Here is a 144,179-nt window from a genome sequence, read left to right as displayed (position 1 = left end):
AAAGCCCCTTGCAGGCTCACTGCGCTCGCCATAGGTTCTATTCCCACTCTATGGGTATCGTGGACACCCATGATTGGGAATAGCCCTGGAGCAGCTGGCAGCATTCTCGGCAGGATATTAACTACATTCCAGATGAAGTCCTCACCAGAATTGATTCTAATAGTTAATTAAGTGCATGAGTTTTGTGACATAACTGGCCAGACATAATAGCTGGGTTGTATACTAATAACGCAGAACTTAGACTTCATTACATCCCGCCCATTGTCATCAGTTCAAATTTTTGCTAACTAGCTTCAATCATTATCACAGATTGTTAATACAAGGGCTGATTCTGAGTCAGAGGCAAGTAGAAATGCATAAACAAAAAATTAGAAACCAGTGACAGCGCATACGCCCTTTTAGACAAATTCACAGCCAGAGTGTGCTGGCGAGTACGGACTGATCTGTCCATTGAAGGACCTCATTATATGTGAAAAGGGCATTTCTGGGTGGTAAGTGGGAGGTGACTGACCATGTAATAACATGGAACTGATCTGTCTCTTGATAATGTCATGGGACTGTTGTGATGTGTTGGCCGACTTCAGTGCTCATTCTCAGCGTGCTGATAGAGAGGAGATGCCTGTTTCGGATGGATCTTCTCTACCCAGCATGTGGTAGGGGTACAGTAAGTCACACTCACAATACTAATGATGGCAGCTGCAGTTAGAAAACAGTGGGCAGTCCAGGCCTAATAGATAAAGATGAACTTATATATAGCATAGAAGAGCTGTTACTAGCATTGAAAGTGAAATTCATGAGCCTAACCTACACCTTACTGACAGATTTTCTGCCAATAGAGGAGGGCTTTGTAGTTTAAAGACAGTTATAAATTACACTTAAAATTTAGGCCATGTTCCTCAGGTTCATACAAACAACATATATGAATAATTATTTGTCTTCTGAAAGGAGATTCACAGATTTTGGCATGTAGTTAAATCTATACTACTCCCTACAGATTCCTTTTTTCATGCTCTCTGATGATCCTAATAATACCCCTTTTAGACATAAAACCCCCAACTTCAACCCAACTAGAACCCTGAACACTGAGCATGGGCTGGTACCAGGGCTTTCTGTACTTGTCCCCATTCACACATGAGTGATGACCCAGGATATTTACGGGTCATCACCCTTCACAACTGATCTGGGTCTTCCAGTGACTCAGGTCTTCTGGCTTACAGTGGGTGCTTGGAGATGGCAACATTTCCAAGAGCTACTGTCCCCTGCCAGTCAGGTCCTTTTAAGCATGACCTGGGTCATTAAGCCCCAGGTCATACATTTCAGACAGGAGCTGGGGCGCTGACCTGGGTTGCTAGTTCCAGGAATAACCCTTGTTGGTTGCAGGGTCACAGAACCCGGGACTCTCAATCTAAGTCTGATCCTTTCAGTCATAAACTAGACCCAGGTCAATGTGCATTCAAGGCAAAAAAAAAAGATTTTTGGCTTATGTCTGAAACTGGAATTAGACTGCCTCTGCAGAAGTTCATTGCTTTCTTTGAGACAGGATCATTTTACTGTAAAGTAACATTGCACAGAATTTCATTGTCATACATCAGACTGTCAATGGAATAACTCTGTTCTATGTCGTCAATTTAGATTAGACCTATCAGAGCAAGAGAAAGATTCTTTGATCCAATCTGGTTTCCAATTAACTGGAATCGTTAATATATTTATCTGTAAGAATTGATAGATATTTTAAAGATATAAGGCAAGATAAGGAATGTGTTAGAGTCCACTCATCACTTTTCTTTGCAGAAAATTGCTGAAGTTTCAAAGTCTATGTACAGAAAGTGGCTTTTTCGCCCTACTTCTGAAAAGAGGAAAACAGATGTCCTCATATATCTAGTCGCAGTATACCATGCAGTGGGAGAAGTCTAGCGCAAGTGAGCTGACAGGCCCTGTGCAACTCCGCTAGCATCCAGCATCTTTTAGGATGCAACACTATGCAACAAGAATGCACCAGGTGACCGTGCTGATTAATTTGATATGTGGCACTTGTATATCTGTGTGCAACTGAGTCTGTATATGAAGAATAACAGAACTTGGAATGGAAAACAGCCATGGCCGCTGCATCATAGCATTTTGCATACAGATTCATAGTCACATACAGATAAGATGCATTTTTGGCTAAAAGTTGCTAAGTAGATCCCCAACTCTAGCAGAGACTCACAGGACCTGGCATGCCAAGAGGTGTTGTTTGGCGCAACTGCAGCAAAGATGTATAAGGGCACATCTGTAGATGAACAACTTTAAACTGTTGGCTCACATGTTAACTGTTGTGGCAAGGGATACTTTGTTTAGTCGTGTCCCACTAAGTTAGAAAATCCGGAAACTTTAAGAATTATTGGTCTCGAACATATCCCCCTCACTAAAAGAGGAGGAGATAGATTTGGAAGACTCTGTAAACAAGAGATATACTGGACTTTTCAATTAAACTCACTACATCCTGAAGGTCTAAACGAAGCTCTGGAACTTAATACCATATTATAAAATGCCTTTTTGAGAAATACTGTGGTACTTTTTAGATTGAGATAAGGAGCATTTAATATATGTCGTTATCTCATCATCTTTCTTCATTGAGTCATTAAGGACCTACACTAGAAACCCTAATACCTATATATAGACTAGAAGTGAGAACACTCTATATTATTTTTATTCTTAATTTAATTTTTGTGCTCTATGATAAGTGTATATGAGGTACATTAAGGACAATAAGATTAAAAGATCAAAATTTAAATTAAATAAAAATATAAAAATAACAATTATAATACAATTCCATAACACTAACTGAATATTAAAATATAGAATTATGCACTTATTAATATTTTTATTCATTCACTTATTTGAGTTATTTTTGCAATCCAATAATTATATTAAACACAGATACTGTATTAATGTTGACCTTACATAGGTCACGTGGCCGAACGCCTGCTCGGCCATCTGACCTATAGTGGATTTAATTTCGTACTGGTTATATATCTGTGTTTATCAATCATCTAAATTAATCTGAGTAGCACTATTCATATAAATATCTATATCAATATTATAAATGTAGATTCGATCCAGAGAGTTCACTTAGTCACATAATTTAGTCAAATTTCTTAATAGTTATTATTTTCTTCTTCTTTTTTGTCATACAGGTTGAGTCTCCCTTATCCAAAATGCTTGGGACCAGAGGTATTTTGGATATGGGATTTTTCCGTATTTTGGAATAATTGCATACCATAATGAGATATCATGGTGATGGGACCTAAATTTAAGCACAGAATGCATTTATGTTACATATATACCTTATACACACAGTCTGAAGGTCATTTTAGCCAATATTTTTTATAACTTTGCACATTAAACAAAGTGTGTATACATTCACACAATTCATTTATGTTTCATATACACCTTATACATACAGCCTGAAGGTCATTTAATACAATATTTTTAATAACTTTGTGTATTAAACAAAGTTTGTGTACACTGAGCCATCAAAAAACAAAGGTTTCACTATCTCACTCTCACTCAAAAAAGTCCGTATTTCGGAATATTCCGTATTTCGGAATATTTGGATATGGGATACTCAACCTGTATTATTATTTTACTTGAATAACAATAAGCTTCAATATAAGATAATTATCGGTATTTGGCTGTTAACCTATAAAATTCATATATATATATTCTTTATTGTTATTATATTTATTTTACCACCACACAACTTCTACTAAGTAGTCAGAACCTTAGTCAGTCCGGAGAGGACTTGGACTGTGTTTTGTGTAGATAGCGCTGGAGCTCTATCCACGGGTTTACCGGTTACCCAGCAACCCATTGAGTTTGTCAGTTATTATCCATTATTCACGATTGGTGTCCACCAACATGTGACTATAGTCACGTGATCGGCAATTGTCCGATCACGTGACTCTGACGTGTCCACCAACGAGTGACTATAGTCACGTCATGTAGTCTGAAGTGCCCACTGACGTGAGACTACAGTCACGTGACCGGAAATTGTCCGATCACGTGACCGGAACGTCATGCGTGCCAGCCTGAGATACTAAGTATATTTCATAAGCCACTATAACATCACTTCCTTATCCTGAAAATCACGTGATATACTCACGTGACTGATAGGATTCCCTTCATTGGTTGTTATCTCGATTAGGGATCACATGATCGGAATTAATGTAAATAATTAAATAAAAATATTGGTTCTTTCTCGTCTCCAGCTTCGTCTTCAACATCTATCTAACTAGATGGCTCTCTAATATAAATAACAAGAGCCAGATCTATTTTAGAATTGTTTTAATAAATCTGTTTAGTATAGCAATTAAGCATCAGCTGTCTCCATTCATGATATCACTTCCCCTATAAAAAGGGCACTAGTCTCAACATCACACTACCTTTGACAAAGCTGCCTGGAGCAGCGAAACGCATTAGGTTGAGACCTGTGTGGACTTTTGTTGACCAGCACCACTATTGCACCACCATCTACAGTCAGGACCCTGCATTTCATCAGCCTCCGTGAACCAGGACTCCACATTGGCACTGCCATCGCCTACCACTCATATAGGAGAACCCACTCATTGGAACACGGAGCATCCATTGAACTGTGAACCAGGACCCCAACAATTGCTGCCGTTGCCACACGAATTTGCATTTATTGGAGCCTCTTTAAACGGAACACAGACTTGGTAACCACATCCAATTGGATGAATTATTACACACTTGGTCCGTATTCATGACTGTATTTGTGCTGGTTTTATTCATGCCAATTGGTGCCTTGCATATTAGTTGGTGCTAGTATTAATCAGGTCTCAAAGTCCACCAAAGATTCAATAGTGAGATATAGATTTTATGTAAATTAATTTCAGATTGATACGTTTTTATTTGTATAAGCTTTTTTAAATCATTATTAAATACACATTTGCTTAGATCTTACCGTGTCAATTAGCGCTGTATACTTTTTCCTTCTTTCAAGTTAGAAAATCTCCACTTTGATGATAAGAGGAAAGTTCATCTAAACATATATTAAATGTAAAAATTCCTTCCAACTACCTGCCATAATTTCATTGGATAATATTTCTATTGATATTCTTTTGAGTATAATGAGATTACTTTTTTTTCTTGACCAAGAAGTTGTGAATACCCATGAAGTAACTTGACATACTAGGTAGTGCCTAGATCCCCTTTGTCGAAAATGACCTTTACTGTCAGTCTCTGGGACAACATAATTCTCTATTGGCAATAGTAACCTGTGGTTAGTAAAGCAGAGAGAGAGACACCAAGCCTGAAGCGTGCCCGTGACGGTACAACAGAAAGAAAATATCAACAAAAAATGTACAAAACACTTAGATTTGACACAAACTAAAAATGTTTTAAGGGCATAAAAGCACTTTTGCCCCACGAGACATCACAACTGGGTTCTTGCGGTGAAGGGAAAATAGATTCAACCATTCACAAATTTTGTGTAGCAAACTACTGTCACTTAGAGGTTTTGAGGATACTCACAGGTTAGATTCACTGGAGTATGGTGTATGAACAGGACATTGTTTTTCTTATTGTTCTCTGATCTTCTTTCTGTAGTTTCTACCCAGGACAGAGAGGCAAGTTCCCCTATTCTCCTTCCCTTTTATCTACAAAGTTAGTTTTTTTCTTTTAGGCTAGGCCGGTGGTTTCCAAACCTTTTTGAATCACGGCGCCCTACAGTATCAGAATTGTTTTCACAGCACCCTTAGGCCAATAGTTTCTTATTGAAAAATGTAGAAATATTTATTAAAATAAGTCAGTCTTTATATGTCATCCTTAGGTTCAATTGTGTGGTAAGGATTTGCTTCTGTTTATCAACATATTTTATGACTGACAGCCACCAGCACTATTTTTGCCTATTACATTGACCATAAATAATCTGAATTGGTCCTGGACCACCAATCCAAGGCACCCCTGCAAGTGTCCAGAGGCACCCCAGGGTGTCACGGCACACAGTTTGAGAAGCACTGGGCTAGGATAACACTGTTGTCTGTATTTGAGTCCCTTTTTTGTCAACTAACTAAATCTAAAATATTTCTATATACTTTGGTTAAGCTTCTTAAGGACACTTTTTCAACTTGGGAAAGTTATATGCTTAGTATATCTCCTACATATTAAACACAGAAATGAAAATACACAAATTGTATCATTATTTTTCAGAAACGCTTTAATTCAGAAAAAGATTTTCCTCTGTGTCTTCTTTCAAGTGAAACAGGTAATTATAAAATGAATAATTTGTTATTACTGTATATTTAAAATGCCCAATTTAAATAAACTGTCTTACAAAACTGAACTAAGTAAATGTTTACAATAAAATTCCAAATAGTGCTATGGTCAAGATTATTTAGCTTTTAACAGAGTTTAACATACTATACAGTAATAAACGACACAACAGACTAGAGGGTCCAAGTGGTTCCTAGATGCTATCCTTTTCTCTGTTTCTATGTCAACCTATTAAACTAATACACGTAGGGTGTTATTCAGAGAAGAACAAAGATGGCTGCATACGCAGCCAGATCTGCATTCATCTCTGCACATGCTGAGGGCCGCCCAGCACAGGGAAAGGCCGCCCAGCACGTGTGGGGCCGCCTCATAGAAACATAGAATTTTACGGCAGATAAGAACCACTTGGTCCATCCAGTCTGCCCCTTTTTTTTTACCATATTTTGATCTCAAACCTTAATTGATCCTTATTTCTTTGTAAGAATAGCCTTAGGTCTATCCCATGCATGTTTAAATTGCTCCACTGTCTAAGCCTCTACCACCTCTGATGGGAGGCTATTCTACTTGTCCACTACACTTTCTGTGAAGTAATTTTTCTTCAAATTACCCCTGAACGTACCTCCCTCCAGTCTCAGTGCATGTCCTCATGTCCTATTGCTTCTCTTCATTTGAAGAATGTTTCCCTCCTGGACTTTGTTAAAACCCTTTATATATTTGAAAGTTACTATCATGTCCCCCCTTTCCCTTCTCTGCTCCAAACTATACATATTGAGATTTCTTAGTCTTTCTGGGTAAGTTTTGTGATGTAGGCCATGCACCATTTTAGTTGCCCTTCTTTGTACAGTTTCTAATGTATTAATATCCTTTTAAAGATATGGCCTCCAGATGCGTCCGCAATCTAATTGCGAATGCATCGGATCTAGGGTTGATAGCTAGCATCGCAGCCTGACTGCACTTCAGGTAGTCAGTAGCCTGAAGTGCAGCCAACACGCCCTTGTTCGATACATGCTAACCCCCAATGCCGAGACGATCCCCTTTCCGACACCCACCTCTGTCAATCACTCTTCTTTCCTGGATGCAGCCGCAATGTGTAAGGTCACACAGGCGCACTGCAGTCAGTACTCTTGCGCAGACTAGATGGATGCGCCTGCTGCGAGCGACCATGCCGCTGCATCCATCTCTGAATAACCCCCATAGTGCAAACTTCATTAAGTACAGTTCTATATTTCTTAATGTCTTCAGTTTATACTGCAGTATAAAAAAATTCCCTTTTCAACCACTTGCCTGGCATGGCCGCATCAGATGCAACCATGCCTGCAAGTACTCTATTTGACCTGGTCGCACAGGATGCGACCAGTCAGATAAACAGTGTTTGCAGCGGCAGGGAAGGGAATCTTCCCTCCGTTGCTGCTGTCAGAGGGACCGAAAGGTCCCTTTGCCTCCCTGCACTCTCCCCTACTGATTGCCGTGCTGCCTATCACTGCTGATCGGTCAGCATGGCAGGACTTCCCCCTCCAGCGGCTGCAGACAATAGTAGCTGCTGGGGAGTGTAAATCAACCCCCCCCCCCCCCCCCCCAAGCCCCCCTTGTGTACCTGGAGGCTGTCCCGGCTTTCTAAATGAAAGCCGCAATGGTCACAATGTTTCCGATGTTCCGATGGTCACAATGTTTCCAGTCGATGTTCTGGTGTTTTCTGGGGGGGGGGGAATTAAAAAAAAGATTCTCTTTTTTTTTTACTAAAACCATTTTGCACAGGGTTAAATTCATGTTCTTCACCTAATTTACTCATAACAAAAACCCTGACAATTTTTGAGCGTTTTTTGGAAAAGAAAATTGTCAGTTAAGTGGTTAATTGTGTCTCTCAGTGTACAGTATTAAACAATGTTTCAGTGCATTCAATCTATGTTAACCTTAGTGGTGCACACACCTCACTTCCTACTAGTGGATCCTAAATAGCCTGGCTGATGGTTTCAATTGTGGTTAGTTTTATATTCAACATAGGTGCTGAAGCTCTCCCCAGTGCTAAGAGATGACTCCGATGAATAACTGTAACAGTTCTCATGGATGACTGTTCAATCTAATTATTAGTTGCACAGTTGCAAAGTCTGGGTATTGAGCCAACAGGTAGCAATATGTTGCTATGAATAATTACGAGTATCTCAATCTATATTGTAGTGAAAGTCAGTACGGAAATATTACTCAGTCTATCCTTGGGCATAAGGAGCGGTTGTTGGAATTAACAGTTGGGTATCTGTACTTCCTTATATTTAAGGTTGACTGCTCTCACTTCTGCAATCTGTGCTGTTGGTGTCGAACTAACTTTTGGGGAGGCATATAGGAAGTTGGAGCTAGCCCAGGTGTATGTATGTTACTTCAGAAATTCTGCTGTTTGCAGTGCTGAAACCACTGCCTCTGGTCCTGATCCATTGGGTAGTGCTTAGTGCCTGTAGTTGTCTGCTCCACTCACAGCTGTTTCCATCTATTCTACTCTGAGCTATGTCACACTCTGATGCAACCTCTGGATGATGTATGCCTCAATATCCCCACTGCCAACTCCCCCGCCTTGACAGTGCTGCTGGTCCTGTCGTTGGGAGGTTGCATCAGTCCCTTTGCCAAAATCACCTGCTTCTCCTCAACAGAGTCCCAACAGCATTCCTGACTTTAACACTGTACTTTTATGGCCTGACAGGAAAGTTGATGGATACTACTGTACTTTTTCCCTCCACAGGTACTAGCCGGTTCTCTTTTCCCCTTTTTATTTCTAGTGGCTCATGCTGACTCCTCCTGCAGCTTCCCATAGTATTTAAAGCCTGATAGGTGCCTGCTGTCTTATCATACATTTGTCCTTTTTAGTTATAAATATTAATTTACATACATTTGCACATATAATAAGTATTAAAATACTGGTATACCCTCAATTCATCAGAACATATTATAAAACAGGGGTCTCTTTGAAAGTCACTTTGGGATTTCTATCCCAAAGTGACCTTTTTCTTGATGATACCTTGCTTGGATAGGCTATCACATCTGAATGTGGATTGAATTGGATGACCATCACTAACATACAGTAATTGTTCACTATGTTTTTCCAAGGCACTACATTAACTCTTATTGCCTATCAAAACTAAAATAAGATATATGCATAATAAGTTGTAACATTGCCACAATAAATATAACGGTATAAAAACATTTTTGAATTTGATAGGTAAAGGTGTAGATTACTGTATCAAAAGGTCCTTTTTAGAAAAAGTTACAAACCCATCACCAAATTGTGTCTCATACACATACAATTAATCATGCATTTAATTTTAAAAAAGTGAATATCAGTTTAGCGATAAAGCCCATTTCATATCAGACTGGGCATATTAGTAATGGTACTGGTAACAGTATGGGTTATGATCCCCTGTATATATGTTTAAAATTGTATCAGCTAACCAAATGACTTGTACTTGTATGCTATAAGAATTGTCTAACAGGCTGGGATGTTTACATTTATGAAGAACTAATTGAGCTTCAGGGGATGTGGCTGATGTCCTGCGGCCAATTTGTATGCCAAAGAGATGTGCCAGTGTATTGTATAAGTGGTGTGAGTAGCAGGGGGCTGAATGGGAAATGGAAATTCACATTTGTACTGTAGGTGATCTGATCTAGGCCTGTGTCCTCAGTATGCCAGAGCAGGAAGGAGGAGATGAGATTCTGTGATTATTTCATATTTCACATTTCCCAAGGTGTCATCTTCCCTTTCTGGGCAGGAAACACTATTCTAAAAAAAGGGTCAGACAATTACACCTGGTATCAGGGATTCATTCGCTCTCCTTCCCATGCACGGCAAGAATCCAGTTTTTTGCGACAGGAAGCAGGATACAGTTGGTATATTAACCAGGAAATGCTACAGACTGGGTCATCCACACTGGCTAGGATGCCCAATTGCTATCAGAGGAGTCCTTACCCCAGGACATCGTTCATTCAAAGGTGATGCCTGAACTATGTTTTTTTATTCTTTTTATTTTCTCTGAAATTTACTGTAATCTGTGTGTACTTTTACATAATCATAATACTATTTTTCTTTTTTGTTACTGTAAACTTTGAAGTTATTCTTGAAATTAAATCCTAAATTATAGTTCTTATATTCTGTGTTCTTAGACCTATGGCCCTGATTGCTCATGTCACCTGTTCCATGAATTATTAATGACTGTGTATGTGTCAGCGTTGTCGGAACTTGTGAATCCGGAACTGCAGCTAAAGGTTCAGTATCAGAGTCTTTAGACAGTATTAGCACGGCGGGCCAAATGAAGGACCTGTTCATAATACACCACAGAGTTTCTGCTGGTGGTGTGACCCATGGATTCACTGGGAGTGGGTAGACCTGTAGAACATGAACCTCCGTGAGTGAACACCTGGCAGGACCTGGAAGCAGGAAGGCTCTGAGGCAAATGCGATATCGAGGTATGGTGGGAGGAAGGTATCGAAGGCTTGACCAGCGAAGCAAGACGATGGAGCTAGGTGAGAAAGCAGCAATTTGGAAATTCTGGAACTGGATGCTGTATAGACAATACTGCGGAGCACAGAGAACTAGTACACACAAGACTGTGTGAGAGACGTTGCACTGTCAGTTCCTTAGCCAGAAAGCCCTGTATTTACACCTGCAGGCTGAATCCTATTGGTTTTGCAGAGCTTACAAGTTACTGGATGATGCAGGTCAGCTGACCTTTCCAAAATGGCGGCGCCCATATCGCAGCTCTGTAGCTGGAAGCTGCACACACACATGCTGCTGCATCTGCGCCTTGACCTCCCAGACATGCCTGTGAGTTGTGCCCGCCGCCAGCAGCCCGCACCCCCTCCGGAGGGACCGCGCCAGAGTGTCCGGACGGGTAAGTACCGGTGCTCTCGGGACCCATCCCGCTTTCCCCGGACAGTATGTAGGTAGAAGCAAAGAGCTACCTAGTGTCATATCACTGAATCCTTTTCTTTGCTGGTGGCAGTACCATATCTGATTAACTGCATGTACTGAAGCAACCATAAGTCACCTGTGGCGAATTTCAGATTGATGTATCTGGAGTATTGGCTGACCAGTTTGTGACGAGTATTTACTTTATAAAATATAAACAGACTTTCAAACCATTTAGGGCAATTGACAAACATGTAAATCTTTAGCGCAAATGTTCTGTAGTGCAAGTGATGTTACTCACATATGTTTGTGCACATAACACCCATTTTCAAAAGAGAATGTGCTTGGATTTGTTTGTTAGAATTATGGCAAAAATGTGCACGAGCAGTTGGGAGGAATTTGGCCTATAAAGGGCCTGATTCTGATCTGAAAGCAAAACAAAAAAAGCAAGCAACTGGGCAAAACCATGTTGGACTGCATGTGGGGATGATGTACCATGTGCAGAGAGATTTAGATTTGGGTGGTGTGTGTCCAAACTGAAATGTAAAAAAGAAGCTGTATAACATTTGTTTACTACATGCAAAAGCAGATGGTATTTACCCTGCACAGAAAAAATATAAACGTACTAGAGGGGTAATGCAGACCTGATCGCTCACTAGCGTTTTTTGCAGCGCTGCGATCAGGTCAGAACTGTACATGCATATGCACTGCAATGCGCAGGTGCGTCGCACAGGTACAAAGCAGATCACAGCTCAGTGATGGGTTTTTCCGAAGAATCCATTCGCACGGGCGATCGCAAGGAGATTGACAGGAAGAAGGCGTTTGTGGGTGGCAACTGACCATTTTCTGGGAGTGGTTGGAAAAACACAGGCATGTCCATGCGTTTTCAGGGAGGGTTCCTTACGTCATTTTTCAGTCCCGGACATGCTGAAATGTTCGCAGCGGCTGAGTAAGTCCTGAGCTGTGCAGAGACTGCACAAGATTTGTTTATACAGCTCTGCTACACCTGCCTTCTTTCAGAGATAAAATACACTCCCCTATGGGCGGCGACTATCTGTTCGCAGCACTGCAAAAAAAACCTAGAGGGCGAACAGGTCTGAATTAGACCCTATATTTACTTCCCTTGCATGGCAACATAGGGGTCGATTCTATTCGGCAACTAATGAATTGCGCCGGGAATTAGCTCCCGACGCTATTCAATTCAGCAACTAGTTACGTCGGCGATGGCCCGTTCTTGTAGTGCTCGGCTGCACAGACGTTTGCACACTTGCAAAGCTAAAATACACTCCCCTGTGGGTGACAACTATGCGTTTGCACGGCTGCAAAAAGTAGCTAGCGAGCGAACAACTCGGAATGACCCCCATCATCTCTTTTTCCTTCAAAAGTACTTTATATTTTGGAACTCTGACCATATCATTGTAGGGATGTTTTGCAGTGTGTATCCCGTTAGTTATAAAAAAAAATATATATATATATTTTAATTAGGCTTAGTAGTGTCTATTAATTTATTACTATTTATTGTGAGGTAAATATATATGAGCTTGGAGATTAAATGTGATTTATTTAATTGTACCCCAAAATACACTTAATTCATATGTACAATAATAATAATAAGGAGTGATGACACTGCATTAGTACCACTAACAGAATGGTATTATTCGACCTATGAGGGGCTAAAATGGTGACTACAGTGTTCCTTCAGCAATCAGTGAGGCACGAGGACAGGAGCAATATAGCTCGAGCTAGAGGCGGGAAATTTCTACCCCCTGAGGACTGAGCCTGCTCTCGTGGCCCCTGGGGCTCCAGTATATAAGGGGGAGCTGAAGTGCTGTTCGGGACTCGTGTGTGCACCTCTGAGGGAGATACTCCTATCTCTCCCTGGCCGCCACCAAGAGCTGTGCTGTAAGCATTGGCGGCTCAGTGGAGAGGAGGGGGCCCCCCTAACGAGCGATAGCACACTGAAGAGAAGGAAGATAACAGCGGCTGCCTGCTAAAGCTGGGGAAGAGGAGACCGGCTCAAGCAGCTGTTATCGTCCAGCGCTGGGCTGAGTGAAGAGCCGGGGAAAACAGAGACCGGTGTGACCAGCGACCTGCTTTTAGAACTCATAGAGAGCCGGGGGAGCGGTGACCAGCCAGAGCAGCAGCGGCCGGCGAGGCCGTGAAGAGGACAAGAGTACCAGCTGAGCTGTGATCATCCAGAGCAGCGGCGGAGCCGTGAATACACGTGAACGGCAAGATCAGCGGCTGTGATCTGCAGTGTCGTGGAGCCCAGAGAGCCGGGGGAGCGGTGACCGGCTATAGCAGCGGTGGCCGGCGGGGCCGTGAAGAGGACAAGAATACCAGCTGAGCTGTGACCATAGCAGCGGCGGCCGGCGGAGCCGTGAATACACGTGAACGGAAAGATCAGCGGCTGTGATCTGCAGTGTCGTGGAGCCCAGAGAGCTGGGGGAGCGGTGACCGGCTATAGCAGCGGCGGCCGGCGGGGCCGTGAAGAGGACAAGAATACCAGCGGAGCTGTGACCATAGCAGCGGCGGCCGGGGGAGCCGTGAATACAAGTGACAGGCAAGATCAGCGGCCGTGACCCACATTGTAGTGGAGCTCAGACAGCCAGGGAAGCGGTGACCGGCCAGAGCAGCAGCGGTCAGCGAGGCTGTGAAGAGGATAAGAGTACCAGCGGAGCAGTGACTGACCAGAGCACACTATAAGACTTTGAATGGGTGTGCACTGGCTCCTCCCTCTATGCCCCTCCTCCATACCTCAGTTAGAAACTGTGCACAGAGGAGACGGACATTTCGAGGAAAGAATTTATTGTGTCATACCAGCGCACACCACGAACATACCGTAAAACGTGGAATTCAATAGAAAACCAGCCAACGGCAAGAAAAACAATATACAGCCAGAAGCTGAGAAAATATGTAACACAACTTGTGTGTCAACACAACCAATAATAAGGCACAGCCTGCCATGGCCTAAGCAACGTCAGTAACAGCCTGACAGAAAAGAAACACCAATAACTGCAGACACAGTACGCACTGGGACGGGCGCCCAGCATCCTCTACGGACTAAGAGAAAAGGATTTACTGGCAGGTATTAAAATCCTATTTTCTCATATGTCCTAGAGGATGCTGGGAACTCCAAAAGGACCATGGGGTCTATACCAAACCTCCAGACCGGGTGGGAGAGTGCGGACGACTCTGCAGCAACGATTGAGCAAACAAAAGGTCCCCATCAGCCAGGGTATCAAGCTTGTAGAGCATAGCATAAGCGTTTGAAACCCGACCAAGTAGCTGCTCGGTCAAGTTGACCGCCGAGATTCCTCGGGCATCCGCCCAAGTGAACCCATCTTCCTAGTAGAATGGGTCTCCACCGACTTCGGTAACGGCAATCCAGCCGTCGGACGAGCACGCCGAACCATAACACAGAACCAGCGTGTAACAGGCTGCATAGATGCAGGTGCCCCAGTCATGCTGGGAGCATACCGGACAAACAGAGCCTCTGTTTCCCCAATCTGAGCCAAATTAGCGACCTAAATATTCAAAGCCCTGACTACACCGAGAGACTTTGAATCAGCTAATACCTATGTAACCACCGGCATCAAAAAAGGCTGATTTCTGCGAAACCCAGAAACCACTTTTGGCAGAACTATTAACCGAGTTCTCAATTCCTCCCTATCCACCTGGAAGATCAAACAGGGCTCTTGTGAGACAAAGCCGCTACTTCCGACACCCGCCTTGCGGACACCAAAGCCAATAGCATGACCACTTTCCAAAAAAGAAATTTTAACACAACCTTTCACAAAGGTTCCAATCAGTGTGACACAAGAAAACGCAACACCACGTCAAGGTCCCACGGTGCCAACGGGGGCACAACTGGAGGTTGGATGTGCAATACTCCTTTCACGAAGGTCCGAACTTCCAGAGAGGTTGCAAATTCTTTTTTTTTTTAAAGAAAATTTATAAGGCCAAAACCGCACTTGAATGAAGCCTAACTTTAGGCCTGCACCCACACCTGCTTGCAAAGAATGGAGAAGAATGACCCAACTGAAAGTCTTCCGTAGTAGCCTTCTTGGATTCCCACCAAGACACATAATTTCTCCAAACATGGTGTTAAGGCTTTGCCGTTACTTCTTTTCTAGCCTGAAGAAGCGTGGAAATGACTTTACAGGGAATACCCTTTCTGGCTAAGATATAGCGATCAACCTCCACGCCGTCAAACGCAGCCGCGGTAAGTCTTGATACACGCCCGGATCTTGCTGTAACAGCTCCTCACGTAGAGGTAGAGGCCATGAATCTTCTATGAGTAAATCTTGAAGAACTGGATACCAAGCCCTCCTTGGTTAGACCGGAACAATGAGGATCACCCGAACCTTCGTACTTCTTACGTTTATCACCTTCCGAAGAGTAAAAACGGAGGGGACACATAGGCCGACTGAAAACACCCAAGGTGTCCCGAGGACGTTCACTGCTATACGCTGAGAGTACCCTGACCCGGAACAATATCCGTAAGATCCCTCTTCGAGACGAGACGCCAACATGTCCACTTGAGGCACTCCTCAAAGACTTGTCACTTCAGTGAAAACTTCTTTGTGACGGCTGTATTTCACCCGAACGGGGACCGCGTCCGCAGAGGAATCTATTTCTCCGTCGTTCACAACCGGAGCGAAGACCGCTAACATAGCATTTACCAGTCTTTCCACCTAGCGGAAACTTTCTCGGCTCCTGCCATTGCCACTTTGCTCCTTGTTCCGCCCTAACGGCCCACATACACCACTGCTGTCAAGACGTCAGACCGAATTAACACGGTCAGATCACGAAGCATACGTTCATTGAAATTAGCTCTTAACTCAAGAAAGCTTATCGCAGACAAGCTTGCCATCTTGACCTTTTTCTCTGGAAATACTTCCCTCGCAAGGACTGCTCCCCATTTTCAGAGATCTGTATGCATAGATATCAGGATCCCATCCTGGATTCTGAACCTTCGTCCCTCTAGGAGGTGAGAACTGAGCAGACACCACAGGAGCGAAATCCAGGCCATTAAGAATATATTCCGGCATATGTGCAGGTGAGACCCGGACCACATTTCTAAGTGACCCCGTGAAAACCACTCTGGCAGTTGACCTGCTCACTGAAAATGCCATTAAGTCCGCACCCATCTTCTTCATTGACGGGACCTAGAGATGGATTGTCACTGCAAATTTGATCCGACTCCGGATCCTCAGACTTCATTCCCCAGGAACACAGAGAATTTCAACCGTTTCGTATCTACCCTGATACCCACCTCCGACATCAGCGACATTGGGAGGAACAGTCTTCCCCTGTGTTGAAGACCAGTCAGAGAGAAAACAACGGTTTGCCCTATTTGTGTCTTGACCTCACCTTAAAAAGGAGAGTGTCCCAGTACAGTCTAACAATGATCGTATTGCCATCCCTCTGGTGAAATAGCAAAGACAATTCTGGATATTTACCCAAGTAATCTGAATGCGGAGAATAACGCATTTAACCCTATTCCTTTTTTTTTTTTTTTTTTAAACCAGTGACAGCAGGACAATTCCCTGACCCGGACACACCTCAGGTATGGCGTCGCGTACTACCGCCCCTTCCAGAGGGGAACGGTAAAATCTATTAGAAAAATCAGTGAGAGGAAACACCTGTAACGCCAGAATGTCCCCCTTAGGATTCTATAATTAACTCACAGGCCCTAGTCTATTCCCAGGATGACTAAAAAGTAGTAGACAAGTTCCCACCGAAGTGGGTTCCAGCCAGATAGACTCGGCGATATGTGGTGGATGTGGTATAACCAAAAAAGGACCTCTGCTTCTGCGAACCTAACAAGGCTGCAGAACTCTTACCTCTTCACCTTCTATTGTCTGCACAGAAAAGGAAAAAAGAGCGGTATCGAACCGGTTAAAATGACTGCATCCCACAAAAGAATGCGTCACCAACCGTCGTGAAGGAGTCTAACTTCGGAAGCTAGATCTATCAGTGGTATCCGCCGAGATCGACAGAATTAAGGCATCCCCAAACAGCATTTTACTGTCCCACTAGTATCTTTCGGAGACAACCTCAGCATTTCCCCGGCCACACCTCCTGCCGAGACGCGGCAACCTGCTGCAATGTTATAGAGTAGAATCCATATAAGAGACCCTACTCACTCTCTGTAGGGTAATTCTATCAGATACTTATCCGAATATAATACTGTGCATGCAAAGCAAATAAATCCAAAGTGTAGAAATAAAATATCACTTAGCTTCCTGTGTATGATCCTTTACGACAGGGCTCCGCGTCGACCAGGAGTTGACTTTCACAGTATTCTATCCACAGCGGGAAAAGAATAAACGTTCGTACTCCTTGCGAGGATCTGAGACCAACTCGTCACGGCCAACCTAGAGCTTTATCAACAGAGCGAGCGGCACTTGAGAAGGAATACTATTACTTCAGCATTCAGTATAAATCCGAATATGAATATATATAAAATGTAATACACAATTACACATATCCCACATATCTCTCTCTCTATATATATATATAGAACATACATATAAGTGGATTGTCCGGAGCCTTCTGGTCCCCAGTGACATCAACGTGTTCTGAATGTGTATGATCATGTACTGAATGCCCCAGATGAGGATCTACCGGGAAACATTATAGCCGACAGAAACCTAGTACAGGTTGAGTATCCTATATCCAAATATTCCGAAATACGGAATATTCCGAAATACAGACTTTTTTGAGTGAGATTGAGATAGTGAAACCTTTGTTTTCTGATGGCTCAATGGGGGTCATTCCGAGTTGTTCGCTCGCAAGCGGATTTTAGCAGATTTGCTCATGCTAAGCCGCCGCCTACTGGGAGTGAATCTTAGCATCTTAAAATTGCGAACGATGTATTCGCAATATTGCGATTACACACCTCGTAGCAGTTTCTGAGTAGCTCCAGACTTACTCGGCATCTGCGATCAGTTCAGTGCTTGTCGTTCCTGGTTTGACGTCACAAACACACCCAGCGTTCGCCCAGACACTCCCCCGTTTCTCCGGCCACTCCTGCGTTTTTTCCGGAAACGGTAGCGTTTTTTCCCACACGCCCATAAAACGGCCTGTTTCCGCCCAGTAACACCCATTTCCTGTCAATCACATTACGATCGCCAGAACGATGAAAAAGCCGTGAGTAAAATTCCTAACTGCATAGCAAATTTACTTGGCGCAGTCGCAGTGCGGACATTGCGCATGCGCATTAAGCGGAAAATCGCTGCGATGCGAAGATTTTTACCAAGCGAACAACTCGGAATGACCCCCAATGTACACAAACTTTGTTTAATACACAAAGTTATGAAAAATATTGTATTAAATGACCTTCAGGCTGTATGTATAAGGTGTATATGAAACATAAATGAATTGTGTGAATGTAGACACACTTTGTTTAATGCACAAAGTTATAAAAAATATTGGCTAAAATGACCTTCAGGCTGTGTGTATAAGGTGTATATGTAACATAAATGCATTCTGTGCTTAGATTTAGGTCCCATCACCATGATATCTCATTATGGTATGCAATTATTCCAAAATACGGAAAAATCCCATATCCAAAATACCTCTGGTCCCAAGCATTTTGGATAAGGGAGACTCAACCTATATTCGTCGACAGCAGGGGGTAGAAACCAGGTAAAAGAACATTCTTGCGACCCCAAGGGAAGTATACATTTAATATTAATATCGCTCCCTCACAAATACTACCACGGCTGTGCACGAGCTACAGGCCCACGGAACCGTACCATACCTATATATAAAAATATACATACAGGAATAAGCTAGTTACCCCGGTAATAACGGTTTGTGTCGACAGGGTCATCTCCCATATCTTGCTTTCTTTTAACAAGCATACCCCTACCGGCCTGTTGACTCAGTATCTACTGTATCAAGTACCCAACGGGTTCCGGCGATGCCGACAATGAACCTCATAAGTGTTTATGTCGACACAAGTGGCTTAGAGGGTATATCCGACAGGTAACTCACAGAAAAGTCGGCGAAGTCGACTGTGATCCGCATAACTGACAGAGCACTCACCTATCGACCTATGTCGACTAAGCTATAGTGGGTATCCGACAGGGAACACACAAGTATAAACACATATGTATAACCCACAGTATACAAGCCCACTTGTGCAAACATAGTGTTATTTTTTCTCTAAATAGCACTACCTTGTGCCCCATCATACTTTTGGCGGGGACCAGCAGAAAAATGGTGCTGTCTCTTGTAAAGAAGGCTAAGCTCCGCCCCCTCCCGGCGCGCTCCAGCCCGCAAAAAATATACATTCCAGTATGTCAACGGGGTCTCTATCAGTGGCGGATTTAGTGGGGGGCGATTAGGGCGAACGCCCCCCCTACATATACCGGCACCGGGATGGAGGCCGGGTCCCGGCGCGGTATTGGGAACGGGGTGGACAGCGGTGCAGCGCGGCGGTGGACGAGGAGAGAGAGGAGCGTCCTGACTCGCGTACAGCGACCTCTGTTCTGACCACGACCCCTCCTTCCTGTACGCGCGTCAGGACGCTCTCTCTCTGTCTTCGTCCTCCGCAGCGCTGCACCGCTCTGCACTCCGTTCCCAATATCCTGGCGGGCCCGGCCTCCATCTATGAGGTGGGAGTGTGTGCGAGTGTGTGTGTGAGTGAGTGTGTGTGAGTGTGTCTCCCATTTCTCTCCCCCCCCCCCCCCCTCTTCTCCCTGCATTATTTGGCTGAATTTTGCCTAGATTCTGTGTGCTATGTAATTTTTGCCTCATACAGTGTGCTATAATGTGATTTTTCCCTCATTCTGCGTGCTATCATGTGAATTTTGCCTCATTCTGCGTGCTATCATGTAATTTTTGCCTCATACAGTGTGCTATAATGTGATTTTTCCCTCATTCTGCGTGCTATCATGTGAATTTTGCCTCATTCTGCGTGCTATCATGTAATTTTTGCCTCATACAGTGTGCTATAATGTGATTTTTTCCCTCATTCTGCGTGCTATTATGTGAATTTTGCCTCATTCTGCGTGCTATCATGTAATTTTTGCCTCATACAGTGTGCTATAATGTGATTTTTCCCTCATTCTGCGTGCTATCATGTGAATTTTGCCTCATTCTGCGTGCTATAATGTCAATTTCGGCTCATTCTGCGTGCTATAACGTCATTTTTGTCTCATACAGTGTGCTATAATGTGATTTTTCCCACATTCTGCGTGCTATCATGTGAATTTTGCCTCATTCTGCGTGCTATCATGTAATTTTTGCCTCATACAGTGTGCTATAATGTGATTTTTCCCTCATTCTGCGTGCTATCATGTGAATTTTGCCTCATTCTGCGTGCTATAATGTCAATTTCGGCTCATTCTGCGTGCTATAATGTCATTTTTGCCTCATACAGTGTGCTATAATGTGATTTTTCCCTCATTCTGCGTGCTATCATGTGAATTTTGCCTCATTCTGCGTGCTATAATGTGAATTTCGGCTCATTCAGTGTGCTATAATGTGAATTTCGGCTCATTCAGTGTGCTATGATGTGAATTTCGGCTCATTCAGTGTGCTACAATGTAAATTTCGGCTCATTCAGTGTGCTATGATGTGAATTTCGGCTCATTCAGTGTGCTATAATGTGAATATCGGCTCATTCAGTGTGCTATGATGTGAATTTCGGCTCATTCAGTGTGCTATGATGTGAATTTCGGCTCATTCAGTGTGCTATGATGTGAATTTCGGCTCATTCAGTGTGCTATAATTAGAGATGAGCGGGTTCGGTTTCTCTGAATCCGAACCCGCCAGAACTTCATGTTTTTTTTCACGGGTCCGAGCGACTCGGATCTTCCCGCCTTGCTCGGTTAACCCGAGCGCGCCCGAACGTCATCATGACGCTGTCGGATTCTCGCGAGGCTCGGATTCTATCGCGAGACTCGGATTCTATATAAGGAGCCGCGCGTCGCCGCCATTTTCACACGTGCATTGAGATTGATAGGGAGAGGACGTGGCTGGCGTCCTCTCCGTTTAGACACTTGATTTACTAATTTTGGGGAGCATTAGGAGTACTCAGTAGTGTACAGTGCAGAGTTTTGCTGATAGTGACCAGTGACCACCACTTTTATTTATAATCCGTTCTCTGCCTGAAAAAAGCGATACACAGCACACAGTGACTCAGTCACATACCATATCTGTGTGCACTGCTCAGGCTCAGGCCAGTGTGCTGCATCATCTATTATCTATATATAATATTATATATATCTGTCTGACTGCTCAGCTCACACAGCTTATAATTGTGGGGGAGACTGGGGAGCACTACTGCAGTGCCAGTTATAGGTTATAGCAGGAGCCAGGAGTACATAATATAATCCGTTCTCTGCCTGAAAAAAGCGATACACAGCACACAGTGACTCAGTCACATACCATATCTGTGTGCACTGCTCAGGCTCAGGCCAGTGTGCTGCATCATCTATATATATTATATATCTGTCTGACTGCTCAGCTCACACAGCTTATAATTGTGGGGGAGACTGGGGAGCACTACTGCAGTGCCAGTTATAGGTTATAGCAGGAGCCAGGAGTACATAATATTATATTAAAATTAAACAGTGCACACTTTTGCTGCAGGAGTGCCACTGCCAGTGTGACTAGTGACCAGTGACCTGACCACCAGTATATAATATTAGTAGTATACTATCTCTTTATCAACCAGTCTATATTAGCAGCAGACACAGTACAGTGCGGTAGTTCACGGCTGTGGCTACCTCTGTGTCGGCACTCGGCAGCCCGTCCATAATTGTATATACCAGTGACCTAACCGTGGTTTTTTTTTCTTTCTTTATACATACATACTAGTTACGAGTATACTATCTCTTTATCAACCAGTCTATATATTAGCAGCAGACACAGTACAGTGCGGTAGTTCACGGCTGTGGCTACCTCTGTGTCGGCACTCGGCAGCCCGTCCATAATTGTATATACCACCTAACCGTGGTTTTTTTTTCTTTCTTTATACATACATACTAGTTACGAGTATACTATCTCTTTATCAACCAGTCTATATATTAGCAGCAGACACAGTACAGTGCGGTAGTTCACGGCTGTGGCTACCTCTGTGTCGGCACTCGGCAGCCCGTCCATAATTGTATATACCACCTAACCGTGGTTTTTTTTTCTTTCTTTATACATACATACTAGTTACGAGTATACTATCTCTTTATCAACCAGTCTATATATTAGCAGCAGACACAGTACAATGCGGTAGTTCACGGCTGTGGCTACCTCTGTGTCGGCACTCGGCAGCCCGTCCATAATTGTATATACCACCTAACCGTGGTTTTTTTTTCTTTCTTTATACATACATACTAGTTACGAGTATACTATCTCTTTATCAACCAGTCTATATATTAGCAGCAGACACAGTACAGTGCGGTAGTTCACGGCTGTGGCTACCTCTGTGTCGGCACTCGGCAGCCCGTCCATAATTGTATATACCACCTAACCGTGGTTTTTTTTCTTTCTTTATACATACATACTAGTTACGAGTATACTATCTCTTTATCAACCAGTCTATATATTAGCAGCAGACACAGTACAGTGCGGTAGTTCACGGCTGTGGCTACCTCTGTGTCGGCACTCGGCAGCCCGTCCATAATTGTATATACCACCTAACCGTGGTTTTTTTTTCTTTCTTTATACATACATACTAGTTACGAGTATACTATCTCTTTATCAACCAGTCTATATATTAGCAGCAGACACAGTACAGTGCGGTAGTTCACGGCTGTGGCTACCTCTGTGTCAGCACTCGGCAGCCCGTCCATAATTGTATATACCACCTAACCGTGGTTTTTTTTTCTTTCTTTATACATACATACTAGTTACGAGTATACTATCTCTTTATCAACCAGTCTATATATTAGCAGCAGACACAGTACAGTGCGGTAGTTCACGGCTGTGGCTACCTCTGTGTCGGCACTCGGCAGCCCGTCCATAATTGTATATACCACCTAACCGTGGTTTTTTTCTCTTTCTTTATACATACATACTAGTTACGAGTATACTATCTCTTTATCAACCAGTCTATATATTAGCAGCAGACACAGTACAGTGCGGTAGTTCACGGCTGTGGCTACCTCTGTGTCGGCACTCGGCAGCCCGTCCATAATTGTATATACCACCTAACCGTGGTTTTTTTTTCTTTCTTTATACATACATACTAGTTACGAGTATACTATCTCTTTATCAACCAGTCTATATATTAGCAGCAGACACAGTACAGTGCGGTAGTTCACGGCTGTGGCTACCTCTGTGTCGGCACTCGGCAGCCCGTCCATAATTGTATATACCACCTAACCGTGGTTTTTTTTTTCTTTCTTTATACATACATACTAGTTACGAGTATACTATCTCTTTATCAACCAGTCTATATATTAGCAGCAGACACAGTACAGTGCGGTAGTTCACGGCTGTGGCTACCTCTGTGTCGGCACTCGGCAGCCCGTCCATAATTGTATATACCACCTAACCGTGGTTTTTTTTTCTTTCTTTATACATACATACTAGTTACGAGTATACTATCTCTTTATCAACCAGTCTATATATTAGCAGCAGACACAGTACAGTGCGGTAGTTCACGGCTGTGGCTACCTCTGTGTCGGCACTCGGCAGCCCGTCCATAATTGTATACTAGTATCCAATCCATCCATCTCCATTGTTTACCTGAGGTGCCTTTTAGTTGTGCCTATTAAAATATGGAGAACAAAAATGTTGAGGTTCCAAAATTAGGGAAAGATCAAGATCCACTTCCACCTCGTGCTGAAGCTGCTGCCACTAGTCATGGCCGAGACGATGAAATGCCAGCAACGTCGTCTGCCAAGGCCGATGCCCAATGGCATAGTACAGAGCATGTCAAAACCAAAACACCAAATATCAGTAAAAAAAGGACTCCAAAACCTAAAATAAAATTGTCGGAGGAGAAGCGTAAACTTGCCAATATGCCATTTACCACACGGAGTGGCAAGGAACGGCTGAGGCCCTGGCCTATGTTCATGGCTAGTGGTTCAGCTTCACATGAGGATGGAAGCACTCAGCCTCTCGCTAGAAAACTGAAAAGACTCAAGCTGGCAAAAGCACCGCAAAGAACTGTGCGTTCTTTGAAATCCCAAATCCACAAGGAGAGTCCAATTGTGTCGGTTGCGATGCCTGACCTTCCCAACACTGGACGTGAAGAGCATGCGCCTTCCACCATTTGCACGCCCCCTGCAAGTGCTGGAAGGAGCACCCGCAGTCCAGTTCCTGATAGTCAGATTGAAGATGTCAGTGTTGAAGTACACCAGGATGAGGAGGATATGGGTGTTGCTGGCGCTGGGGAGGAAATTGACCAGGAGGATTCTGATGGTGAGGTGGTTTGTTTAAGTCAGGCACCCGGGGAGACACCTGTTGTCCGTGGGAGGAATATGGCCGTTGACATGCCAGGTGAAAATACCAAAAAAATCAGCTCTTCGGTGTGGAGGTATTTCACCAGAAATGCGGACAACAAGTGTCAAGCCGTGTGTTCCCTTTGTCAAGCTGTAATAAGTAGGGGTAAGGACGTTAACCACCTCGGAACATCCTCCCTTATACGTCACCTGCAGCGCATTCATAATAAGTCAGTGACAAGTTCAAAAACTTTGGGTGACAGCGGAAGCAGTCCACTGACCAGTAAATCCCTTCCTCTTGTAACCAAGCTCACGCAAACCACCCCACCAACTCCCTCAGTGTCAATTTTCTCCTTCCCCAGGAATGCCAATAGTCCTGCAGGCCATGTCACTGGCAATTCTGACGAGTCCTCTCCTGCCTGGGATTCCTCCGATGCATCCTTGCGTGTAACGCCTACTGCTGCTGGCGCTGCTGTTGTTGCCGCTGGGAGTCGATGGTCATCCCAGAGGGGAAGTCGTAAGCCCACTTGTACTACTTCCAGTAAGCAATTGACTGTTCAACAGTCCTTTGCGAGGAAGATGAAATATCACAGCAGTCATCCTACTGCAAAGCGGATAACTGAGTCCTTGACAACTATGTTGGTGTTAGACGTGCGTCCGGTATCCGCCGTTAGTTCACAGGGAACTAGACAATTTATTGAGGCAGTGTGCCCCCGTTACCAAATACCATCTAGGTTCCACTTCTGTAGGCAGGCGATACCGAGAATGTACACGGACGTCAGAAAAAGACTCACCAGTGTCCTAAAAAATGCAGTTGTACCCAATGTCCACTTAACCACGGACATGTGGACAAGTGGAGCAGGGCAGGGTCAGGACTATATGACTGTGACAGCCCACTGGGTAGATGTATGGACTCCCGCCGCAAGAACAGCAGCGGCGGCACCAGTAGCAGCATCTCGCAAACGCCAACTCTTTCCTAGGCAGGCTACGCTTTGTATCACCGCTTTCCAGAATACGCACACAGCTGAAAACCTCTTACGGCAACTGAGGAAGATCATCGCGGAATGGCTTACCCCAATTGGACTCTCCTGTGGATTTGTGGCATCGGACAACGCCAGCAATATTGTGTGTGCATTAAATATGGGCAAATTCCAGCACGTCCCATGTTTTGCACATACCTTGAATTTGGTGGTGCAGAATTTTTTAAAAAACGACAGGGGCGTGCAAGAGATGCTGTCGGTGGCCAGAAAAATTGCGGGACACTTTCGGCGTACAGGCACCATGTACAGAAGACTGGAGCACCACCAAAAACTACTGAACCTGCCCTGCCATCATCTGAAGCAAGAAGTGGTAACGAGGTGGAATTCAACCCTCTATATGCTTCAGAGGTTGGAGGAGCAGCAAAAGGCCATTCAAGCCTATACAATTGAGCACGATATAGGAGGTGGAATGCACCTGTCTCAAGTGCAGTGGAGAATGATTTCAACGTTGTGCAAGGTTCTGATGCCCTTTGAACTTGCCACACGTGAAGTCAGTTCAGACACTGCCAGCCTGAGTCAGGTCATTCCCCTCATCAGGCTTTTGCAGAAGAAGCTGGAGGCATTGAAGAAGGAGCTAAAAGGGAGCGATTCCGCTAGGCATGTGGGACTTGTGGATGCAGCCCTTAATTCGCTTAACAAGGATTCACGGGTGGTCAATCTGTTGAAATCAGAGCACTACATTTTGGCCACCGTGCTCGATCCTAGATTTAAAGCCTACCTTGGATCTCTCTTTCCGGCAGACACAGGTCTGCTGGGGTTGAAAGACCTGCTGGTGACAAAATTGTCAAGTCAAGCGGAACGCGACCTGTCAACATCTCCTCCTTCACATTCTCCCGCAACTGGGGGTGCGAGGAAAAGGCTCAGAATTCCGAGCCCACCCGCTGGCGGTGATGCAGGGCAGTCTGGAGCGACTGCTGATGCTGACATCTGGTCCGGACTGAAGGACCTGACAACGATTACGGACATGTCGTCTACTGTCACTGCATATGATTCTCTCAACATTGATAGAATGGTGGAGGATTATATGAGTGACCGCATCCAAGTAGGCACGTCACACAGTCCGTACTTATACTGGCAGGAAAAAGAGGCAATTTGGAGGCCCTTGCACAAACTGGCTTTATTCTACCTAAGTTGCCCTCCCACAAGTGTGTACTCCGAAAGAGTGTTTAGTGCCGCCGCTCACCTTGTCAGCAATCGGCGTACGAGGTTACATCCAGAAAATGTGGAGAAGATGATGTTCATTAAAATGAATTATAATCAATTCCTCCGCGGAGACATTGACCAGCAGCAATTGCCTCCACAAAGTACACAGGGAGCTGAGATGGTGGATTCCAGTGGGGACGAATTGATAATCTGTGAGGAGGGGGATGTACACGGTGATATATCGGAGGGTGAAGATGAGGTGGACATCTTGCCTCTGTAGAGCCAGTTTGTGCAAGGAGAGATTAATTGCTTCTTTTTTGGGGGGGGTCCAAACCAACCCGTCATATCAGTCACAGTCGTGTGGCAGACCCTGTCACTGAAATGATGGGTTGGTTAAAGTGTGCATGTCCTGTTTTGTTTATACAACATAAGGGTGGGTGGGAGGGCCCAAGGACAATTCCATCTTGCACCTCTTTTTTCTTTTCTTTTTCTTTGCATCATGTGCTGATTGGGGAGGGTTTTTTGGAAGGGACATCCTGCGTGACACTGCAGTGCCACTCCTAAATGGGCCCGGTGTTTGTGTCGGCCACTAGGGTCGCTAATCTTACTCACACAGTCAGCTACCTCATTGCGCCTCTTTTTTTCTTTGCGTCATGTGCTGTTTGGGGAGGGTTTTTTGGAAGGGACATCCTGCGTGACACTGCAGTGCCACTCCTAGATGGGCCCGGTGTTTGTGTCGGCCACTAGGGTCGCTAATCTTACTCACACAGTCAGCTACCTCATTGCGCCTCTTTTTTTCTTTGCGTCATGTGCTGTTTGGGGAGGGTTTTTTGGAAGGGACATCCTGCGTGACACTGCAGTGCCACTCCTAGATGGGCCCGGTGTTTGTGTCGGCCACTAGGGTCGCTAATCTTACTCACACAGTCAGCTACCTCATTGCGCCTCTTTTTTTCTTTGCGTCATGTGCTGTTTGGGGAGGGTTTTTTGGAAGGGACATCCTGCGTGACACTGCAGTGCCACTCCTAGATGTGCCCGGTGTTTGTGTCGGCCACTAGGGTCGCTAATCTTACTCACACAGCTACCTCATTGCGCCTCTTTTTTTCTTTGCGTCATGTGCTGTTTGGGGAGGGTTTTTTGGAAGGGCCATCCTGCGTGACACTGCAGTGCCACTCCTAGATGGGCCCGGTGTTTGTGTCGGCCACTAGGGTCGCTAATCTTACTCACACAGCTACCTCATTGCGCCTCTTTTTTTCTTTGCGTCATGTGCTGTTTGGGGAGGGTTTTTTGGAAGGGACATCCTGCGTGACACTGCAGTGCCACTCCTAGATGGGCCCGGTGTTTGTGTCGGCCACTAGGGTCGCTAATCTTACTCACACAGTCAGCTACCTCATTGCGCCTCTTTTTTTCTTTGCGTCATGTGCTGTTTGGGGAGGGTTTTTTGGAAGGGCCATCCTGCGTGACAGTGCAGTGCCACTCCTAGATGGGCCCGGTGTTTGTGTCGGCCACTAGGGTCGCTAATCTTACTCACACAGCTACCTCATTGCGCCTCTTTTTTTCTTTGCGTCATGTGCTGTTTGGGGAGGGTTTTTTGGAAGGGCCATCCTGCGTGACACAGCAGTGCCACTCCTAGATGGGCCCGGTGTTTGTGTCGGCCACTAGGGTCGCTAATCTTACTCACACAGCTACCTCATTGCGCCTCTTTTTTTCTTTGCGTCATGTGCTGTTTGGGGAGGGTTTTTTGGAAGGGACATCCTGCGTGACACTGCAGTGCCACTCCTAGATGGGCCCGGTGTTTGTGTCGGCCACTAGGGTCGCTTATCTTACTCACACAGCGACCTCGGTGCAAATTTTAGGACTAAAAATAATATTGTGAGGTGTGAGGTATTCAGAATAGACTGAAAATGAGTGTAAATTATGGTTTTTGAGGTTAATAATACTTTGGGATCAAAATGACCCCCAAATTCTATGATTTAAGCTGTTTTTTAGTGTTTTTGGAAAAAAACACCCGAATCCAAAACACACCCGAATCCGACAAAAAAAATTCGGTGAGGTTTTGCCAAAACGCGTTCGAACCCAAAACACGGCCGCGGAACCGAACCCAAAACCAAAACACAAAACCCGAAAAATTTCAGGCGCTCATCTCTAGCTATAATGTGAATTTCGGATCATACTGTGTACTATAATGTGAATTTTAGCTCATTCTGTGTGCAATAATGTGAATTTCGGCTCATACAGTGTGCTACAATGTGAATTTCGGCTCATTCAGTGTGCTAAGATGTGAATTTCAGCTCATACAGTGTGCTATAATGTTTATGTCGGCTCATTCAGTGTGCTATAATGTGAATTTCGGCTCATTCTGTGTGCTGTAGAAACAGAATTTGTCGGCAGATAAGAACCACTTGGCCCATCTAGTCTGCCCCTTTTTTTTTTTTTAACATTATTTTTATCTCTAACCTTATCTGATCCTTATTTCTTTGTAAGAATATCCTTATGTCTATCCCATGCATGTTTAAATTGCCCTACTGTCTTATACTCTACCACCCCTGATGGAAGGAATGGCGATTCGCTAGTCTGTATCACCAGTGCGCAGGGTTCTCTCCACTAACTGGCAACATTTTATTAGTAATGGCAACAATAGGAAATTTTAGAAGCGAACGGGAAGGGCATTACTAAGTGGGAGGGGCTATGATCAGGGGGAGGAGTCATCATTCTTAAACCGCCCCCCCCTAAAAGTTAAGTCTAGATCCGCCACTGGTCTCTATACAGTGTTAAGACACTGTATAGATGCACTGTCACCCCCAAGGTAACTATATATTGCTGCCCAGGGCACTCCCTCCCTAGCGCCCTGCACCCTCGTACCGACCGTCGGCGTGTGGGAGTCATGGCGCGCAGCGTGACCGCTGCAATGTCTGGCGGGGGTTCGGAACGGTGCCCAGGGAGAGAGTCTGCCTTTATGCAGTGTCAATAACTTCTAGTAACTTGCTGCCCAGGGCGCTCCCCCGCAGCGCCCTGCACCCTGTGAGTGCTGTTGGTGTGTGGGAGCATGGAGCGCAGCGTGACCGCTGCAAGTTACCTCCGCTACTGAAGTCTTCTGCCATCCTGAAGTCTTCGGTTCTTCACATACTCACCCGGCTTCTTTCTTCTGGCTTCTGTGAGGGGGGTGACGGCGCGGCTCCGGGAACAAGCAGCTAGGCGAACCAAGTGATCGAATCCTCTGGAGCTAATGGTGTCCAGTAGCCTAAAGGGCCCTACACACTCGGCGATGCGCCGCCGAGGTGCCCGACGGCCGATACGGCCGACGAGCAACCCGGCGGCGGGGGGGCAGTGACGGGGGGAGTGAAGTTTCTTCACTCCCCCCGTCACCCGGCTGCATTGAAGTGCAGGCAAATATGGACGAGATCGTCCATATTGGCCTGCATGCACAGCCGACGGGAGATCAGCGATGAACGAGCGCGGGGCCGCGCATCGTTCATCGCTGGAGTCTCCACACTGAAAGATATGAACGAGTTCTCGTTCATTTATGAACGAGATCGTTCATATCTTTCAGAATATCGGCATGTGTGTAGGGCCTATAAGAAGCAGAGCCCTTGAACTCAGAAGAAGTAGGTCTGACTTCTCTCCCCTCACTCCCACGATGCAGGGAGCCTGTAGCCAGCAGGTCTCCCTGAAAATAAAAAACCTAACATAAAGTCTTTTAGAGAAACTCTGTAGAGCTCCCCTAGTGTGTGTCCAGACACCTCTGGGCACAAAGTCCAACTGAGGTCTGGAGGAGGGGCATAGAGGGAGGAGCCAGTGCACACCCATTCAAAGTCTTAAGGCCCCCATCCACTAGTCCGATTTGGGCAGTTTTCTTCAGATTTCGACGCATCTGACCGTCAAATCTGAAGAAAAGTGTCACATCGGATGGCTCTTCCGATCCGATGCGCACTCCCGTGTCAGATATGTCTGAACTACAAATCTCTGAGGCTGCCCCAACTATTTATCGGAATCTGAAGAAAACAGGTGAACATCGGATTGTTTTTTTTACTTCAGATGTATCTGATCAGATTCATCTGAAGCGCCACTTGACTGGCATCTGCCTAGCCACTCCCACCCACCAAGAGGGGGAACAGCGGCAGCAGCAGCATCAGATCAATCGCATGTAGCATGTGTGCATCAGATATATCTGATGCGATCTGGCACATGATATATCGCATCAGATACATCTGAAGTAAATGTAGTGAAAATTAAGCCCAGGGTCAGATCCGATTCCCGGGAAGCTCCCGGGAGAGCTCAAGAGAAATCTGATGAGATCTGCAGTTCAGACAAGTCTGAGTAGTGGATGGCCACCTTTATAGTGTGCCCATGTCTCCTGCGGAGCCCGTCTATACCCCATGGTCCTTTTGGAGTCCCCAGCATCCTCTAGGACGTATGAGAAAGACAGAATATTTTGGAAACTAAAAATTCTGTATCTGGATGGTCAAGATATGCATGTATTTCCTGACCACATTACAGATAAGAGAATAAATACTTTATTGTCATTGCAACAAAACAACAAAATTACATTTAAGAACTTCTACATCCTTGATACAACAGAGTATGCACATTACAGAAAACATACAGTATATACCAATGTTCAGGTTCATACTGACAATAACTGATGGAAAAAAACCCTTTTTGAACATTACAAATTGATCTAATGTAGAAGGAACTTTAATTAGGCAAGATGTGTGCTGTATTCAAGAACAAAGAATATGGGCAAGAGATACTCTGCCACAAAGCAATTCCAAAGGCAAATGCCTATAGCAACCCACGTGACTTCTATGGTACCTAGCACTACTGAAAACATAGGAAAGACATGTACTGTACAGGTTCTCTCCATCTGAATAAATATAGACTTTTACTTTCCCTTCAGATATAACCTACGGTTTCTAAAGATGAGTCACAGATAATGTACCCATTTCACTGCAGTGCAGTATGGGTATGGAGGGAGCCTGTAAAACAGTCTCCCTGTCCTGTCTTGGCTCGGGTGCCTCTCTGGAAATTGGTAAGCAACCCTTAATTTAATGCGTTGCATCTGGTTTGCTATGTTGGTCTATCTATATCATTTCTACACATTTCCTGTATTATATGCAAGCTAGTAAAATAAATCAAAATTTACCTATATCACATTCAAATGCTGATTTTCTTAGGAAAACTTGCATACATAACCATATATTTATGTTTTAGAAAGGTAGATTGACACTAAAATCTGTAAGTACATAAGTTTATAAATCACTTTCTTGCCATTTTAATACAAAACACTTTTTGGTCAGTCTGGGTAGATTTTTTTTATAAAGAACTCAATGGTATTTTTGGAAAACACAAAGACTTCTGAAAAATGACTTCTGGAAAATACTTAATAAAAAAAAAATGCCAAAATAGGTTAAGACAGGTAAAAAAAAAAACATAATTAAAGAAGGGGTTATGTATATTATAATGTTTGGTATTGTTTTGTTTTTCTATCCTTCACCTTCAAAATATTTCAATTGGTACAGTTATTACCGGATTCATCATGCGTGATAAAAACAATGGCCCTCATTCCGAGTTGTTCACTCGCAAGCTGCTTTTAGCAGCTTTGCACACGCTAAGCCGCCGCCTACTGGGAGTGAATCTGAGCTTATCAAAATTGCGAACGAAAGATTTGCAATATTGCGAAAAGACTTCTCTGTGCAGTTTCTGAGTAGCTCGAGACTTACTCTGCCAGTGCGATCAGTTCAGTGCTTGTCGTTCCTGGTTTGACGTCACAAACACACCCAGCATTCGCCCAGACACTCCTCCGTTTCTCCAGCCACTCCCGCGTTTTTCCCAGAAATGGTAGCGTTTTTTTCGCACACACCCATAAAACGGCCTGTTTCCGCCCAGAAACACCCACTTCCTGTCAATCACATTACGATCCCCAGAACGAAGAAAAACCTTGTAATGCCGTGAGTAAAATACCTAACTGCATAGCAAATTTACTTGGCGCAGTCGCACTGCGGACATTGCGCATGCACATTAGCGACTAATCGCTCCGTTGCGAGACAAAAATAACGAGCTAACAACTCGGAATGACCCCCAATGATAGTACACATAATACCACTGTCACAATTTCCATATAATTTATGGACTCAATTCTATCAATTAGAATTACGTATCAATGGTTTCCACCAGTGGTTTACCCCGAAAAGAAGTTTTAGCGTATCTTTCCTTGACAGGCAGCCCTCTGCCCTGGTTCTTATTGTGACAGACTAGAGGTACAGCTCATATCGGAGCCCGTGGCCAGGAAATAGGAAATTGCTGCAGTAAATTTGTGTGAACATTTTCATTTTCACATTGCAATTTAGGGCAAAATAATTTATCACATCTGCATTAAAAATCAGATTGTGAAAAATATGATCCTTAAACTCTAACTGCTTATTTGCAGAAGCACCTTTCTCTTAACAGAGACCTAACATACTGGATTTTTTTTTTTATGACAATTTATGAATGTATTTCATGTATAACAATATACAGTCTATGATATATATTAATATCAAATAGTGACTCTACTTGCGGTCTAATTTGACTGAAGAATAAAATGTAGATATGCTGACGTTATTGCCAAAATACTTGCTATAATGAAAGAAAATAATAGTAAAAATGTTTTAAACTAAAATGTATCCAAAGAAAGAATTTTAAAAGCTGTGAAGTTTAGATGTTCTAGACATTGATGTTTAATTGTATATTATAAGCAAAAATAGAAATATCACATTGTTATAATGCCAAAACCAGACGAAGCACTGAGGATTGCAAAGCCTAACATAAATCTAAACAAACATAAAAATTCTTTCTATCATATGAAACTTTTCACTGTCTGCTATAAATTGTGTCAGTCATTAAGTTTTCATACATTATTTTTAACTCTATGACAGAATTCAGATAAAACAGGTGTCAAGACACAGGCCCTCATTCAGATGTGCTTGGAGTAACTAATACTGCTGCTTATACAGAGGTCTATGTACTAAGCCTTGGATGGAGATAAAGTGCACGGAGATAAAATAACAGCCAATCAGCAACTACCTGGCATGTCACAGGCTGTGTTTGAAAAATGACAGTTAGGAGCTGGTTGATTGGGACTTTATCTCCGTGCACTTTATCTCCATCCAAGGTTTAGTAAATAGACCCCAAAGAACCAGCAGCCACTAATATGATAATGCAGCAGGAGGCATGCATTACTGATCTGATTTGTGTCAAGGGTATTGAATTACCTCCGACACCATTGGCCGGCTGCATGAATCATGGGGTCGCACAAGCCGGCTGCCATAGCTGCTACTTAGAGGCCATGAAAATTCCATCATCCGACAGAGATCCTGGCCTCATCCATTCCCTGCAATTTCATCGACTCGCCTCTGTTTGGCGAAATGGAGGCCATTGCTGCCCCCTTCCCTCCCCCAAACAGCAGGCAGAGAGGTGGTGTGTGTGTGTCGTCCGCCCCCCCCCCCCCCGGTATTCCCCAGCACACTAATAAATGACCTGTAACCATACTTGAACCTGTCTGCTAATAGAATTTCAGAGAGTTGGTCACATATGTTTGCAAAGACATGTTTAGCTGCTGAGCCACACCAAGGCTTCTCTGATTTCAGCAGTCCTAACACTACATGATAGCAGTGCCCACATTGGGCCATGTGAATTGTCTACAGTAAGGCCTCATGATAAAGGCTCATACTAAAACACATCCAGACAGACAGCTAACTTACCCAGGAGCCACCCCCAGGATTTCTCATTAGCACTACAAGAAAAAGCGCATGCCTTCCAAATACCCATTCAATGCCTTTCTCACACATGCAGACAAACAGTGGTAGTTGCTCTATTATTCCTGGAGATAATTATATATCAGGTGCTAGAAAGGGGGAGGGGTCACAGAAAAACAGCAGGAATGATAGAGCAACTGCTCTCTTTAGATTACATTTTGCTCTTTTCCAAGGATTTGACCTCTCATTGAAAGCATGTAAGGGAAGTCTTGAGCTGATTCGAGGAAAACCAGCTATACTGCAAGTTAGAGAAGTGTATCTTCAAGCAGGAGGAGGTTGTATTCCTGGCATACATCTTTAGATGGATTCTGAGGAGCTTTCTGCCATCACCAAATGGCCTTCACCTACGCTGTAGGACCTACAGGGTTAAAATCTATTCAGCTATTCTTGGAATTCTGTAACTTCTACAGACAATTCTTCAGGAATTATAGTTGTTCCCATCACAGTTCTTTCCAGGAAGTCACAGAATACCAAGGACTGGCCTCCTGAAGCTGAGAACACGTTCTCTTAACGAAAGCAACTTTTCACATCTGCACCCATTCTTAGACAACCAAATCCTTATCAGCCTTTTTTTTTAGATGTGGATGCCTCTACAGTTGAAATTGGGGCTGTTACAGAAAGATGCAGCTGGGAAGTGGTGCTCTTGTGGTCTCATCTACCACCAGTTTTCATATTCTGCGACAAATTATACCATTGGGGACAAGGAATTGTTAGTGATTAAATTTGCTTTACAGGAGTGGCCTGATGGTCGTTGTTCTTTGACTATTTTAATATTTTCATCATATATCATACATGAAACAAAAATATCAAGGCTGCTGCATTCTCACGCATTCTGTACTAGCAAGTAGAAAGTTCCTTGTGAGGATAAACCATTTCTGACTCCAGCTTGCTTCCTTTCTGCTACTAATAAAGTAAGAAAACTCAATAGAAATTAATTTGTTCCACCTAACCTTTGTTGGGTGAAACATTTTCACATTTTACCGGGCACGCAGGGGTGAAGAAAACATTGAATCTGGTTTCCAGGAACTTCTGTTGTCTGTCAGTGCTTCCTGATTTTGTGGTAGCTTTGTTCTACTTGTGCTCAGCATAAAATCCAACAACTTCCTACTGTATAGGGTCTTTGCATCCACTTCCAATACCTGATTGTCCATGGACACATATTTTCATGGACATCATTGTGGAACTACCCTCCTTTCAAGGGTTCAGTACCATCTATGTAGTGGTGAACAGACCCTCATTTTGCACCTTTAAGGGGATTACCCTCACCACAGCTCCAAAGTTACCCAATATCTTCATTAAAGAGGTCTTCAAGATGCATGGATTTTCCGAAAACATCACTTCAGATCAGAGAGTGTAGTTCACTTCCAGGTTTTGAAGGGCTCTCTGCAAGTATTTTAACATTAAATTAAACTTCTCAGCATATCAAACTGAGAGTAACGGACAAATGGAATGTGTAAATCAAGACCTGGTTTAATTTATCAGGATCTATGTCTCAGCCAGTCAGGATGATTAAGTTTCACTGTTGATGTGGGCTGAGTTCCACCGTAATAACCTCTTCATGAGGCTTCAGGCTCCCTTCTACACCTATAATGGCTTCCATCTTCTTTTGCCAGAATTGTCATTCTGTCATTCAGTTCCTCTTCCAGCAATTTTGGTCACAATTAAACATTTTCTTGAAGTTTGCAGTAAGGTAAAGATGAATTTACCAGCAGCCTCTTTCCAGAGCAGGTCCCTCTCTGACAGGAAAAGAAGGAAAGTTTGTTTACGAAAAGTCAGGAAATACTGAAAGATTTGTCTTTCAACTAAATTTCTACGTTTAAAGGAGCCTACGATGAAACTTGTCCTAGATTCTTTGGGCCATGCCAAATTCTACAAGAAATCAATCTGGTTGCATTCAGAATGAAACTCCAAGCCCACTCAAGATGTTTAGGACTATATTTACTAAACTGCGGGTTTATAGAAGTGTAGATGTTGCCCATAGCTACCAAACAGATTCTATAGTAGTTATCTTCATGAAAGTGCTAGATAAATGATAAGTAGAATCTATGTTGCTATGGGCAACATATTCACTTCTAAATCCGCACTTTAGTAATTATGCCCCCAAGTGTCTAAAATCTGTAATTCTAAATTGGTTTTCCCCTTCCCGGCGAGAGTTGTGACAATTTTTACATAACTTACTGATCATATACAAGAGTAATACCATATTTAAAGAGAGGGCACTATCTTAAGGAATTCACTGTTCATACAGCTTCCTGATTAATCTGTGTTGAACATGTTAAAGTCCTATAATAGTGCAATACATTGGTTGTTGTTAATTGAAAATACCTTTATTAGTCTTAAATGTCTATCGAGCCATTGAAAAATAAAGTCAAGGGGAGACCCCTGCCCCCTCACAATTCATAATGACTGCTAGACACAAAATAGAGTGAACCCGCTCACATGCGCTGGAGGACCTAGCAGAAAAAGCTGAATGGCTAACAGCTCTCACTTGCTGCCTAATAACTGGACACAGCCTTTATTCTTTCTCCAGCACTGCATGGATTTACAGGTCTGTAGCATTCTGTCAGCACTTGGAGCCAGCACCCCTTTATTTATAGGGTGCCCCAAGGAGTCAGCAGTACCTTACAGGATGAATATATAGATTCATTGTAAACATGACCGGTTATAGTCCATAAAAAATACAAAACAGATAAAGAAGAAAATAGAATACTAACCAACATAAAAAAGTTACACAATTATTAGAAATGTACTGTATGCATATATTATACAGTTCCATAACCATAAAATTTAGAGCCTGTACCCTAGAGATGATGGGTGCAAAAGATAGGTTCAGAGCCACTGTAATCAAGAGGAAGGATATAGTAAGGACAGCAAGAGTATGTGAGGGAAGAGGGCCCTGCTTGTGACAGTTTATAATCTTTACATTAATAAAGATAGATAATAATCATGGTCATTGCTATGCAGCATGATGTGTCATGTGATGTGTATGCTGAAATCCTCCATCACTTCTACCCCATTAAATGTAATATGGTACCACTTTAAAATCCAATAACTTGGCAATAGGGCCCTAACAAACATAAGAATATAGAACTCTATAATTACAATAAAAAACATTTGGTTAGCAACTGGTTAATATAATGTTTATAGTGCATATGCTTGCGTCTAACACAATTTCTTGAGAGATTCATTCTTTGCTTTTAGTGTTCCATGTACATTGGCTATGTCTGGCAAGAGGATAGCACTTGCAACAGTAAGAAAGGTTGTTGGATGGATTAATTAATTCAGGGTACATCACGTTGGGTAAATCATTTTATTAATCTGGTGTTTGATTATTAAACAAAACAAAAGTATTTTGGTCACAGAAGCACGGAGCCTCACAGCGAGGAAAACAGGACATGGAACTTTAATTCATGCATTACAGTTCAAAACAGATAAGAGAGATGGCTGTTGCAGGATAGAACCAGCATGTGTGCCGAGAAGATGGGGAGGAGTGGAAACTAGTTACCTGAGCCCAGGCTTGTGTAATACAGGGTACGCACTAGGTGATATATGGACTGTTTGAGCGAACGGCCAATATATTGCAAGGCGGTCAGCGGGTGTGTACACCCAATGTGTCTGTGAATGATATAATTCACAGACATATTGCATTAGCTGTGCAGCGCAGTCAATGTCCAATATGTCTGAAGATATACAGTATTGGAGCATCTGGGTGGTCCACTGAGCACCTGTACACTTGTTGAATTTGCCTGTCCAACTGTGACAATAGGACGACACATCGGTAAGTGTAAATGCTTACGTGTATAAGCTGCTCTGTCGGCGTGACACCGTCAAGTTGACAAGGTGTGTACTCATCTTTAGTGGCAGTGCAGGTGAAAGAATTCTCCCCTCCTCGGTGTGCAATGCTGCTGTACACAGTTGTTATTATCCTGATCTGTTGCCATGTCCCCCCTTCAGCCACCCCGGATTTGACAGGGACTCTCCATAAATTGGGACTACCATTGGTCTATATGTCTTTGAGAATAAGTCTTCTCAATGTCAAAGTTCGAGTAAAGTCCTCTAAAAATGGAAGTATTCTGGCAGTCCTGATGTATCACCATATCACAGCTTCAGGCAAATAGGTGTAGAGCAGTGAGAGAGGCTGTGACTGTTGGGAATTGAAGCCATAGTCAACCAGGCAGACAAATATGTTGATATGGATTTGGTGATAATAATAATAATAATAATAATAATAATAATAATAATTTTATTTATATAGCGCTCTTTCTCCAATAGGACCCAAGGCGCTTAACAGATACATAGCATAATATAGTACAGAAAATAATGAAGTACATTTTCATAAAATACAGAAGCATGAAGATACTAAAAGGGACATTATGGAAATGCTTGAGTAAACAGAAAAGTCTTGAGTCTACTTTTGAAGGATTCTATAGTTGGGGCCTCTCGCACTGTGCGGGAAAGTGAGTTCCATAGAGTCGGAGCCGCATGACTAAAAGCTCGACCCCCAGATGAATTACGGTAAATTCTAGGTACTGCTAAAAGTCCTTCATCTACAGATCGCAGTAATCGAGTGGGGCAGTATGGGGTCAGAAGCTGTTTCAGGTACCTTGGGCCTTGGTGATGTAATGCTTTGAAACTCAGTAAGCCAATCTTGAAGATGATTCGCCATCGTACAGGCAGCCAGTGAAGGGAGTAGAGGATGGGTGTTATGTGGCTAGAACGGGGCTGGTTGGTTAATAGCCTGGCAGCTGTGTTTTGCACCAGCTGTAAGCGCTGCAATTCTTTTGCTGGTAGACCAAGGTAAAGGGCATTACAGTAATCTAAACGAGATGATACAAATGCATGTATGACTTTTGGCATATCATCTGAGGAAATTAAGTGCTTGATTCCGGTTATGTTCCTCAGGTGAAAGAATGAGGATTTGATTGTGGCTGATATCTGATGTTTAAGTGTCAAGCCACCATCCAGGACAACGCCAAGATTCCACACACGATCACTGGTGATGGGCTTTTCATGTTGCTACATCTTTTATTGAATTAATGTACTAGTGGAATATAATTAGTAGTAAACGTATACTCTACGCAAGCTTTTGCTGTTGAAACTTCCCACAGAAACCATCATGTATAGAGAAAGAAAATGTCAGGTCTCTAGTTGCTTGAGTCTATTTTTGCACATATTGTATCTTGTGCTGCCCTAATTTATGGCAATGATTGTGACCTTATAAATACTAAAGTGAATAGATACTTGACTCTGTTTATGAGGGATTAATGCTTCTTTCGAATAAACAAAAATGCTTTCTTAGTCACTGACCTTTCACAATGTTGATTGCTTTATGATAGTTTACTGACACTCTCATTGTGACATTTACAACACCAAATATATCTTTTTAATGCTCAAAGAAAGGAAACCACAGTGAAGGAATTCAAACAGTGATCCATTTTAATACAGAGAGCTGTCAAGGAACATGAGACTACTGAAACGTGCATATATGTGTGATATATCTTCTTTTTTAACAAAAACGAAGATCTCTTATTTGAGTGTTCAAATAAAGCACATTTTTAAATTAATGTACACAGCGTATCATTGTCTACTTACTACACTATGAGCACCTTCCTCTTTTGTTCTTGTTTATATAATATACAGTTCTTTTATGTCCTGTAAATTGCGGGATGGGGCCTCCATGGTTCAGACTTATTTTTCCAGCACACCCCACAAATGTCCATATTATTGAGATTTGGGGAATTTGGAGACCAAGTCAACACCTTGAACCCTTTGTCATGTTCCGCGAACCATTCCTAAACAATCTTTGCAATGTGAAAGGATGCATCATCCTGCTTAAAGAGGCCACTGCCATCAGGGAATACCGTTACCATGAAGAGGTGTACTTGGATTGCAACAATGTTCAGGTAGGTGGCTCGTGGTATCAAAGAAAAGATTAATCCTGCTTCAGATTCAAATATTTATAGTTCAAAAACAATATTCAAAATTAGCATATAGTTACATAAACAATTGTTCTTATACTACCAAGCTGGAGGTGCTCCCACAGATGGAATACCAAATACTTGTGATATATTTAGACGTGGCTAATAGAACATTGCCCAGAGCATCACACTGCCTCTGCTGTTTTGCCTCTTTGCCATAGTGCATCCTGGTGCCATCTCTACCCAAGGTAAACAATGCACACGCACCTGGCTGTCCAAATGATGTAAAATAAAACATGATTCATCAGACTAGGACACCTTCTTTCATTACTCCATGGTTCAGTTGCACTCACATCCCTATTCTATTTATAGAAACATAGAAACATAGAACTTGACGGCAGATAAGAACCACTTGGCCCATCTAGTCTGCCTCTTTTTTTACATTATTTTTATCTCTAATCTTGTTTGATCCTTATTTCTTTGTAAGGATATCCTTATGTCTATCCCATGCATGATTAAATTGCTCTACTGTCTTAGCCTCTACCACCTCTTATGGGAGGCTATTCCACCTGTCCACTACCCTTTCTGTGAAGTAATTTTTCCTCAAATTTCCCCTGAACCTCCCCCCCTCCAGTCTCAGTGCTTGTCCTTGTGTCCTATTGCTTCTCTTCATTTGGAGAATGTTTCCCTCCTGGACTTTGTTTAAACCCTTGATATATTTGAAAGTTTCTATCATGTCCCCCCCTTTGCCTTCTCTGCTCCAAACTATACATATTGAGATTTCTTAGTCTTTCTGGGTATGTTTTGTGATGTAGGCCATGCACCATTTTAGTTTCCCTTCTTTGTACAGTCTCTAATGTATTAATATCCTTTTGAAGATATGGCCTCCAGAAATGAACACAGTATTCTAGATGAGGCCGTACCAATGACCTATACAGTGGCATTATTACTTCTTTCTTTCTGCTGCTGATTCCTCTCCCAGTGCAGCCAAGCATCTGACTAGCCTTCCTCATTGCTTTGTTACATTACTTACCTGCCTTTAAGTCACCTGAAATAGTGACGCCTAGATCCCTTTCCTCCACAGTAGTTTACAGTATAGTGCCATTAATACAATATTTAGCCCTTGGATATTTTAGACCGAAGTGCATGATTTTGCACTTTTTGGCATTAAACTGTAATCACTTTCTGTGATGGACAGCGTTCAGCATGGACACTTCGACCAGTCTATGGCTATGCAGCCCTTTATGCAGCAACCTGAGATGCACTATGTGTATTCAGGGCCGGCCCAATCCTAATTTTTAGGTAAACAAATATACAGTAGATTTTGGCATCCCTTAGTGGAATAAAACGAGATTTATGGTAAGAAATTACCATTGTTAAATCTCTTTCTGCAAGATACACTGGGCTCCACAAGGAATTACATCGGGGTGTAGAGTAGGATCTTGATCCAAGGCACCAACAGGCTCAAAGCTTTTGACTGTTCCCAAGATGCACAGCGCCGCCTCCTCTATAACCCCGCCTCCATGCCAGTGAGCTCAGTTTCGTTAACCAACCCAATGCAGTAGCAGGTACCAGAGACGACAATGGATCGTAGCCAATTACACTGCACACTCACCGCAGGACAGGGTGTCAGCGGCTATGCCAATACCAACCCAAAGTAGCTAAGTGCGTCAGGGTGGGCGCCTTGTGGAGCCCAGTGTACCTCACAGAAAGAGATTTAACAACGGTAAGTTCTTACCATAAATCTCATTTTCTGCTGCAGGGTACACTGGGCTCCACAAGGAATTACATCGGGGATGTCCTAAAGCAGTTCCTCACGGGAGGGGACGCACTGTAGCGGGCATAAGAACCCGGCGTCCAAAGGAAGCATCCTGGGAAGCTGCAGTATCGAAGGCATAGAACCTTATAAACGTGTTCCGTGAGGACCACGTAGCCGCCTTGCACAATTGTTCAAGGGTCGCACTACGGTGGGCCGCCCAAGAAGGTCCAACCGACCGAGTAGAATGGGCTTTGATGGTAGCAGGAACCGGACGACCAGCCTGTACATAAGCATGCGCAATCACCATTCTAATCCATCTGGCTAGAGTCTGCTTGGAAGCAGGCCAACCACGTTTGTGAAAACCAAACAGTACAAAAAGAGATCAGATTTCCTATTGGAGGCAGTTCTCTTCACATAGATACGGAGAGCCCATACCACATCCAAAGACCGCTCTTTGGTAGACAACTCAGGAGAATTAATGGACGGAACCACAATCTCCTGGTTAAGGTGGAAGGAAGACACCACCTTGGGTAAATAACCTGGGCATGTCCGAAGCACCACGCGGTCACGGTGAAAAATCAAATAGGTAGACTTACAGGATAAGGCACCCAAGTCCGAGACCCTTCTAGCCGAAGCAATAGCCAGCAAGAACAACACCTTAAGGGAAAGCCACTTAAGGTCAGCAGAGGTAAGAGGCTCAAATAGAGACTCTTGTAAGGCCTCCAAAACCAGCAACAGCTCCCAAGGGGCCACAGGTGGCACATAAGGAGGCTGAATCCTCAACACACCCTGAGTGAATGTATGGACATCAGGTAGGGTAGCAATCTTTCTCTGAAACCAAACCGACAAGGCAGAGATGGGAACCTTGAGGGAGGCCAGACGCAGGCCTAAGTCCAGGCCTTGTTGTCGAAATGCCAAACGTTTGGCCGTACTAAACTTGAAAACGTCATGATTGTGAGACACACACCAAGTAAAGTAAGCATTCCAGACCCTATGGTATATCTGAGCAGAAGCCGGCTGACGGGCCTTCAACATAGTTTTTTCGACTGCCTCAGAAAATCCCTTGGCCCTCAGGACCGAAGCCTCAAGAGCCATGCTGTCAAAGCCAGCCGGGCCAAATCCTAGTAAACACATGGGCCCTGAACGAGGAGGCCTGGTCGTTGTGGAAGTAGAAGGGCACCATCCAACCAGAGGCCCTATAGATCGGAGAACCAGTGCCGTCTGGGCCACGCTGGAGTGACTAGAAGAAGGTATCCTCCTTCTTGCTTGAATTTCCGTATTACTCTGGGCAGGAGTGACACCTGAGGGAACACATACGGTAGCCGAAAGTTCCATGGGATTGACAGAGCATCCACGAACGCTGCTTGAGGATCCCTTGTCCTTGCTCCGAAGACCGGTACCTTGTGATTGTGTCAAGACACCATCAGGTCTACATCTGGGAGGCCCCACATGTCCACGAGAAGTTGAAACACCTCTGGATGTAGGCTCCATTCTCCGACGTGCACGTCCTGATGACTGAGATAGTCCGCCTCCCACTTCAGAACGCCCGGAATGAACACTGCTGATATGGCCGGCAGATGGCATTCTGCCCACTGAAGAATCCTTGATACTGCCTTCATTGCCATGCGACTTCGAGTGCCGCCCTGATGGTTAATATACGCCACCGTGGTGGCGTTGTCCGATTGTACTTGAACAGGTCTGTTCTGTATGGGATGCTGGGCCATTGTCAATGCATTGAACACTGCCCGCAGTTCCAGAATGTTTATCGGGAGTAGTGACTCCTGCTTGGTCCACCGACCCTGAAGAGAGTGTAGCTCCAACACCGCGCCCCAACCTCTCAGACTGGCATCCGTCGTCAGCAGGACCCAGTTGGATATCCAGAAAGGACGACCCCTGCTCAATTGTTGGTCCTGCAGCCACCAGCTCAGTGACAGACGAACCTCCGGAGATAGGGAGATCATGTGAGATCTGATCCGGTGAGGCAGGCCATCCCACTTGGACAGAATCAACTTCTGTAGAGGGCGAGAATAAAATTGAGCATACTCCACCATGTCAGCCGACACCATGAGACCTAACACTTGCATCACCAAATGGATCAACACTGGCGGACGGGATAGGAAGCATAGAATCCTTCTCCTGAGACAAGAACAACCGCTGGTTGTGAATGCCCAATAATGCTCCCAGATGTACCATGCTTCGAGCTGGAGCCAGGGAGAATTTCTTCCAGTTGATCAGCCACCCGTGGGCTACCATGCACTGGACTGTCAGATCGAGATGACACAGGAGAATTTCTGGGGAACTCACCAGGATCAACAAATTGTCTAGGTATGACAGTATCCTGACCCCTTGACGGCGGAGTGTAGCCATCATGACCGCCATTACTTTGGTGAAAACTCGCGGAGCCATTTTCAAACCAAAGGGTAACGCCCAAAATTGGTAATGAAGGTTGCCCACTGCAAATTGCAGGTACTGCTGATGAGATACCGCAATAGGAAATGTAGGTAGGCATCCTGTATGTCCAGGGAGACCATATAGTCCCCAGGCTCCATGGCCAGAACAATAGAGCGCAGCATTTCCATACGGAACTTGGAGATCCGCACATGCTTGTTCAAGGACTTCAGATTGAGAAGGGCCGTGAGTACCCATTCGGTTTCGGGACTAGAAACAGCGGTGAATAGAACCCCGAGCCCCTCTGAGTCAGAGGCACCTGTACCACCACTCCTGTGGACAGGAGGGAATGTACCACTGAGTGCAACGTGTTTGCTTTTGCCGCATCCAGAGGCACATCTGTAGGGCAAAATCGATGAGGGGGACAATTATTGAAGGGTATGGCGTAACCTCGAGCAACGACTTCCCTCACCCAGGTATCCGAAGTGGTCTTTAACCATTCCTGGGTAAAACCTAGAAGTCGGCCCCCCACCCTGGGATCCCCCAGAGGGAGGCCCGCCCCATCATGTGGCAGGTTTGTCAGTTTTGGAAGCTGGCTGATGGGCGGCCCAGGCACGCTTTGGTCTGGGCTTGGCAGGTCTGGAAGCACGAGTTTGCTTTGGGTACGCCTGACCTTTTGCATTACCTGGAGTACGAAAGGGCCGAGGGAAAGTACTTTTAGCCTTCTGTGTTGAAGCAGCCGTACTAGGTAGGCAAGCTGTTTTAGCCATAGCCAGATCAGCCACAATCTTATTGAGGTCTTCTCCAAAGAGAATATTTCCCTTGAAATGAAGCACCTCCAGGGTTTTCTTGGAATCCAAATCCACCAACCAGGATCTCAACCAAAGGATACGTCTGCCCAAAACGGATGCAGTAGCAGCCTTGGCCGCGAGCACCCCGGCATCGGAGGCCGCCTTCTTAAGGTACAGAGATGTCGTGGCAATATATGAGAGACATTGTCGAGCATGCTCAGATGCATCGGAGGGCAGTTCCGCCTTGAGCTTCTGAGCCCACGCCTCAACAGCTTCAGCAGCCCAAGTTGCTGCAATAGTTGGCCTTTGCACAGCCCTCGAAAGGGTATGAATTGCTTTTAAACAGCCCTCCACACGACGATCCGTCGGTTCCTTCAGAGAGGTGACGGTAGTTACTGGCAGAGCAAAGGAAACAATCAGACGCGCCACATGAGAATCTACAGGCGGAGGAGTTTCCCAATTTTTACACACCTCCGCAGAGAGAGGCTAGCGAGCCAACAGTTTCTTATTCGGTGTAAATTTAGTTCCCGGATTTTCCCAGGATTCCTGATGTATGTCAATCAGGTGTTTAGAATAGGGTAAAACTTGTTTATCCACCTTCTTACGCTTAAACCTATCCGGTTTCTTAGAGACGGTTTCAGGCTCAGAATCTTGAAGAATGAGCCATATCTCCTCAATGATATCTGAGACATCCACGGATGACTTCCCTTCCCCGTCTGAAACACCAGCATCAGTGTCAGCGGGGTCAGTATATGCACCGTCCTCCTCAGAAGACGTGTCGGTCAAAACCGTGGGTTGGGAGGAGGTAATCGCCCTTCTAGAAGATGACTTATGTGGGCGAGAGTGACCTTTAGATTTAGACATCGGTCAGTTCAAATGCTGTAACTGAGTGGAAAGCTGATTCGCCCACGGTGGGTTCACAGCGGGGACCATAAACTGTGGTAGTGGCACAGGTGGTCCCACAGGGGGCGTCAATTTAGTCACAAGCGTGTTTAACAATGTGGTGAATGTAGCCCAAGGTGGGTCCTGTGATGCCCCAAGCACTACCGACCTACTGGGGGGTAAGGAACCCCCTGAACCTGAACTCTCAGGTGCTAAGTTATCCTCCAGTACGACCGCGGCCTCACAACCACGCAGCGTGGGAGAGACCTCAACGTCGTTGCCACGTGTAGCAGACATAACTATGTGCACAGTAATGGGCAACCCGGTACAAAATCTAGCAGCACTATACCTAACGAAAACTCTCAGAGAATGAGCCGAAGAAGGCACAGACCGGGAGTTCAATAGGTATAGAATATATGGTGACTATAAATCACAAGTAAAAATACCCCATTAGTATATCTTGTGAAACAGTCCTATATTATTTGCAGAGCAAACCCTGAAACACTTGGCCCACTCAGGTATAGCAATATAGGAATAGCACGCTGAGTGAAATACCCTGCAATAAGGCAACTATGCAGCAGCTACATGCACACACACATATATAGTCACAAGCGTACCATGAAGAAATTATGTACCATAAACTGCACTGGACTAGCAATGCAAAGTAATACTCAGTATGGCTATATGTGATAACAATAGATATAACACAGTAAGCACTGGATGTATATCACAGGGCGTTTGTACCACAGAACCCTGAAAGTATGCACTCTTTCTTAACTAACACAGTTCCAGTGACAGGTAGAATACTCAAGTGTCCTGTAGGAAGCACAGCACTGGCAGTCAGGTGGTTCCACATAGGAGGATTTGCTCCAGCAATCCCAGGAAACAGCAAGGCTCTGTTTATAATGGCTGCTGATCGGGAATGAGGGAGAGGGAAGCAGCTCTAGGGCGGGAACATTGCTGAAATGGCGCTCTTGGGCTGGGGGGAGGGGCCTCAGGTCCAACCTGCTCCCCCTGCTGGCATCCCCACCGGGTGTGCGGGCAGTAAAGATAAAGCGGGGGGAACTTGGTTCAATATCCCCCTTGACCTGTGCCCATAATATAAACTCTGTGGCTAGTGGAACATCAGCCCAGTAATCCGTGTCCACGCCAGCGCGCACGGCCCGCCTCCTACGGCCGCGCTGGATTGCGGTAAAGTGCGGCACAGAAGCCCCTTACCTCCCCCTTGTCTGCGGCCCCGCGATCCGTGAGACGGCGGCGTGTGTGTGACTCAAGTTAGGATGGAAGAAGCTGGCGCCTCAGCTGTAGTGACCCAGCAACCGCGGCGCGGGACTATACAGCGCCGCTGGGGGTGATGGAGCTGCATGTAAGAAAGTCTATTAGACTTTGCCTGCAGCAGCCCTGGAAGTCTTCTTTACATTTTTCTGTTTTCAGTCTGTAAAACGAAGCTCTGAAAAGGCTGCTTAGGGCAGCCTCCTGTTAAGTGCCTGCATACTGCAAGGCACCAACCTACAAACTAAGCTCACTGGCATGGAGGCGGGGTTATAGAGGAGGCGGCGCTGTGCATCTTGGGAACAGTCAAAAGCTTTGAGCCTGTTGGTGCCTTGGATCAAGATCCTACTCTACACCCTGATGTAATTCCTTGTGGAGCCCAGTGTACCCCGCAGCAGAAACAATATTTTACACAGATAAAGTTAAAGCACTAAGGGACCTTTGTTTTCAACTACAGTTCTGCATAATTTTATGTATCAGTGCTATTGGGCAAAATATAGATTTGCGAAGGTTGTGTCCAAAATTAAATCTAAATGGCTGTGTAAAAATAAAGCTACTCAGTATTTGTGGACTACATACAAAAGCAGCCAGTATTTATCCTGTATGCATAAACAATAAATGGGTTTGCCCCCCTTGCAGTGCAATATGGCTTGTCCGTGTGATGTCACTTGCTCTTTTTGTTTTACTTCTTTCAACTGAGAATCAGGCCCAATAGCGTTACCTACAAGACTGCAACCCCTGCGCATCCCCACAGGGTCTCAACAGGCAAACAAGACCAAAAAAACCACACAAAAAAAAACATGCACTCCAAGGTAACAACGAGGAAGTCCTGGTTCCCCTATCATTCTAAAATGTGTTTAAAAAGTATGGTCACTACAGTGTTTAACTGTGTTATAGCTTTAAGAGCATACTAAAACACCAGTTTTTATCATTATCATCTGTAAGTGTGTTCGTTGGGGTATGCAATAGTGTAATGTTACTGTATATGTAGCCCATAGGGGGTAACTTCTTACATTTTATTTTATGGTGAAGAGTCTCTTTATAAGTGAATACTACCAGAAATTGAGAACATACAGGTAGGAGCTATGTGAGTATGCATTTGTGCTCCAGTTGGCCAGTGACTCTTTTGGTGTAATATAACTAATCTAATATTTCCTGCACAGTGCTGTATAATTTTGTGTTGATATACTATATAAATAAAGGATACTAAATAAATAAATAAATTGTACATTTCCTATTTTGTTTCCAATACATAATTATAAAGAAGTAAAGAAAAATATTGTCCCAAGGTGATTGGAAGTGCTTGCTAAGGAAATAGTATCTGGACTTAAAGCTTTTCTACTGTTGACTAATGCAAACCTGTATTTTGCAGGTGGTATAATAGAAAGGTAAGAATATTAAACAGTGCAGGTTTACTTTAAAACACATACAAATTATGGGAGTCATTCCGAGTTGATCGCACGTAGCAACTTTTTGCTGCTCGTGCAATCAACTAGATGCCGCCTATGGGGGAGTGTATTAGCATAGCAAGGCTGCGATCACTTGTGCTGCCCTGGTATGCTAAAAAAGTTGTGTGTAAAAGAAGACCAGCCCTGCAGCTACTTATCCTGTGCGATGAATCCAGCAAAGAAGGTCCCGGAATTGACACCAGACATCCGCCCTCCAAACGCCTGGACACGCCTGCGTTCGGATCTCCACGCCCGGAAAACGGTGAGTAGACGCCCCCATCCGCCTCCCGCCTGTCAATCTTCTTGCGACTGCTTTCTTCGTTCCCGGCGTCGTTGCCCAGCGACTGCCGTCGCTGAGCAACAACGTGCCTGCGCATTGCGTCCACCGTTCATGCGCAGAACTGACCCATTTGCACCGCTGCGATGAACCGCAGTGTGCGAACAGGTCGGAATAACCCCCAATGTCTCTAGCTTGCTTATGACTCTAACAAGATGAATTAGAAATAAATATACATATAAAAAATATTTTTATAAGTGGGTCCAGCCGTTGCACAGACTGAAGACAACAGTTTTTGTGGGCTGAACCAATACTTTCTGAGACTGCAGGTACTTATGCCTCTTGCTTCGGGAATATTAATTTATCCTTGTGGTTTAATCTGCTGTGTAGGTAGAGTTGCTGTAGAGGGGTGTAGTATGGGGTGGCCGGCGGCCGGGATCCCGGGGGCCAGCATACCGGCACCGGGATCCCAACCGCCGGCATACCGACAGCTGGGTGAGCGCTAATGAGCCCCTTGCGGGATCACTGCGCTTGCCACGCTGCAGGCATGGTTGCGCCACGTTATTTATTCTCCCTCCACTGGGGTTGTGGACCCCCAAGAGGGAGAATATGTGTCGGCATGCCGGTGGTCGGGATCCCGGCGCCAGTATGCTGGTCGCCGGGATCCCGGCTGGCGGCATACTAAAGACCACCCGCTGTAGAGTTGTAGTCTCCACTTGAAATAAAGATGCTTTATTAAGATTTTCAATTTCTGACCAGGATTAATGGGAGCCGATAACAGCAAAATGTCCGATGTTTGCTGCTACAGCCACAGATATTTTGCCTATGTTAAGTATGCAACTCAGGCAATGTAATGGAGTCCGATATTGCACGTCGGCACAAAACAGATCTAAACCTCTCAAAGAATTTAGAGGTGTTTTTTTGGCCGAGTTAGTCACAAAAATGTTGGAAATCAATTATAAGTACACTTTTCAAGCACATTTGCAATAAATAAAACATTTTCAATAAATTTTGACACAAAAAAAAACAAAAAAACTTTGATCTGTAAAAATATTCCATGTAGTGCACATGTCATTATTGCACATTTTGCACAGGAAAATGTGTCTGATACACAAATGGATGCATTAGGAATAGGATGCACAAGCAGCTTATGCTGATTTAAGTTTTATACGGCATGGCTATATTCAGTTTGTAATTGCGGCAGTATCAGCATACCTAATTATGTTACAGTCAGGGCTGGACTGCCCATCTGGCACTTCTGGCATATGCAGAAGGGCTGATGGTCTGGTGGGTCGGTCCATCCCACAGAGAGCCGGGAAGGCCGCTTGCAGTGCAGCTTTTGGCTCTCTGGTTTCGGCCGCCCCCTCGCCCGAAGCATGTGTCTCCACACACGCTGACTCACAGCACACCTCTGTGTGCCATGCCCATTCGCCCCCTCTCCCGTTTGCATGCCCCCCATGCCATGCGCAACCCTGTGTGCCGAATTGTGGACACAGTCCGTCCCTGGTTACAGTGTTTGGCTAGAATACACTGTAGCATAACATTTTGTATGCAGATACAGTTGCTATTACACACAGAATATAGGCATGCTGCATATCATTTTAAACAGCAGGAGCTGTTTTTGCATCCCATCTGCATCGTTTTGCACAAACAGCTCCTGCTGTTTAAAATTATATGTAGCATGCCTATATTCTGTGTGTAATAGCAACTGTATCTGCATATAAAATGTTATGCTACAGTGTATTGCAGCCAAACACTGTAACATTACTAGGTATGCTGATACAGTTGTTATTACACACTGAATATAGCCATGTCGCTTTAAATAAACATAAACTGCTTGTGCATCCTGGAGGACTGGGGTTTATTTAGGATGTGTGTTGCTTTAATCATAGGATTTTTGGGGCCAATGGATGACATTCTCTGACACTGTGGTCCTCCTATACTAAAAGCATTTCAGTTGGACCCAAAAAATTGGATGTTTTCTAGTCTAAATACCATGACACCTCGGACCCGATACGCAGAAGCCAGGAAATAGATGCACGCCATTACATTGGCCGACTTCCATGAAATAGATGTACTTTTGAAATGTTCAATGTGGTGCAATAATTTCCCAGAAGGCATTATCAGCTCCCATTACATCCCGGCCTTTGTGTCTGTGACATTATAAGTTCTGTATGCCTTCAATCCTTAGTTCATAATAAAAATATTACTCAAATAGTCTGAAATACAATATTTTTTTACTTCTTCTGTGCCATACTGTGCACATTTTAATATGAGCTCTTGATTTCTGCACTACAGATTATTATTGTCCTACTGAGGCACTGCAACATCTTGTTCCATTTCCACTCATTTGTTACTTTCATGCAAGTCCTGGGATGTGTTTTATAAAAGACTCTGCAGAGAACAATGAAAAAACTTTACCATTAAACTCACTGGGCTTGGACCGAGAGAATTAATCTATTATGTGCTATTGGTTTGTATATTGATATTTCCGCATTTTAGGTCTTAAGAGATCTAAAGAGCAATTTAAACTTGCCTGCTAATTGAATACGATGTCAGATGAGATAACAGTCAGTTATTTATTGAAAGAATGCAATACAAATGACGCATGCTTATGTTGCTCATCATTGCAAAGCATTCATGACCACAAATTAAATATTGTGTAAAATCCATATCTGAGTCATTTCCTGCTACTGTCGCAGGATGTGAACTAATAGGGAAGGCACTAGACAATTAAATGCTTTTGCATAGAAACATCACAACCAAAGATAGCACTTTGAAGAATAATAGAAGACTGGAAAACAGAAACAAAAACCTGAAACCCTCACCACAAAGATACATTCTGCACAACTGCACAATAAATTGGGAGGACATGGCCTGTTGTCTGTTGCCAGGGGACACATGAGACCAAGATTCTAAACTTCAGAGCTAGATTCCAATGTAAATTGAAAGACAAAAGAACTTGAGTTCTTGACCTCTATACTGAACACAGACGCAGTCACTTTGAAAATAGAAAAGATATATATAATAATCTAATCATTTATAATGAGTAACAAACATTCAGAGAAAAATGTTGACATTACTTGGTAAATTGAAGAAACTGAGCACCAATATAAATGTTAACTATAGGCCTAATTCAGACCTGATTGCTAGGCTGCATTTTCATACAGCCTGCAATCAGGTCTGAACTACGCATGCGTATGCACCGCAATGCCCAGGCGCGTCGGTCCGCAGTGCCGGGGAGTGCTGGGCAGCGCTGGGATGGTGTGAGAAAAGTGATCGCATGGGTGCTTGCAAGGTGACTGACAGGAAGCGGCCGTTTGTGGGTGGCAACTGACCATTTTTAAGGAGTGTTCGGAGAAACGCAGGAGGGACCAGGCGTTTGAAGGTAGGGTTTCTGACTTCAGCTTCGGCCCCGATCATCACACTGGAAGAGTAAGTTCTGCTTGTGCAGCTCTCCTGCACATGCAATCGCACCCCTGCACACCAAATTCCCCCTCCCCCTGTAGGCAGCGACTACCTGATCGCAGGGATGCAAAAAATGCACCCTAGAGATCAGGTCTGAATTAGGACCTATGTATGCATTAGTTTTCAGGGAAAATGTTACTTTGGCTGCTAACGGATCACTTTGCCAAGAATACAATATGCTAACCAGTATACAATGCAACATACTTATTTATACTGGCCCTCATTCCGAGTTGATCGCTCGCAAGGCGATTTTAGCAGAGTTACACACGCTAAGCCGCCGCCTACTGGGAGTGAATCTTAGCTTCTTAAAATTGCGAACGATGTATTCGCAATATTGCGATTACAAACTACTTAGCAGTTTCAGAGTAGCTTCAGACTTACTCGGCATCTGCGATCAGTTCAGTGCTTGTCGTTCCTGGTTTGACGTCACAAACACACCCAGCGTTCGCCCAGACACTCCCCCGTTTCTCCGGCCACTCCTGCGTTTTTTCCGGAAACGGTAGCGTTTTTATCCACACGCCCATAAAACGCAGTGTTTCCGCCCAGTAACACCCATTTCCTGTCAATCACACTACGATCGCCGGAGCGAAGAAAAAGCCGTGAGTAAAAATACTATCTTCATTGTTAAATTACTTGGCGCAGTCGCAGTGCGAATATTGCGCATGCGTACTAAGCGGAATTTCACTGCGATGCGATGAAAATTACCGAGCGAACGACTCGGAATAAGGGCCACTATGCAGTGCAATCCCCATCTGGGGACAGTATACAAGGCAGCGTTACATGACCTGTACACAGTGTATACCCTATCTGAACAGTATGTAGATGTCATATTTTTTTTTTATATTATTGTGGGGTTGATCAAGTAGGCTATTTCTTATATTGCCATATTTTAATGCTTTCTGTTAGTCCTGTGGCAGAGACAGCTACAAGTAATATTGAAACATCCAATTTGAAGAGAGAAAAACACTTCTAGTTGTCTATTATATGCGTGCTAATAATTACCACACCCATTTATGTTTGCACTATGGGTAGAAACAATTTCCCTTTATATCATATGTTTTATTAGAGCAGAGGAGGATGGAAAGTAGAGAAGTCACACCTTGAGGAACATTTATCCATTCTGCATACTATTTGTAAATAAACTCATCATGGGAGATTTACTAAATGGAGTTGTGATATATTTTCTCATGTTGGTGAGAGTCAGAAGACATGAAGGAAGTAGGATTGGCTTTATAAAACCTCTAGGTGTATCTTCTTTCCTGTAGCCCATTAACTATAGCAGAGAGATGGATTTGTCACTTGGTATTCGCTGCCGTAGATGATTTCAAGGAAACACAAAAGTTATAGGGGTTATTCCGACGTGATCGCATGCTAGCTATTTTTTGCAGTGCTGCGATCAGATAGTCGCCGCCTATGGGGGAGTGTATTTTCGCTTTGCAAGTGTGCGAAATGCATGTGCAGCCGAGTGGTACAAAAAAGTTTTGTGCAGTTTCTGAGTAGGTCTGAACTTAATCAGCCACTGCAATCACTTCAGCCTGTCCGGTCCCGGAATGGATGTCAGACACCCGACCTGCATAAGCTTGGACACGCCTGCGTTTTTCCAACCACTCCCTGAAAACAGTCAGTTGACACCCATAAACGCCTTCTTCCTGTCAATCTTCTTGCGATCGGCTGTGCGAATGGATTCTTTATTAAATCCATCGCCCAGCAACTAAACACTTTGTACCCGTACGATGCGCCTGCGCATTGCGGTGCATACGCATGCGTAGTTTTGTAGCGTTTTGACCTGATCGCAGTACAGTAAAAATTAGCTGGCATGCGAACAGGTCGGAATGACCCCATAATTCCTTGCTCATGTTGTACTCTATCAAACATTCTAAAGGTTCAGAGCTGTTACTATAGATTTTATTGACCTGGATAAATTGTTTCCTAATTTCCCTCATCCCACTATATTGGCAAAATAATTTGAAACAGCTATGGACTGAGAACATATTTAGTGTACTTGATGCTGGAAAGGATATACTAACTGTACCATGTGTGTTTGATGGCCTCACTGTCTTCCCTGTGAAGATGCCAAGAGGGGTGATGCAGCTGGCCGCATAATGCCACAATGCCGCAAATCTTGAAGAGGGAGATTTGCCAAAATGATGTGATTCATAGAGAATCCCCACTCTATGGATCTGCAGTTCTCGGCAATATGTCACCTATCTTACCCACTTCACTAGGAAGCAGGCAGAATGCGGAGGGCCAGCTACTCACTCGAGGAATTCCCCCAAAATTCAGAAGTCTCCCAGGCATTACTAGCAGGATAGGCAAATATGACTTGAATAGACAAAGATGCAATAACCAGATCCTAAAGAATAAGAATATACTGCAGGGTAAACTAAACACTGAGCGGTCTATTTGTAAGCCTTGAATGAAAATAAAGTGGATGGAGATAACGTACCAGCCTACCAGCTCCTAACTGCCATGTTACCATTTACCTAACGGTTAATCCTTTTCTCGTAGTCCGTAGAGGATGCTGGGGTCCACATTAGTACCATGGGATATAGACGGGTCCACTAGGAGCCACTGGCACTTTAAGAGTTTAAACGTGTGGGCTGGCTCCTCCCTCTATGCCCCTCCTACCAGACTCAGTCTGGAAACTGTGCCTGAGGAGACGGACAACTTCGAGAGAAGGACATAACACAGATAGTGGCGAGATTCACACCAGCTCATACAAACAAGGCAAACCAAGCTAACTAGCTTGAAAACTCAGCAATAGCTGAATAACATTACTGAACCAAGTAATAACACAGTACTTAACTAAGAACAAAGCTGTACTGACCAAGTAACCACTGCAGGATAACGAAGCGCTGGGCAGGCGCCCAGCATCCTCTATGGACTACGAGAAAAGGATTTACTGGTAGGTAATTAAAATCCTATTTTCTCTTGTATCCTAGAGGATGCTGGGGTACACATTAGTACCATGGGGATGTACCAAAGCTCCCAGAATGGGAGGGAGAGCGCGGAGGCTCCTGCAGGACTGAATGACCAAATTTTAGGTCCTCAGAGGCCAAAACATCGAACCTGTAGAACTTTGCAAACGTGTTCGACCCAGACCAGGGAGCCGCTCGCAAAGTTGTAAAGCTGAGACACTCTGGGCAGCCGCCCAGGAGGAACCCACTTAACGAGTAGAGTAGGCCTTAACAGATTTTGGACATGGCAATCCTGCCGTAGAATACACATGCTGGATAGTGAACCTGATCCATCGAGAGATCGTCTGCTTTGAAGCAGGACACCCAATTTTCTTTGGATCATACAGGACAAACACAGAGTCCGATTTTCTGTGACGAGCAATCCTCTTCACATAGATTTTAAGAGCCCTTACAACATCCAAGGACTTTGACGGAATTGAGGAGTCAGTAGCAACTGGCACCACAATAGGTTGGTTGATATGAAAAGCCAACACAAACTTTGGAAGGAACTGCTGACGTGTCCGGAGCTCAGCCCTATCTTCATGGAAGATCAAGTAGGGACTTTTTCAAAACAAAGCCCCCAACTCCGACACACATCTAGCAGAAGCTAAGGCCAACAAAGTGACAGCCTTCCACGTGAGAACCTTGAACTCGACCTCCTGTAGAGGCTCAGACCAATCCGATTGGAGGAACTGCAACACCACGTTAAGATCCCAGGGCGCTGTAGGTGGCACAAAGGGAGGCTGGATGTGCAGAACCCCTTTCAAAATAGTCTGAACCCCAGGGAGGGCAGCCAATTGTTTCTGGAAGAAAAAGGATAAGGCCGAAATCTGGACCTTTACGGTTCCCAACCTCAGGCCCATGGGGGTCATTCCGAGTTGATTGCTAGCTGAATTTGTTCGCAGCGCAGCGATCAGGCTAAAAAACACAGTTCTGTGCATGCGTATGCGGCGCAGTGCGCACGTGCAACGTACGGGCACAACGAATGATGTAGTTTTGCACAGGGTCGAGCGATGCATTTCAGTCGCACTGCTTGCAGCAGAGTTATTGACATGAAGTGGGCGTTTCTGGGTGGCAACTGACCGTTTTCAGGGAATGTGTGGAAAAACGCAGGCGTGCCAGGAAAAATGCAGGCATGGCTGGGCGAATGCTGGGCGGGTTTGTGACGTCAATCCGGAACTGAATAGTCTGGAGTGATCGCAAGCACTGAGTAGGTTTTGAGCTACTCTGAAACTACACAAAACATTTTGTAGCCGCTCTGCGATACAACTGTTCGCACTTCTGCTAAGCTAAAATATACTCCCAGTGGGCGGCGGCATAGCATTTGCACGGCTGCTAAAACTAGTTAGCGAGCGATCAACTTGGAATGACCCCCTATATCCACACCTGCTTGCAGGAAGAGGAGAAACTGTCCCAGTTGAAACTCCACCGTAGGAAACTTCTTGGATTCACACCAAGATACATACTTTTTCCAAATGCGATGGTAATGTTTAGATGTTACTTTCTTCCTAGCCTGTATCAGGGTAGGAATGACTTTGTTCGGAATGCCCTTCCGGGCTAATATCTGGCGTTCAACCTCCATACCGTCAAACGTAGCAGCGGTAAGTCTTGATAAGCGAACGGCCCCTGTTGTAACAGGTCCTCCCGAAGAGGAAGAGGCCTTGGATCTTCCAGCAGTAGATCCAGAAGTTCCGCGTACCAAGCCCTTCTTGGCCAGTCCAGAGCAATGAGAATTGCCTGAACTCTTGTTCTCCTTATGAGCTTTAGAATCCTTGGGATGAGTGGAAGTGGAGGAAACACGTACACTGACTGCAACACCCACGCAGACAACAGAGCGTCCACCGCCACTGCTTGCGGGTCTCTCAACCTGGAACAATACCTCAGAAGCTTCTTGTTGAGGCGGAAGGTCATCATGTCTATTTGAGGAACCCCCCAAAGATTTGTCACCTCCGTGAACACCTCTGGATGGAGGCCCCACTCTCCTGGATGGAGATCGTGTCTGCTGAGGAAGTCCGCTTCCCAGTTGTCTACTCCCGGAATGAAAATTGCTGACAGCGCCAGCACGTGTTTTTCTGCCCAGAGAATGATTCTTGTTACCTCTGACATTGCAGCTCTGCTCTTCGTTCCGCCCTATCGGTTTATGTAGGCCACCGTTGTTACATTTTCCTACTGCATTTGAATGGCTCGATCTCGCAGAAGATGTGTCACTTGGAGAAGACCGTTGTACATGGCTCTTAGTTTCAGAATGTTTATGGGAAGACCAGATTCCAGACTTGACTGCGCCACATCCCCGGAGAATTGCATCCGTGGTTAGAAGGATCCAGTCCTGAATCCCGAACCTGCGGCCATACAGAAGGTGAGACAATTGCAGCCACCAGAGGAGTGAAATCTTTGCTTTTGTTGACAGACAAATCCTCAGGTGCATATGCAGATGAGACCCCGACCACTTTTCCAGGAGATCCAGTTGGAAGGATCGAGCATGAAATCTTCCATACTGTAGAGCCTTGTAGGAGGCAATCATCTTCCCCAGAAGGCGAATGCACTGATGAACCGATACCCGGGCTGGCTTCAGGACATCCCAGACCATTGTTTGAATCACCAACGCTTTCTCTACCGGTAGAAACACCTTCTGCACGTCCGTGTCGAGGATCATCCCCAGGAAAGACATTCTCCTTGTCGGCTCCAAATGTGACTTTGGAAGGTTCAGGATCCAACCATGGTCCCTGAGCAGATGAGTTGTGAGAGCAATAGACTGCAACAACTTTTCGCTGGTCGATGCCTTTATCAGCAGATCGACCAGGTATGGAATTATGTTCACCCCTTGTCTGCGGAGGAGAACCATCATCTCTGCCATCACCTTGGTGAACACCCTTGGTGCTGTGGAAAGGCAGAATGGCAGTGCCTTGAACTGATAGTGACAGTCCAACAGTGCAAATCTGAGATAAGCCTGGTGCGGCGGCCATATTGAATTTGAACTCCCTCAGATAAGGGTTTAACGATTTTAAGTTCAAAATCGGTCTGACCAACCATCCGGTTTTGGTACCACGAAAAGATTTGAATAATAACCCTTGGTTTGCTTATGAGGCGGAACTGGGACAATGACATGTGACTTTTCCAATTTTTGGATGGCTTCCTGTAGGATAGCCTTGTCTGCCATCAAAGCTGGAAAGACTGATTTGAAGAATCGGTGAGGTGGAAGTTCTTGAAACTCCAGTCTGTACCCCTGGTACACAATATCCTGTACCCATGGATCCAGGCCGGACGAGACCCAGACGTGGCAGAAATGTCTGAGCGTCGCACCCACCAGGCCGTCTTCCAGGCTTCGCGGTCCACTGTCATGCTGAGGATTTTGAGGAATCAGAAGTAAGTTTCTTGTCCAGGGAGCCTGCGGGTGCAGGCATTTTGGATTTTGCACGACCACCTGTAAAGAAGGTGGTAGGAGGCTTGGACTTTTTTGTCTTAGCGGTTCGAAAAGGACTGCGATTCAGATGAAGAAAAGGGTTTCATCGTAGAAGGCGCAGCTGAGGGAAGAAAAGGTGACTTACCCGCGGTTGCCATGGAAATCCACGCATCCAATGCATCCCCAAATAGAGCCTGACCTGTGTAGGGTAGGTTCTCCACACTTCTCCTGGATTCCACATCTGCAGACCATTGGCGTAGCCAAAGACCCCTGCGAGCTGAGACAGACATGGAAGATATCCTTGCAGTCAGCGTACCCAGGTCCTTCATGGATTCCACCATGAACCCCACAGAATCCTGTATGCTACGTAAAAAGAATTCAATGTCACGCCTATCTATTGTATCCAAATCCTTTAGTAACGTGCCTGACCACTTTACTATAGCTTTAGAAATCCATGCACAGGCAATAGTGGGCCTTAACGCCACCCCTGAAGCATTGTATATGGATTTGAGCGTAGTGTCAATCTTACGATCAGCCTGTTCTTTTAACGTGGTAGATCCAGGGACAGGTAAAACCACCTTCTTTGACAGTCTGGAAACAGATGCGTCAACTATAGGCGGGTTTTCCCATTTTTTTCTATCCTCCTCAGGGATAGGAAAAGCAACCAGAACCCTTTTGGGGATCTGGAATTTTTTCTCCGGGGCTTCCCAGGATTTTTCAATGAAAACGTTTAATTCTTTAGATGCAGGGAAGGTTATGGAGGCTTTCTTATTGTCTGTGAAGTAAACCTCCTCAACCTGCTCAGGTGGTGTGTCAGTAATGTTTAACACATCTCTAATAGCCTCAATCATGAGCTGCACCCCCTTTGCAAGGGATGCCGCCCTCCTCAGCACATCCCCATCACCGTCTGCCGTGTCAGAGTCTGTATCCCTGTCGGCCTGCATAATTTGGGCAAGTGCACGTTTCTGTGGGTATATGCTAGGGGATTTAGAAGGAATAGTAACAGAACCTGACCAAACTGCCATACATTTCTTTAAAACCTGAGTTTCAGTCTCAGTATGAGCTACCCTAGTAGAGATATGAGAGATCATTCCCTTAATAGAGGTCAACCACTCAGGCTCAGTAATAGGGATCTGAGACAAGACATTACATTCCTGTGTACATGGAATGGATTCTTCTGGAGAAGAAATGTCCTCTGCATCATAAGACACAGAGTCCCTAGACATAGCTATGTGAGAAAAACAAACATCCCCACACACACAGGAAATTGTCAGACACAGTTTCCCCCCAAGTATGCCACAGAGAAACAAAGAGCTTGGATCCAGCCCACACACAGCACTTCAACAGGTAGATATAACACAACTACCTGGCGCTGACTGTGTACCTTAAAAGACTACACAGTAATTACATTGCCCTCCCCTTCTACAACCCCCTGGTACCGCACAGGATAGCTGGAGTTCCGTGGAGGGACAGCTCTCCCTGTCAGCATCCTTGTACTGGATCTGCAGGCAGGAAAATGGCGTTGAACGCTGCTGGGTCCGCTCTGAGAAGCTTGTCCCCTGAACATGGCACTGCTTCCCACTCTTCAGTTCATTATACTGGCCTGAGAAATGGTGCTGGCAGCGTTACCAAGGTCTCTGACAGCCTTGGTGACCAGTGTAGGGTATAGGCGCTGGCTCAGGGCACCCCTCAAAGCACCGCACTGTGTACCACTGAGTCTCCGGAGCGCAGTTAATACTGCGCTTCCACCCTGTTGCCGCCATCTTCACTCACTCGCCACTGGAATCTTCTGACTCTGTTAGGGGGTGGCAGCATGCTGCGGGAGTGAGCGGTCACCTGGGGCGGCTAACGATCATCACCCTCAGGAGCTCAGTGTCCTGTCAGCGGAGATAGTGGCTCAAAACCCCTCAGGGCGGACACTACTCCCCCCTAAGACCCACAAAGCAGGGAGGCTGTTGCCAGCAGCATCCTTGTGCCTAAAATTACTCTTAGACAAATAATAAAACTAAAGAAGCCCTAGGAGCTCCCCTAGCTGTGACCGGCTCCTCCGGGGCACATTTTCTAAACTGAGTCTGGTTGGAGGGGCATAGAGGGAGGAGCCAGCCCACACTATTAAACTCTTAAAGTGTCAGTGGCTCCTAGTGGACCCGTCTATACCCCATGGTACTAATGTGGACCCCAGCATCATCTAGGACGTAAGAGAAATAACAGTTAGAAGTTGGTTGGTAGGTACTTTATCTCCGTCCACTTTTATCTCCATCCAAGGCTTAGTAAATAGACCCCTGACTCTTACATGCAGAAAACTTTACTATATATACATATATATTGTCTAAGATTGTGTATATATATATATATATATATACTGTATATATACTGTATATATATTGTCTGAGGTTAAAGCCCAGCAGCCATTTTGATGTTCCCTGCAGGCCTCCACTCTGGTCTAGAAAGCATTGGCCAATTCCCAGATATTTATTGGAATATATAGGTTTCGACCTATGTGTAAAAATAATACAACATTGATAAATTATTTATTTGAATCTCTGCATGAGTTGTTGTTTTTTTTATATACTGTATATTACTATGCAATGCACCTCTGATTAATTTTCAGGTTTCACTGAAGAGCCCTTTTCACATGTAAATAAAAATGTGTACATTTGCAGGGCTGTAACTAGGGTGGTGAAGATTGTACCTTGCACACACTACACCATCTGCATCTACTCAAAATGGCCGCCTTGGTATGTGCTGGACAGCTGCAGTGCTGTCCATTGTAGACATTATAGCAGGCAGCACCTCTCCTCCATGTGCTTGGACCTGCCTCCTGCTGCCGGTGGGTAGGGAAGGAGGGCAAAGAAGTTGAGAGGAGGAGGACCGCTGGTGAGGAGAAGGGATGGGAGAGGTGAGCGGGGAAGGGTGAGGAGATGAGTAGGTTGAGAGAGGATGAAGGAGGAGCTAAGAGAGGAGCCAGCGAGTGATGAGTGGGGCAGATGGGTCAGTATTGTTATGGGAAATATCGGGACAGCAGCAGCACGGAAGGACACCAGCACTCACCATTAAAGTCCCCACCTGCATACAGCAGCACTGAGTGAGGCAGGATGGATGAGACACAAGTAACACCATCCCCTTGGGTGTGCATCAAAAGGGAATTCATATGTCATACTGTGTTCAGGTGGCAGTCATACCTCATACACTTAGTGCTCATGTGCTTAGTGTTTCCCACACACACACACACACACACACACACACACACACACACACACACACACACACACACACACACCACACCACACCCTATGGGTGGAAGTGGGGAGAGGAATGATGATGATGAGGAGGAATAAGGTGTAGGGGAAATATCTGGCATAATGTGTATAAGGGTCTCTTCTGTTGCATAACATGTATAAGGGGCTCTACTGTGGTGTAATGTGTATGAGGGTCTCTACTGTGGCATAATGTGTATAAGGGGTTCTACTGTGGTGTAACGTGTATAAGGGGCTCTACTTTGGCATAACATGTATAGTGGATACTAATGTGCAGTGTAACATGACTAATGGACACTATTGTGTGATGTAATGTGTATAACAGACACTACTGTGTGGTGTAACGTGAATAACGGACACTACTTATGTTTCCATACAGTGAACTGCTATCAGGGCTTTGATTGGAGGGTAGCTCTAGCCATTCACATGCTGATTGTGTGTAACTCACAAACAGAGTGGCTAGGCAGCATTCGCTACCTGCCTCCCAAGAAGCTCTGAAGGCACGACCCATCCCAGCCCACCACTGCTTGAAGGACCTTAAAGTCTTGGGGCCCTGAGCAGATGCCAATATTGCCTATATGTTAAGATGGCCTTGTTTCCAGTTCAATATCAACAAAGTGGTCTTAGCTGATCTTTGTGATAAAGGGTCTTAGAGTGGTGGAATGAGCAGGACCAGGGATGGAGAGGGGGGTGGGGGTGGGGGGGTGGGGGGGGGGGGATAGAACTGTGACCAGGGGGTTGGGTGTCCTTCAGTGTCTCACCTCTGATACAGTTTTGTAGGGACGTAACTAATAGTGTTAGCAGAACTGGTAAAGGTACGTGGCCAATAGACTCTTGGAAATTATGTTTGTGCAGGTGTTGATATTGCAAAGTTATATATGCGCACATCAGTGGATGACTCAAACTATGAACAGCCCAGTTACTTAACCAGTGGTGTTAGTTTATTGAAAGATAGCAAGTACAGTCATTCTCACTGTTACATGTACATTGGTGATGGAGTGGAGCTCGAGCAGAGTGTGGTTTCATTCAAATCACCAACTGGAGAGTGTATACTGCAAATGGGCAGTGGTGCAGGAACAGCTTTATAGCTGGTTTTAACCAGGTTTCTCATAGTAGCTAAGCAGAAGACCACTGTCTCCCCATATGTCACTGTGCACTGTCTCACGTAGTAAAAAGCCAAGTTGGCAATGCACATGCCCAGTAGTGATATTGGGGGCCATCTTGAGATAGGGCATGAATTCTCCCTGGAGAACAAGAAGACTGGAGTCTGAGCAGCAGCAGCAGTACCAGCACAGCACACTCCTCTTTCAACACAGAAAACAAGCACTAAGAAACCACATATTTTGAAATATGAGACTCTTCTCTTTTTCATGTGGGTATTCCTGAGTTTATTGAAGCCAGGACAGGGAATATCTACCCTTACCTGAACTTTTTAATATTTTCTGCTGTGCATAGGCTATTCCCTTCAGATCATATATAATCAAGACAGAGTAGTTTCTCAGGGGCTACATCTCTTGAAAGAGGGGAATCCCCATTGCCTTACAAGGGTAACCCTAAGTCTGTGCATGCCGGTGTTTGGGAAAGGTAGTGCTTTAAGAGCACTCCCAACAATTGCCTAGCACTATTTATTTGCATACTGTGCTGGGCTTAATGATATCATCAAGACCCATCCAGCCTCAGTTACCAGCAATAGATGTCTACATTAACTCATTCAGTTATTAGGAAAAATCGACCACATTAATTGAGGGGATCCCTGATTTTTTCACACAAATGGGCAAGATCTCCCCCATTTTCTTGAAATTGTGTTTTGATGTGTTTAATGGACTGGTGATCAAATGCAATATCCAAGTAATAAATACTAATGGGAAATATAATTTGAAAGGGGTATAGTATGATACATCAACATGATCATAACGCCGACATGCTTAGTGTTGACATGATTAGCTTATATTTTTTACCCTGTCTCCTTATGCTGGGCTACACTGACTTCAGTGACCGTTGCTGATTACCGATGGCAATAAGAAAAGTATTTTAACTTTTGAGCTCTTCAATTTGGCACTCGTCATAGACACCTATTATGAATATGCAGATGACAAGTCCCAGTAATTGTATGCAATGAAGAGGTTAATATATATTTTGAGGACAAGTACCACTTGTCCTTAGCACTGAAGGAGTTAAGTAGCAGTCAAATTGTAACCAAAATATTTTCTACTTAGCAGGACATTATCTGCGAAGAAGCAGCACACTCTATGCCACTGTGTAAATGGTATGTAAATGACATTTAAAACAGCTGCAATTCAGACAGAGAAAGGTACAGGCCTTTACATTATACAGCAGGAATACATATGGAGACCAGCAGACGGGATGCCATCTGTCACTATACTGACAGCGGCATCCTGTGAGCCAGAATCCCAGCTGCAAGGAAGCGGGTCCCCTCGCTTCGGGCCCGGTGGCGAGCTCCCCACTCAAGTGGTGGTGTGGATCCACCACCCGGGTAGGAATACGAGGCTGTGGTCGGGATTGCGACTGCCGGCCTTTCACCCGCTGTTGGGATTTCCGCGTCAGTATCCTGAACGCCAGGATCTTGACAGCCGGTATATTAACTGCATCCCATCCAGCAATATACATTCCTTATGCTTTGTGTTCATGTGACTTCTGTTCAAGTTAGATCATGTGAGCTCTGATATTTCTGGATATTCTCTTCAGGTCTGCTATTTAAACTCCACTCTGTGCAGTGATCACTGCCAGAGTGTAGGTCTCCTGCCTCTTACTGCTTAACTGCTGATTGCTGCTTGCAAAGACTTCCTGGTGATCATTTGATAATCATTAATGCTCTGCCTTAGAATTTGGTTTCTCAATATTACCTGTGTATTGAACCTTAGATATCCATTGAATATGATCTTGTTTACAGATTTTGCTGCCTCGCTTCTGAGTATATTTACCTTCCCCCCTGGTCCCCTAACTCTAACCCTCCCCCCGCAGCCTAACCCTAACCCTCGGCGCTGGTACCTAAACTTAACCCCCTCTTCCCGTAGCCTAAACCTAACTCCCCCTCCCCGCAGCCTAAACCTAGGGGCCACAGCCAAGCCCTAACCCTCCCCCCGCAGCCTAACCCTAACCCACCCCCTCCCCCCTGCGGCTTACATCTCCGGCGCGGTGAATTGTCATTTGGATTCCTGGCTATTGGGATTCCGGCTCCAGGATTGTGAACCTATTTAGGATGCCGATGTTGACATTCCGAATAGTGTCAGGATTCCGGCCTCGGCATTCTGACTGCCAGGATCTCGACAGCCAGGATCTTAATCAGATCCCTAAAATATATCTATTATTATGCTAATAAAGGGCCTTTTAGCTTGTGTGGGGAGGGATGAAAAAAGATGCAGCGTTCTCAAAACAAAAGAGGTTACTGCTGCTTCCTCCACCCTTAGTTTCAACGCTACTGTACTACAGTATGCCACCTGAAGTAAAGGCTCTGCATGCCTCCGCACCTACCCCCAACTTCGATAGACATTTTACGTTACTGTAGTAGCTTTAACAATACAACGCACACTGGTACACATAACTGTGCTGGTATATAGATGCATTTGCAGTTTTCAATTAAATGAGATGTACTCTGGGCCTAATTCAAACCTGATCGTAGATGCGCTAAATTGAGCACATCTACGATCAGCTTCCCTGACATGCGGGCAGACGCCTAGCACAGGGCTAGTCCACCCCGCATGTCAGGCCTTCCCCGTCGCACAAATACAAAAGCATTGCACGGCGGCTATGCTTTTGTACTTGAAGAGTAGCTCCCCACCAGCGCAGCTCTTGTGCACTGACAGGGAGCTACCTGTTGCTGTGAAGGTCGCAGCGGCTGCGTGTGATGTCACGCAGCTGCTACGGCCCGCCCCCTGCACGGTCCTGGCACGCCTGCGTTGCCCGACCATGCCCCTAAAACGGCGGCCAAACTCCACCAGCCCACCCCCTTCCGTCCAGCGAACGCCGTTGGCTGTCTGGCATTCGCCGGTGCACTGCGGCGCCCGGCGCATGCGCAGTTCATACCTGATCGCTGCTGTGTGAAAACGCACAGCAGTGATCAGGTCTGAATTGGCCCCCTGTGTCATCATTGTTAGAGAACTGTGCTTAATTAGCTGCATTGCTCTTCACCTCTCCCCACCCTTCATTTCTATGCTATGCCATGAAGTGAACCACTATAGAATTTGTTGTAGCAGCTTGGAAATTGTTGCTCGCTAGCTTGCAGCTTTTTACTGACAGGTTAAAAAAAGCCAACAATAGCCATCCCATGAAAAAACAACTACAAATTGCCTCGGCAGGGTAAAAAAGAAACACAAAAGGGCCCCGCCATGAAATCCCCCACATACATTGCCACTCTCAGGGTTAAAAAAACACGCAATAGCCCCCCCCCCCCCATGAAAAAATAAATACCACACAAATTAAGAGAAGTCCAGTAGTAAAACATGATGCACAGTACTTACTGGCTGGCGGAGGGATGCTGCCACTGGGGCATTCTGCCGGGTCCTTTGTCGCCTGCTTCTCAGGGCACTGAGGTTGGCCACATTCTGTGGGGAAAAAAACCCAATGCAACGTAAGTTTGCCTCCAAACTTATTAGAGACAAATAAACACCTACTGTACAATTCTTTAGCCAAACCCTCAATAACATTTAGGGAAATGCAAGAACCTTGGACTTGCTAGATGCTGTAGACAGCTCCAATGTAAGATCCTTGGACTTGCAAGATGCCATAGATAGCATCAATGTAAGAATCTTGGACTTGCAATATGCTGTGGAGTACTTCAGTACTATTTGGGAACGTAGCAGCCTTGGACTTGCTTGAAGCTCTGGTTTTATTAGGGTGAGACTCCTAGAGCTCTCAAGAGTCTTTTCACCATTAGCAATACCCCGCTATTCCCTTAGTACTTGTTGCACACACTGGTACTTAGGGGGCCCCTGGACCTAATTCCTGCAACAGTAGGACCTCACCCAATAGACCGGAGATCCCGGATAATACAGCATAAATACTGAAGAGAGAAGATGCGGCAGTGTCCTGGTAGCTAGGACACAACTTGATTAGACTTTGGTACCACTGGGTCCTACGTGATACTCCCATACCAGAGGTTGCAGGGAAGTAGAGTAAGACATTGGCAGATGTGGACAGACCAGTATATCTGGAATGACTGCAGCTTCGCCATGCAGGGTATAAGTGGTCAGGCCAGGTATATTAGAGCAGTAATAGCTTGACCTTGCAGGACATCAGCAGGCAGGTTAGGTATGCAGGATTGGCTGTAGGCTTGACTTTGCGGAACATTAGCAAACAGACCAGGTGTGCAGAATTGACCTAAGATTGGCCTTGCTGGGTGTTAACGGACAGATCAGGTGTGCAGGATTGGCCGGAGCTTGGCCTTGCAAGATGTTAGCAGACTGACCAGGTGTGCAGGATTGACTGAACTTTAGCCTTGCAGGAGGTTACCTGACAGGCCAGGTGTGCAGGGTTGACTGAAGCTTGGCCTTGCAGGATGTTAGTTGACTGGCCAGATGTGCAGGATTGACTGAAGCTTGGCCTTGCAGGATGTTAACTTGCCAGCCAGGTGTGCAGGATTAACTGAAGCTCGGACTTGCAGGACATCAGCAGATATACCAAGTTTTAAGGAACAGCTGCAGCAGATGTAGTAAGCCAGGAAGATCCAAAGTACAAAACAGAGCGGCAAGGGCTAACTGAGGACTACAACCGGCAAGGCCAGACAGAAGTGTCCGGGAGATATAGGGGAGGAGAGCCAATCCAGAGACCCACTGGAACAAGACCCTCTGAATTACAAATTCTGTGCATCTGGAGTGCTGCACGTTCCTAGAGGCAGTCCATAATCCACCGCAGCCACCCTGGCGTCCCTGTTGCCTGGGCTATAGTAGGGAAAGCTGCCAGATGATAGTACTGTGATGTCCAGGCTACCTAGCAATGGCAGGGACTAGCACAGAGCCACCTCACTGTCTCGTAACAATAACACCACAAACAAATACACTGAAATACTGTAAAAGTTCAGTACAGTATTTAAATACAATTCAAAGTACTTACTAGCTAGGGGAGAGCTATTTTCCCTGGGGCCTTCTTGTGGATTCTCCTACGCCACCTCCTCCTCTTACCCTCTTAGATGCTGCTGCTGCCTTTGTTGTAGCCTCATGTGGTGGCGCTGCCAACTTTCTGTGAAAACAAATCCAATTACAGTATTGCACAGTATATCCATAATTCTTACTTGTAATAAGCATACAGTAGTCAAATACTGTTTTTGCTAGTTTTTCAATAAGCAACTTACTCCACGGAACAAAAACAAAAGCCCAAATGCATAAAAAAATACACATTGCCACAAACAGAGTAAATAAAACAACATACAATGGCCCCATACCCATAAAAAAAACACATTGACAGAGTAGAAAAACACACAATAGCCCCCAGACTAAAAAAACAAACAACTATAAATTAGAGATGTGAGCCGTACCCGATGATTTGGATTTGAATTCGTCAGCAGGATTTGGATTCGGATTTGGATTTGCCAAAAAGCTGTGACCGGCTTTGGATTTGTTTGTTTTTTAAATTGTCAAAAAACGCCAAAATCACAAAACTTTTTTTTTTTTGTCCCTAGAGTATTATTAATCTCAATAACATTCATTTCCCGTCATTTGCAGACAATTTTAACCACCTTATAGCTCACAATGTTGTTTTCATCCACTTTAGGTCAAAGACTGCAGAAAACAGGCTGGGTACTTACTACTAGGCTAAAGAGGGACAGAAAAGAAGACTCTTTTTTGGGGGGCACTCTATTTGTACTTTGTTAAAAATTAATTACATTTTATTGATATGCATTAAAAGAGAATTTAGTGTCATGTCTTGAGTTCACAAATAATACAACAATTTAGAAATATGGCAGAAAAAGAACATGCAGCCAATAATTTCACATATCCTGAAGGCTGTATTCAGGAAATGATTACAAGTTTAATGATTGGTGAAAATATAACAGTACAGATAAGTGTGCTGTGTTTCTTCAAAGAATACAGAGAAAAAACATATGCAGATGTATATTCACAGCACTCAAAGCCATAGTCATAATTGTGTAGGTGGTGCAAGGCAATAAAATAAATAAAGGCACTCACTCTCCCAGCGCATTGGAGAAAGCAAAGCAAGCCAGCACTCACGGTTCCGATGAAGAATCAAAGAGGATTTATTCCATATCAAAACGACATGTGTAGATACAGGCACAGCCCGACAGCTGTTTCAACCGATATAGGTTTTCCTCAGGGGCTACAAGAGCTGCGTGTGGTACACAAATTTATACATGTAATGGCGCCAAAAGTCAAAATTAGCATCACCCAATAGGAGGAGAAGGAGGTGGGACGAGTCCTGTGTGCGTCTGTCCCATCTCTCCTGCTCCATCGCATCTTTGTCAACGTAAACAAAGCCGGCGCCCACCCTAGCAACGGCTCAGGCGCGCTGTACGCAAAGAGGGGAGATGCCAGCGCAGCCGTCTCAAGCGTGCACAGGGGGAAAAAAGCAGGGGAAAAGAGGGTTAATCAAAGTACAAAGAACCAAATGAAATAACCAAAACATAAAACTCAAACAAGAAAAAACACAAACATATAAAAAACATATAAAAAATGAATGAATGAATGTAAAAGTATATATACCGCTACTTTGTTAAAAATTAATTACATTTTATTGATATGCATTAAAAGAGAATTTAGTGTCATGTCTTGAGTTCACAAATAATACAACAATTTAGAAATATGGCAGAAAAAGAACATGCAGCCAATAATTTCACATATCCTGAAGGCTGTATTCAGGAAATGATTACAAGTTCAATGATTGGTGAAAATATAACAGTACAGATAAGTGTGCTGTGTTTCTTCAAAGAATACAGAGAAAAAACATATGCAGATGTATATTCACAGCACTCAAAGCCATAGTCATAATTGTGTAGGTGGTGCAAGGCAATAAAATAAATAAAGGCACTCACTCTCCCAGCGCATTGGAGAAAGCAAAGCAAGCCAGCACTCACGGTTCCGATGAAGAATCAAAGAGGATTTATTCCATATCAAAACGACATGTGTAGATACAGGCACAGCCCGACAGCTGTTTTAACCGATATAGGTTTTCCTCAGGGGCTACAAGAGCTGCACAAATTTATACATGTAATGGCGCCAAAAGTCAAAATTAGCATCACCCAAAAGGAGGAGAGGAAGGTGGGACGAGTCCTGTGTGCGTCTCTCCCATCTCTCCTGCTCCGTCGCATCTTTGTCAACGTAAACAAAGCCGGCGCCCACCCTAGCAATGGCTCAGGCGCGCTGTACGCGAAGAGGGGAGATGCCAGCGCAGCCGTCTCAAGCGTGCACAGGGGAAAAAAAGCAGGGGAAAAGAGGGTTAATCAAAGTACAAAGAGCCAAATGAAATAACCAAAACATAAAACTCAAACAAGAAAAAACACAAACATATAAAAAACATATAAAAAATTAATGAATGAATGTAAAAGTATATATACCGCTGGAGCCCGGTATTGAACGGGTGTCCAATCAAACTGTTGCTGTAATTAGTGCTGTCTATGGAGCCAAAGAAGGGAATATTAACCCTCAGTAAAGATGCCCTCAATGTACATATCAAAACCATATCCAACAATGGGCTATATAGAGAACTGCAAAAAACTGTATATATTAATCACAAGGTACTCCACATATTAAAGCACTGTCAACAGGATATGAGCCAAATGATGGAAAGGACACATGGCTGTGTCAATGGGCAGAAATAAAATAACCATAACTATCCTTATGGAACGCCAGAGATTCAGTGTCATCAAACAAGATTCTTTCTGCATCCGCAGTATCAAAATAACCAGCAGTACATCAACTCACCAAAGGGAAACCAAAACACACGATGGAGTCCCCAAATTCAAACATATCAAAATGAAAAATGAAAATAAAAAAAACAAAAGCACAGATGTACAAGGATATTGCAAACGTGACTATGGACTAAGTGTCAGGTGACAAAAGGAAGAATAGTGCCAGAAATGTATATATAAAAATATAAAGGAAAAAGGGGGAAAAGAAATCAAAAAATGCTGATGGAGCCCAAGTGCATGAAGGTAGCAGATAGATCTAATGTGGTAAGATAGGAAAGTTATGTGGTCAAGACAATAGGCGAGGGAAGTGATGAATCGAATTTAAGAGATCAAAAATCTAAAAAACGCCTGAAGTCGCATTTGGCTAAGTGATGAAAGTACAGCACCCAGTATTCCCAGGTTGTCTCCAAAACTGGTACTGACTGGGCCCAACACTGCTTAGTTTCCAAGATCGGACGGAATTGGACGTCGTCCAGTGTGGTATGGCTGTAGAGATCACATTGTTGCCATTTCCTAGGCCAGAAAGGTACTACCCGTTATTAGGCAGTGCTTGTAATGATAGCAAAGAATATAAGAGAGAGATCACTTCCACAGCCCATCAGAAACCATGATAAAACATTGCAACCTAAACAATGCACAATAATTGACACACGGCGGTGTCAAGGGCTAACCAAAAAGAAACCAGCAAATGAAACAAAAAATACTGGACACACGGCGGTGTCTATAGAAATGAAACCAGAAAAGTTGAAAAACTTCACAGGAAACATCCCAAACGAAAGTCTTCATTCAGGCCATTGGGAGTCAGTGTATGCAATCTATGAATCCACTGGAGTTCTCTTTGCAGCAACAGTCTATCACGATCACCTCCTCGTTGTAGCGGTGGTATCTGGTCTATGATGCAGCATTTAAGTTGGTTGACCGTATGTTGTGCCTCTTTATAATGTCTTGCCACAGGTAAATTAGTGAAGTCTCTCATGGCATCTGTAGATGTCAGACATTTTTTAATGGAGGAACGGTGTTGACTGAGGCGTTCTTTGAGCATTCTACTCGTTTTGCCAACATACAGGCGATTGCATGGACATTTAAGTACATAGACCACAAATCGGCCGTTGCAGTCCAGTCTCTGTTTGATGGAATACTCCTTATTGTCAAAAGGACTGGCAAAGCGATTGCCCAATGCCAGAAAAGAACAGCTGGAACATCCTGTGCATCTGAAAACCCTGGGTTTTTTCGTTAACCAATTGGATGTTTTAATAGTCTTTCTTTGAGAAATATCAGTCTTGACTAAAAGGTCCTTCTAATTCGGTCCCCATCTACAAGCAAATCTAGAAATTGTAGAAAGATCTTTGGTGAGAACTGGATCACTCGCAATCAGGTGCCAGTGTTCCCGTATTTTGTTGCGGATAAAGCCAGAGGCTGTGGTAAACATACTGCTGAAATTTAACCTGTCCCGTTCATTGTCATCAGGACCATCTCTCTTGTGTAGAAGGTCTTCTCTTTTGATTTGTCCAATCCTGGATAAGGCACAGTCAATCTCCTTCTTGGGATAGCCTCTGTCAAGAAAGCTTGAGTGTAACGGAAGAGTGTTTCTGGCTGAGTCCTTGCTGTAAATATAAGTCAATAATTTGTTGTCCTCCTTTTTGATGGAAACATCCAGGAAATTGATGTGTGTTTTGCTGAAAGTCAAGCTGAATCTGATCGTGCCCGGAAGTTAGTTAAGTTCATGGATGAATGCCAAAAGGGTCTCTTCGGTGCCTTGTCAAATAAAAAATAAGTCATCAATGTAGTGAACATAAAATGACAAAAATTGACCCAAAAAAGGATTACCAGTGATGTGCACCTGTTCGTAGGCCGCCATGTAAATGTTGGTGTAAGAAGGCGCCATATTCGAACCCATGGCGGTCCCTTGTTTTTGTAGGTAAAAACTATTTTCAAAAAGAAAATAGTTTTTATTGAGAATGACATCAATCAACAACAGCAAAAAAGACACAGGTGGACCAAAATAGGAATCATTATCAGTAAGGAGCTCTCTGCATGCTTCCATCTCTTGTGTTTGCGGGATATTGGTGTAGAGACTCGAGACATCGAGTGTCACCAAAAGGGTGTTGTCCATGATGTTTTGTACTTGTTCAAGTCTCCTCAGAAAATCTGATGTGTCTTCAATGAAGCTGGCCGTTTGCTTAACCAATGGCTGTAAATAGAAATCAACCAATTGAGACAAGGGTTGACAGAGGGACCCCTTGATGAAATAATGGGGCATCCTGGTGGCTGAGAGAGAGATTTATGGATTTTTGGGAGTGTATACAAAAAGGGAATTCTTGGATGTGCAGTGGTCATGAAATCAGCTGTGCTCTTGTTGATATATCCATTATTGAGTCCCATCTGGATGATGGAGTCAATCTCAGTTTTATATGGCCCCATCGAGTCATGGCCAAGCTTATGGTAGCAAATGGTGTCTGCCAATTGGTTATTGGCCTCCATTATATAGTAGTCATAGTCTAATAACACGATGCCACCCCCCTTGTCCGCAGCTCTAATGACCAATTGAGTGTCACTGCGAAGAGACTCAATGGCTTTCCTTTCACCCATCATGATGTTATAATGCGATATCTTTTGCTCAGATACAAAAGGTATAGTGTCTCTTTTGAGAACCCTCATGAAGGTTTGTATTGAGGGATTCACAGATGGGGGATCAAAAACACTGGGGTTTTTTTTTAAAGGGCACGACTCCGTTGACACAGATGCTGTTCCCGGATTCGAATTGTTGCCAGAAAAAAAGTCTCTCAGACGTAATTGTCTGCCCAGTTTGTAGAGATCCACTTGCCACTTAAATTCGTCCTGAGCCACTGTAGGGATGAATGAGAGGCCTTTGTTAAGAATGGACAATTCATCTGGTGTAAGGAGGTGTTTTGAGAGATTAAAGACTACTGTTTCTAATTTAATTTTTGTTGTCTTCTTTATTTTTCTCCCACCTCGACGGGTGGGTATAAGGGTTTTTTTGGAGGTCGCCTGTTCCTTGCTGATCTAGAGAGATAGGTGGTGCTCTGGCCAGACGTGAATGGGGCATCAGAGTCACTGGCTGAGGTATGTGACTGACTATCAATGTCAGTGAAAGGTTGTATCGGTCACCTACACAATTATGACTATCGCTTTGAGTGCTGTGGTTTTTTTCTTTTTTGTAATTAACCATTACCAGACCTGCACCTGCCCTGTGGAGTTTATATGTGCTCCCTTTAGAATTTTTTTTCAACAATTTGTTTATTTTTCTTGGGTTTTTGTGATCATCATGTACCATACAGTCGCCTAGGGGTGTTATCTAGCCTCTGCACAGGATTATTGGTTTTATAAATGTCTACGAATAAGGAACTTTCGTCTATATTACAATTTGATACTGCGGATGCAGAAGGAATCTTGTTTGATGACACTGAATCTCTGGCGTTCCATAAGGATAGTCCAGAGAAATTCACGAGTGATTTGCTTAGGTTGAAGAAAAGGGAGATTGAATTACATCTCCATGGACTTACCCTCTCACAATATTATAAGGAACAATTCATTCCGAGGGGATTTAGTCTACACAATCAACCTACACTTGGAAGACATAACAACGATTTCTGCACAAAATGGTGTAACATACTGAACAAATGTTCTTTCGATTTAATGCTCTTAGTGATTGAACAAGTAGGCATTGATTTAGATAGCATTAAGAAAGACATTTTGGAACTTGAGACATCCGACCTATATAGGGCTATTCAGACTCCAGAATGTGATCTTCTGTCTAATCTCAACAAGGATATTGAGAAATTTAAGGGAGATTTACTAAAATTCAAGAAAAACAAATACAAACAAGTCAAATTAGACTACAAAGAAAACATGGTATATAACTGGTATTCACGCAGTGAACCGAGGAGATTCAGGCCACCATACAAGCGTGGTTGGAGACCGATACAACCTTTCACTGACATTGATAGTCAGTCACATACCTCAGCCAGTGACTCTGATGCCCCATCCAAGTCTGACCAGAGCACCACCTATCTCTCTAGATCAGCAAGGAACAGACGACCTCCAAATAACCCCTTATACCCACCCGTCGAGGTGGGAGAAAAAGAAAGAAGACAACAACAAAAAGTCAATTAGAAACAGTAATCTTTAATCTCTCGAAACACCTCCTTACACCAGATGAATTGTCCATTCTTAACAAAGGCCTCTCATTCATCCCTACAGTGGCTCAGGATGAATTTAAGTGGCATGTGGATCTCTACAAACTGGGCAGACAATTGCGTCTGAGAGACTTTTTTTCTGGCAACAATTCGAATCCGGGAACAGCATCTGTGTCAACGGAGTCGTGCCCTTTAAAACCCCCCAGTGTTTTTGATCCCCCATCTGTGAATCCCTCAATACAAACCTTCATGAGGGTTCTCAAAAGAGACACTATACCTTTTGTATCTGAGCAAAAGATATCGCATTATAACATCACGATGGGTGAAAGGAAAGCCATTGAGTCTCTTCGTAGTGACACTCAATTGGTCTTTAGAGCTGCGGACAAGGGGGGTGGCATCGTGTTATTAGACTATGACTACTATATAATGGAGGCCAATAGCCAATTGGCAGACACCAATTGCTACCATAAGCTTGGCCATGACTCGATGGGGCCATATAAAACTGAGATTGACTCCATCATCCAGATGGGACTCAATAATGGATATATCAACAAAAGCACAGCTGATTTCATGACCACTGCACATCCAAGAATACCCTTTTTGTATACACTCCCGAAAATCCATAAATCTCTCTCTCAGCCACCAGGAAGCCCCATTATTTCATCAAGGGGTCCCTCTGTCAACCCTTGTCTCAATTGGTTGATTTCTATTTACAGCCATTGGTTAAACAAACGGCCAGCTTCATTGAAGACACATCAGATTTTCTGAGGAGACTTGAACAAGTACAAAACATCATGGACAACACCCTTTTGGTGACACTCGATGTCTCGAGTCTCTACACCAATATCCCGCACACACAAGGGATGGAAGCATGCAGAGAGCTCCTTACTAATAATGATGCCTATTTTGGTCCACCTGTGTCTTTTTTGCTGTTGTTGATTGATGTTATTTTCAATAAAAACTATTTTCTTTTTTAAAATAGTTTTTACCTACAATAACAGGGGACCACCATGGGTACAAATATGGCGCCTTATTACGCCAACATTTACATGGCGGCCTACGAACAGGTGCACATCACTGGTAATCCTTTTTTTGGTCAATTTTTATCATTTTATGTTCGCTACATTGATGACTTATTTTTTATTTGGCAAGGCACCGAAGAGAACCTTTTGGCATTCATCCATGAGCTTAACTCACTTCCGTGCACGATCAGATTCAGCTTTACTTTCAGCAAAACACACATCAATTTCCTGGATGTTTCCATCAAAAAGGAGGACAACAAATTATTGACTTATATTTACAGCAAGGACTCAGCCAGAAACACTCTTCTGTTACACTCAAGCTTTCATCCGGCACCGTTGAAAAGAGGATTACCGTTTTCACAGTTACTGCGGGTGATCCGTATCACTTCGGATCCCGCTGCAATTCCAACTGCATTGGAATCCATGTGTCAATGATTTCTTGACAGAGGATACACCAAAAAGAAGATTGACTATGCCTTATCCAGGATTGGACAAATCAAAAGAGAAGACCTTCTACACAAGAGAGATGGTCCTGATGACAATGAACGGGACAGGTTAAATTTCAGCAGTGTGTTTACCACAGCCTCTGGCTTTATCCGCAACAAAATACGGGAACACTGGCACCTGATTGCGAGTGATCCAGTTCTCACCAAAGATCTTTCTACAATTCCTAGATTTGCCTATAGACGGGGACCGAATTAGAAGGACCTTTTAGTCAAGACTGATTTTTCTCAAAGAAAGACTATTAAAACATCCAATTGGTTAACGAAAAATCCCAGGGTTTTCAGATGCATGGGATGTTCCAACTGTTCTTTTCTGGCATTGGGCAATCGCTTTACCAAACCTTTTGACATTAAGGAGTATTCCATCAAACAGAGACTGGACTGCAACAGCCGCTTTGTGGTCTATGTACTTAAATGTCCATGCAATCGCCTGTATGTTGGCAAAACGAGTAGAATGCTCAAAGAACGCCTTAGTCAACACCGTTCCTCCATTAAAAAATGTCTGACATCTACAGATGCCATGAGAGACTTCACTAATTTACCTGTGGCAAGACATTATAAAGAGGCACAACATACGGTCAACCAACTTAAATGCTGCATCATAGACCAGATACCACCGCTACAACGAGGAGGTGATCGTGATAGACTGTTGCTGCAAAGAGAACTCCAGTGGATTCATAGATTGCATACACTGACTCCCAATGGCCTGAATGAAGACTTTCGTTTGGGATGTTTCCTGTGAAGTTTTCCAACTTTTCTGGTTTCATTTCTATAGACACCGCCGTGTGTCCAGTATTTTTTGTTTCACTTGCTGGTTTCTTTTTGGTTAGCCCTTGACACCGCCGTGTGTCAATTATTGTGCATTGTTTAGGTTGCAATGTTTTATTATGGTTTCTGATGGACTGTGGAAGTGATCTCTCTCTTATATTCTTTGCTATCATTACAAGCACGGCCTAATAACGGGTAGTACCTTTCTGGCCTAGGAAATGGCAACAATGTGATCTCTACAGCCATACCACACTGGACGACGTCCAATTCCGTCCGATCTTGGAAACTAAGCAGTGTTGGGCCCAGTCAGTACCAGTTTTGGAGACAACCTGGGAATACTGGGTGCTGTACTTTCATCACTTAGCCAAATGCGACTTCAGGCGTTTTTTAGATTTTTGATCTCTTATATTCGATTCATCACTTCCCTCGCCTATTGTCTTGACCACATAACTTTCCTATCTTACCACATTAGATCTATCTGCTACCTTCATGCACTTGGGCTCCATCAGCATTTTTTGATTTCTTTTCCCCCTTTTTCCTTTATATTTATATATATATATATACATTTCTGGCACTATTCTTCCTTTTGTCACCTGACACTTATCATGGTGTGTAGTCCATAGTCACATTTGCAATATCCTTGTACATCTGTGCTTTTGTTTTTTTTATTTTCATTTTTCATTTTGATATGTTTGAATTTGGGGACTCCATCGTGTGTTTTGGTTTCCCTTTGGTGGAGTTGATGTACTGCTGGTTATTTTATTTCTGCCCATTGACACAGCCGTGTGTCCTTTCCATAATTTGGCTCATATCCTGTTGACAGTGCTTTAATATGTGGAGTACCTTGTGATTAATATATACAGTTTTTTGCAGTTCTCTATATAGCCCATTGTTGGATATGGTTTTGATATGTACATTGAGGGCATCTTTACTGAGGGTTAATATTCCCTTCTTTGGCTCCATAGACAGCACTAATTACAGCAACAGTTTGATTGGACACCCGTTCAATACCGGGCTCCAGCGGTATATATACTTATACATTCATTCATTCATTCATTCATTCATTCATTTTTTATATGTTTTTTATATGTTTGTGTTTATTCTTGTTTGAGTTTCATGTTTTGGTTATCTCATTTGGTTCTTTGTACTTTGATTAACCCTCTTTTCCCCTGCTTCCCCCCCCCCCCCCCTGTACACGCTTGAGACGGCTGCACTGGCGCCTACCCTAGCTGAGCCGTTGCTAGGGTAGGCGCCGGTTTTGTTTACATTGACAAAGATGCGACAGAGCAGGAGAGACGGGAGAGCCGCACACAGGACTCGTCCCACCTCCCTCTCCTCCTATTGGGTGATGCTACAGTCATTTTGACTTTTGGCGCCATTACATGTATAAATTTGTGTACCACACGTAGCTCTTGTAGCCCCTGAGGAAAACCTATATCGGCTGAAACAGCTGTCGGACTGTGCCTGTATCTACACATGTCGTTTTGATATGGAATAAATCCTCTTTGATTCTTCATCGGAACCGTGAGTGCTGGCTTGCTTTGCTTTCTCCAATGCGCTGGGAGACTGAGTGCTGATCCTTAATTTTTGGGCAATAAATGTGTCCTGTTAATCACATATTGCATATGGCTACATTTCTAGAACATAACATCGGAGTAATGCTGCTGTTTATAGGCTAAAATATAAACCTGGAACAATGGTAATATTAATACAAATACATATAAACAGAAAGATACAATCTCTAAGTATCAGATATAATATCTGTGTATGCCTATATAAATATATACTACAATTGCATACCCTCCAACATGACCCGCCCCACTAGGTACAAAATGCTCTGTTTCTGGACTTCCCTCTTAATTTATTATTGCCATCACCTGTGAAGAAACAGCTTTCTTATCATTTAAATAGTTCAACACAGGTGATGGAAATCATAAATTAAGAGGGAAGTCCAGAAACAGAGCATTTTGTACCTAGTGGGGCGGGTCATGTTGGAGGGTCTGCAATTGTCAAGATAATAAGGAACATGTGGCACGTTTTATAATAACTGGCAGTGTGTATAATCTTAGATTCAGTATATGTAAGGAAGACAGAGACTCATGTGGACCACCGCCGCTTCTAATGTCCTCCCGTATGTACTGGTGGACATAGAATAGACAATGTAGAATTCAAGGATGTTGAAAAGTGGGCAAACTATTATAACTGCAGCATTTATGTAATTGAGATGATTTTAAGATGCTTGCACCTAACTGTGGTGCAGGGCTGTTTCTAGACAATTTGGCTCCTATTGCGAGCGTTAAAAAAAATGCCCCACCCCCCCCAGACATTCAAATTTGTGACTACCCAGAGGACTCCCGGCGTGCGCACTCCAGGTGAGGGGTGTGATTTCGCTAAAATGGGCATGGCCTCACTAAAATAGGTGTGGCCTCACAGGAAATGACAACATTTCCCCCCAATTTTTGACCCTGCAACAATAGATCTTGGCCATCACTGGAAAAAAAATTCCACCATATTAAGCCCCACACAGTAATGCCCCTTGCATCATATTATGCCATACACCGCAAAGCCCGTGATACATTATGCCCTAAAGTAAAGCTTCTAATTACTTTTAAATTACCTGCTTGTTGCCAGGGGTTTTATGCGCTGGGTGTCACGCTCATTGCCAGGGGTTTCATATGCTTGGTGTCAAGCTCCTTGCCATGAACAGCCAGCCAAGGCAAGATGGCTGCCTCACCTTTTGCATGCTCCTGAACATCTCCATAAAACAGCTAAAATTCACCACAACTGACCTATGAATCATCATAAATTTCCAAGGACTTACCTTTAACTTGTACTACTCTACACGGACATCTCATCAAAACCAACGGATTGCATTCCTGCACTGTGATACACACTGGATTGAAATCTCTGCATCTCTCCACTGAGAAGTCCTTCAGTTTGGAATCTACTATACTCTGCATTGGACATCCCAGACAAGGTACTGTGGACTGCAACCTATCTTTGGATCCATCCAGCCCCTCACTTAGACATCATTCACCTCTGTTCTCCGAGCAACAAATAACTCTGACTTCTTGCATTAATCAACTAATATACAGTATATTCAGGCTCTGAATTGCTGAAGGGTCACTGTTCATTTCAAATTGCAGGACCCCAGCCATTCCCCAGGACACATGTTATCACCACCCGACAAGAAATCTACTTAAAAGGCCTCTCACATGGAGATTTTTCACACCTACACAATAGGAATTGGATTCTAACACCTTTCCACAAACCTGCTTTGTCCTGGAATAATTGACTAAATAAGCAACAGAAAAAGCAAAGTTATTTTATTTATCACTTGTTTCAAATATACCCATTGGATTAAAGTGCCGCAATAGGTTATAGCAACAATGATTATAGCGATTACAATCCAAGATGGCGCTGTAGATGGCTGACTCCGAGCTATGCAGCTCAGCCAAAATACATGTTTCCCCTTTTTTCCCCTGCCCTTGTCTACCCCACCAATGACCAAATACAGCAGGGAAGGCCTCATAAATTGGAGAGCTCCTGCGGTGCTTACCCCATGTTCGGGCCCGTCGGTGGGTGGATCAGCGGCCCTTGCAGCCCTCACTGCCCTGTGTAGCAGGGATGCAGAGGTCGTAGACGCCGGAGTGGATGTCCGAGCGGTCGTGGCCCCCCGCAGCCCGGGTGGCAACTGGCGGGCGGATCGGTGGCCCCAGAAAGAGAATGACGGAGGCGCTCATGTCAGCCCTAGTAGAAGGACCTGGACTCAGAGAAGAGGCTGTCACACAGGTGCCCTAGTAAAGTGGTGGCGGCGAGGATACCAGTCTGCACTTCCCGCAATCCTGCTCTCAAACGTGCACTCACTGGCAAACAAGTTTGACAAACTGTCTCTCCTTCTGGGCAGCGCAGGCTCAGGCATTACAGGGTCGTCCGTCCTCTGCTTTACAGAGACGTGGCTGGACAACCGTATTGCAGATGACCCAATGTCTCTGCCAGGCTTCCGTCTCTTCAGGGCCGATTGCTCCAAGGTTCTCTTGGGAAAAACGAAGGGGGTGGCATCTGCTTCTACATCAATGACAGATGGTGCACCAATGTCACAATCCTAGGCAAATCATGTAGCCCTCACCTGGATATGCTAAGTGTCAACTGCAAACCCTTCTATTCCCCCTAGGAATTTGCCTGAATTGTCCTTGTGGGAGCGTACATCCCCCCGCTTGCCGGCAAACGCTGCCCTGCACCACCTGGCCGTATGCATATCTGAAATAGAACAAAAACACCCAGACTCTCTGCTTATAGTGCTGGTTGACTTCAACAGAACTAACCTGAGCAAGGAGCTACCTAAGTACAAACAACAAGTCACGTGTCCCACTAGGGAAGGGCACACTCTTGACCACTGCTACACTACCCTCAAGTCTTTGTTCTGGTCTATCCCGCATGCTGAACTCGGGCTATCTGACCACTGCCTTGTTCACCTACTCCCTACCTATACACAGAAGCTGAGAGTGGTTAAGCCTGTCATCAAGACTGTTGAGAAATGGACCAACGAGGCTAAGATGAAGCTCCAGGCCTGCTTCGACTGCATGGAATGGGTTCAATGCCCAGGTCAAGCAAAAGAGGAGGCCTATAGCAGCGGTGACAGAGCACTATACAACCGAACTAGTAACTCTTTGACTAAAGAAGTCAGGCTAGCAAAAACACAGTTCTTGGACAATCTGACAAACGATTTCTCCACCAATGACCCCATATCTGTATGGAAAGTAATGCAATCCATAACCAACTACAAGAAAACATTGAAGTCCACAACCATGCACCAAGACCTAGCAGATGAGCTGAACCACTTTTATTGCAGGTTCGCAATCGAAGTCCCCTGCGACCCAAACAATCACCTTTACGATGCCCTGAGCACCAACTGCCAACTCCAGGCACTGCAAGTCGCCCAAGAAGAGGTAGAGGCACTGTTCTAAAGAGCCAAACCCAGGAAAGCTCTGGCTCCTGATGGAGTGTCACCATCTGCCCTGAGAGCATGTGCAGGTCAGCTTGCCCTCATATTCACCCAGATCTTCAACAAATCACTGGAGCTACAGAAAGTCCCTTCCTGTCTCAAAAGATCCACTATCGTCCCCGTCCCCAAGAAACCCTCTATCACAAACCTGAATGACTACAGGCTGACAGCAATGATGTCTGTGGTCATGCAAATGTTCTAGCATCTGGTTTTGAATCACCTGAAAACTGTGACTGGTCCCCAACTGGACCCCGTACAGTTCACCTATCGATTGAATTGGTGTATCGAGGATGCAGTCAACCTGGGCCTGCACTACATTCTACAGCACCTAGACATTCCCAGTACCTACACGAGGGTCCTTTTTGTTGATTTCAGCTCAACCTTCAATACATCATCCTCCACCACAAATTACTTCGGCTAGGGGTCCCTGAAGCCATCTGTTCCTGGATAGTAGACTTCCTGACAGATAGGACACAGGAGGTGAAAGTGGGGAAATTCACCTCTCAACTGCGGTCCATTAGTACAGGGGCCCCTCAGGGCTGTGTCCTCTAACCCCTGCTCTTCTCCCTGTACACAGATGACTGCACCTCAAAGACGCAATCAGTAAAGATCATCAGATTCGCCGACGACACCACCGCCATCGGCCCAAAGGTGTAGCCACAACAACCTTAAGCTCAAACCCCTCAAAACTGTCAAGATGATAGTGGACTTCAGGAAGAAGTCAGCTAGTGCACCTATGCTAATGATTGCTGACAGTGTGGTATCGCTAGTGGACTCCATCAAGTTCCAGGGGACCACAATCTCCTGAGACTTTAAATGGGGTCCAACACTGATGCCACTGTTGGGAAAGCGCAGCAGAGGTTGTTCTTCCTCAGGCAACTAAGGAAGTTCAACATACCACAGAAGCTTCTGCTCCTCTTCTACTCTGCAATTGTGGAGTCGGTACTGTGCTCCTCAATACTGGTATGGTACGGCTCCACCAACGCATGGGATAGATGCAGGCTCCAAAAGGTGGCCAGAACTGCAGAGAAGATCATTGGGGCCAACCTTCCCTCAGTCCAGGACCTGTACCTGTCTACAGATAAAAAGCAAGCAGCGAAGATAGTAAAGGACTACCCCGGCCACGGCATGTTTAACTTGCTTCCTTCAGGCAGGTGATACAGGGCCGTCCCCAACGGTCCACCAAAAGCCTCAAAAGTTTCTTTCCCCAAGCTGTCCGCCTACTGAACTCCTGAACATTGACTGACTAGACGTACATGTAACTCACGTGTGTCACTACGGTATACCTATCTGTCTGACTTCACTTGCCCCCCACCTGCTTATCTGTTACCTACTTGGCTGTTGTATAGCAAACCGAAGACAAATTCCTAGTATACGCAAGTATACCTGGCCAATAAAGCTGATTCTGATGGGTTTCACGACCTGTGTGTCATGCTCGTTGCCAGGGGTTTCACGCGCTGGTTGTCATGCTTGCCAGGGGTTTCATGCACTGGGTGTCATGCTCATTTCCAGGGGTTTAATGCTCTGGCATCCATGCTCGTTGCCAAGGGGAAAGCTCATTGCAAGGGGAATGCTTGTTGCCAAAGAGAAGCAAGTATACTGGCTGGTGGGCTCCAGCCCACCAGCACAGTTTTCCAGCTCCCCTCCTCCCTCTTCCCGAATACTACTCCGCTTGGGGGGCGGAGTTTCTTGGAATGCCGTGGTTGCATCATTCCGTTAAACTCTGCCCCCTGAGTGGAGTAGTATGCTAGAGAGAGGTGGGTGAGCAGAAGGAGCCACAAAATGCCACGGAGGGTGCCATGTGCGATTGCACGGCTCACCCACCGCAAGAAATGGCACTGTTGGGGTGCTAATTTTATGATGAATAATTAAATGATGACAGACCCCTTCTGTTATGCTTTGAGAAGGACAAGAATACTTAATTTCCTAACATTTTTCTATATATTTATTGTATATGCACTGTAAATAAATATATAATTATTTAACATTTGTTGTAAAACATGTTTTATGTTTGTGGTACAGCTTTGTGTCAATGAGGTTATGTGTATATCTTGATCAACAATCCTATTGTCTGCCATTAGTGATTTTTGCTGCATCAGTTACAGTATATTGTTTGTAATCAAAGAAATAGAGCTAGTTCAGGTGAAAGAACTGACACATTTTTGGGCTAAAATGTCTACAATGTTTGCAAATGTAAACATCCACATCTATAGGTGAATGGACAGGTCAAGTTTCAATGTTTACCCTAAAGTGAATCAGTCCATCATCTCACTGTCCCCTTTGCCACTGTTCAGTGTGGCAGTCTAAGGCTAGGTACACACTGAAGCGATGTCGCACCAAAATGCCGTTTTGGTGTGACATATCGCTTACAATGCGCCATGTGTACCCAGGACTGGGCGCTTCCGCGGCCACATGTGACAGACACTTGGTTTGATGTTCTGCATCAAGCCAGTATTTACCATGCACAGAAAAAAAATAACCCACCCAAATTTAACTCTCTATGCACATTTTATATCTGCCCTACCTAAAGTGCACATGGTTTTGCCCATTACAGAAATATATTGCTTTTGTGACCAGGTCTTAATAACCAAAACATTAAAAACTGATATAATTGATTTAAAAAAAACCATTATCTTCATATATATTTTCAAAGGAGGAAATGATGATGGGAAATACATTGTGGTACAGTAGCCCATGCAAAACATATCGATATTATCATAGTCAGAAGAATGATGATGGAATGCTATATAATGGTTTACATGTCACATGACTAGTGGAATACAGATGTCTCAGGAGTTAAAAATGGTGTAAGCATTAACATCCAAAATAAATTAATGCTTATACATTTTTAAGGGACATAATTGCCAAACATAAAGAATTTTTGTCGCCCAGGAAAAATTGTTCCATTCACAGAAGCTTCTGAGGGTTCTGTTTTACCCATCTCTCTATCAGCAGATGTAGGATTTATTAAAGATTTAGAAAAGGCTAAACTTCATCTTTGATTTTTTTCAACCTCAATATATATAATCATTTACTTTGAAAAGTTTTTTTTTCACATTAAAAGTCAATATTTATTATAGGTAGTTATCAAAAAATGTTTTTCTTTACATTTTAGCCATATAGCAAGAATTATTCCTGGAGCTAATTTTTGGCAAAGTGCAGTGGCAAAGAAAGAGGAATAAATTAAAACATTTGTGGTGGAAAATGGAGAGGTATTTGTTAACTACTGTAATAAAAAAATGAAAGAGCTAAAAATGGTTGGACAAAATAATGAGAAAAAAAACAAAACAAGTAAGCCCTCCTATAGACTATAAGCAGGGCCACCTTAGTGCTTGGCCAGACTTTTGATTTAATATTGAATATCTACTGTATAGGGTCTGAGACCCAGAGACCTATCTGCATATGCGTCCAGTGACGCGCACGCTGTGGAGGGTTGGATCCCTCTCAGTGGGGAGGTGTGATAGAAGCTAACAGGCTTTTATAGGGCAATGACACCTGAAGATGGCATTGCCCACCGCATCCAAGCCCCAGAATCTATCGTATTCTGGGGATTGGTGCATATGCAGTATGTGGCTAAACCTACGGAAAGTGCATTTTAGGTGGGTTAGCTGCATATGTCACCTTGCTGCATCTTGCCCACAAGCTGATCACAATAAAAAATAAATCATACTCAACTACCCAGGGAGAGGCAGGGCCGTAACTACGTGTGTGCCAGGTGTGCCTGGCACACAGCACAGTTGCCCTGAGGGCGCAACGGCCAGCGGCATGTAATGAATCAAATTGACTCATTACATGCCGCCTCTGCTGTATGACGTGCGCCGCGCTGGAGAGGACAGAGCAGTAGCCGCACCAGGCAGCGGAGAAGGAGGAGGAGGGAGGGGGACTGGAGCCGCAGTAGCGCTATGTCATTGGTAGTAAGCGCCGCTGCAGCTGTCCCCTCTCCTTCCATATAGGCTGCCCGCTGCTGCTGTGAATGCTGGGATGCAGTTCCTCCATCCCAGCATTCACAGCAGCGCCGGGCAGCCTATATGGAAGGAGAGGGGACTGCTGCAGCGGCACTTACTACCAATGACATAGCGCTGCTGCGGCTCCAGTTCCCCTCCCTCCTCCTCCTTGTCCGATACCTGCACCGGGGGAGCTGCCAGCACGAGGAGCCTGACTGTCAGCGGGGAGATGGTAAGTATATCTCTCTCTCTCTCTTACTCTCTCTCTCAGGGGGACACCGTCTGCTGTAATGTGTAAAAAGGGGGACTGGCTGCCACAATGTGTAAAAAGGGGGACACCGTCTGCTGTAATGTGTAAAAAGGAGGACTGGCTGCCGCAATGTGTAAAAAGGAGGACACCGTCTGCCGTAATGTGTAAAAAGGAGGACTGGCTGCCGCAATGTGTAAAAAGGGGGACGCTGGCTGCTGCAATGTGTATAAAGGGGGACCCCATCTGCCGTAATGTGTAAAAAGGGGGACGCTGTCTGCCGTATTGTGTAAAAACGGGGACGCTGTCTGCTGTAATGTGTAAAAAGGGGACGCTGTCTGCCGTAATGTGTAAAAAGGGGTATGCTGTCTGCCGTACTGTGTAAAAAGGGGGACACTGTCTGCCGTAATGTGTAAAAAGGGGACGCTGACTGCCGTAATGTGTAAAAAGGGGACGTTGTCTGCTGTAATGTGTAAAAAAGGGGGACGCTGTCTGCTGTAATGTGTAAAAAAGGGGACGCTGTCTGTCGTAATGCGTGAAAAAAGGGGACGCTGTCTGCCGTAATGTGTAAAAAAGGGGACGCTGTCTGCCGTAATGTGTAAAAAGGGGACGCTGTCTGCCGTAATGTGTAAAAAAGGGGGACGCTGTCTGCCGTAATGTGTAAAAAAGGGGACTCTGTCTGCCGTAATGTGTAAAAAAGGGGACGCTGTCTGCCGTAATGTGTAAAAAGGGGACGCTGTCTGCCATAATGTGTAAAAAGGGAACGCTGTCTGCTGTAATGGGTAAAAAAGGGGACGCTGTCTGCCGTAATGTGTAAAAAAGGGGACGCTGTCTGCCGTAGTGTGTAAAAAAGGGGGACGCTGTCTGCCGTAATGTGTAAAAAAGGGGACGCTGTCTGCCGTAATGTGTAAAAAAAAGGAGATGCTTTCTGCCGTAATGTGTAAAAAGGGGATGCTGTCTGCCGTAATGTATAAAAAGGGGGACTGTCTGCTGTAATGTGTAAAAAGGGGGACTGTCTGCTGTAATGTATAAAAGCAGCTCTAGCAGGTGTAGTGGCGTTACTGTGCAGCGTAATTTGAATAATGGAGACTACTGTGCACCGTAGTATGAATTGCTATTATTTTGTGGCCACGCAATGCCCCTAACTTGCATGGGGGGAGGGGAGCGCCAATGCTGTTTCTTGCACACAGCACTAAAATGCCTAGTTACGGCACTGGGGAGAGGTGATCAGTGCTCCGATGCGAGCTACCAGTCATCGGGGCTCCCTGTTGCTCCTGTGACCCCTGATGCAGTAAGTGATGCTGCAAAGTGGCAGCTCCAGAGGAGGTAACAGCAGCAGGAGGCCTCCAGGAGCTCCGACCGCTGATCCCCGGGTGTTGATGAGTATGATTAGGGTTTGGGGGGGTTCACGGGGTGGGGAGGGGGGTGCTGGCAGTGGTGGTAGCGGCTGTGATGTCAAGCAGTGGTGAATGCACAGCACATAATCAGGGTATTTTCTTGAAAAATACCTCAATTTGGCTGCAGAGTGGCATCGTAGGGACAGAGCTTTCTCGCAAGTTCTGCCCCTGAATGCGATAATTGATGCAATTATGAGATGTAATCAATTATCGCATTGCAGATTGGGCGGATATTATTACAGCACATTCGCATCCTCAGGTATGGTTGGTGACAAATCGGCCCCTAAATGTTTTATGTTATATGTATGCACTGAGTAAACAATTCTAACTTAACTTTCTCCCCATACTTTATTCTGTAGCTGCTGTTACCTCATTGTTTCTATTATACTGTGGGATTGACTACCCCACACACAGTGGTGGATTTCCCACTAGGCACAAAAGGCACGTCCCATGGGGCGGCACTTGCTGGGGGGTGGCACACCAGGCTGATAAGGGCCAGGTAATTATTTTTTTTCATCATTGCAACTTATTTTTTTATATTTTATTTAATAAATGATGGGGCTGGGATAATAGGCAGCAAATTGTGGTCCAGGAGTCGGTAGTAGGGTGAGGCTGGAGCTGCTTTGATGGTCTCAAAGACATCCAGACTCTCACCCGAAATTAAGGGGGCAATTACGTAATTTGTTGTTTTTTTTGGGGGGAGGGGGTGGCGTCCAATAATGCCTGACCCCTAAATCTGATCCCTGCCCACACAGCTGTATAGAATTGGGGAAAGTTGACATTCATCAATGCCTGGGTCTTTGTTTCATTCATTGAGACTAGAATCATATTAAATGGTTAATCCGCATCCATGTATTTAATAGCAATGTGCATACATATATTCCTATGCACAAAATACATTACTTTCAATGGAAATGCAAAAAATCTGTTCTGCTGAATAGTTTCCATCTTGAAAGAGGAAGATATGTAATTGAGCATGCTTGACACTAGAATCATGTTAAATAGTTCATCTACTATACATGCGTGCTTTTAGAGAAACATGCACACTCTAATTCACCATGTGCACTATATACTATACAGCATATGAAAGTAATATTAATTCAAGGAGATGACTGTTGAGGTGGAATCAAAAGACATTATTATAAGTTCCAGATTCTGGTTTTAGAAAATAAGGTGGATGCATTACTGCAAAGGCAGTTTATGAGAACCCATTAGCATTAGAAAAACTCCATGTAATGTCTGTCTTGTTATCTTATTATAAAAGACCACTAAAGAATAAAATAAAGAATAAAATAAAGTGAAACACTGTTTTTCCCCTGCTGAGCAGAGCTTATCAGAGAACATCCTTATGGAGAAACAGCATGTCGCATGTACTCCTGTGTTCAGTGACTGCCCCCTTCTGGTATTTGGCTGCTGGTATGATGCTGCAGATGTCCTCTAATGTGATAATGCAGCATAACACCACTAGTGTGATGCACAAAGCAAGTCTGTAACCTGTTATTTATATATATATATATATATATATATATATATATATATATGTGGCTGAAATGATACATTTACCATGTGAACACAAGAAACAAATGGATATTTTGTCTACATGAACACCACTGTGACAGCAGAGTAAAGAACACTAATAGAAGATAATGAGTAAATTAATAGGTTAACAGGCTTCTGACTAAATTGACCATAGTGTGTGCATGGGGGTTTAAGAATTTATAGTGCCCTGGAAAATAATCTAAAACTGTCCTCATGTTGTAGGCAGGGCATCATTGTTAGGTGCACACAGTTCTTTCTTCAAAGACAGCGCAGAGTGAAACAGGACATAACTGTTGTTGTGGTTGAATGATAACAAAAATACCCCTATGATAATAATATTACAAATTAATTACTATACAATTAACTTATCAGCTGTACAATAGAGAACATTCTGCTGATGCAATAAATAAAACATTCTAATCACTCCTGCACAATGGCTAGCATTGTAGTGATCCCTACACAAAACGGAGAGTATTCTAGTTACTAATGCACATTACAAAGAGCATTCTATGGGCTCATGTACAATACGGAGAACATTCTAGTGACATGATATAATTAATCTAGTGACCCCCCATACAATACAGAGAGTATTTCAGGGAACACAGTCCAATACAGAGAACATTCTAGTGACCTATGTTAAATACAGAGAACCCTCTAGGAACATTGTCCAGGGTCACAACTAGGGGGGGCTAAGGGGGCGTGTGCCCAGGGCACTGGATTTGTGGGGGCGCAAAGATGGACAATTTTACATCAGCAGTGGGAAGACCTGCAGCTGTGTGATACAGAGTGGCCAATATGCATTGGAGACACACCGCAGACATCCAGCTACTTCTCCCATCACCCCACCACCTTGTCTCCTCTTCATCCGACATAGTTGAGTGCACAGCACCCAGGACTACTGTGGCTCAGTGACCACATTATCTAATGATACCGCCAACCCAGTAGTCACATTTCCCAGGAAGCACTGCAGTGCCATGCAAGTTACCAGTACCATGAAATAAGGACCAACAACACAGGACTCCTTACCAGGTAGCACAATAGTATTAGGAAACATACTGCATTGCACACTGCCAGGACTGACTGCTCCTTCCCTGGGCTCTGGCAACGCATCCCTCGGGCACTGACTGCACTGGGCTCCCTGCATGTAGCATTGTAGTATCAGCACTAGCGTTGGCACTCCTGGGCACATAAGGTGATTGGGAGATTAAAGAGTAAGTGTCCCCAGCTGTCTTTCCTATACTGCACACTCCCTGTAACCTGGGCACAGCAACCATACACCATATGGATGGGATGGTAATGCTTTGCCAGTGCCTGGGATCCCAGTGGTCACAATACCGACCATGGGATCCCGGCAGCAGAATTCCAGCAGGGGGTGGGGGGTAGCGCAACAGAGCCCCTTGTGTGCTCATTTCGCTCGCCACAAGTTCTATTCCTAATCCATGGGTGTTGTGGACACCCACGAGTGGGAATAGAGCCTGTGTTTCGGCATTCCATCGTGCGGCACAGTGGTCGATTGGGATTTCGGCATTGGTATGGTGACCGCCGGGATCCTGAGACCCGGTCAAATGACCGCATCCCCTGTGATGGCACTCTTTTAGCAAACATTGCTCCCTGGTGAACTGAGCCTATGGATGTAAGGAGGTGGCAATGGCAGTGATATGACAGTGTAGCAGGTACTGGGTATAGGATGCCATCCCACCCCACAGAAAGCCAGGAAGGGACCGAACAGCAGACTATGAGAGTCAGATTAAAGGTAAGGGATAAAGCAGGTAAACAGGACTTGCTGGGTGGTGCAGACCCTTTTACATGGTGCCAGCCTCCTGTTACACCACAATGCTCTAATGCCACTGCTTTGGGATTTATTGCATCCATCCATCACTGCAGTATCTGATTCCTATGGCCTCAGCCACCTCTGTACTAGGGTTACCTTAGTTTAGCCTCTGGTCCTGTTAGTGTTATGTGTATCTTGAAACATGCGGCATGGCACATATATTTATACTGTATTGTTGTCAATAGCTGTTTGTCTATTGTTTTTAATAGATGTTTGTAATTAATAAATTGATTCCTTTTACTATGGCAGTTTCGGCCCTCAATAATTACAATTCTATCTGCACCACTAGTTATGAGTTACCTACATCATCTGCTTACCCTGATTCCCAGTTTCGGCACCATCCCCACAAGACAAATTTTGGTATCGGGGTAGCCAGGGGTTAAAGTGGGCCGGAACGGGGCGGAACTGCGTTCCGTCACTTGTGTATGGAGGCGGAACGCGTTCCGCCTCCGCCAGCCCACCTTGCCCGATCTCCGCAGCTAACTGTACAGGCAGCTCTGCGGCTGCCTGGTGTAGTTTGCGATCCCAGTGTGTGCAGCCCGGCCCTCCAATCACAATAGATGTTGCTTGGGTAGGCGGGCGCACTACAGGAACATGGCCCACCTCCCCCTTTCAGTGGCATGATGGGAATAAGACGCAATAACGTCACGGAGCGACATCTCGTCTTATTCCCGTGGCGCGCAGCTGTGCAGAGGAGCGGGGCAGACAGACATGAGGACCGCGCTGTGCTGCATGCAGTTTAAGAGCGGGCATGCAGACAGCAGTGCCTGCCCAGCCTCTACCTCTTCATTCGGTTCCTCCTCCGTGACGGGACCCTCTCCCTCTGCTCTGGCTGTGGAGCATACATCAGCAAGCAAGTGAGTGGGCAAGTTTCTGGGTTTATGAGTGATATTCCGAGGTTGGGGAGTTGTTAGTGAATGAAGGGTGGGGAATGGGTGTAGCTGGGATCCTATTAGTTAATGTGGGGTGTCTGTGCTACTAGGGGTGTTATTAATAAATAAGGAGTGTGGGTGTTAGTGCTGCTGGGGATGTTATTAGTGAATGAGGGGTGCTGGTGTTAATGATGCTGGGGTGTTATTAGTGAAAAAAGGGTGTGGGCAGAGGTTAAATCGGGCCAGAGCGAGGTAGAACTGTGTTCCGGCACTTCTACTTGGAGGCAGAACACTATTCACTTAAACTAGTCACACAGGCAGCACGGAGAGGACTATAGGAAAATAGAAGGCTCAGGCTGAGGCGGCTTCCAGTCCCAGGTTAGGGACAGCCGGAAAGAATCAATAGGAAGCTGAGGCTGGCTTCAAGTACCGGGCCTCCCCATGCGCTGCCCAGCAGCACCGTAGCCACCGATATCAATGATGTGGTAGTGGGTGGCGCTAAAGAAGGACTGATTGATTTAGCGTGACCTGCCTCCTCCAGACCCTCTGCCGGCGGCGGAAATAATGACATTGCACGTCTGCAGCTAAAGGGAGCAGAGGAGCTGCCCTGACTCTAAGTACCCAGCCACGCTGACGTAAAGGGGATGGGACAGCCGGAGACGGATTCAATCACACTGCTGCTGCACATCACATGTAATAAAAAAAAAACAACCCAAGCAATTGCATATTATATATTTATTTGTACGTTTATAACTCATCTCAACTGCCTATGTTAATATATATTTCATATATTTGGACACAACACGACTGAGAAACTCTGTTGGTGATTCTGCTACATTGCTCTCTTCCACCCATTATTTTTCTCTTTAGCCAGCCCAGCAGACACATTTAATGGCAGATGCTCACAGTGTAAGATTATATAAATACACACACATATATACGAAGGATTAAACCTACGAAAAACGTTGAAGCTTACACCTGTACATGAATGTCTTTATTTCCTGAGCGCCGCCGACACAGTGTTATATATAAAGTCATATATAGCTGGCACTCAATGTAAATATGAACATCCACTCGGGTGCCATCCAGGATGTATAGTAGAGAAAGATGGGTTCCCTGGGTCAGGTCTGCTTACCCCCTTATATATGTGACACATGCACACACAGGAACGAGGCGGCACTCTCCGGATTTCAAATAGAAAGTAGTGTATTCAAAATTTAATCTCAAAGTGCAAAGTGCATAACAGGTACAGACATTTCAACACCGCGCAGGGAGTTTTCTTCAAGGTACAAATGCTGCAAATAACAAAATTTGCAGCATTTGTATCTTGAAAAAAAGTCCCTGCGCGGTGTTGAAATATCTGTACCTGTTATGCACTTTGCACTTTGAGATTAAATTTTGAATACAGTTCTTTCTATTTGAAATCCGGAGAGTGCCGCCTCGTTCCTGTGTGTGCATGTGTCACATAAATAGGGGGGTAAGCAGACCTGACCCCTTTCTCTTTCTCTTACTCTTACTCTTTTTCTATCTCTCTTTCTTTCTTTCTTTCTTTCTTTCTTTCTTTCTTTCTTTCTTTCTTTCTTTCTTTCTTTCTTTCTTTCTTTCTCTCTCTCTCTCTCTCTCTCTCTCTCTCTCTCTCTGTCTCTGTCTCTCTGTCTCTGTCTCTGTCTCTGTCTCTGTCTCTGTCTCTCTGTCTCTGTGTCTCTGTCTGTGTCTGTCTCTTTCCAATATTAAACATACAGGTATGTGATTATACAGGTTAAAGCAGTGGACAGTCCTCTGTTTTTTTAACCTGTATCACCACATACCTGTATGTTTCATATTGTATGCACTATATGTAATTTTACCTTCACATGACATATAATAAATAACTTTACACTGTGAGCATCTGCCATTAAATGTGTCTGCTGGCCTTGCTAAAGAGAACAATATTGGGTGGAAGAGAGCAATGTAGCAGCATCACTCACTCTGCAATTATATCATAAACTGTGATTATTATACAATGGCAGGGTGAGTGATGCTGTTACATTGCTCTCTTGAGGGGAGGGGCATCTTCAAGGTGGGAGGGGCTAGGGTGTGGCCCTGGCACCTACAGGGGTGGGGGGGGGGAGTTCCCCCACCTCTCTCGGACCACTTTAAGCACTGGGGGTAGCAAATTGCTGTTTTGCCCTGGGTGACAAAAATCCTAGTTTCGGCCCTGCAATGTCCATCACAGAGTGCATTCTAATGACAAATGTACAATGCAGAGAACATTCTAGTGATTCCTGTACAATAACAGAGAGTATGTTAGTAACTATATAAGGGATCCAGTCAGGATCTCGACGTTCTGAATGCTGGCAGTTGGAATACAGATGCTGGAATCCTGACACTGCTCGGAATACCAACATGGATCACAGTCCTGGGTGCTGTACTAACCTGCTTTTTTATGTGACATTGTTCGGGCACTGGATCAAGCTGTTACAAGATGTGTTGGAGTGCAGGGCATTTAATGACTTTATTTATTGCACTTTTTAAGTACTATTGTGGTCAAAGCAACCCATGCCATTATTTCACTTAGCTGCTCAGGCTTCCCTTTGCATTTTATCCAATTTTTCCTGCACTGCAGTGAACCTAGATATGGCTATAGTGCTAATGCAGTGGTGGCTGAATTTACTGTGGACTAATATATTTTGTCATTTAGGCATATTGAATGATGGCACAGACCACTGTTACTGCTGATGTTGGTGGTTACAGCTACTTTGCATTACTGCTGGGAGACACCTTCACCTTCTGATTGTGATGCAGAAGGCATGCACTGAGGAGAGGGAACCAGGAAGCAGAGGTCTCAGAGGTCCCTCTGAGAGTGGCAACTGCAGGAAGCTTCTTTTCCTTCAGCCACACAGTGAGCTTTCTGACAGGTCGCATCAGATGCAACCATGTCAGGGAAAGCACACCCTGTTGTGGTCCCATCTGATGCAACCATGCCAGGCAAATAGTTGAAGATAACCTAACAGCTTCTCGGGGTGAAGATTCTTGTGAACACATTAACTCTCATCTGCTGTAATTGAAATAGAGGGAAATTGACGATTAGTTACACGCCGTTACCCAGGGCCGTAACTACGCGTGTGCCAGGTGTGCCCAGCACACAGTGCAGTTTCCCCTGAGGGCGCAACTGCCCGCATTCCCTAAAGTCAGCGGCATTGTAATGAGTCAAATTGACTCATTACAAGCCATCTGTGTGTTCTGGATTGAGGAGAGGAGCAGCTCCGGGGACAGGTGAGAAGGAAGAGAAGGGAGGTGGAGGAGGGAGCCACACTTGGAGGCGGCGCCACTGCAGCTGACCCTTTCCTTCCACATAGGCTGGCCGCCGCTGCTGTGAATGCTGGGATGCACTTCCCTCAGCCAGCCAATGTGGAAGGAGAGGGACAGCTGCATGCGGCAGCGACACCAATTACAGTGCGCTGCTGCGGCTCCCCCCTCCTCTCCCCTCCCCTCCCCTCCCCTCCTCCTCCTTCCCTGCCTGTCCCGGATCTGCCAGCAGCTGCTGCACCGAGGATCCTGACTGCCTGTCTATCTACAGTTGTGCTCATAAGTTTACATACCCTAGCAGAATTTGTGATTTTCTGGCCATTTGTCAGAGAATATGAATGATAACTCACAAACTTTTCTTTCACTCATGGTTAGTGGTTGGGTGAAGCCATTTATTGTCAAACAACTGTGTTTACTCTTTTTAAATCATAATGACAACATAAACTACCCAAATGACCCTGATCAAAAGTTTACATACCCTGGAGATTTTGGCCTTGCCTTGAAGAAGGGACCAGGCTGTCCCGAAACGCGTTGGAGATACCTTGTGGCGCTGCCCACCCCCTGGATGTTTGGCAGACTGTTTTCCTGATTGCCTGGAAGGGAATTCGATCAGAGGAGCCACCACCAGGGTATTTCCCGGGGTACCCTGCCTTTATTTGACACCTGCGGCTCCTCTACCTGCATCGGTAGGATCACATTCCCCGCATGGCCTGTTCCCAGTCCACTTGTTTTTTATGTATTGCTTGTTTTTAGACATTGCATGTTAGTATTGTATTAAATTCCATTTTATTTATACCATGCCAGTGTGTTTCAACATACACTTTCACACCTGGGTTTTATCCACATACATAGGTGACCGTAAGAGAGACCAGCGCCGTTGTAGAGAGAGCACACCCCCTTTTTTCATTTTGCACTTTTGTACTGAGCCCTTAGGGAGCTCTGGCACTCTCCACACGGCCAGCTGTCTCAGTCCTATACAGCGCAGACTTGATACCCCCGCCCTCCAGTTTGCACAGATCATTGAGAACTGTTGTTTGGGACTGGAGTCCTGAGTGCCATGTTAGCCTGCTTTTGTATGTACAGTATATGTGACACTGTTTGGGCACTGGATCAAGCAGTTATAGGATATGTTGTAGTGCCGGGCATTTAATGACTATATATAATATACAAAATACCTTTATCCAACGCTAATGTAAAAAATTGGCACAGCAGCTCCTCACATTGGAACCCAATAAATAACATACACAATGAAAGAACCAGAGGGCTCTGTAAATGGCAGGATTGTGCCCTCAACAGAAAACACAGTGGGTGAATTTAAATGTCCATATTTGAAGTAGAATGGAGACTGATGACATCCCAATCTTGTTATTCCAATTCACTCTTCATACACCATCAATATTATTCAGCGCGATAAGCGGAATGTCCTGGAATTATACCCTCTCGTCAAAAGATCATGGCCCGATGGACACTTATTAGAAGACAGAGGCATAATGAGGGCAGCTAGAGCAGGTCACGTACCCTGGCCATCAGACCGTTTTGCAGAGGGAGGCGCAGCCACGACACCGCGGATGGTGACTAAAGGAACTAGTACCAGGAGGACACATTCTATCTAAGGGTCAGGAGGAGGGGCAATGTGAGCCCACCCTTCTCATCTCCCCCAGCTCCTCCCCTCTGCTTACTGAGTGACTGGGGCTGCCTGGCTGATTATGGGGGGAGAGGAGGTGCCGCAGGAGATCACAGCCAGGTGGATAAGAGAAACAGCCCTGCTGGCAGAGCCAGCTTATCTCACAGCCCATCCAAGCGACGCTGATCTGGACACAGCCAGCCAAGCAATGCGAATATGGATTCGGCCCCAAAAGTAAATGTATGAATGTCTCTGGATGCAGCCATCTCACAGCAGTCACCCACTACCTCCCCTGTCACCCACTATCTTCCTGTCACCCCTGCCTCCCCTGTCACACATTATCTCCCTGTCACCTCTTCCTCCCCTGTCACCCACTATCTCCCCATCACCCTTGCCTCCCCTGTCACCCACTATCTCCCTGTCACCTTTGCCTCCCCTGTCACCCCTGCCTCCCCTGTCACCCACTATCTCTCTGTCACCCATGCTTCACCAGTCATCCATTATCCCCCTGTCAACCTCTGCCTCACCAGCCACCCACTATCTCCTTGTCACCACTGACTCCCCTGTCACCAGCACCCTGTCACCAACGATCTCTCTGTCACCAGTCTCTCCAGCGATAGTGGTTCCAGAGGTGGGTCAGCAGTGTAGTACAAAATTCAAATGGGGAGCCATACCAACTTCCAGTGAGACCTGGCCAGCAATGTTTGGCAGCATTTGGAGTGGCAGTTTAAGTGGCTCCCCTATTAGAATTCTGGACTGTGCTGCAGCCCCACCTCTGGAGACACCACTGCCCTCCAGTCACCCACTATTTTCTTGTCACCCCTGCCTTCCTAGTCACCTACTATCTCCATGTCACCTTCTCTTTGTCACCCACTATGTCCCTGTCACCTCTGCCTTCTCTGTCACCCCTGCCTCCCAGTCATCCACTATCTCCCTGTAACCCCTGCCTCCCCTGCTACCCACTCTCTCCCTGTCATCCACTATGTCCCCATCACCCACTATCTCCTTATCACTTTCTCCTTCACCCTCTGCCTCTCCCTGTCACCCTCAGCTTTCTGCTGTCACCCTCTATCTCTCCCTATTTGTTTCTCCCTGTCACCCTCTTCTACCTTAGGTCTCGTCTATTGTATAAGCGCATTGTTTTCCTTCCCCAGCAAGTCCTGCTTCCTGTATGCTGACAAGTGTGTGTCCAGGCTGATGCTTGAGGTGAGTGGTGAGGCACCTGTAAAAGCACCACCATTTGCTGACCAGTTGGAGACTGGTGGGCACACTGCACTCTGCATGACCACCACAGGAGCAGGTAAGCAGAACATAGTGACCTGGAAACATATCCCTCTCTTCCCCCATGTCTCCCTCAATCTCTGCCCCTGGTCGCTCTCTCTCTCTGCCCCTGGTCTCTCGCTCTCTTGCGTATGTCTCCTCTCTATTCCTGGTCTCTCTCTGTGTCTCTCCCATGTCTCCCTCTCGCTCTGTCCCTAGTCTCTCTCTCTGCCCCTGGTCTCTCTCTCCTATGTCTCCCTCTCTCTTCCCCTGGTCTCTCTCTCTCTCTCTCTCCCATGACTCCATCTCTCTCTGTCCCTGTCCTCTCTCTCTCTTGACCGCACCTCTTTTTCAGTTGTTGCTTTTTGTTGGGGGGGGGGCGCCAAAGACCCTAGTTATGCCTCTGTTGGCAGATACCCTAATATTTTTATTCTAGATAAAAAAAATTCTGCTCATATAAAATTTGCTTACATTATGTTAAAAAGGTGTAAAAATAACCAACATAAAGACAGGAAAGGTGTAACTACTTCCCATTAACACCCTTGCAGGCAGTGCTTAAAGTGGTCCTAGAGAGGTGGTGGAACTCACCCTCCCTTCCACCACGGCTGTAAAATAAAGGGATTGCGCGCACCGCAAAAAAGGGGCATGGTCACCCAATAGTATCCCCAATTCAAATTATGCTGCACGGTAGCACAATCTTATTAACATTACACCACATATTAGTGCTCCTTATACACAAAGCCCACAGTAGTCGCACCCCAAATACACATAATGCCCACAGCAATAATGCCCCTTATACAGTGCCCTCAGTAGTAGTGCCCCTTATGTCCCCAGGAGTATTGCCCCTTATAAAGTGCAATGCCCTCATTACTAGTGCCCCCAGTAGTAATGCCCCTGTAGTTATGCCCCCAGTAGTTATGCTTCCAGTCAGTAGTTATGCACCCAGTAGATATGCCCCCTGTAGTTATGCCTCAGTAGATATGCCCCCAGTAGTTATGCCCCCAGTAGTTATGTCCCCCGTAGTTATGCTTCCAATCAGTAGTTATGCCCCAAGCCAGTAGATATGCCCTTAGTAGTTATGCCTTCTCTAGTTATGCACCCAGTAGATATGCCCTCAGTCAGACGTTATGCCCCCAGTAGTTGTGCCCCAAGCTGATTTCCCCCCCCGTAGATGTGTCCCCAGCAGTTGTGCCACCAGCAGATGTGCTCTCTGTAGTTATGCCCCCAGTCAGAAGTTATGCCCTGAGCACTTGTGCCCCCAGTAGATATGCCCCCAGTAGTTGTGTCCCCCAGTAGATGTGCCCCCAGTAGATGTGTCCCCAGTAGTTGTGCCCCCAGATTTTGTTCCCCCAGCAGATGTGCCCCAATAGATGTGCCACCAGCCATTGTGCCCAAGTAGATGTGCCGCCTAGTAGCACCGCTTACACACATACAAAAAACAAAACAAAAAAAACATAATACTCACCAGCCCCGTTTCTGGACCGCTGTTGCACTCCGCCTGGCCGCCTGGCCGCCTACTCTTTGGATCTATGGGTGAGATGTCATGACGTCTCTCCCATAGCGCCGCACACGCACACTGCCTGAGCCAGGAGCCAGAGCTCAGGAGTGAGCTCCGCGTACGGCGGCCACTGAGAGGAGGAAGCCGGGTGCTCCCTGGTAACAAAATCTCAGCAGGCGCCCAACTTCTCTCTGGGTTAGGTGAGCCGGAGGAGGTGGAACTGCATTCTGGCTCCAAATGAAACTGACAAAACGCAGTTCCACCCTGTTCCGGCTCACTTTAACCTCTGCTTGCGGCAGGTACCTCACAAATGGCAGATGGATATGGCATCAGAAACCCTACTCGTTTCACCCTTTAAAGGGGACTGCTCTAGGGGTAGTATATAAAACACACACATACACAAAGTGTACAATGAATGGAGAGGATATGTTATTGAACTTCAGGAGAGTACTATTCGGTATCAGACCAGATGTAGCTTCTGGCTTCATCCCAAAGCGTATATTCTCAATGGAAATTGACTGTCCTCTGGTTGCAGCCCTACTCAGGAGCTGGTGGAGATAGATAGATAGATAGATAGATAGATAGATAGATAGATAGATAGATAGATAGATAGATAGATAGATACAAGTTGAATGAGATTAATAAACAAGTGTGACTGCTACAGGTATCCTGCCCATAAGAGCTCATTGATTGCAATGTTATGAAACACAACACTACTGTATTTTGTGGCGGTAATTAACTGCTGAGTTAACAGAAGGAATTTGGTATATAACAAGTATTTTCTAAACACAGCATACCGATTTATAATATCAGATTGTTATTTTGTGCCAGATAACTAGCTCAATATACATGAAGTGTTTATACATAGGACAGTACATTGAGATTATTGCTGGGGGAAAATCTGGCACAATAGTACTTAATGTGTAATTTAGCCAACCCTTGTATGAATAACAATCTTTATTGGGTGTAATAGATCAATATAATATTACTGAACTGGATTACTAGCATTGAATTAATTAACACCCAGTATAATACAGATTTTAATGTACAACAACAAACAAACAAATAAACATATACATAATGGGTCAATGGGACATGCCCAAACTGAAATCTAAATTGCAATGTAAAATTAAGCTGTCTAGCATTTGTGGGCTGCACTCAAAACCAGCCAGTATTTACCCAGCACAGAAATGTATTTGCTCCCCTTGCAATGCAACATGCTTTGTTCCAGATACAAAGATACAGTATGTGTTTTTTTTTTTTTTGCTTTACTTCCAAATCAGAATCAGGCCTTGCATCACATTGCGGTAGGCCTGCCAGCTATGCACTAAATTTATATTTATATTTTTATTGCACATATTTTATATAACATATACACAGTGATCTAGTGTAATGTTTTTGTGAAAGCATAGGGTAAATTCATTGTTCGTGTTTTACTGTATTTTATATGGCATAGGGCCCATGGCCAATATTGCTGCTGTGTGCAAAATGTCATCATTGCTACATTATAATTTCCGTAATGCAGGTAAAAGACAAACCAGGTATGTTGTTAAGAATAACAAAGTTGTGACAGAATTTTGCAATAGAATTGCAGCACAACAGGACACTTTTTTTCTGAGGTGAAAAGTTTAGGCAACACAATCATTCCACAATTCTACTTGTAAATTCTACATTTCATGGAATTCATACTCTATAAATAGAGCTGGAGCGACAATGTGTCAATTCATACTGCTCTGTGATGTGGTGTGGCTATAATAATGAAGAACTTTTGGAACAACCAAAATGATGGGGGATTTATAGGGAGAACATAAATGAGGGCAGGAATTCCATGGACGGACTCTGCCAAATACACAGGAAAAAAGTTTATACAAGATTATTTCATGTTCATTTTTAGAGAGATTGAGACAGTCAGAGGAGCTGCTATTACTATGTAGTCAGCAACCAATAGTGTGATACCTGGCAAATGAGAGGATGTTGCTATAAAATCCTGAACTGTTATTTCAACTATCGTATTGGTAGACAGATAGGAGATTATGGAATATGATATCAACATTGGGAAAGAGATGAATATCATTGTTGCTCACCAATATTTGGGGTAATTCAGAGTTGATCGCAGCAGCAAATTTGTTAGCAGTTGGGCAAAACCATGTGCACTGCAGGGGGGGGGCAGATATAACATGTGCAGATAGAGTTAGATTTGGATGGGGTGTGTTCAAACTGAAATCTAAATTACAGTGTAAAAATAAAGCAGACAGTATTTACCCTGCACAGAAACAAAATAACCCACCCAAATCTAACTCTGCACATTATATCTGCCCCACCTGCAGTGCACATGGTTTTGCCCAACTGCTAACAAATTTGCTGCTGCGATACACTACCCCCATTCTCATATTGAAAGAGGTGCACAGACAGTGTAATGGTTAGCACTACTGCTTCACAGCACTGAGGTCATGGGTTTGGTTTCCACCGTAGCCCTAACTATGTGGAGTTTGTATATTCTGCCAGCGCTTGTGTGGGTTTCCTCCAGGTACTCCGATTTCTCTAGTTTACTCCCTCAATCCAAAAATACACTGGTAGGTTAATTGGCTTCCAATAAAATGTAACCCTAACGTGTGTATGTAAATGGGCAGCCTAGATGGGCCAAGTGGTTATTATCTACCATCAAATTCAATGTTTCTATGTACAGTAAGTGTCTTTCCATTACTTCAAGTAAATAGGTAGCAAGCTATAATTATCTGTAACATTACAAAACCTGTTTAGCTGTGACAGACATGATGCTAGCACTGTGGCACCTGTCTTTGTGAGCTCCTACAAACACACTAGGGTTGATTCAGATGTTGTTGGAGTAGCGTTGCATGCAGAAAAGTACCAGTTATCAGCAATGAAGGATTATCAGTATCTGCATTATTTGTGGAGGTAGGCAAGTGCTGTTAAGTGGTGAGCAGGATAAGACACACTTTTGTGATGCCATGTGGAACCTGAAGAATGCCGGAGCTACTGAGTTCCCATAACTTGTGCTTCATTTTCCTGTAGCTGAAGCCAATCATGATAGCGTTAAATCAGTTTATTAGATCCAGGGTTGTCTCGAGACCCATATGAAAAAAATTGCACGCTTTGGGCCTAATTCAGAATTGATCGCTACTCTTCAAATTTGCAGACGTCTGCGATCAAATAGTCACCGCCCAGACAGAGTGAAAACCCACCCCATGCAAGTGTGCGAATGCCTGCATACGCTGGGCGAAAACATTGCCAGACAGCGGACATCTGCAAATCCGTTTGCAACTCACTCACCATCAAATGATTTTTCCAGTCTGTGCAGCCTATGCATAGCCCAAGACTTACTCCTACAGTGCAATAGAATCTGGCTGATCAGGGCTGGGCACACCGTCCCTGAAAACACTTAGGAACGCCTGCGTTTTTCCTGACACTCCAAGAAAACGTCCAGTTACCACCCACAAACGTCCGCTTCCTGTCAATCACCTTGAGTACGCCTAGCAATCGAATTTTCACAGCATTCTGTAGCTGTCTGGATTCGTGCCTGTGCATTGCAGTGCATATGCATGCCCAGTCATTCGATAATCGGCCGCTGTGCAATTTTGCACAACAGCGATCAGGTCTCTGAATTAGGCCCTTTATTACTTGCAGAGTGGCAACATTTAGCCTGTTTCCTGTCAAGGGTTCAAACAAAGTCAGCATCAATATATCATGGACTCAACTGGGGGAACCTTCACCTGAAAGGACTTTGTTGTCTACATTGGATCCTGTTGAACGGGATCTGGATATCTCCTTTTATTTCAAGGCAGCAAACACCACCAGTTGGGCAGATTTAATTCCCCAAATGGTTAGGGCGCTGGGCCTTTACTACAAAAATGCTGCACTATAGATATCATGCATTTAAAATAAAATAAAAAATTGTCACCAACTATGTTCTGTGCAAAGGTAATCCCCAAGTTCATATGTTTGTATTTAAATAATGTAAAGAAAAAAAATATTGCAAATTAACGACACAAGTAGTTGTTTTATAGCTAGTTGAGAGGAAAAAGTGCAAGCATAGATTTGGCATCAATTTAGGGTTGACCTCAAAATGGCCAACTTTGTAAATTTCTGCAAAACCTGTTATTCTTTTATTGTTCAGGCATGAACAGTAAAAATAACTTTCAGCAAACAGATTGGAATCCAGAGGAGAAGCTTTTTGGCAGGTAAAGTAAATATTTTATTTTGTTTCAAACCATTTATTCTTTTTCTTTTTTCTTTGTTGGAATGTAATTTTTATTTCTTTTGGGTTTTCTTTTGTTCTTTTGTTAAAGCTAAAAAGTATGTTCTCTGGTGTAAAATGAGACAGCAGTGTTATTACAGAGAATACCCTGTCACGTTTATTAAGAGGAGTCTCGCAAGAGCAAACCATGTGATGTATGCAAAAGCTTTCCTGCCCCTTCTGCTGCTTGAGCTGCCCTCTTCCTCTCTACAGCTGCCCAAGGCATGGCTCCCTTACTCAGAACTTTGCTGCTGACTGACCTTAACAAAGTAACTGAAGGAGAAAGAGCAATGTACTGTATGAGGAGCATACTAGATTATGTTCTTTTTTTAAATATTGACAAAATGTATAATCACCTGGTGTATACAGAAAAGCATGCAAACATTCTGGTACTTTGAAGTACCCAAGAAATCCTTTTGCACTTATTTTTGCAGGATTTCACAGCTAAATGGAAGTACGCATGGTGGAAGCAATAAGAATTTAATTTTGTGTATTATAAAGTTACAGATGCTGCCATACTATACCCATACAATAGGAGGAGCATTTGTACAGAACTTTCAGCATCTTCAGAAAACCTCACTGCATCTGCGAGCCCACTTTTTCAGCATTTTGTAAATGCCCACTTGCACACATCCCAATTCATTATCTTTCTTAAACTGCAAAAAAAAAAATATATATATATATTTACTCACCTGTACAGGAAATCATGTGGCACGTCTTTAGACTTTCAATCATTTTGTTTATCTGAACCTTTTAAAGCAAAAAAGAGAGAAATGTATTGGGAAAAAATTATATACAGTACATGCGGATCCTATCAGTAGGAAAAAAATGCTATACTGCTTATTCTATAGCAGTTACCAGCAGGCAAGAGTGGTACAGTGGTGCAAGTAGAAATATTTTCTTAGTGGTACTGAGTACAGGAAAATGGGCATGGTCATGTGATGTGAGGGTGTGTGGCCACATGCTGCTAGTCGGAGTGGCTACATGACACTAGGGCGGGCCACTTGACACAGCCCCTTTTTTGTTTTTTTAATCTGGCAAGGCTAAAAATATATAGTAATGCCTCCAGTATAATAGAAATATATAGTGATACCTCCAGTATAACAGAATGAAATATATAGTAATGCCCCCAATTTAATAACAATATATAGTAATGCCTCCATTATAACAGGAAAATACAGCCACTGTCGCACTACCAGTAACCCTGACAAAGTGGGAGGAGCCGTAATGCTGCCAAGCACCACGGTCTTGTTGTTTTGTGGCACATTATCATTGTGGTAGTGGCAAAGTGTGTGGTAGGTGGTACTGCCAAATTCTTAAGGGTACTCCGTACCCGAACGTACCCGCATACTTGCACCGCTGGAGTGGTATAACTGACCTTATCATCTCACAGCCATTTTCTTATATCTAAAGGGTATATTTACTAACGAGTAGTATTTTAGAAGTGGAGATGTTGCCCATAGTAACTAGAGATGTGCGGCTGGCACTTTTCATGTTTTGTGTTTTGGTTTTGGTTCTAATTCCACTTTCGTGTTTTGGTTTTGGCTTGGTTTTGCCAAAACCACCCTTTCGTATTTTGGTTTTGGATTTGGATGATTTTTGAAAAAAAAACGTGAAATGGCTAAAATCACAGAATTTGGGGGTAATTTTGATCCTACTGTATTATTAACCTCAATAACATTCATTTCCACTCATTTCCAGTCTATTCTGAATACCTCAAACCTCACAATGTTGTTTTTAGGCCAAAAGGTTGCACCGAGGTGGCTGTATGACTAAGCTAAACGACACAAGTTTTGTGACACAAGGATTTGTGATACCACCTTAGAAGAATGCACAGTTCTTTGCTGTGCTTTTTCCAGCTTAACTCTTATCATTTTTCTAGCAGGGGGGTGAGGACTTCCATCGTCATGTGAAGCTGAACCACTAGTCATGAACATAGGCCAGGGCCTTAGCCGTTCCTTGCCACTACGTGTCGTAAATGGCATATTGGCAAGTTTACGTTTCTCCTCAGACCATTTAAATTTCTTTTTTTGGGTGTTTTTACTGAACTTTGACATTTTTTATTTTACATGCTCTCTACTATCACATTGGGCATTGGCCTTGGCAGATGATGTTGATGGCATTTCATCGTCTATGTCATGGCTAGTGGCAGCAGCTTCAGCACTAGGAGGAAGTGGTTCTTGATCTTTCCCTATTTTATCCTCCAAATTTTTGTTCTCCATTATTTTCTGGAGTTATATAACACAATATGCGGCACAGGAGCACTGGACATATGGCAGCAGAGTATACCACTGTGACTGCCTGGTCACTGGAATGACTGATGGCTGATACACAGTACACTACCACTGGTGTGATGCAATACAATACAGCAACACTGTAAGGAACTTGTTATTATTATACAGCAGCACTGGACATATGGCAGCAGAGTATACCACTGTGATTGCCTGGTCACTGGAATGACTGATGGCTGATGCACAGGACACTACCACTGGTCTGATGCAGGACAACACAGCAGCACTGTAAGGGACTTATTATTATACAGCAGCACTGGACATATGGCAGCAGAGTATACCACTGTGACTGCCTGGTCACTGGACTGATGAAGCACAATACACCACCACTGAACTGATGCAGCAAAACACAGCACCACTGGACTGGACTTATACAGCAGCACTGGACATATGGCAGCAGAGGACACAACCACTGTGACTGGACAAATGCAGCACAAGACACGGACACTGAGAGAACGGAGACACGTCCTCTCTCTACACTCTCCAATGCCGGAGTGAAAATGGCGGGGACGCGCGTCTCCTTATATGAAATCCAAATCCCGCGAGAATCCAACAGCGGGATGATGACGTTTTGCCTCGTTCTGGTTTCCGAATCAGGCAGGAAAACCCCACCTTGACTCGGATCCGGACTCGGGTAGCGAAGTTCGGTATGGCTCGGTTCTCAGAGAACCGAACCCGCTCATCTATAATAGTAACCAATCAGATTCTACTTGTCACATGCAAACAAACACAGTGGTAATGCCTCAATCACTCTGGAGATACTTATCAGGCACTTGAAAAGGGGGGGATCACATCAAACAGCAAACAGAAAGGGCGGGTGCTTTTTCCACCCTGGTATCCCCCCCAGCACACTGACTAATACCTGTGATAATTCTTGAAAGAAACTATCTGGTAATAGAATTTCAGAGATATTTGTTACACCCCCTGGGAAGGATTAGGGTTAGGCTGTGGTGGGAATTAGGCTATGATGGTATTTTATTAATTGGGATGCCACTGTTTGTATTTTGACAATGGGCATACAGATACCAACCCCATAGGGGGACAGAGGAAACCACTGGTGGGCCTCACTGCCCAAATGCTTTCCTCAGGGTGTACCTGTGGTCCTTTCCTAACAAGCTTTATATACCTACTAAACCCAGTTATGGGCTCGTCTCCAATTTCCCACTTATCAGCTGTATATAAAACATGGGAGGTCATTCCGAGTCGTTCGCTCTGAAAATTTCTTCGCATCGCAGCGTTTTTCCGCTTAGTGCGCATGCGCAATGTCCGCACTGCGACTGCGCCAAGTAAATTTGCTATGAAGTTTGGATTTTTACTCACGGCTTTTTCTTCGCTCAGGCGATCGTAGTGTGATTGACAGGAAATGGGTGTTACTGGGCGGAAACAGGCCGTTTTATGGGCGTGTGGGAAAAAACGCTACCGTTTCCGGAAAAAACGCGGGAGTGGCTGGAGAAACGGAGGAGTGTCTGGGCGAACGCTGGGTGTGTTTGTGACGTCAAACCAGGAACGATAAGCACTGAACTCATCGCAGATGCCGAGTAAGTCTGAAGCTACTCTGAAACTGCTACGAGATGTGTAATCGCAATATTGCGAATCTTTCGTTCGCAATTTTAAGAAGCTAAGATTCACTCCCAGTAGGCGGCGGCATAGCGTGTGCAATACTGCTAAAATCGCCTTGCGAGCGAACAACTCGGAATGAGGGCCATGGTTCACTGCACATATTGAAACAGTATTAAAATCCACTATTACAATTATAATGTATATAGTAATTCAGAATAACTATATGTACAAGTGTATATATATATATATATATATATATATATATATATATATACTAGTGATGTGCACCGGAAATTTTTCGGGTTTTTGTGTTTTGGTTTTGGATTCGATTCCGCGGCCGTGTTTTGGATTCGGACGCGTTTTGGCAAAACCTCCCTGAAATTTTTTTGTCGGATTCGGGTGTGTTTTGGATTCGGGTGTTTTTTTTACAAAAAAACCCTCAAAAACAGCTTAAATCATAGAATTTGGGGGTCATTTTGATCCCATAGTATTATTAACCTCAATAACCTTAATTTACACTCATTTCCAGTCTATTCTGAACACCTCACACCTCACAATATTATTTTTAGTACTAAAATTTGCACAGAGGTCGCTGGATGACTAAGCTAAGCGACCCAAGTGGCCGACACAAACACCTGGCCCATCTAGGAGTGGCACTGCAGTGTCAGACAGGATGGCACTTCAAAAAAATAGTCCCCAAACAGCACATGACGCAAAGAAAAAAAGAGGCGCAATGAGGTAGCTGTGTGACTAAGATAAGCGACCCAAGTGGCCGACACAAACACCTGGCCCATCTAGGAGTGGCACTGCAGTGTCACGCAGGATGGCCCTTCAAAAAAATACTCCCCAAACAGTACATGACGCAAAGAAAAAAAGAGGCGCAATGAGGTAGCTGTGTGACTAAGATAAGCGACCCAAGTGGCTGACACAAACACCTGGCCCATCTAGGAGTGGCACTGCAGTGTCACGCAGGATGGCCCTTCAAAAAAATACTCCCCAAACAGCACATGACGCAAAGAAAAAAAGAGGCGCAATGAGGTAGCTGTGTGACTAAGCTAAGCGACCCAAGTGGCCGACACAAACACCTGGCCCATCTAGGAGTGGCACTGCAGTGTCAGACAGGATGGCAGATTAAAAAAATTGTCCCCAAACAGCACATGATGCAAAGAAAAAAAGAGGCGCAATGAGGTAGCTGTGTGACTAAGCTAAGCGACCCAAGTGGCCGACACAAACACCTGGTCCATCTAGGAGTGGCACTGCAGTGTCAGACAGGATGGCACTTCCAAAAAATAGTCCCCAAACAGCACATGATGCAAAGAAAAAAAGAGGCGCAATGAGGTAGCTGTGTGACTAAGCTAAGCGACCCAAGTGGCCGACACAAACACCTGGCCCATCTAGAAGTGGCACTGCAGTGTCAGACAGGATGGCAGATTATAAAAATAGTCCCCAAACAGCACATGATGCAAAGAAAAAAAGAGGCGCAATGAGGTAGCTGTGTGACTAAGCTAAGCGACCCAAGTGGCCGACACAAACACCTGGTCCATCTAGGAGTGGCACTGCAGTGTCAGACAGGATAGCAGATTAAAAAAAATAGTCCCCAAACAGCACATGATGCAAAGAAAAAAAGAGGCGCAATGAGGTAGCTGTGTGACTAAGCTAAGCGACCCAAGTGGCCGACACAAACACCTGGCCCATCTAGGAGTGGCACTGCAGTGTCAGACAGGATGGCACTTCAAAAAATAGTCCCCAAACAGCACATGATGCAAAGAAAAATGAAAGAAAAAAGAGGTGCAAGATGGAATTGTCCTTGGACCCTCCCACCCACCCTTATGTTGTATAAACAGGACATGCACACTTTAACAAACCCATAATTTCAGCGACAGGGTCTGCCACACAACTGTGACTGAAATGACTGGTTGGGTTGGGCCCCCACCAAAAAAGAAGCAATCAATCTCTCCTTGCACAAACTGGCTCTACAGAGGCAAGATGTCCACCTCCTCCTCATCGTCCAATTCCTCACCCCTTTCACTGTGTACATCCCCCTCCTCACAGATTATTAATTCGTCCCCACTGGAATCCACCATCTCAGGTCCCTGTGTACTTTCTGGAGGCAATTGCTGGTGAATGTCTCCACGGAGGAATTGATTATAATTCATTTTGATGAACATCATCTTCTCCACATTTTCTGGAAGTAACCTCGTACGCCGATTGCTGACAAGGTGAGCGGCTGCACTAAACACTCTTTCGGAGTACACACTGGAGGGGAGGAAACTTAGGTAAAATAAAGCCAGTTTCTGCAAGGGCCTCCTAATTGCCTCTTTTTCCTGCCAGTATACGTACGGACTGTCTGACGTGCCTACTTGGATGCGGTCACTCATATAATCCTCCACCATTCTTTCAATGGTGACAGAATCATATGCAGTGACAGTAGACGACATGTCAGTAATCGTTGGCAGGTCCTTCAGTCCGGACCAGATGTCAGCACTCGCTCCAGACTGCCCTGCATCACCGCCAGCCGGTGGGCTCGGAATTCTTAGCCTTTTCCTCGCAGCCCTAGTTGCGGGAGAATGTAAAGGAGGAGCTGTTGACGGGTCACGTTCCGCTTGACTTGACAATTTTCTCACCAGCATTTCTTTGAACCTCTGCAGACTTGTGTCTGCTGGAAAGAGAGATACAAGGTAGGTTTTAAATCTAGGATCGAGGACGGTGGCCAAAATGTAGTGCTCTGATTTCAACAGATTGACCACCCGTGAATCATGGTTAAGCGAATTAAGGGCTCCATCCACAAGTCCCATATGCCTAGCGGAATCGCTCTGTTTTAGCTCCTCCTTTAATCTCTCCAGATTCTTCTGCAAAAGCCTGATGAGGGGAATGACCTGACTCAGGCTGGCAGTGTCTGAACTGACTTCACGTGTTGCAAGTTCAAAGGGTTGCAGAACCTTGCACAACGTTTAAATCATTCTCCACTGCGCTTGAGTCAGGTGCATTCCCCCTCCTTTGCCTATATCGTAGGTAGCTGTATAGGCTTGAATAGCCTTTTGCTGCTCCTCCATCCTCTGAAGCATATATAGGGTTGAATTCCACCTAGTTACCACCTCTTGCTTCAGATGATGGCAGGGCAGGTTTAGGAGTGTTTGCTGGTGTTCCAGTCTTCGGCACGCGGTGGCTGAATGCCGAAAGTGGCCCGCAATTCTTCGGGCCACCGACAGCATCTCTTGCATGCCCCTGTCGTTTTTTAAATAATTCTGCACCACCAAATTCAATGTATGTGCAAAACAAGGTACATGCTGGAATTTGCCCAGATGTAATGCACGCACAATATTGGTGGCGTTGTCCGATGTCACAAATCCGATCTGCGATGATGTTCCTCAGTTTCCGTAAGAGGTTGTCAGCTGTGTGCCTCTTATGGAAAGCGGTGATACAAAGCGTAGCCTGCCTAGGAACGAGTTGGCTTTTGCGAGATGCTGCTACTGGTGCCGCCGCTGCTGTTCTTGCTGCGGGAGGCAATACATCTACCCAGTGGGCTGTCACAGTCATATAGTCCTGAGTCTGCCCTGGTCCACTTGTCCACATATTCGTGGTTAAGTGGACATTGGGTACAACTGCATTTTTTAGGACACTGATGACTCTTTTTCTGACGTCTGTGTACATTTTCGGTATCGCCTGCCTAGAGAAATGGAACCTAGATGGTATTTGGTACCGGAAACACAGTACCTCAATCAATTCTCTAGTTCCCTGTGAATTAACGGTGGATACCGGAAACACGTTTCTCACTACCCAGGCTGCCAAGGCCTGAGTTATCTGCTTTGCAGCAGGATGACTGCTGTGATATTTCATCTTCCTCGCAAAGGACTGTTGGACAGTCAATTACTTACTGGAAGTAGTACAAGTGGTCTTCCGACTTCCCCTCTGGGATGACGATCGACTCCCAGCAGCAACAACAGCAGCGCCAGCAGCAGTAGGCGTTACACTCAAGGATGCATCAGAGGAATCCCAGGCAGGAGAGGACTCGTCAGACTTGACAGTGACATGGCCTGCAGGACTATTGGCTTTCCTTTCTAAGGAGGAAATTGACACTGATGGAGTTGGTGGTGTGGTTTGCAGGAGCTTGGTTACAAGAGGAAGGGATTTAGTTGGCAGTGGACTGCTTCCGCTGTCACCCAAAGTTTTTGAACTTGTCAATGACTTCTGATGAATGCGCTCCAGGTGACGTATAAGGGAGGATGTTCCTAGGTGGTTAACGTCCTTACCCCTACTTATTACAGCTTGACAAAGGCAACACACGGCTTGACACCTGTTGTCCGCATTTCTGTTGAAATAATTCCACACCGAAGAGGTGATTTTTTTTGTATTTTGACCAGGCATGTCAATGGCCATATTCGTCCCATAGACAACAGGTGTCTCCCCGGGTGCCTCACTTAAACAAACAACCTCACCATCAGAATCCTCCTTGTCAATTTCCTCCCCAGCGCCAGCAACACAGTGACATCTTCAATTTGACTATCAGGAACTGGACTGCGGGTGCTCCTTCCAGCACTTGCAGGGGGCGTGCAAATGGTGGAAGGCGCCACCTCTTCCCGTCCAGTGTTGGGAAGGTCAGGCATCGCAACCGACACAATTGGACTCTCCTTGGGGATTTGTGATTTAGAAGAACGCACAGTTCTTTGCTGTGCTTTTGCCATCTTAAGTCTTTTAAGTTTTCTAGCAGGAGGATGAGTGCTTCCATCCTCATGTGAAGCTGACCCACTAGACATGAGGAACATAGGAGAGGGCCTCAGCCGTTCCTTGCCACTCCGTGTCATAAATGGCATATTGGCAAGTTTACGCTTCTCCTCAGATAGTTAATGTGTATATAGAGCGCTTGGTGGTATGTCACTGTCTAATGCTGAAAAAGAAAAACAGGTTTAATACACAATGGGTTAATGGTGAACTCAAGATGCCCTGAAATGTTTAAGCTCTTTTTCGAAATTTTGAAAGTCCCGATCTCCAACTCAATGTGGTCCCTTCAGGCACAATAGCAAGGTCCCCGGCAGGTGTACTAACTGTCCCTGTCCTACCTCTGGGTCCTCTGGTCTGTGGATCACACACTGGTCCGTTTGTTTGCGGCGGCCGGCGTCTCTTCTTCCTAACCGGAAGTTGGTGAGGCGCCGCGGAACATCACTTCCGGGTGACGCGGTGACGGGATTTTTGTGTATCGACGCGTTATATTATACACATATCCAACATAGTCTAATGCTGTAGCAGGTGCTTGCCGCCTATTTTTAGAAGTTCCTGTTGGGAACTTCCGTTTTTAACAGCCGTTTTTAATAAAGTTTATTCAAACAAAGGAGGATAAAAGGACCCTCCCTAACAACACTCAGTATCCTGGACGAAGTGCCGCAGTGCATGAAACGCGTCGATACACGAAAATCCCGTCACCGCGTCATCCGGAAGTGACGTTCCGTGGCGCCTCACCAACTTCTGGTTAGGAAGAAGAGGCACCTTGAGTTCACCATTAACCCATTGTGTATTAAACCTGTTTTTCTTTTTCAGCATTAGACAGTGACATACCGCCAAGCGCTCTATATACACATTAACTATATTACCTATATTTGATGAAGCTGCTGAATTTATAGCGCAGTTCTTTTTCTTCCTTTTTGCTTCTCCTCAGATGATTTTAATTTTGATTTTTGTGTCATTTTAATGAACTTTTGTTTTTTGGATTTTACATGCTCTCTACTATGACATTGGGCATGGGCCTTGGCAGACGACGTTGATGGCATTTCATCATCTCGGCCATGACTAGTGGCAGCAGCTTCAGCATGAGGTGGAAGTGGATCTTGATCTTTCCCTATTTTACCCTCCACATTTTTGTTCTCCATTTTTTAATGTGTGGAATTATATGCCAGTAATATATTTATCAACAGCAATGGCCTACTACTATATATACTGCGCACAAAAACTGAAATGCACCACAGGTATGGATGGATAGTATACTTGACGACACAGAGGTAGGTAGAGCAGTGGCCTACTGTACCGTACTGCTATATATTATATATACTGGTGGTCAGCAAACTGTGCAAAACTGAAATGCACCACAGGTATGGATGGATAGTATACTTGACGACACAGAGGTAGGTAGAGCAGTAGCCTACTGTACCGTACTGCTATATATTATATATACTGGTGGTCAGCAAACTGTGCAAAACTGAAATGCACCACAGGTATGGATGGATAGTATACTTGACGACACAGAGGTAGGTAGAGCAGTGGCCTACTGTACCGTACTGCTATATATTATATACTGGTGGTCAGCAAACTGTGCAAAACTGAAATGCACCACAGGTATGGATGGATAGTATACTTGACGACACAGAGGTAGGTAGAGCAGTGGCCTACTGTACTGTACTGCTATATATTATATACTGGTGGTCAGCAAACTGTGCAAAACTGAAATGCACCACAGGTATGGATGGATAGTATACTTGACGATACAGAGGTAGGTAGAGCAGTGGCCTACTGTACTGACTGCTATATATTATATACTGGTGGTCAGCAAACTGTGCAAAACTGAAATGCACGACAGGTATGGATGGATAGTATACTTGACGACACAGAGGTAGGTAGAGCAGTGGCCTACTGTACCGTACTGCTATATATTATATACTGGTGGTCAGCAAACTGTGCAAAACTGAAATGCACGACAGGTATGGATGGATAGTATACTTGACGACACAGAGGTAGGTAGAGCAGTGGCCTTCTGTACCGTACTGCTATATATTATATACTGGTGGTCAGCAAACTGTGCAAAACTGAAATGCACCACAGGTATGGATGGATAGTATACTTGACGACACAGAGGAAGGTAGAGCAGTGGCCTTCTGTACCGTACAGCTATATATTATATACTGGTGGTCAGCAAACTGTGCAAAACTGAAATGCACCAAAGGTATGGATGGATAGTATACTTGACGACACAGAGGTAGGTAGAGCAGTGGCCTACTGTACCGTACTGCTATATATTACATACTGGTGGTCAGCAAACTGTGCAAAACTGAAATGCACCACAGGTATGGATGGATAGTATACTTGACGACACAGAGGTAGGTAGAGCAGTGGCCTACTGTACCGTACTGCTTTATATTATATATACTGGTGGTTAGCAAACTGTACAAAACTGAAATGCACCACAGGTATGGATGGATAGTATACTTGACGACACAGAGGTAGGTAGAGCAGTGGCCTACTGTACCGTACTGCTATATATTATATACTGGTGGTCAGCAAACTGTGCAAAACTGAAATGCACCACAGGTATGGATGGATAGTATACGTGACGACACAGAGGTAGGTAGAGCAGTGGCCTACTGTACCGTACTGCTATATATTATATACTGGTGGTCAGCAAACTGTGCAAAACTGAAATGCACCACAGGTATGAATGGGATAGTATACTTGACAACACAGAGGTAGAGCAGTGGACTACTGTACCGTACTGCTATATATATAGTTATACTGGTGGTCAGCAAAATTCTGCACTGTTCTCCTACTATATACTGCAATGCAGCACAGATATGGAGCGTTTTTCAGGCAGAGAACGTATAATACTGGTGGTCACTGGTCAGCAAAACTCTGCACTGTCCTCCTACTATATAATACTGCTGGTCCCCAGTCCCCACAATAAAGCAATTAGCACACTGAGCACAGATATTTGCAGCACACTGAGCACAGATATGGAGCATTTTTCAGGCAGAGAACGTAGATATTTGCACTTGCAGCACACTGAGTACAGATATTTGCAGCACACTGAGCACAGATATTTGCAGCACACTGAGCACAGATATTTGCAGCCCACTGAACATAGAAACTGAGAGGACGCCAGCCACGTCCTCTCACGATCATCTCCAATGCACGAGTGAAAAATGGCAGCGACGCGCGGCTCCTTATATAGAATACGAATCTCGCGAGAATCCGCCCGCGGGATGATGACGTTTGGGCGCGCTCGGGTTAACCGAGCAAGGCGGGAGGATCCGAGTTGCTCGGACCTGTGCAAAAAAAGGTGAAGTTCGGGCGGGTTCGGATCCCGAGAATCCGAACCTGCTCATTACTAATATATACACACACACACACACACACACACACACACACACACACACACACACACACACACACACACACACACACAATCCACGGTGCAGGTGGCTCTCAGACTAATGTGACATTTCGGGGATGTATCCCCTTCCCCATGTCTTGAGGGAGGGGGGATTCAACCCCGAAACGTCACATTTATTAAATACACCCTAAGGTTTTTTTTTTTTCATGTTATTATCAGTCTCTGAGTGGATTTCGGAGTGCTGTTGGAACAAGCCTGTGTGTGTGTGTGTGTGTGTGTGTGTGTGTGTGTGTGTGTGTGTGTGTGTATATATATATATATATATATATATATATATACATATGTGGAATTAATAGGCACTCCAAACAAATAATAATTATGACCACGGTGCCGTCCTCGAAGTAAATACACACGGAGAGGTCCCCTGGGCGGAAGTGTAGCAATCCCCCCAATAGCAAACCAGGAACCAGGCGGCACTCGTTGGATTTGATGAAAAAAGTTATATATTCAAAGTGGCAAAAAGCATGATGAAAACCAACATTTCAACGCCACGCAGGGCGTTTTTCTCAAAGTGACATGCTGTGAACAAACAATTGTGGTTCACGCTTACCTTATAAAGGTGTTTGTAAGAGCCCCATCATGCTGGCTTCTGTCCGCAGGCCGTGAGCAAGACATCCGGTCGGCTCTGGTGGTTGAGTCATGTCCGGTGACGTCACTCTGTTGCCGGGCAACCGCAGATGCCAGAAGCCGCATGCAGCCGCGTCTAGGGATAGCCAAGAGGGACAAATGTAAATAAACATATAGTGAACATAAATGCAGTGATCAGTGTAACGTAAATCCTATGTGACAATAAAAACGAGTTTTATGGTAAGAACTTACCTTTGTTAAAACTCTTTCTGCGAGGTACACTGGGCTGCACAAGGAATGGACAATGGGGTGTAGAGTAGGATCTTGATCCGAGGCACCAACAGGCTCAAAGCTTTGACTGTTCCCAGAATGCATAGCGCCGCCTCCAATATCACCCCGCCTCCCTGCACAGGATCTCAGTTTTTAGTTAATCAGTCCAATGCAGTAGCAGGAAAAGAGACGACAACGGTTAGTAGCCACAACACCGCATTCTCACGACAGGAGACGTGTCAGCGGCTAAGTGCGTCAGGGTGGGCGCCTTGTGGAGCCCAGTGTACCTCGCAGAAAGAGTTTTAACAAAGGTAAGTTCTTACCATAAAACTCGTTTTCTGCTGCGGGGTACACTGGGCTCCACTAAGAATGGACAATGGGGATGTCCTAAAGCAGTTCCTTATGGGAGGGGACGCACTGTAGTGGGCACAAGAACCCGGCGTCCAAAGGAAGCATCCTGGGAAGCGGCAGTATCGAAGGCATAGAACCTTATGAACGTGTTCACAGAGGACCACGTAGCCACCTTGCACAATTGTTCAAGGGTCGCACCACGTTGGGCCGGCCAGGAAGGTCCAACAGGCCGAGTAGAATGGGCCTTAATGTGATCAGGAGCAGAGAGACCAGCCTTCACATAAGCATGTGCAATCACCATTCTAATCCATCTGGCCAGAGTTTGCTTGTGAGCAGGCCAGCCCCGTTTGTGAAACCCAAACACAACAAAAAGAGAATCAGATTTCCTAATAGGAGCAGATCTCTTCACATAGATACGGAGAGCCCGTACCACATCCAAAGACCGCTCTTTGGGAGACAGATCAGAAGAAACAAGTGCCGGAACTACAATCTCCTGATTAAGGCGGAACAAAGAAACCACCTTAGGTAGATAGCCGGGACGAGTCCTAAGAACCGCCCGGTCACGGTGAAATATCAGATATGGGGAACTACAGGACAAGGCACCCAAATCCGACACTCTTCTAGCTGAAGCAATAGCCAGCAGAAACACCACCTTAAGGGAAAGCCACTTAAGGTCAGCTGAACCAAGAGGTTCAAACGGAGACTCTTGTAACGCCTCCAAAACCACCAACAAGTCCCAAGGAGCCACAGGCAGGACATAGGGAGGTTGGATACGCAACACGCCCTGAGTAAAGGTATGCACATCAGGTAAGGTCGCAATTTTTCTCTGAAACCACACCGACAAGGTAGATATTTGAACCTTGAGGGAGGCCAGACGCAGGCCTAAGTCTAGGCCCTGCCGAAGAAAAGCCAACAACTTGGCTATACTAAACTTGGAAGCGTCATAATCGTTAGATGCGCACCAAACAAAGTAAGAATGCCAGACCCTATAGTAAATCCGAGCCGAAGCCGATTTCCGGGCCCTCAACATAGTTTGAATGACCGCCTCAGGAAACCCTTTAGCTCTTAAGACGGAAGCTTCAACAGCCACGCCGTCAAAGACAGCCGGGCTAGGTCCTGGTAGACACAGGGGCCCTGAACGAGGAGGTCTGGGCGTTGTGGAAGTAGAATTGGACACTCTGACGATAGGCCTTGCAGGTCTGAGAACCAGTGCCGTCTGGGCCATGCTGGAGCTATGAGAAGCAGAATTCCTTTTTCTTGCTTGAACTTCCGAATTACCCTGGGCAGGAGTGACACCGGAAGGAACACGTACGGCAGCCGAAACCTCCACGGTACCGCCAGCGCATCCACGAATGCTGCTTGAGGATCCCTTGTCCTTGCTCCGAAGACCAGAACCTTGTGATTGTGTCGAGACTCCATCAGATCTACGTCTGGAAGGCCCCACCTTTCCACTAGGAGTTGAAACACTTCTGGATGGAGGCCCCACTCGCCGGCATGCCCGTCCTGACGACTGAGAAAGTCCACTTCCCAATTCAGGACTCCCAGAATGAATATTGTCGATATGGCCGGTAGATGGCATTCTGCCCACTGTAGAATCCGTGAGACTTCCTTCATTGCTAGGCTGCTTCGAGTGCCTCCTTGATGATTCATGTAAGCCACTGTGGTGGCGTTGTCCGACTGTACTTGAACAGGACGGTTCTGAATGAAATGCTGGGCTAGGTTCAAGGCATTGAAGACCGCCCGCAACTCCAGAATATTGATCGAGAGGAGGGACTCCTCCTTGGTCCACCGCCCCTGAAGGGAGTGCTGCTCCAGCACCGCACCCCAACCTCGTAGACTGGCATCTGTCGTCAACAGGACCCATTCGGATATCCAGAACGGACGGCCCCTGCACAGTTGTTGGTCCCGGAGCCACCAGAGCAGCGACAGACGGACCTCCGGAGTCAATGAGATCATTTGAGACCTGATCCGGTGAGCCAGGCCGTCCCATTTGGCTAGAATCAGCCTCTGGAGAGGGCGAGAGTGAAATTGAGCGTACTCCACCATGTCGAATGCTGACACCATGAGGCCCAGCACCTGCATCGCCGAATGTATCGACACTTCCGGACGAGATAGGAAGCAACGAATCCTGTCCTGAAGTTTCAGGACTTTCTCCTGAGACAGGAACAACCGCTGGTTGTGAGTGTCCAATAGTGCTCCCAGATGCACTATGCTCTGAGCAGGGATCAAGGATGACTTCTTCCAGTTGATGAGCCATCCGTGGGCTTGCAGAAACCGGACCGTCACATCTAGAGGACGCAGGAGAAGTTCTGGGGAATTTGCCAGGATTAACAAGTCGTCCAAATGCGGCAGTATCCTGACCCCTTGACGGCGGAGTACCACCGTCATCACCGCCATGACTTTCGTAAAGACTCGCAGAGCCGTTGTTAAACCAAAAGGTAACGCCCGAAACTGGTAATGGAGGTTGCCAATCGCAAATCTCAGGTATTGCTGATGAGACAGTGCTATAGGAATATGCAGGTAAGCATCCTGTATATCCAGGGAGACCATGATGTCCCCAGGTTCCAAGGCCAGAACTATAGAGCGAAGGGTTTCCATCCGGAACTTGGAAACCTTCATAAACCTGTTCAATGCCTTGAGGTTGAGAATGGGCCGGGAGGACCCATTCGGTTTCGGGACTAGAAACAGCGGAGAATAGTACCCCCAGCCCCTCTGCGCACGAGGCACCTGTACTACGACTCCTGTATCAAGGAGGGTCTGTACCACCGAATGTAGAGTGTTTGCCTTTGTCTTGTCCAACGGGACATCTGTCTGGCAAAATCGATGAGGGGGTCGGTTTTTGAAGGCTACGGCGTAACCTCGAGTGACAACTTCCTGTACCCAGGCATCTGAAGTGGTCTTCAACCATTCCTGGGTATACCCTAGAAGCCGTCCCCCCACCCTGGGATCCCCCAGAGGGAGGCCCGCCCCGTTATGCGGCAGGCTTATCTGTGTTGGATGCTGGCTGACGGGCCGCCCAGGCTCTTTTGGGCTTAGGCTTACCAGGTTTGGAAGTGCGGGCCTGCTTGTTGTACGCCTGACCTTTTGCTTTACCTGAAGGACGAAAGGGGCGAAAGGAAGTACCTTTAGCCTTCGACACAGAAGGAGCAGTACTTGGCAGACAGGCAGTTTTGGTAGTAGCCAACTCAGCCACATTCTTATTTAAATCCTCCCCAAACAGAATATCTCCCTTAAAAGGGAGTACCTCCAGGGTTTTTCTAGAGTCCAGATCCACAGACCAGGATCAGAGCCACAATATCCGGCGAGCCAGAACTGACGTAGTAGAGGCCTTGGCTGCCAGGATACCGGCATCAGAAGCCGCCTTTTTAATATAACGAGAAGCTGTGACAATATAAGACAAGCATTGTCTAGCATGGTCAGAGGAGATTTCAGCATCTAACTCCAAGGCCCATGCTTCAATGGCCTCTGCAGCCCAAGTAGCTGCAATAGTGGGCCTTTGTGCAGCACCCGTGAGGGTGTAAATCGCTTTCAGACAACCCTCCACGCGTTTATCCGTAGGCTCTTTTAGAGACGTGACGGTGGTGACCGGTAGAGCTGAGGAAACCACCATCCTAGCCACATGTGAGTCCACTGGAGGAGGCGTTTCCCAATTCTTAGACAACTCCGGCGCGAGGGGATAGCGAGCCAGCATCTTCTTTTGAGGCACAAACTTCATACCCGGGTTTTCCCAGGGTTCCTGACGTATATCAATTAGGTGCTCAAAGTGAGGTAAAACTTGTTTAATCACCTTCTGACGCTTGAACCTATCTGGTTTCTTAGGAGGAACGGATGGCTCGGGATCACCCGTAATCTGTAAAATTAACTTAATAGCCTCCAAAAGATCAGGAACATCCACATGTGAACCACCCTCCCCATCAGCCGTATCTGAGTCAGAACCTGTGGGGTCAGTGTAAGTGCCGTCTTCATCCGACGAGGTGTCAGTGACAGCAGTGGATTGTGAGGAGACAAGCACTCGCTTAGAGGACCCCTTGGACGTAGGCGAGCGACGGTCAGACTTTTTAGTAGTCAGGGAATGGTTCAACTTCTTTATTTGAGCAGATAAATCGTCCGCCCACTGCGGGTTAGCTGCAGGGACCACAAACGGTTGCACCGGCATTGGGGGTCCCATAGGGGGTGTTAGTTTATGAACTAGCGTATGCAGAATCGTGGAAAAAGAGGCCCACGGCGGGTCATTATTTGCCCCCGTTGCCACCGTCCCACTGGGGGGCAAGGAGCCCCCAGAACCAGAGCCCAAAGCTGCTATATTCTCCTCATAGGTATCTGTGGCTTCAGCAACACCGGCAGTGTGTTCAGCCCCAGAACCGTTACCCTCAGAAGCAGACATGATATAACTTGCAGTATCAGGTAACACAGTACAATTTGTCAGCAGCACAATACCTCTAGCCCAAACCCCTGTGCAGTGTAGTCAGCACCAGCAGAGATAAAGGAGAGATATGGTGACTAAATCACAGAGAAAAATACGTAATAAAGTATATCTTTGTGAAAATCCTATATTAGATAAAACCTGACACACCAAGCCCCCTCAGGTTATAGAATATAGGGATAGCAGGTTGAGTGAAAGACACAAAATGGACACCACTCAGCTATCAAATGCACACAAAAATACAGTCTATACAATGCAGAGGTTATTACTAACAATAATCCTGCACTGGACTAGCTTACACAGCTATATAACAATTAGTGATGAGCAGGTTCGGTTCCTCGGAAACCGAACCCCCCCCGAACTTCACCCATTTTACACGGGTCCGAGGCATACTCGGATTCTCCCGTATGGCTCGGTTAATCCGAGCGCGCCCGAACGTCATCATCCCGCTGTCGGTTTCTCGCGAGATTCGGATTCTTTATAAGCAGCCGCGCGTCGCCACCATTTTCACTCGTGCATTTGAAATGTTAGGGAGAGGACGTGGCTGGCGTCCTCTCCGTTTATATTAATAATATTTGTACTGCTTATTGCTTAATTGTGGGGACTGGGGAGCAGCTGTATTATATAGGAGGAGTACAGTGCAGAGTTTTGCTGACCAGTGACCACCAGTATACGTTGTCTGCCTGAAAAACACTCCATATCTGTGCTCAGTGTGCTGCATATATCTGTGCTCACACTGCTTAATTGTGGGGACTGGGGAGCAGCTGTATTATATAGGAGGAGTACAGTGCAGAGTTTTGCTGACAGTGACCACCAGTATACGTTGTCTGCCTGAAAAACACTCCATATCTGTGCTCAGTGTGCTGCATATATCTGTGCTCATGTGAAGGGGGTTGTCCCCCGCCTCCGTTCATCGCAGCGGGCAGCGGCGCGGCGGGCATCAGCACGGCGGCGGGTAGGCCCCAGCTTGGAGGGACTTGCATCTGTAGGGATTCAAGTCCCTCCAATCACGTCGCCGCATTTTGAATGGCGCGCCAAGCGCGAGCCAATCGGAGCTCGCGCCTTGGCCGCCAATGAGAAGACGCCGCGGCGAGCCAATCAGAGCTCGCCGCGTCATAGCTCCGCCCGCTCCCAGCGTCATATAAGAGACGCTGCGGAGCGGGAGAGCTCAGTCGGACGCCGGACGAGGAAGAGAGAAGAGCTCCTGCAGAAGAAAGAAGATCTCCTACAGAAGACTGAAGACCGGGCGGCGGCGGCGGTGGAGCCTACAGAGCCGGCGGCGAGGACGGCGAAGAGGAAGACATCGGCGGAGGAAGGCGCCCAGCAGCGGAAGTCCGGCGGAGAGTGCCGCAGCGCGTGGAAAGCAAAAGAGCCAACGAATCTCCCCGCTGCAGCCTCTCCCACCGAGACAGGTAGGCGGCCCTGGGCCACCTGCACTTATATTTAGTCCACCCTAGAGCACCAGGGACAGGCACTAGGCCTGCGGGGATAACCAGGCCCTCTCGGCCTGTGCCCACGGTAGTCAGGCCTCCTGCCTGTGCCCACAGTCCAGGCCTCCGGCCTGTGCCCCCACCGTCCAGGCCCTCCGGCCTGTGCCCACAGTTCAGGCCTACTGCCTGTGCCCACCGTCCACGCCTGTGCCCACAGTTCAGGCCTCCGGCCTGTGCCCACAGTTCAGGCCTCCGGCCTGTGCCCACAGTTCAGGCCTCCTGCCTGTGCCCACCGTCCAGGCCCTCCAGGCCTGTGCCCACAGTTCAGGCCTCCTGCCTGTGCCCACAGTCCAGGCCTCCGGCCTGTGCCCACACGTCAGGCCCTCCAGGCCTGTGCCCACACGTCAGGTTCTCCAGGCCTGTGCCCACACGTCAGGCCCTCCAGGCCTGTGCCCACACGTCAGGCTTCCAGGCCTGTGCCCTCACCCAGGCTTCTCCCTACTGCATCTTACAGGACTCGGGGTGGTTTTGTACAGACCGGCCCGGACAGGATCGGTTGGAAGTGGGCCGTGTGGCAGCTTCCGAGGGGTTCGTGGTCGGGCGTGAGGAGCCGGCTGGCCCCACGCGGTGTACACTACAGGGGATTAGAGAGTGTGGAGTAATGTTCCCGTCCCACGCGCCACTATTTCCCGGTAGTCTGGAGTGGACGGCCGTCCGCTCTGGACCCCCGTTCACGTCTTCAGTTAAGAGCGGAAGGAAGTAGCTAGTGACCAGCATTCGGTAAGTGGAATTGGTTATTCGGGGTTAACCTGTTGTGCCGGGGAATTGTTCTACCGACTTGTTGGTTAGTGACTGTATTTAGTTAGTCCGGTCTCTGCTAGTTCGGAATAGAACCAGTAGCCTCAGTTGCTGAAGTTATTTTGATCAGGTAGGCGTAGTTGGCTGTAATTTGTTGTTTGCCGTTAGTGTAGCCTGCAGTTAGGGAGGCTGCTCTTCTGGCCCCAACAGAAGCAGAGAGGTGCGATCATCAAGGTGACCAGCGAGTCGGGAGTGAGTATTACTCTGTGTCCGTTTGTCATCGTCCCCGTATACCGGTCAGGGGTTGTGCTCACGGACGTGAGGACCCCTCTCACCACACAACGTGCGAGAGTGCGAGTGTGTGAGAATTGGGTAGCTGAGGCCTTTTGGCCAGTGATGACCTTCCGCCCAGCCGGTGAAGGTCGCAGCTACCCCTGACGCGCCCTGCACGTCCGACGGAGGTCGACAGGCACGTCTCAACCGGTACGTTCCTTCCTCCTAGGTTCTTCGTCGACCGCTGCAGGGAGGTGTTCGTGCCAGCGATCGATCCGGAAGGCGGAGTTCCCTGACACTTCTGGGTATCGTTTGTGACGGGAGTTGCCAGAGGTGGATGGAGTGATGACACCTGCATGGCAGCAGGCACTATATCACTGTCCGGGCCTGTTACATTTGGCGTAGTCGGCAGGATGGACGAAGAGCAGTCACACACCCCGCCCTCAAGACGTTGGGAGATGAGCAAAGACGATCCGCCCGGAGGGACTCAGATGCCAGTTCCACTCAGGTGGCCCGGAGGGGGTCGGACGACGAGCGACGAAGGTCATCCCGTCGACTCAACGTCGGACCAGCCCTCGCCCACTTACCTCGGTATGACGGGCGTAATATGACCTTGGAGGACTGGAAAGCCCGACTAGAGGCGATTTTCCTTATCTACCGGGTGCCCAACGACTTACGAGTGCCCCTCGCCCTGAATTCCCTGGAAGGCGAGGCTCGCCGGACGATCCTCTTACGACCTGAAGACGAACGCGAGGAACTGGAGGAGATCTACGATATACTGATGGATATCTACGGGGACACCTCCTCCACGGGAACCCTCCGACAGCACCTGTTTGGCCGGTTCCAGAGGGAGGACGAGTACATACCCCAGTATGCCAACGCACTCCAGGAGATGATGGGAGAAGTGCGTCGAAAGGATCCTGATGGGTTTGGGGCACTCACCAATACCAGCCAAATATTACGGGACCATTTCACCATGGGACTCAAGAATGTGCCCTTGAGGCAGGTCATGCTGGATAAAATATCCCAGGATGATACCTTGACCTTCCATCAGGTACAAATTGACGCCGTAGCCAGGGACCGAAATGCCAATTACGGACCTCAAGCTGTGTTCCCTCAATGGGTGCAACCGGTGTCCGCGCCAGTGGCTAGCAAGGATACCAACCCATTGAAAACCTGTGTGCAAGATCTAAAAGAGACCTTCCTCCGGGTGACCAAAGAGATGAGGGAGGAAGTCGCCCAACTGCGGGATGAAGTGTACCAACGGGACCACCAGGGTACGGAGTCCAGATCCCGAGAGAGGGACACCAGACGGCCACGTGGACAGAGCACTGGACCAGATGAGAGGGCCGGGGCCCTCATTGTTACCGCTGCCATCGGTACGGGCATATCGCCCGATCCTGTACGGAAGCGATCCCAGAGGCACAGTTAAACTGACCTCCCTCGCGGTAACGGGACCACCCGTGAGGGAGAGCGACGAGGGGAAGTCAGCCATTAACGAACAGGCTGAATTGGTAGGAGAGTGTCCCATAGTAGTCGGCCGCCTTGGGGGGAAAGATCAGTCCTGCCTGTTGGATACCGGCTCTCAGGTATCCACCATGTCTGAGGCATGTTTTTTGGAACACTACGCTCATCTCAAGGGTGAGGTGTCCGAGAGCTTCATTACCCTCACTGCGGCTAATAACCTGCCCATCCCCGTGGTGGGGGTGGTGTGGATGGAAATGGAAGTTTGTGGCCAAAACCTGGGCAGAAAGGGGCTGCTGGTAGTTAGCAGTCCCGGACTGAGCTATGGCCCGGTGATCCTCGGAATGAATGTGCTCCGACATCTCGATCGGCTATTGTTCCAGGAAAATGGACCACGATACTGGAAGAGTTTGGGAGTTTAGCATGGCAGCAGGCTTTTCAACAGGTTGGACGACAACAAGGAGCCAGGGGCCTAGGGGCTATCGATGAACACCTGGGCTTTTTGAAGATTGGTCACCACCAGCGCCTGGAATTACCCCCTCGTCAAGAGATCCTTTTCCCTTTGGAGGTACGGACTCACCAGAGCCTAAATGGCATGGAGGTAATGGTAGAGCCAACGGATGTGCTAGGAGTAGGGTCTGGGGTGATGGTGGCTCGTACCATGTCGGTGGTGACCGGGGGAAAGGTCTGCGTCCGTTTCTGTAACCTCACCGACCAGCTTTGTCGAATCCCGGCAGGAGCAGTTATCGCTCAGGTGGTGGGGATTCATGAAGGTAGTATTCAGGGGATGCGAAAACTCTCCCTACAGCCAGAGGCTTTGGAAGCATGGGCATTGTCTGTTCGAGTGGAGGAGCTAGAAGAGGCCAGCCCCGAGTGGAACGGTACGGTTATCCGAACACAGATGGACGTGTCGCTGGAAGAGTGCGCGGCCGGGGATGTGGTCAAGTTGGATCAGATGCTCTGGAATCGGCTGAAAGTTTTCTCGCGACATGAGGAGGATTTCGGATACACTGATGACCTGCAACATGAGATTCGCACCGGAGATGCCCCCCCTGTTCGAGAACGGTATCGGCCGATACCTCCCCGATTGTATCAGGAAGTCAAGACAATGCTGCGTCAGATGCTGGACAATCACGTGATCCAGGAGAGTAAGAGTCCATGGGCTGCACCCATAGTCCTAGTCCGAAAGAAGGATGGGACCATCCATTTTTGTGTGGATTATCGGAAGTTGAACAGTTGCACCGTCCGTGATGCTTACCCTCTCCCAAGGATTGAGGAGTCCCTAGCCGCATTGGGCAATGCAAAATTCTTTTCGACCTTGGACCTGGCCAGTGGATACTGGCAAGTGCCTGTGGCCCCACAGGATAGGGAGAAAACCGCGTTTGTTACTCCCATGGGGATGTTCGAATTTTGTCGCATGCCGTTTGGGTTGAACAATGCGCCCGCCACGTTCCAAAGGATGATGGAAAGATGTTTGGGAGATTTGTATTTTGAGGCCTTACTGATCTATCTGGACGACATCATTGTGTTTGCGGCAACCTTGGAGGAACACTTTGCTCGACTTGACATGGTTCTCCAGCAGTTGGAGAAGTATGGTCTGAAGCTTAAGCCTCGGAAGTGCCATCTGTTGAAATCCAGTTTGGAGTATCTAGAGCATGTGGTGTCCCGCGATGGAGTATACCCAACCCCTAGCAAGGTTGCGGCAGTTCAGGAGTGGAAGGTGCCCACCACTGTCACGGAACTGCGAGCGTTCCTGGGTTTGGTAGGGTATTACCGACGCTTCATCAAAGATTTTGCCCGGATTGCGGAACCCCTACATGCTTTGCTTCGAGGGATCGCGACTAGGAGGAAAGCAACCCTGGAGACATGGGGAGGAGCGCAGGACCTGGCCTTTAACCGACTGAAGAAAAGTCTCACGGAGGCTCCAGTGTTAGGGTATGCAGATTTTGAGAAGCCCTTCATTTTACACATGGATGGAAGTCTGCAGGGGTTGGGTGCGGTCTTAGTTCAAGTTCAGGATGGACAGGAGCGGGTGATTGCCTACGGCAGTCGTAGCTTGCGAGAGACCGAGAGGAACCCAGACAACTACAGTACCTTCAAGCTGGAATTGCTGGCAGTGGTGTGGGCAGTAACTGAGAAATTTGCGGAATACTTGACCGCCGCTCACGTGGACATCTTTACGGACAACAACCCCTTGGCGTACCTGGAGACTGCCAAGCTGGGTGCCCTAGAGCAACGGTGGGTGGCCAAGTTTTCCTATAAGATTCATTATCGTTCGGGGAAGAGTAATACCAACGCCGATGCCCTGTCTCGCTTCCCAGTAGAAATCCCAGAGCCTGGTGAGGATGAAGACGATGGTGGGGAGGAAATGCCGGATCTAACTCATGTGCGGCAGCCCGTTGGTAGAGAGTTGTGTCAACAGAACGCCCGGACTGCCTTACTGAGGTACACGGAAATGGACTGGGCACAGGAGCAACAGGCTGACGAGGGTTTGGACCTTATTCGGCAGTGGATACAGAGGGTTCATCTGCCGTCTCGATGAGAACAGGATGGGCTGAAAGTATTCTGTAGAAAGGTGATGCGTCATTGGGACCAATTGCGGGTCTGTGCTGGTACTTTGCGGAGACAATGCTATTTGGAGCAGGAACTGCGTACTGTTGAACAGGTGGTGGTGCCGAAAGTCCGGGTGCGGGCATTGGTGGAAGAGGCGCACGAACAGGGGGCCCATTTGGGGCCCCATAAGACATACCATTGGTTGAGACGCCAGTATTTCACCCCCCGGCTGCAAGCGGTCGTGGATCAGGTGTGTCGTGAGTGCAGGAGGTGTGCGGTAGTTAAGCCACAGGAAAAGCATGTGCCCATCCAGACCATCCGGACCAGTCGGCCGTTGGAGTTGCTCGTGATTGACTATGTGTTGATTGGGGAGTCGGTTAGTGGACACCAGTACGCCCTGGTGATGACTGACCATTTCACCAAGTTCACGGTAGTGGTCCCGACCCGAAACCAAACTGCGGAATCAGCAACACGGGCAATCATTGAACATTTCATTCGGCAGTACGGTTGCCCCGAGCGGATTCATTCTGATCAAAGGGCATGCTTCCAGGGGCAGCTGATGGAATGTCTCTGCCATCTTTATGGCGTCCAAAAGTCCCGTACGACGCCTTACCACCCGCAGGGAAATGGAGCCTGTGAGAGGTTTAACCGGACTTTGCTACAGATGCTCCGCGTGTTGGAACGAGCTAAGAAGCAACGATGGCCCGAACATGTGCAGGAATTGGTCTGGAATTATAACAACCGAGTTCATCACACCACCGGGTTTTCCCCCTTTTTTTTGTTGTTTGGTCGACCGGGGCGGGAGGCGCACGACTTACAAATGTCCGGAACCGAAGAGGAAATTCCCCTGGCGAATGGGTAGAGGAACATCGACTACGGCTGAAGGCGGCCCGCGAGCTGGCTGGAAGACTCATCGCGGATCAACAAAATGCGCCTGCGAGGTCCCACGAACCTGGGTCCCTGGCCGTGGGCCAGCGGGTTTTGGTGAGGTCCGTCCGGGGGGAAAACTGTCAGAACGGTGGGAGGTTACCCCATATATTATTCGCCGTCGCTTGTCCCCGGGTGGTCCAGTGTATCAAGTGGAGTCTACTGATGGGACTGGATGTCTACGCACGTTACATCGGAGTAAACTGCGACCTTGTCCTTTCCTGGATCCGGTTATTGATGCTGGGTCCCCTGAAGAGGCGAACGGAGTTGAGGCTCCTGCCTGGGAAACTCCTGCTCCCCTGCCAGACAAAGAGTGGTGGTTGCCTGTGGAGGAGAATCAGCCAGGGGAGTCATCAAGGACTCAACCCCCGACTGACGGGGTCGCTCCTCCCATACCAAGACGTTCTCAGCGTTCAAATAGGGGTGTTCCGGGCCCCCGCAACGCAGACCCAAACTTTGTGTGGTCGGACTCTTGCTTTGTGGGGACCACAAAGGACAAAAAGGGGGGAAATGTGAAGGGGGTTGTCCCCCGCCTCCGTTAATCGCGGCGGGCATCGGCGCGGCGGGCTTCGGCGCGGTGGCGGGTAGGCCCCAGCTTGGAGGGACTTGCATCCATAGGGATTCAAGCCCCTCCAATCATGTCACCGCATTTTGAATGGCGCGCCAAGCGCGAGCCAATCGGAGCTCGCGCCTTGGCCGCCAATGAGAAGACGCCATGGTGAGCCAATCAGAGCTCGCCGCATCATAGCTCCGCCCGCTCCCAGCGTCATATAAGAGACGCTACGGAGCGGGAGAGCTCAGTCGGACGCCGGACGAGGAAGAGAGAAGAGCTCCTGCAGAAGAAAGAAGATCTCCTACAGAAGACTGAAGACCGGGCGGCGACGGTGGCGGCGGCGGAGCCTACAGAGCCGGCGGCGAGGATGACGAAGAGGAAGACGTCGGCGGAGGAAGGCGCCCAGCAGCGGAGGTCCGGCGGAGAGTGCCGCAGCGTGTGGAAAGCAAAAGTGCCAACGAAGCTTTCCGCTGCAGCCTCTCCCACCGAGACAGGTAGGCGGCCCTGGGCCACCTGCACTTATATTTAGTCCACCCTAGAGCACCAGGGACAGGCCTCTTGCCTGTGCCCACAGTCCAGGCCTCCGCCCTGTACCCCCACCGTCCAGGCCCTCCGGCCTGTGCCCACAGTTCAGGCCTCCTGCCTGTGCCCACCGTCCAGGCCCTCCAGGCCTGTGCCCACAGTTCAGGCCTCCGGCCTGTGCCCACAGGTCAGGCCTCCGGCCTGTGCCCACAGGTCAGGCCTCCGGCCTGTGCCCACAGTTCAGGCCTCCTGCCTGTGCCCACCATCCAGGCCCTCCAGGCCTGTGCCCACAGTTCAGGCCTCCGGCCTGTGCTCACAGTTCAGGCCTCCGGCCTTTGCCCACAATTCAGGCCTCCGGCCTTTGCCATTGTGGGGACTGGGGAGCAGCTTTATTATATAGAAGGAGTACAGTGCAGAGTTTTGCTGACCAGTGACCACCAGTATACGTTGTCTGCCTGAAAAACACTCCATATCTGTGCTCAGTGTGCTGCATATATCTGTGCTTACACTGCTTAATTGTGGGGACTTGGGAGCAGCTGAATTATATAGGAGTACAGTGCAGAGTTTTGCTGACCAGTGACCACCAGTATACGTTGTCTGCCTGAAAAACACTCCATATCTGTGCTCAGTGTGCTGCATATATCTGTGCTTACACTGCTTAATTGTGGGGACTGGGGAGCAGCTGTATTATATAGGAGGAGTACAGTGCAGAGTTTTGCTGACCAGTGACCACCAGTATACGTTGTCTGCCTGAAAAATACTCCATATCTGTGCTCAGTGTGCTGCATATATCTGTGCTCACACTGCTTAATTGTGGGGACTGGGGAGCAGCTGTATTATATAGGAGGAGTACAGTGCAGAGTTTTGCTGACCAGTGACCACCAGTATACGTTGTCTGCCTGAAAAACACTCCATATCTGTGCTCAGTGTGCTGCATATATCTGTGCTCACACTGCTTTATTGTGGGGACTGGGGAGCAGCTGTATTATATAGGAGGAGTACAGTGCAGAGTTTTGCTGACAGTAACCACCAGTATACGTTGTCTGCCTGAAAAACACTCCATATCTGTGCTCAGTGTGCTGCATATATCTGTGCTCACACTGTTTAATTGTGGGGACTGGGGAGCAGCTGTATTATATAGGAGGAGTACAGTGCAGAGTTTTGCTGACCAGTGACCACCAGTATACGTTGTCTGCCTGAAAAACACTCCATATCTGTGCTCAGTGTGCTGCATATATCTGTGCTCACACTGCTTTATTGTGGGGACTGGGGACCACCAGTATATTATATAGGAGGAGTACAGTGCAGAGTTTTGCTGACAGTGACCACCAGTATACGTTGTCTGCCTGAAAAACACTCCATATCTGTGCTCAGTGTGCTGCATATATCTGTGCTCACACTGCTTTATTGTGGGGACTGGGGACCAGCAGTATTATATAGGAGGAGTACAGTGCAGAGTTTTGCTGACAGTGACCACCAGAATATATAGCAGTATGGTACGGAAGGCCACTGCTCTACCTACCTCTGTGTCGTCAAGTATACTATCCATCTAGATTCTATACCTGTGGTGCATTTTAGTTTTGCAGTTTGCTGACAGTGACCACCAGTATATATAGCAGTACGGTACGGAAGGCCACTGCTCTACCTACCTCTGTGTCGTCAAGTATACTATCCATCCATACCTGTGGTGCATTTCAGTTGTGCGCAGTATATATAGTAGTAGGCCATTGCTATTGATACTGGCATATAATTCCACACATTAAAAAATGGAGAACAAAAATGTGGAGGTTAAAATAGGGAAAGATCAAGATCCACTTCCACCTCGTTCTGAAGCTGCTGCCACTAGTCATGGCCGAGACGATGAAATGCCATCAACGTCGTCTGCCAAGGCCGATGCCCAATGTCATAGTAGAGAGCATGTAAAATCCAAAAAACAAAAGTTCAGTAAAATGACCCAAAAATCAAAATTGAAAGTGTCTGATGAGAAGCGTAAACTTGCCAATATGCTATTTACGACACGGAGTGGTAAGGAACGGCTGAGGCCCTAGCCTATGTTCACGGCTAGTGGTTCAGATTCACATGAGGATGGAAGCACTCATCCTCTCGCTAGAAAATTGCAGTGCCACTCCTAGATGGCCCTGGTGTTTGTGTCGGCCACTTGGGTCGCTTAGCTTAGTCACACAGCTACCTCATTGCGCCTCTTTTTTTCTTTGCATCATGTGCTGTTTGGGGACTATTTTTTTGAAGTGCCATCCTGTCTGACACTGCAGTGCCACTCCTAGATGGGCCAGGTGTTTGTGTCGGCCACTTGTGTCGCTTAGCTTAGCCATCCAGCGACCTCGGTGCAAATTTTAGGACTAAAAATAATATTGTGAGGTGTGAGGTGTTCAGAATAGACTGAAAATGAGTGGAAATTATGGTTATTGAGGTTAATAATACTATGGGATCAAAATGACCCCCAAATTCTATGATTTAAGCTGTTTTTGAGGGTTTTTGTAAAAAACACCCGAATCCAAAACACACCCGAATCCGACAAAAAATTTTCAGGGAGGTTTTGCCAAAACGCGTCAGAATCCAAAACACGGCCGCGGAACCGAATCCAAAACCAAAACACAAAACCCGAAAAATTTCCGGTGCACATCACTAACAATAGATATAACAGTACACAGTAAGAACTGGATGCAGGGACGTGCAGTCAGGGGAGGCAGGGGAGGCAGTGCCTCCCCTGTCATAATGCTTGCTGTAATACAAAGAAGATATTTATAACATGTCCTGTGTCATATTTATCTTCTTTGCATTTTTCTAATCATAGCTGCTGTGGAAACACAGCCAAATGTGTGTGGGAGGCAGCAGAGAGTGCTGCCTCACGCTGACAGTGATAAAGTGTCAGAGGCTCGGGGCGGGCAGGGGGCGTGGCCAAACGGAGGGCAGGAAAAGCCCATTGAAAAAAACAGAGAGAAGAGGCACCAGACGATCTGCCTCAGTGACAGGGGCGTGCCTGCATCCCACTTCAGAGCCAGCCCCTGTCAGTGAGGCAGATTTGATTGGACAGCAGCTGCAGCACTGAGCAGTGACTGTTCCCTGCTGTCACTGTCGGTGCAGAGTTCGGCTCTCTCCCCCCTCCCTCTCCAGGTGCTGGTAGCGTTACAGATTGTGGGTAAGGCTATCAGGTTGCACAATCTCACATGTCTACAGCAGTGGTAGCACTGCTATAGCCATGTACAGTAGGGTCAGGCTGCTGCTGTCAGGGTTGGAGCCTTGAGAGGAGCAGGCTGTGTGTCACTGTCTGCTCCAGGCTTCAGCTGCTGCCTGTGGAAGTGTCTTACTGATAAGCAGTAACCCAAGTATGTACCTTCCTCATTCCCACACACACTGCTGCAGCAGCAGCAGCAGCACAGCCCTGTCAGGGAGTGTGAAGAAGATGGACACTGGGGCTCCTCACTTGGAGTACCCATTGTCTCATTTCTTGTATCTGTACTCAGTTCATTCTTGCCAATGCTTCCGCATCCTGTGGGAGACTCCTGTTCCACCAACCAGTTTCCCGCTACCTCACAAAGCCCTCCCAATCCCATGGAACCCTCCAGCCACGTCTACAATTTGAAATGCGCAAGGAAGGACGTGAAGTGGGCGGAGCTTGATGCACAATGACTAATACGTCAGCCACGCACCACGTGTAGCATGGTCCGTGGCTGGATAAAGCGTTGCACTGCATATAGCCTGCAAGCAGTGAATCAGTGGTGCGTGCAGGCATGAAGAACACACTCCACAATGCCCCTCTTCTGCGGCAGCTGCGGCGGATCCCTCCCCAGCCAAAAACATGATAGCAGTGCATTGAGAGCCATGGGCAGAGAGACATCTTGGAGGGGGAGTTATGGAGGAGATGGTCCAGGGTGGAGAGCTGCTATCACAGAGAGATTGACAACTCTGAGGTGACAGGAAGCTCTGACAGGCTGGTGAAGGAGGAGGAGTGCGTAGTCTCAACTTAATGAGTGTGTGTGTCTGTGTAGTCTGGCAGTGTGTGTGTGTTAACACTGACCCCAGTGGAGGTAAAAAAAATATTTCAGCTAGTGTATGTGGTTATGTTATTTGCATACATTTCTTGAGACAATTACAGGCACTTTATCGGTTAATATTACATAGTACTGTATACCTGCCTAATTAAGCAGTATGTAAATGTGGTTGTCGCGCTATATGATTTGATATTGATTATATTTACTTGAAATGGTTCAGGTTGTAAATCTTCTTGTCATTTGCTGAGTGTAAATTTTGCTGCCATGAGTTACCAAATTGTCGCCGGGATGTAACGGAGTCCAAGGTCGCCGGAGGTGCGGGATGCCGGCTGATTCCAGACATTTTATTAAAGGGGTAATTACTTACAAGGCATAGTTTTGCCTTGTAAGTAATTGCCCCTTTAAAAAAAACGGCCGAGATCGGCCGGCAACTCGTACCTCCAGCGACCTCGGACTCCGTTACATCTGTCCAGATATTTTTTATAGTAGCTCAGTTACTAAGATAGCGTTTATGTCTTATCTGGTAAATTGATTTCCAAAAAATGATCTGCCACTTAGGGTATAAGGAAATGGATGTGTGTAAAGAGTTTCATTGACGTTATTAGTACATTGACATTATATGAAGGTCCCCTAGTTGGTGTCACAAAGCCCAAAGGGGAAGTCAAACAGTTATCTTTTGAAATCTCCAAATGTTTACTGCATAGTTGCCATTTACGGAGGAGGCTCCCGTTACCCCGGAATTTAAAAAAAAATCCCACGGATTCCCAAAGGCCAGTGAGCCGAGCAGCGTGTACCAGGCTGTGTTCCTCCTGCTGGCCAAGTGTGCAGTGTCTCTGTAATGCCGTACTGAGTGTCAGAAATCAGCATGGTAACTTGGGCACCTGCAATGTTTAGGCTTAGTACACCAGCTACCGGCACCCTGCAGCCACAGCTGCGGTGAGTGAGGGACCAGCAAGGGGAACCCATGTGGTGGTATAGGAATAGATCCCCTCCTCACTCTCCCTAGTATTACCAGTCACCTGAGTCTGCAGGAGTCTGGGTGGGATGTGGTGGGATACGGTCGTTAGGTCAATTCAACTTAGGTCAACAGTCATTAGGTCGACTACTGAAGGTCAACATGTGCATAAGGTCGACAGGTTAAAAGGTCAACATGAGTTTTCACATTTTTTGGATTTTTCCATTCTTGACGATCCACTTGGACTACGAATGGAACGGTACCCTGTGCTGAGCGAAGCGGTAGCGGAGCACTAACTGGGGTTCACCGTCACTTTACGAAGAAAACGACACCAAAAAAGACCAAAAACTCATGCCGACCTTTTCACCTGTCGACCAAGTACATGTCAACCTAATGACCATGTCGACCTTCAGTGGTCGACCTAATGACTGTCGACCTAAGTTGAGTCGACCCAACAACCCATACCCGACGTGGCGGGGAGGTGTATTTCCTACTTATGCAAGTGTGGTCGGTGGCTGTGCTGGGATTTTGCTAGCTGCAGTGCAAGTCCCAGCTTTCGGGCAGGCATGCTAGTACAGAACGTCAGTGGTCTGTGTACAGTGTCTGCTTCCTGCATGGGTCGGACATGAACTGTCATACCTAAAGATACCCACGATGTGCTCTACTCATGGAAAAAGAGGTGATCCTTACCTGCCTTTCTGGGGGCGAGCCCAGTAGAAAGAAAGGGAACCTTGTACTAGGGGAGGGGGGCTGTATAGGTATATAGGGTTATTTAACCTATCTATCCTGTACTAAAGGGCACACGTATCAGGGTTAGGCACTATAAGGGGAGGTTACAGCTGGGCTACGGGAAGGGAGGGTTAGGGGGTTGGGGATAGGGAAGAACACCCCCTACTCACCCCAAGCTGTACGATGGTGTAAATCCAGTTCTGTTATTAGCCAGTGCCTCCCCAGTCATTGACCTCACCGCACGTCACTGACTGGATGTATATCTCAGGGAAATTGTACTAGGAAACCCTGACTAAGTGCACTCTTTCTTAACTAACACTGACTAAAAAAGGCAGGTAGAATACTTAAGTGTCTTGTAAAGTCACAGCACTGACAACCAGGCGGCTTTACATAGGAGGATTTGCCCAAGCATTCCCAGGAACAGTGAGCTGAGGGATAATGGTGCCGCAGACACTGCCAGGGAGTGAGGGAGAGACAGATATGCAGCTCCAGGGCGGGAACATTTGCAGAAAATGGCGCCCTGGGGCTGGGGGAGTGGCTTGAGGTCCAAGCTCTATCCCCCTGCTGGCAAAACCACCGGGTACTACGGGCTCTAATAAAATGGTTTATAGAGAAAACCTGACCTGTCCCATGCCCTGGTGATCTAGTGGGATCGCCTGTACTGCCACAGTGTCCACCGCCAACGCGCGCTGCCCGCCTCCCACTGATCGCACCGGATCGCGATAAAGACCGGGTCCCGCAAGCGGGACCTACTTACCACCTCCCGAAGCGCGGCCACGCGATTCCGGAAGGGCCCCCGTCATGTGTGCCTGACAAGAAGAAAACCGGAGCCTCCTGCTGTAGTTACCGGCAACCAGGGCTCGGGAGTGTACAGCGCCGCTGGGGAGAGCCGGAGCTGCAGCCGTGAATGTCCACTGACATGTAACACTGCTGCTGCCCTTGAAGTCTTCACTTTTTTCCTCAGAAGAAAAGCTCTTCTTAGGGCTGCCTGGAGCAGCCCCTCTGTTAAGTGCCTGCTACTGCAGCACCAACTACAAAACTGAGATCCTGTGCAGGGAGGCGGGGTGATATAGGAGGCGGCGCTATGCATTCTGGGAACAGTCAAAGCTTTGAGCCTGTTGGTGCCTCGGATCAAGATCCTACTCTACACCCCATTGTCCATTCCTTGTGGAGCCCAGTGTACCCCGCAGCGGAAAAGAAGTTTAAAAATCTATCTTATTACTGGATGTGACGTACATACAGATGTGTCCTGATATATCGTTTCTGCGTACCGCATAGCGGGCGCCATGCAACTCGTGCCAGCTCTTTGCGCTATAACTCCCGTTATAAGTTGCGTTGTAAATGTGACGTCACGTTATAATTGTAACGTTCATTCTACTTTCTGTCCACCAGATGTCGCTTTTCCTAAACTCTACAGCGCATGCCTCAAATAGCCAACGGACCCTTCATAGCGCCGCCTGCTGATTGGCTGACATTTATTGTGACAATGACGAACCATTAATCACTTCCCTTTATATGGGAATTATTTCGGACTAGCTTTGTGTTTCAGTCACTACCAGATGGTCTCCAGCCACACTGCCGCTCGATCACGCTAGCTATGGATATTGTCGTTACAGTGTGTACATTTGCCGGGTAGCTTATTTCGGACTTTTTTTTTTTTTTAAGCACTCAGGTATAACACATGACATATAAACCCGGAGGGCCCCCATCTGCCATGGTTGGCTGTGGCCTAACTAGAACAGCGGCCGCCTGCAATGCTTGGAGACCCGGGTTCGATACAGTGTTTGGCACCCGTTTATTATTTTATTTTTACTTTTTATTCTTTTTTAATACAATAAAGTTATTTGTGTTTTAAGTTTCTACTTCTCGTTATATAAAAAAAGTCTGCTTCTACTAAATACAAGGCCACGCTGCAGCCCTGTTCACGCTATTCATCTAGTCGTTACGTTCTGTACAAAATGATGGATAACATTACCATAAGCAGCAATCCTATTTCGGAGTAGCTTTGTGTCTCTGTTGTTTCAAATGGGCAGAAATATTGAATGCAAAGTGCAACTGGGTACCTACAGTATCTCGTGAATGCACAGTATGACTACCAGATGGTCTACAGGCACACTGCTGCCCGATCACGCTAGCTATAGATATTGTCGTTATGTTCTTTACAAATAGCCGGGTAGCATTAGCATAAACACTCTGCACTGGAGGGACAAAATGCTTTATTCCTGGAATAATTAAATTACCTGTGGGGAACTACAGTGTACTGTAGTTATTTGAATATGAAGGTGTTTCACCAAAGGTGATGGCTAGCATTAAGAGTGAAGTCCAGGAACACAACATTCTGTACAGTATATTGTAGGGGATACAGTAGCTGCCACCACTAAATGTGAATCTACTGTACCTAAAAATGCTGCCTTTAATAGTAAAATAAACATGGGGGAATACTGTACAGTATGTGTGTCTGGCACTTTGGGGGCATACTGTACAGTATGTGTATCTGGCACTGTGGGGGCTTTACAGTATGTGTATCTGGCACTGTGGGGGCATACAGTAAGTTTATCTGGCACTGTGGGAGCATACTGTACGTGCAGGGCTGGTTCCACACCTTGTGGCTCCCAGTGCGATAGATTCCACTGGCCCCCTCCCCCCCTCTTCTCCCCCCCCAGGCAAAACAGTTAGGCAAAAAACATGCGGAATGGCTTCATAGGGGAGGGGCATGGCCACAGTTATGCCCCCAGATTTGCCCCAAGTAGTTGTGCCCCCCAGTTGATTTTCCCCCTGTAGCTGTGCCCCCTGTAGCTGTGCCTCCTCGCTGTGCCCCCTGTTGCTTTGCCCCCAGTAGCTGTGCCCCCTGTTGCTTTGCCCCCAGTAGATTTGCCCCAGTACTTGTGCCCTCTGTTGCTTTGCCCCCATTAGTTGTGCCCCCTGTTGCTTTTCCCCCAGTAGATTTGCTCCCTATTGCTGTGCCCCCTGTAGCTGTGCCATAGTAGTTGTCCCCCCTGTTGCTATGCCCCCTGCTATGCATGGCAACCCTCCCCCCAGTCAAACAAACTGTATTTCTAAACAATAGATGATGTCTCCTTTCACTCCAAAAGAGTTAATCCAATTTGCCCAGAATACACATCCATATGCAGATACTGAATTTCTAAACAATAGATGACTTCTCCTTTCACTTTGTATTTCTCTATCGTCCTAAGTGGATGCTGGGGTTCCTGAAAGGACCATGGGGAATAGCGGCTCCGCAGGAGACAGGGCACAAAAAAGTAAAGCTTTACTAGGTCAGGTGGTGTGCACTGGCTCCTCCCCCCATGACCCTCCTCCAGACTCCAGTTAGATTTTGTGCCCGAACGAGAAGGGTGCAATCTAGGTGGCTCTCCTAAAGAGCTGCTTAGAGAAAGTTTAGTTTAGGTTTTTTTCTTTACAGTGAGTCCTGCTGGCAACAGGATCACTGCAACGTGGGACTTAGGGGGAAAGTAGTAAACTCACCTGCATGCAGAGTGGATTTGCTGCTTGGCTACTGGACACCATTAGCTCCAGAGGGATCGAACACAGGCCCAGCCGTGGAGTCCGGTCCCGGAGCCGCGCCGCCGACCCCCTTGCAGATGCTGAAGCGTGAAGAGGTCCGGAAACCGGCGGCTGAAGACTCCTCAGTCTTCATAAGGTAGCGCACAGCACTGCAGCTGTGCGCCATTTTCCTCTCAGCACACTTCACTGGGCAGTCACTGAGGGTGCAGAGCGCTGGGGGGGGGCGCTCTGAGAGGCAAATATAAACCTTATACAAGGCTAAAAATACCTCACATATAGCCCATAGGGGCTATATGGAGATATTTAACCCCTGCCTGACTGGAAAAATAGCGGGAGAAGAACCCGCCGAAAAAGGGGCGGGGCCTATCTCCTCAGCACACGGCGCCATTTTCTGTCACAGCTCCGCTGGTCAGAACGGCTCCCAGGTCTCTCCCCTGCACTGCACTACAGAAACAGGGTAAAACAGAGAGGGGGGGCACATTAATGGCTATATATATATATATTAAAGCAGCTATAAGGGAGCACTTAATATAAGGATATCCCTTGTATATATAGCGCTTTGTGGTGTGTGCTGGCAGACTCTCCCTCTGTCTCCCCAAAAGGGCTAGTGGGTCCTGTCTTCATTAGAGCATTCCCTGTGAGTTTGCGGTGTGTGTCGGTACGTGGTGTCGACATGTATGAGGACGATATTGGTGTGGAGGCGGAGCAATTGCCAAATATGCAGATGTCACCCCCCAGGGGGTCGACACCAGAATGGATGCCTTTATTTGTGGAATTACGTGATGGTTTATCTTCCCTTAAACAGTCAGTTGAGGACATGAGGCGGCCGGACAATCAATTAATGCCTGTCCAGGCGCCTCAAACACCGTCAGGGGCTGTAAAACGCCCTTTGCCTCAGTCGGTCGACACAGACCCAGACACGGGCACTGATTCCAGTGACGACGGTAGAAATTCAAACGTATTTTCCAGTAGGGCCACACGTTATATGATTTTGGCAATGAAGGAGACGTTACATTTAGCTGATACTACAGATACCGTAAAACAGGGTATTATGTATGGTGTGAAAAAACTACAAACAGTTTTTCCTGAATCAGAAGAATTAAATGACGTGTGTGATGAAGCGTGGGTTGCTCCTGATAAAAAGTTGATAATTTCAAAAAAGTTATTGGCATTATACCCTTTCCCGCCAGAGGTTAGGGCGCGCTGGGAAACACCCCCTAAGGTGGACAAGGCGCTCACACGCTTATCCAAACAAGTGGCGTTACCCTCTCCTGAGACGGCCGCACTTAAGGATCCATCAGATAGAAAGATGGAAGTTATTCAAAAGAATATATACACACATGCAGGTGTTATACTACGACCAGCTATAGCAACTGCCTGGATGTGCAGTGCTGGAGTAGTTTGGTCAGAATCCCTGATTGAAAATATTGATACCCTAGATAGGGACAATGTTTTACTGTCGTTAGAATAAATAAAGGATGCATTTATCTATATGCGTGATGCACAGAGGGATATTTGCACACTGGCATCTCGGGTGAGTGCTATGTCCATTTCAGCCAGAAGAGCCTTATGGACACGACAGTGGACAGGCGATGCGGATTCAAAACGTCACATGGAGGTTTTGCCGTATAAAGGGGAGGAGTTATTTGGAGTTGGTCTATCAGACTTGGTGGCCACGGCTACTGCCGGGAAATCCACTTTTTTACCTCAAGTCACTCCCCAACAGAGAAAGGCACCGACCTTTCAACCGCAGCCTTTTCGCTCCTACAAAAATAAGAGAGCAAAGGGCTTGTCGTACCTGCCACGAGGCAGAGGAAGAGGGAAGAGACACCAACAGGCAGCTCCTTCCCAGGAACAGAAGCCCTCCCCGGCTCCTGCAAAAACCTCAGCATGACGCTGGGGCCTCTCAAGCGGACTCGGGGACAGTGGGGGGCCGTCTCAAAAATTACAGCGCGCAGTGGGCTCACTCGCAGGTAGACCCCTGGATCCTGCAGATAATATCTCAGGGGTACAGGTTGGAATTAGAGACGGATCCTCCTCATCGTTTCCTGAAGTCTGCCTTACCAACCGTCTCTTCCGAAAGGGAGAGGGTGTTGGAAGCCATTCACAAGCTGTACGCTCAGCAGGTGATAGTCAAAGTACCCCTATTACAACAAGGAAAGGGGTATTATTCCACTCTATTTGTGGTACCGAAGCCGGATGGCTCGGTAAGGCCTATTCTAAATCTGAAGTCCTTGAACCTCTACATAAAAAAGTTCAAGTTCAAGATGGAGTCACTCAGAGCAGTGATAGCGAACCTGGAAGAAGGGGACTTTATGGTATCCTTGGACATCAAGGATGCGTATCTACACGTTCCGATTTACCCCGCACACCAGGGGTACCTCAGGTTCATTGTTCAAAAACTGTCACTATCAGTTTCAGACGCTGCCGTTCGGATTGTCCACGGCGCCTCGGGTCTTTACCAAGGTAATGGCCGAGATGATGATTCTTCTTCGAAGAAAAGGCGTATTAGTTATCCCATACTTGGACGATCTCCTAATAAGGGCAAGGTCCAGAGAACAGCTGGAGACAGCTTTAGCACTATCTCAAGAGGTGCTAAGACAACACGGGTGGATTCTGAATATTCCAAAATCCCATTTAATCCCGACAACTCGTCTGCTGTTCCTAGGAATGATTCTGGACACGGTTCAGAAAAAGGTTTTCCTTCCAGAGGAAAAAGCCAAGGAGTTATCCGATCTGGTCAGGAACCTCCTAAAACCAGGAAAAGTGTCAGTACATCAATGCACAAGAGTCCTGGGAAAAATGGTGGCTTCTTACGAAGCAATTCCATTCGGCAGATTCCAGGCAAGAATATTCCAAAGGGATCTGTTGGACAAATGGTCAGGGTCGCATCTGCAGATGCACCTGCGAATAACCCTGTCACCAAAGACAAGGGTGTCACTTCTGTGGTGGTTGCAGAAGGCTCACCTATTAGAAGGCCGCAGATTCGGCATTCAGGATTGGATCCTGGTGACCACGGACGCCAGCCTGAGAGGCTGGGGAGCAGTCACACAAGGAAGAAACTTCCAGGGAGTATGGACGAGTCTGGAAAAGTCTCTTCACATAAACATTCTGGAACTAAGAGCAATCTACAATGCTCTAAGCCAGGCGGAACTTCTCCTGCAAGGAAAGCCGGTGTTGATTCAGTCGGACAACATCACGGCGGTCGCCCATGTAAACAGGCAGGGCGGCACAAGAAGCAGGAGTGCAATGGCAGAAGCTGCCAAGATTCTTCGCTGGGCGGAGAATCACGTGATAGCACTGTCAGCAGTGTTCATCCCGGGCGTGGACAACTGGGAAGCAGACTTCCTCAGCAGACACGATCTTCATCCGGGAGAGTGGGGTCTACATCCAGAAGTCTTCAACATGTTAATAGACCGTTGGGAAAGACCAATTGTAGACATGATGGCGTCTCGCCTCAACAAGAAACTGGACAAATATTGCGCCAGGTCAAGAGATACACAGGCAATAGCTGTGGACGCACTGGTAACTCCTTGGGTGTACCAGTCAGTGTATGTGTTTCCTCCTCTGCCGCTCATACCAAAGGTATTGAAGATCATACGGCAAAGAAGAGTAAGAACAATACTAGTGGTTCCGGATTGGCCGAGAAGGACTTGGTATCCGGAACTTCAAGAGATGCTCACGGACGAACCGTGGCCTCTACCTCTGAGAAGGGACCTGCTACAGCAGGGTCCCTGTCTTTTTCAAGACTTACCGCGGCTGCGTTTGACGGCATGGCGGTTGAACGCCAGATCCTAAAAGGGAAAGGCATTCCAGAAGAAGTCATTCCTACCTTGATTAAGGCACGGAAGGAAGTCACCGTGAAACATTATCACCGCATTTGGCGAAAATATGTAGCGTGGTGCGAGGATCGGAGGGTTCCGACGGAGGAATTCCAACTGGGTCGTTTCCTACATTTCCTGCAATCAGGATTATCTATGGGTCTCAAATTGGGATCCATTAAGGTTCAAATTTCGGCCCTGTCAATATTCTTCCAAAAAGAATTGGCCTCTGTCCCTGAGGTCCAGACTTTTGTCAAGGGAGTACTGCATATACAGCCTCCTGTGGTGCCTCCGGTGGCACCGTGGGATCTAAATGTAGTTTTAGATTTCCTCAAATCCCATTGGTTTGAACCATTGAAAAAGGTGGATTTGAAATATCTCACATTGAAAGTGACTATGTTACTAGCCCTGGCCTCTGCCAGGAGAGTATCTGAATTGGCGGCTTTATCTTATAAAAGTCCTTATCTAATCTTCCATTCGGATAGGGCAGAACTGCGGACTCGTCCGCATTTTCTCCCTAAAGTGGTATCAGCATTTCATCTGAACCAACCTATTGTGGTGCCTGC

At 46.0% G+C, this 144,179-nt stretch overlaps 1 long non-coding RNA gene and 2 pseudogenes across 1 annotated transcript; 1 reads left to right on the top strand and 2 right to left on the bottom strand.

The window, feature by feature from the left end:
* Nucleotides 1–34,246: 34,246 nt before the first annotated feature.
* On the bottom strand, nucleotides 34,247–117,143 carry LOC134958738 (uncharacterized). The gene is made up of 5 exons (XR_010187108.1): nucleotides 116,996–117,143; nucleotides 105,135–105,192; nucleotides 68,424–68,549; nucleotides 66,833–66,916; nucleotides 34,247–36,273 (listed from the first exon to the last, which is right to left on the bottom strand). It is a non-coding gene; the product is annotated as an uncharacterized LOC134958738 (long non-coding RNA).
* On the bottom strand, nucleotides 71,607–71,726 carry LOC134946476 (5S ribosomal RNA; annotated as a pseudogene).
* LOC134946465 (5S ribosomal RNA) lies at nucleotides 77,917–78,036 on the top strand (annotated as a pseudogene).
* Nucleotides 117,144–144,179: the final 27,036 nt, after the last annotated feature.

This window comes from Pseudophryne corroboree, chromosome 1 (genome assembly GCF_028390025.1).
Source record: "Pseudophryne corroboree isolate aPseCor3 chromosome 1, aPseCor3.hap2, whole genome shotgun sequence".
In the NCBI taxonomy this organism is placed as follows: Eukaryota; Metazoa; Chordata; class Amphibia; order Anura; family Myobatrachidae; genus Pseudophryne; species Pseudophryne corroboree.
Note: the sequence above shows the minus strand (reverse complement) of the source record. Positions and strands in the feature narration are given on the sequence as shown.